Here is a 121896-nt window from a genome sequence, read left to right as displayed (position 1 = left end):
GAATCAAAAACAGAAATAAAATAGAAGCACAGAAAGCACTGAGGATCAAAAACCAAGAGCGAGAGAGCTGCCAGCAACCTTGGGCCTCCACACCAGGAGGGGACCTAGGGCAGTCAGCCTCTGGGCAGGGCCCGGCCTTCCCTAAGCTCAGGCTCCTTGTCTAGGAAATGCAGGCCCCTGTCCCTGTAGATCTATTGTGGGGACGCACAGGCCAGCCAGCATGACGGGCAATCCCCACCCCACATGCAAGGAGACCCTGGGGTCTGTCTCCAGGGCAGTGAGGGAGAGAGCTCGAGCCATGTCCAGGCCTTGCAAAGGACACCAGGACACAGGACAGGGCAGGCCTGGGGCACACTGTGCCCTGGGTCGGTGGCAGGGAGACATGAACGGCTGCAGGCTGGGAAGGGGCGGGGAGCTTGGAGCTGGAAGAGCAGAGGCGAGGTCTTCAAGAGAACCAGGGTTCTGCTGCCCCTCTCCCTGCATTCATGGGGAAACGGCACAAGGGACACGGCCCAACCCCAGAGCAGAGCTTTCTCTGCTGGGTGGGAAGTCAGCACGGACCGTGTGAGATCACGCTGGTCTCCACTGCCACTCTGACGTCATCTGTGTTAAGTCTCCATAAACACAGCTCTTTCCAGTTCCTGGGACTTTCCTGAAAACGCCTTCAATGAAATAGATCTTTAAAACTCAGCTCCACGGGCAGCTGCCTGCCAAAGGCAGCAAACCAGACAAGCTTCCGTGGGAGGAAAGGCACACACGCGGCCAGCCTGGAGCTTTGTGCTGACATCCAGATGTGCCAGGGGCAGCGGGAGGCAGGGTGGGGGGACAGAGCTGGGGCCCCGGGGCCTACCTATCTTCTTGTTGCGCTCTTCCCCGCGGTTGTGTGCGATGACCGGTGAGTAGATGAAGGGACTCTTGGCCGACATGTTCTGACCCAGCAAGCTCTTCATTTTCTGTGGCAGGAGGCTGGCGGGGAGGTTCAACAGCTACACACACCTGTGACAAATGGCACAGACATCAGCGGCCACGCTGGCCTGGCCTCAGGGAAACAGGACGTGTGGGAGCAACAGTGGATCGGTCAGAGGAGATGAACCAAAGGAAGGGAAAGCACTCAAAGTCAGCAGCAGGGCAAGGCAGCCGAATGCCACACAGTGAGCCCAGGAAGTCCCAGGAACACCCCCTGCCCTGGGATGGGGGCACAGCCGCTTTCCCCTGGCCCCACAGACAAGGCCCAGGGTGAGTCCCCACTGCTACTGCAACCAGCAGGCTGGGCTGCCCTGGGCTCCAGGAGGTCAGAGGCCAACAGCACCTCTACTTTCCCGTCAGCACCACCCGACCCTTACCCTGCCTCCCCGGGGTAGGTTGGCTCACAGACACTCACAACCAACCCCACACTTCATCTGTGTGTTTTCACTGATGCATCACATCCACTGTCAGCTTGGGTGCCGTTAGTATGATCTCCACATAACCAGTTTTCAAACAAGAGATTAAGTGCACAACCCAAAATCCCATGGCTGGACATGGATGACAGCAAGAGATGCTGGGTCTGAAACCATGGCTTGGGTGGGGGTGGTTTCTCCTGGGAGATTGTCTTGGCAAGGTGGTGGATCAGCTCAGGAATATTGCTGTGTCTGGTACCCAGATGACAAGGAACCCTCTTTGGATGGGGGAGAACAGCTATGACATCAACACTGCCGGCATCACACCTGCATGACTCTCTACCCCTACCTCCCAGATATAAGGCCACGGGAGCAGTTCTGCCCACTGGGTAAGGGGTGGGAGCCATGCAGGTCCCTCCCAGAGGAAGCCCGGGCCTCCTGCTTTCTCCTTCCGCAACTGTAAGGTCAGACGCAGGGAAGGTGAAGCAGCCAGGATCATGGAGCAACCCCAGAGAGCTCAGGGGCCTGGAAAAGGGCCCGGCTGGCATCAGACTTAATCGCAGCAAAGCACTAAGACTGCAATGAGACTTCAAGGGAAATTTCTGCTACTGTGTAGCCCAACCTCTACTGGAGAATGAAGACTGCTGTACCAAACCCACAAAGCCACAGCCTTGCCGGGCTCCAGATGGCTTGTACAGTCCACTCCCCTACCCGCTACATACACTCACATACAGCATCCCCACTGCACCCAGCAAAAACACCCGACAACTTTCCATCCCCATCTTTGGAGAGTCTGGGTCACAGCTGTGATTTTCAGCCAGTGTCCATGGCATTCACAGGCAGGAGCTGCAGCTTACAAACCAGCATCCTGTAAACCATGGGTTACATCCAACATGCCCTGTCCACCTCCCTTCTCCTGTGGGCACCCTGTGTGGCGTTTATCAGGGAGGGTTAGAACCACGCATCTTTTGTCTGCTTCAATTCCGCTGGAAGCTTGCAGAGGGCAGCTGTGCCAGAGCCCTCTCTGTGTCCCCGCCGGGCGCCCAGTCCTGGACTTTGACTTTGAATAGAATCTCAAGCTTCCACATCTTTCAGAAGCTAAGCTCAAGGCTAAGCAGCTCGTTACTGACTACTGCAAATCCCAGCCCTGTGAACGTTCCGGAAATACCAGCTGCACCACCCGTGGACTCAGATGGACCCCTCTGAAGGCTGGGCTGAGCCTCAGGCCCATGCCTGGCCACCTAGGGGAACTGCCTGTGGCCAGTGCTCATCATCTGCCTGGGAGACATTCTCAGGTAGGAGAAAGATCATGACCACAGGGCAAGGAGTTGCCAGTGTCCAATCCCAGAGGCCACTGGCACTGCGTGGCCCTCGGCTCTTTCACTGGACAGGATGGAAAAGTGATAAGTCCCTGAAAAATAGTAAGATCCCCATGTACCTCAGCAGTCACTCCAAGACTAAGCTGGGTAACACATGTCAGGCACCTGTATAAGCACCTGACACGTAGTAGGTCAACAGAATCCCCTCCTCTGCCCCTTCTTAAAACAACATTTACTTATGCTCACACAGAGCAGAGTCCCTGGTGTAAAAATCACAGTACTGGACTGGAGTGAAGACACAGGTTTCAGATCCCTGCTGCTGACCCCTGGGCTAGGATACGGTTGCTCTGTACCTGAGGGTTAACTCGTGTATAAGACACTTCAGGTCTCTTGGGACACAAACATCTTCCTACTCCACACCACAGTCACCACCTAAAAATGAAATTGGCTGTGCTTCCAGGGAATCATCATCGTAAGCAGAGAAAAATCTAGATCCACCTAAAATGTTCTTAAAACATGGAAAAGGGATGGGCATTTGGCACAGCAGTTAAGATGCTACTTGGCACACTAGCAGCCCAGGTCAGAATGCCCGCTTAGTGTCTGGGACTCAGGAAGCTGCTAGTGTACATCCTGAGAGACAGCAGATGATGGCTCAGGTACTTGGGTCCCTGCCACCCATGTGGGAGCCCGGAGGGAATTCCTGGATCCTGGCTTTGGCCCGGCCCAGCCCTGGTGGGAGGAGGCAGATGAGTTAATAACAGCCAATAGACGGCCAGCACCATGGCTCAATAGGCTAATCCTCTGCCTTACGGCGCCAGCACACCGGGTTCTAGTCCCGGTCGGGGCGCCAGATTCTGTCCCAGTTGCCCCTCCTCCAGGCCAGCTCTCTGCTGTGGCCCGGGAGTGCAGTGGAGGATGGCCCAAGTGCTTGGGTCTTGCACCCCATGGGAGACCAGGAGAAGCACCTGGCTCCTGCCTTCGGATCAGCACGGTGCGCCGACCGCGGCAGCCATTGGAGGGTGAACCAATGGCAAGAAGGAAGACCTTTCTCTCTGTCTCTCTCTCACTGTCCACTCTGCCTGTCAAAAAAAAAAAAAAAAAAAAAAAAAAAACAGCCAATAGAAGGGGAAATCTCTTTAAGATGGCACAAAACGCTTCCGTCCCCCCAAAAGCTGCCTTTAGCAAGACAAAAGTGCCAATCCCACTCCTTTCCCATGAGAATAGCAAGGAAGTAGTGATTCCACCCTCTGAGTTTTCAGTTTACAGTGAAAACAGAAAGAAGGCCCTTTTTGTTTTATCACAAGCAGGCAAGACAGGACAAACAAGATTACAAACCCAGCCTTTTGATGCGTTTTGTCTCAGCCTCCTAACTGACTGTTAGCTATTATTCTGGTTGTTTTTTTTTTTTTTACCCCCAAAGTCGTACTTAAGAGACTGGACAGACAGTTTCTGGGGGCTGTGTCTCTTGGATAACCCTCCTGGCTGCAGTGGCAGCAGGTTTCTGACTTAAATAAAATAAAGCTCGCTTTGCTCACTGCTGTGTCCAGGTGGAAATGCTTCTTTCACGGGAGACAAAGAACTGAGGATGCCTTCCTTCACTGCTGTTTTACCCGGAATACTGGCTGTGGCAGCCATTTTGGAGAGTGAACCAGCAGATGGAAGATCTCTCTTTCTCCCCCTCTCTCTCATTCTTATTCTCACTCTCACTCTCACTCTTATTTTCTGTCTCCCTGCCTTTCACATAAAATGAAAATAAATTAAAAAAAATTTTTTTAAATATGTAAAAGCATTCCAAGGGCTCTTGATGCAACAGTCATGTTTGTTCTTGAGTGTTGATTATGTGTGAGGTCAGAGAATGAAAAACTCATTTACCTGTACACATGTGTGTACTTCTTGGTATGTATACTGTTTTTCAACAAAAATTTTTTCTTATAAATGTGAAACTGTACATATTATATTGTGTCTTTTTTATTTATTTATTTTTATTTGACAGGTAGAGTCATAGAGAGTGAGAAAGAGACAGAGAGAAAGGTCTTTCTTCTGTTGGTTCATTCCCCTAATGGCCGCGATGGCCGGCGCTAAGCCGATCTGAAGCCAGAAGCTGTGTGCTTCCTCCCATTCTCCCATGCGGGTGCAGGTACCCAAGCACTTGGGCCATCATCCACTGCCCTCCCGGGCCAAAGCAGAGAGCTGGACTGGAAGAGGAGAAAATGGGACTAGTATACAGTGCCCCAACCGGGACTAGAGCCTGGGGTGCCGGTGCCACAAGTGGAAGATTAGCCAAGTGAGTCACGGCGCCAGCCTTCAACAAAGTTGTTTAAAAGGGGGGGGGGGCAGCGCTGCAGCTCAATAGGCTAATCCTCCGCCTGTGGCGCCAGCACGCCGGGTTCTAGTCCCGGTTGGGGTGCTGGATTCTGTCCCGGTTGCTCCTCTTACTGTCCAGCTCTCTGCTATGACCCAGGGGTGCAGTGGAGTATGGCCCAAGTCCTTGGGCCCTGCACCTGCATGGGAGACCAGCAGAAGCACCTGGCTCCTGGCTTCAGATTAGCGTGGTGCGCCAGCCTCAGTGGTCATTGGGGGGTGATCCAACAGAAGGAAGACCTTTCTCTCTGTCTCTCTCTCTCATTGTCCACTCTACCTGTCAAAAAATAAAAAATAAAAATAAAAAAATAAAAAAATAAAAGGGGGGAGGGCTCTGAGGGCAAGATCAGCCAGAAAAGTACGCATGCTGAGTTGTCATAGCTTAAGTTTTTGCATCTATGTCATTTTATAAAATATGCCCCCCACCACTACCACAGAAAACTGTCCAAGGTTCCTGATCTAAAGGCAACATAATTTGTTTGGCCCAGATCACCACAGAACTCAATCACTCAGCCTGTGACACTGCCTATGGCGGAGTAGGATCCCTGGGGTAAGAAGTCCCAGAGAAGGAATGTTCTTCCAGATTCTATCTGGAAAGCCTGGCTCTGCTCAGCACACAGTGGCTAACTGGAATCAAGCAAAGCAATCGTGGGATGCTAGTTAGCAAACTGACAGAAAATCAAGTGGATAGGAGGGAAGAGACAGAACAAAGAGCACTCTTTTCTCTTCTCCCCTCTTACTTCTTCAGCCTGCCTTGGGGGAAGCGTGGAAGACAGCACCAGAGAGCAGGTAACAGAAGGGCGATAGCCGTGAGAGGCCAAACTTGTCCTGCAGGTGAAGCAGCAGGGATATTGAGTTACACACAGAGGGGAAGAAGGGGGGAAATGAGGGAGGGAGGGAGAGAGAGAGAGAGAGAGAGAGAGCGAGCGAGTGCGAGCGAGCTGGCGATGCCCCGTGAACTGCTTCTCTCCCCACGTGGCAGCAACGAACGGGCAGCGCAGGGCCAGGCAGAAGCGAGGAGGCAGAAGGCAGGAGCTCCATTGAGGACTCCCACGAGGCAAGGAGCTGGGGTCCAGAGAACCTGGGCCATCAGCGTCTGCGTCCCTGGTCACAGCCTGGAGAGGCGGGACTGGAAGCGGCCTTGGGGCTTGGGACGCTGGATGCAGCAGTGTGCAGGTGCGTCCTGGGTTGCCATGGTGACGGCCCGTGGGGAGTGCGCCTGCGCCTGGCACTGTGACCCGGAAGTGCACCTGCACGCAGCCTGGCGCCGACTGCCCCGTGGGGCTCCGCTGGGAGTCAGCGCCGCGGGTCCTCTCCGGCTCCAGAGCCTGCACAAGCCGTGAGGAGAGGAGCCGTCGTCGACGCGGCTGGCCGAGCCTGAGGGAGAGCCAGCGTCCCCAGGGTCAGGCCGGATCAGGAGAGGCTGCGCGTCCGAGGCTTCCGTGCCGTTTCCCAGGCGCGTTGCTCTTCTTTGGCCCCTTCTGGAAGCAACGGCCTTCGCGGACAACAACTGACCCGGCAGCTGACCGGACCCCCTTGGAGGTGAGTGACGCGCGGCTGTTGCGGTTACCCGCTGGGCGTCTTGGCTGGCCGCGTGCCTGTTGCTCTTGGGTCCCGAAGGCGCGGGTGGGGTCGCGGTCGTGCTGTGCGGACGGTCTGGAAGGGTCCCCAGGGTGCGAGCAGCTGGGCGAGAGCAGAGGTGGCTCGGTCTCCTCCCGGAACGGCCCCGCGTTCCCGTCTGTTTGCCTTTTGAGGGCCCAGCCGCCCTGCTCTAGACGTCAGAGACTGTTGATGGGAGGAAGGAGAGCGAAAGTGCGTGTCTGTTTCCTGGTCTAGGAGGCCAGTTTCGGGTTCCTCGCGTTGTTTGTGACGTTCGCGCTCTGTGGGCTTTTCACGAAAGAGCCTTGTAACGCCGAGTTGTACGTTCCGTTCCTGATGTGATGATTTGTGTTTTAGTATTGCAAACGTCATGGAAGTTTTTGTGAACTAGGTTTTCTGTGTCTATCGGGATAGTTTGTGGGCTTTCCCCATGTGTATTCTGTTCCGGGAATGATTGATTTTGTAGGGTAGCCACCCTTGCATTTCCGGAGTAACTGTCAGTTGCGCACAGTGTGCTAAGCTTTGGGTGTGCTTCTGGATGGCGTGTGGTGATATTTTGTTGAGGCATGTGACACTTTCGTGACGGATATGTGTGTGCCATTTTCCTTATGATGTGCTTGTGTTGGATGTTGGGATGAGGCTGGTCTGATGGAATGAAATGGACGGCTTTTCCTCTTCATCTCCTGGTTTGAGAATCACAGATTTTAATTATTTTTCCATGGGCGTTCTCACCGGTGGAGCCATCTGGTCCTGTGAACTCCACTCCGGCTCTGTTCAGGCCCTCAGATAGGTAGGGGGAGGCCATTGCCAGGCAGGCGCTGACTCCTGGTTCCACGACGTCCCAGCTGCTTGGCTTTGGGCAAATTGATGGAACTCTCTGTGCTGTATTCGGCTCTTTTATGACTTGGGATGGAGCGTCTCTGTTGGGAAGCTGCTCACTAGGCAGTTGCTCCAATTCCTGCCCTGCTTACCTGGGGCTGTTCCTGCTGGATGGTCCCTCTGGATGGTCCCTGCCTTGCCAAGTGAGCACAGTAGTGGTGTGGAGGGGCAGAGCTCACTTAATTAGTGTGGGCGGGCTAGTTTTTCCTTAGCCTGGCCAAACTCTTTGAAGGCATCTGATTGCCTGCCAATGGGCATGGCTGCCACAGAGTTAATGTGCTACCCCAGGAAAGTTTTGAGCTGGCTGAGACGAACCTGGGACTTGGGGACACTCAGTCCCTGTGATTTGCTGCCCTGTCACCAGGAAACATTAGTGCCCTGCTGTAGCGTGGGGCACCATGAGGGCATCTGCATTGGCTCAGCACCCACCTCTCTCTGTCAGGTGGGCCACAGGTCTTAGTGTGGTTGGTCTTGCAAGTGGATGTGCAGGCTGGACCCACAGGCTTCTCCTTGTATGAAACCAGGTTAGGGGGACAGGGGCCTAGACTTAGAGAGCTGTTAGTGCAGGTTTATACAAGTGTGTGTGTGTGTGTGTGTGTCTGTGTGTGCAGGCTCAAGGTGACTTCCTAAAGCTCATGGAAGAACAGAACTAAAAGTAATTTATTTTGGTGCCAAACGCTTTTGAAATCCATGCATGCTTTATTCATAATGTACGTTTCTCATGAACAGTTTGAAGATTTCTCATATGCAAGCATTTCAGTTTTTTTGGCATCAAAATAAACTTAGCGTTTAATTCTATTTTCTGTGAACTAATTGAAGTATCCTTCTGTGTATTTCTTTATAAAAGTATCATAAAAGCTCATAGCAGAAAATTCAAAAATTACAAAACCATTTGAAATTACCCATGATCTCCTGACTCAAAGCAAACTAATATTAGTGTACAGATATATTTTCATTTTTTTCTACTTGAGTACTTTTATGCGTTTGAAATTACATTGTACATTCAGTGTGGCATCCTTTTTTTTTTCCCGTGGAACTTGTTTCCAACTGTTCTAATTATAAACTGAAAACCGTGACTTGGTCCACGCTGTTGTCACTATTGTCTGCTCCCCCGTGCCAGGTCCTGTTCATGGCTGGAGGGGCAGAACTCTGGTGGCAGCTAGTGCTAGAGTGTGCCTGCTGACTGGTGGGCCGGGGTCCCATACTCTGCAGGGCTAGCTCATCCTCATGTGGTCCTGGGGAGGGACTGCTGCCTTAGGACAAGGAGAGAGGGGTTTTTGAGGCACGGGAGGAATCACTAACACTGGCCAAGTGCTGTTCTAGTCTGGGTTGTGTTCGAAGCACTTGGCTTCCGTTACCTTGTTGACCTGGCATGACAGCACATCTTATAGATTGCTAAACTGACAGTCACAGAAGTTTGGTGGCTCACCTAGGACACACAGGCAGGACTGGCAGGTGAGCCCAGGTGCCCTGTCATAAAGCAGGTTCTCCTAACCCTCACAGTGCCTGCCTCTCCAGGCAGGTGCTGGGTCTCAGTGCTGGGAGCTGGTGCCTTCCATTGATTGATTGGTAGGAGAATGAGTCCCTTGGATATAGTATCCTACTTGTCAGTGCGTGGAAGGGTTGGGTGTATGTGTGTGTTGGGGGGAGACAAGGCCCACAGGAATGCAGCCCGTGAGTGGGGCTGTGAAAGACAGGTGGGACCCCACTGTGGTGACAGTGGCCTGACCCTCTCCACAGAGGCAGCAGGCTGTGCTGGTGGAGGAGAGCTGGCAGCATGTGGGGCTGGAGTGCCCTCCTGAGGCGCCTCAGTGTGTGCGCTCCTCCCAGTGCAGGTGCACTTGCTCAGGGCCTACCCTTGCTTCCTGCCCACCCATGGCTGTGTGAACGGGCAGCTGACACAGTGGCTGCTGTTTACAGACTGTGCTCTTAGAAACAGCTTGGAGAGGATGTTGGGAGGTGAGGTTTTGCAAGGCCTTGGTGACTTGTCTGACATGGGCTGTGCTTAGGAAGGGGGTGGCTGCTGGTGTGGCTCATGCACAGGCCATGGAGGCAGTCAGCTTGCATTTCCTGTGTTCTTGGGGCCTTGGAACTGGCCCCAGTAAGCAGGCCCATTTGGCTCTCTGTCACCTGGCATGTCTTACCCATTCCATTCCTGAATGGATTGACTGGGCTAATAAGCAAATAGTGGAGTTCATTAAAATCCACGTAACATATTTGTAGACTTCCTGGGTCGCTGGAAGGTCTCGGTCCCATCCGTGGTGCGGGAGGAATGGCATAACTTCTGACTGGAGCTGGTACAGCACCCAGAGCAGGTGTCCTGGGGTAGTTTGGACCTCAGGGCTGTGGTGCAGACTGGAGAGTAGGAACACACACAAGGCTTCAGTGATCTTTGTGGGCTAGGGCGGTTCTTTGGCCACCAAAGATAGCTAATGTGAACATCTTAAGTCCCCACGTGCTACAGCTACACAGGAGGCAGACCACAAAGCCAGTGTGTGAAGGCGGTGTTGAGCGTGACATCTGTTAAGCTGTGCCACATACCAAGATCGTGCTGGACACAGCACAAGTCCAGAATCCTCCTCCTCCTGACCATCCCTGGCTTCTCCTCCTCTCCTCAAGTCTCTCTGGGAAGGTTTCCTGGTGCTGCATACCTGCACGCTGGGCTCTGCAGTGCACTGCCCGGGAGCCATGACCGACCCACCCTTCATGTGATCGGTGTGTGTGAGTTGTTCTGCTGGCTGGCCGAACACTGGACCTCACTGCTCAGGGCTGTGCAGCATCTGTGCTTGCCCCTGTGAGCAGGAGGGCAGTGGGGCTGGGAGCTTCTCATTGGAGCAGAGTTGGAAGGGGACCTTGTGGCGCAGCCATTGGAGGTTGTCAGTTTTCCCAGGTGTGCTGGCTGCAGAGAATACTGGGCCTTAGTTGGCTGTCTCACAGCTCACTCCCAGTTGCAAATGAAGGAGGGATGGCTGCTTCCCAGGGCACACTGGGTGTCACCTGAGTCAATTCCTGTGCTTCCATAGGGTGCCTTGCTCTTTGTGATGATGACCCCCGGCCCCATTCTCTGCAGAGGTCACCATGCGCAGCTTCTGCACCAGCCCCCGATGCAGTCATGATGACCCCCAACCCTTTCTCTGCAGAGGTCACTTTGGGCAGCTCTGCACCAGCCCATGATGCAGTGGCCATCCCCCTATGATGTCTGTGGACAAACCTCGGCTCTGAGGATTTAACCATTCTGCCTGGTGCTCCAGGCCCAAGGCCGCTTCCTTGCCGGCCCTGCCTGAGGCTCTGCTCTTAGCTGTGTGTTTCTGATTCTGGATTTCTTTCTCTGAAGCGGTGTCCCTGCTTAACGTGGGTCTGTTTCCCTCACAGCAGTACAATACAGAAAATGTTCACGGTGGGGAAACTTAGCTTCACTTGCCAGAGCCACAGGCCTTCATTTCGTCCGCAGGTCCCACAGCTCCACAGGAGCGATGGTGGCCAGGCGGGGGTACCGTGCCCGAGCATGACGCATTCTCACTCCTCTTTGTGCCTCACGGCCTCTTCTGATTCAGGACTTTTCCTGGACTTTTTGCTCTCTGACATCTTTTTTTTTTTTTTTTTTTTTTTGACAGGCAGAGTGGACAGTGAGAGAGAGAGACAGAGAGAGAAAGGTCTTCCTTTGCCGTTGGTTCACCCTCCAATGGCCGCCGCTGCAGCCGGCGCACCGCGCTGATCCGATGGCAGGAGCCAGGATCCAGGTGCTTTTCCTGGTCTCCCATGGGGTGCAGGGCCCAAGCACCTGGGCCATCCTCCACTGCACTCCCTGGCCATAGCAGAGAGCTGGCCTGGAAGAGGGGCAACCGGGACAGAATCCGGCGCCCCGACCGGGACTAGAACCCGGTGTGCCGGCGCCGCAAGGTGGAGGATTAGCCTATTGAGCCACGGCGCCAGCCACTCTCTGACATCTTGAATGCTTGTCATCTTTGTTTTGAGCGTGTGCCAGAATTTCCCAGCCGGGTTGGTGTCAGTCTCATTGTGCCTCTGCTCTGCCATCACCATCAACATCACTATTGTTGTTATCATTGCAGAGAAACTGTATGGTGACTTCCTGAGCTGGAAGCTGGAAGAACCGTCACCCAGTTTCCCCTGCAGCCTGGGCAGGCAGCCACCTTCACTGTCACCATGAACGCGAGCCTGGACTTCTCCTGCCAGGAGGGTCTCCTGTAGGACCTGAGTGACGGTAAGTGGCTTCCTCATTCCCGAGAGTTCACCTGCTCCCAGGTCCGCATTGTAGTCAGCTCTCCGGGCGCCTGCCACCAGCCATGTGACTCGCCCATCCAAGACCTCATCCCAGCACTTTGTTAGCAGTGTGGCTTACTGCAGGCACATTATAGAGACAATTTCTCAATTCCCTCTCTTGTCTGTCTTGTCCAGATTAGCTAGGTGGTCATCCTAAGGGAGTGGAATGCTGTGATTTTTCCCCCCAAGTATACCTGCTGTGTTGGTGGGACACACAGTGCTGATTATGGAGTTCTCCCATCTGGTGATGCCAGTAAGGAAACGGAGCTGGGGGCAATGGGAATTGTATCTGCTGCCGCACCAGGCCTAGCCATGTGGGGACATGAGTTCACAGGTTAGGTGTGTCAGGTGGTCTCATGCTCTTCTAGAGGTCTTGGGGGTGTGTTAGTCAGCTCAGGCTGCTGTAACCAACCCCACACCTGGCCTAGCCCAACCACAGGCATTGATTTACTGACAGTTCTCAGCATTGCAAGTCCAACCCAGGTGCTAGCATAGTGGAGTTCCTGGTGAGGGCGGCCATCTTCTTGCTGTGTTCTCATGGGTTGTAGAAAGATCAGCTCTCTGGTATTTCTTCCCCTGCATTTTTTTTGTGTTTTAAGATTTATTTATTTATTTGAAGGGCAGTTACGGGTGTCTGGTGAGGGAGACGGACACAGGGACATGGGTGCACACACACACACACACACACACACTCCCCAAATAGCCACAATGGCTGGGACTGTGCCTGGCAGAAGTCAGGAACCTGGAACACTGTGGGGAGCAACCCAGACTAGACTGAGTTACTGGAATTAAGACTTATTCTATGCATCTGCTCTCCCACAATATGGCGCTGGGAGAGAAGTAAACAGCTTCCGCACAGCTGCCTCCAGTTCAACCAATTAACTGTAGGACTTGCTCCTGATTGGAGAGCAGCGTACTCGGCGTGTGGGCAGCCGAGTTGGGATTGGCGGAGGAGGACTATAAAGGAGGAGAGAGACGGCATGCACCAGGGAACATCTATGGGGAACATCTAGCTGAAGGAACACCTGTGCAGCCCCCGAGAAGAGCCGGCCGGCGGTGTGCCGCTCCCCTGCGGAAGTGGGGAATGTGGCCAGGGGGAACTGCCCTTCCACGGAGGTGGAAGGGATAGTAGCCAACCCGGGAAGAACCAGCAGCAAACCCGGGGAGGGCCGAGCAGACGAAAGAACAGCGCAGGGTCCTGTGTTGCTCCTCCACGAAGAGGGGGAGCGACAGAACACCATCTAGGTTTCCAGTGTGTGTCAGGGGCCCAAGCTTGGACCATTTCCTGCTCCTTTTCCAGGATGTTAGCAGAGAACTGGATCAGAAGTGGAGTAGCCAAGACTTGAACTGGTGTTCACATGGGTTGCTGGAGCACAGGTGGTGACTTAACACCTGTGCTGTAACACCAGCTCCAGTAAGAACATTCAATCCTGTCTTTTAAGGACTTTGGGGTCCTCGTATACAGTGTGTGACTTTCGTCTCCATGAACATGCTGTAAATGACAGACCCTCCTGTGGGTGTTTTGGGTCCGGGTATTCCTGGGTGCGCCGCAGCTGCCATTCCTTGTCTGTTCACCTGCCAAGGGGCATTCATGCATTTCTATTGTCTTGGCTGTGGTGAGCAGTGCTGCAGTGGACATGTGAGTGAAGACATGGCTCTGCCATATACGTATATGTGTTCATGTATATACCATATGCACACATTATATTCACAAGTACATATCACATGCTTGTGCACAAACATATCACACATATACATGTCACATATTTCACACGCATGTACATGCACACATTCCATGCATGTACATATACACCTTACATGTACGTGTCGTAAATCCGGACGTGGGTTGGTGGGTTCATGGGACAGTTTGATTTCTTTTTAGTTTTTAGGGACCCACCATGCTGTTTTCAACATACTGTACTGACTGACGTTCCCTTGAGAAGTGTGCTAGACCCCTCTTTCTGCACCTATGTGCTAGGTCTTTTGGTAATAGCCAGTCTGGTGGAGTGCCATGCCATCTTATATGGTTTTATTTTTGTTTATCTATTTTGGAGATTTGAATGTTTATTTGAAAGTTCGAGTTGGAAGAGAGAAGGAGGGACAGAGAGAGGGCTCTTTCATCTGCTGGTTTGCTCCCCAGATGGCCGCAATGGCCAGAGCTGTGCCAGGCCAAAGCCAGGAGCCAGGAGCTCCTGGATGCAGGGTCCCATACACGTGGGCTGTCCTCCACTGCTTTTCCCAGGTCATTAGCAGAGAGCTGGATTGGAAGTGAAGCAAGTGGGACAAAAACCAGTGCCCGTGTGGATGTCAGCATCTCAGGTGGCAGCTTACCTGCTATGTCACAACACTGGCTTCTCTGTTGTGATTTTAATTTGCATTTCTCTGATAATTGGTGATGGTTACTTGTATGTCTTCTTTCGAGAAATGTCCATTCAGGCGCCTTTTGTTCTCTTGTTACTGCTTTATTTGAGTTCTTTGTATTAAGATACTAGCCCCTCAGCTGATAAATGATTTCAAACATTCTCTCTCAGTGTGTGGGTTGGTTCTCTACTGAGAGAACTGTAGCTTGTTTCCTTTGCAGGAGAAGGATTTTCTTGTATGCAATCTCATATGTTTATTTTTGCTTTTGTCACCCACACCTTTGCGGTCACATCCAAGAAATAACTGCTCAGACCAATGCCATGGACCTTTCTCTTTGCTTTTCTCTAGTCATTTTAGTATTTTGGGTCTTATGAGTAAGAATTTATTTATTTATTTATTTACTTCTTGGGATATGTGTGTATGTATGTGTGAATGTGTACATATATAGATATCAAGCCTCTAGCACAGATCACTATCACAGGCATTTAATTTTAATTTATTTTCATCTTGTTTGAAAGGCAAAGGAGGCTGAGAGAGACAGAGAGAGAGAGAGAGAGAGAGAGAGAGAGAGAGAGAGGAGAGGGATCTCCCATTGTCTAGTTCACTCCCACAGAACCTTCATAATATGGAAACAGCTTATGCTACTTCAAAAATCAGAATACAGATTTATAAAATAAATTCAATTTTGTATTTTTTTTATTATTTATTTAACAGGCAGAATTAGATAGTGAGAATTGAGAGACAGAGAGAAAGGTCTTGCTTCCATTGGTTCACCCCTGAAATGGCTGCTACGGCAGCTCCGACCAGGAGCCAGGTGCTTCCTCTTGATCTCCCATGGGGGTGCAGGGCCCAAGCGCTTGGGCCATCCTCCATTGCCCTCCTGGGCCACAGCACAGAGCTGGACTGGAAAAGGAGCAACCAGGACAGAATCCGGCTCCCCAAGCGGGACTAGAACCTGGGGTGCCGGTGCTGCAGGCGGATTATCCAATTGAGCCGTGGCGCCAGCCAATAAATTCAATTTTTAAAATCAATCCAATTTATTAAAAGAATAAACAATACAAAATAAACACATAGAATGTTAAGTGTGCCTGTCTATGCACAGTTAGGATGCAGGATGAGGAATTAGTTTTTTCCTATCCACTTCTATTTTTCAAGATTTCTAAAAGGAACATACATAATTTGTAAGCGAAAATTTATCATTAAAATGCTTCTAACTGCAGCAGGCAATGTGGTACAGCAGGTTAGGCTACATCTTGGGACACCCACATCCCACACTGGAGAGTCTGGATCAAGTCTCGGTTGCTCCATGCAACAGATCTGGTTTCCTGCTCAAGTGCACCACAGGAGGCCCCAGGTGATGGCTCAAGTGCTTCTGTCCCTGCCACCCACGCAGAGACCTGCAAGGAACTCTGGGCTCCTAACTTTGGCCCGGCCCAACGCTGGCTGTTGCAGGCATTTGTGGAGTGAACCACTGGATGGAAGATTTCTCTCTCTTTTTTCTGTCACTCAGCCTCTTACATAAATAAACAAATTTTGAAATGCTTCAACTTGAATTTTCAAAAAGCTTTTACAAAGAAAACTCGGGCTCTGCTACCACCCTCCATCCGGGTACAGAACCCAGCCTCATAAAAGGTCAGAGGCGGACAGAAGCTGCAAGGTGCCTTTGTTTGAATGTCGGGCATTCCTAGACCTGAGATGATTGTAGCAGCAGCGACAGGCATCCAGGATAGTGCAAACCCAGGACACACAGTCAACTGCCATCCCTTCTCCACAGATCAGAGACTCACCCCAGGTCAGGGGTCTGCCACTCCTCCCCCACATGCCCTGATTTCACTCCACTCCCCCCAGCATACAGACACTGCCTAAACAACCATCATCCTATGAGGAAGACCCTCCCTGACACCACTCAGCGAGATTCCATCTCTTGAAGAGAAACAGCAGTCCTCTAACTCCTGGCTGTCACTCTGCCTGGGTTATTAAACCTTCAGAAAAGACAATGTCAAGTTGTTCAGCCCCACACAGACTGGCTGACTTACAGGGAAAGAAAGACAGCAGGTTCCCTGTCCCCGGGAGTGCACAACCCAGGGAGAGATCAGCTAGCTAAGGGACGCTAGGAGCCTAATGAACTGATCTCATTGAGAACTCAGCCAGGTAATCAAAAGGAGAGGAGGAAGAATCTGCTGACTTCTTAACAGCAGGGGAGCTGGGGAAAGGAGTAGCACGGAGATTCTGCTCCGGCAGGAACCGACCAAACTACATGACAGGCTCCGAGAAGCAAAAATGCCCAGTAAACCAACTACATATTATGTAGATGGGGAAAGTATGAAACCAGGCTAAAAAGATGGCTTGAAGCAAACCATGAGTGTCCTTGCGATAAATCCAAGACTTCACAGGGTACACAAGGCCAGTCCCACAGGTTCCCGAGCTAAGGAGAAGGCGCAAACTCTCCCTAGCCTGTGACGAGTAGGCTGGAAAGAGCCAAGCCAGGGGATGAGGCATGACATTGAGAGGGTGCTGCAGCTTGCAGAGCAGGAGGGACCTGAGATCTGCACCAGGGCCATGACAGTGGAAAGTGGAAGAACTGGCCCAGGTGAGATCAGCTCATATGGACATAGGACACGCCAGGCAGGAGGGGCCCAGGTGAGATCAACTCATATGGACAAAGGACACAGCAGGCATATAGTGTGCAGAGACTTCCAAGACTAAGAAGATGGTAGTACCCTTGACTCAAAACAGGAAATTCAGGAGGAAATGACAGAAAATTGAACAGTGGAGATAGTGAATTAAGCTCCCATTAAAAGCCAGGGGACTGGCTGGCACCATGGCTCATAATGCTAATGCTCCGCCTGCTGCGCCAGCACCCTGGATTCTAGTCCCAGTCGTGGCGCCAGATTTGCACAAAAAGTGAAAAGTAAGTTACGTTACTTTAATATAAGAGAAAAATGCAACAAAGAAGATTTAATTTTGTCAATGTTTATTTGAAATAAAATTACTCATCATATGTTAAATTGATGACAAATGAATTAGGAAGTTATTTTTGACAGAATAGATGTTCACTAACTTAAAAACATTTTACATTACTATACCTTCAGTAATGATCCCCTACAGTGCATTTACATGTATTTTAGAAGGTAACTAACTGCGGCACGTGCTGCAGCTCACTTGGCTAATACTAGGCTCCGGTGCCGGCATCCTGTGTTCTAGTGCTGGTTGGGGCACCGGATTCTGTCCTGCTTGCTGCTCTTCCAGTCCAGCTCTCTGCTGTGGCCCAGGAATGCAGTGGAGGGTGGCCCAAGTCCTTGGGCCCTGCACCCGCATGGCAGACCAGGAGTAGCACCTGGCTTCTGGCTTCGGATCAGCGCGATGAACCAACGGAAAAGGAAGACCTTTCTCTCTCTCTCTCTTTCTCACTGTCCACTCTGCCTGTCAAAAAAAAAAAAAAAAAAAGAGCTAGGGGACCTCAAATGCTATCTTTCAGTATTCTATTTTGCTTTGTGGAAGACACAATTTGGTCTATTTCCAACATAATCCATATTTTAAAGGCAGGGCTAGACTGTGGAGGGTGGTGACTGGGAAGCAGAGCTGTGTTCCGTGAAGAACTCTGTAGATCACAGGTGTTTCAAGTCCTTTTGTGAGTGTGTATGTAAGTGTCTGAATACATAAATTCCAATGATTTCTTCCTGAGCATGTCAGAGGTAATGCCACACAGAATTATTGTAAGGCAGAAGAGAATGACTGAGTACCAACATCTTTTCTAAGACCGAGTTAAACACTTTTTCAAATTCTGGGTTAATATGGTAGGTAATGCATGTAATACCAAATTCTACTCTAGTAGTTGTCCTTGATGTGGTATTTTATTTATAGCTATGACTTCCTTTTTTAATTGCTTTACCTTTCTTGAAGATCTTATTCATTTGACATTGAGAGTTATACACAGAGGAGATGAGAGGGAGGGAGGGAGATAAGGGAGGGAGGGAGGGAGGCAGAAAGAGAGAGAGCGAGAGCAAGAGCGAGAGAGCGAGAGATAGGAGAGAAGTCTTCCATCTACTGGTCCATTACCAAATTGGCTGCCATGGGCATCGCTGAGAGTATCTGAAGCCAGGAGCCAGGATCCTCGCCGGGATCTCCTCTGGGTGCAGAGGCACAAGGACTTGGGGCATCTTCTGCTGCCTTCCCTGACCACAGCAGAGAGCTGAATCGGAAGTGAGTGGAGCAGCTGTACTCGAACCGGCGCCCTTATGGGAAGCCAGCACTGTGGCGGTGCTTTACCTGCTACCTCACAGTGCCGACCCTCCCGCCGGAAGCCGTTCACTGTGGGATCCAGCTGTCTGCCTGGGAAAGCCGTGGGAGACAGCCCAAGGACTTAGGCCCCTGAACCCAGAATGGAGCGCCAGCTAAAGTCCCTGGCTTCTGCTTCAGTCCCTGGCTTCTGTCCCAGTCCCGGCCTTTGTAGCCACCTCAGGGGTGAACCCCCAGATGGACGATCACTCAGAGAGAGAGAGAGAGAGAGGGAGAGAGTGCTGGCGATGCCCCCTGCACTGCTTCTCTCTCCAAGCAGCTGAAACGATCGAGCAGCGCAGGGCCAGGCAGAAGCCAGGAGGCAGGAGGCAAGAGGCAAGAGGCAGAAGGCAGGAGTTCCATTGAGGACTCCTACAAGGCAGGGAGGTTGGGTCCAGAGAACCTGGGCCATCAGCGTCCGTGTCCCTGGTCACAGCCTGGAGAGGTGGACTGGAAGCGGTCTTGGGGCTTGGGACGCTGGATGCAGCAGTGTGCAGGTGCGTCCTGGGTTGCCATGGTGACGGCCCGTGGGGAGTGCGCCTGCGCCTGGCACTATGACCCGGAAGTGCACCCGTAGGCCTGGCGCCTACTGCCAGGCGGTACTCCGCTGGGAGTCAGCACCGAATCCACCCCTGCCCGGGTGCCTGCGCAAGCCGTGAGGAGAGGAGCCGTCCTCGACGCTGCTGGCCGAGCCTGAGGGAGAGCCAGCGTCCCCAGGGTCAGGCCGGATCAGGAGAGGCTGCGTGTCCGAGGCTTCCGTGCCGTTTCCCAGGCGCGTTGCTCTTCTTTGCCCCCTTCCGGAAGCAACGGCCTTCGCGGCCCTCTGTCCTGCCAGCAGACCGGGCCGCCGTTGGAGGTGAGTGACGCGCGGCTGTTGCGGTTACCCGCTGGGCGTCTTGGCTGGCCACGTGCCTGTTGCTCTTGGGTCCCAAAGGCGTGGGTGGAGTCGCGGTCGTGCTGTGTGGACGGTCTGGAAGGGTCCCCAGGGTGCGAGCCGCTGGGCGAGAGCAGAGGTGGCTCGGTCTCCTCCCGGAACGGCCCCGCGTTCCCGTCTGTTTGCTTTTGGAGGGCCCAGCCGCCCTGCTCTAGACGTCAGAGACTGTTGATGGGAGGAAGGAGAGCGAAAGTGCGTGTCTGTTTCCTGGTCTAGGAGGCCAGTTTCGGGTTCCTCGCGTTGTTTGTGACGTTCGCGCTCTGTGGGTTTTTTCATGAAAGAGCCTCGTCAGGCCGAGGTGTACGTTCCGTTCCTGATGTGATGATTTGTGTTTTAGTATCGCAAACCTCATGGAAGTTTTTGTGAACTAGGTTTTCTGTGTCTATCGGGATAGTTTGTGGGCTTTCCCCATGTGTATTCTGTTCCGGGAATGATTGATTTTGTAGGGTAGCCACCCTTGCATTTCCGGAGTAACTGTCGGTTGCGCACAGTGTGCTAAGCTTTGGTTGTGCTTCTGGATGGCGTCTGGTAATATTTTGTTGAGGCATGTGACACTTTCGTGACGGATATGTGTGTGCCATTTTCTTTATGATGTGCTTGTGTTGGATGTTGGGATGAGGCTGGTCTGATGGAATGAAATGGAAGCCTTTTCCTCTTCATCTCTTTTTTGAAAGGGTTTGCGAAGCACGGATTTTAATTATTTTTCCATGGGCGTTCTCACCGGTGGAGCCATCTGGTCCTGGACTTTTCTTCATGTCTGTTTGGTGTGTTTGTTTCGCTTTCCCTGCTACTACAGTCTCTTTGCAAATTATAAGTGTATCCAGAGTTTCTTGTTTTACTGTATTCAGTTTTAGTGGTTTGCATGTTTCTGTGAGTCAATCCACTCTATCTAGGTTGACCAAATCCTTGTGCCGTGGTTTTTCCGTAGTGTTTTTGGATTATTATTTTGTCAAGGTTGGTAGTGATGTCCTCTCTGTCGTTTCTGTTGTCAAGTCGCTTGAATCTGTTCTCCTTTTTTCCCCTGTTTCCTGTGGATAAATGTTTTGTCAGGTTGACTGAGTTTTCAAGCCCTGTAGTTTGGTCTCACTGAATGTCTGTTGTGATATTTTCTATGCCGTTGGGTGGATTTCCGTTTGAACCTTCTTCCTCTTTGCAGTTTCTTAAGATGTACTTTGCTGTTCTAGTGTTTGAAGGTAAAATTGTGTTCATGGATCCGATGTCTGTATTCTGTATAGCAATATAATTCTCATGGGAAATTAGTCCTGTCAAAATGGAAAACTGTATGGATGTACCCACAACTGGGAACATATTGAAGGAAAAGAAGTCGTTGTGTATACAGAGAGGTTTTCACAGGCCTATGCTTACTGCAGTAGGATGCACAGTAGCCAGGCTATACAGTCTGTATATACAGCATCTTATGGTGTCCATAGCCCATAATGTCTTTATTCAGTCTTCAGGTGATGGGCATGTTGGCTGATTGCCTACATTCAGATTCTTGACTTATCTCCCTACTGTCTTCCACAGTGGCAATACCAGTTTACATTCCCACCAGCAGTGGATGAGGGTGCCTCTTCCCCCACATTCTAGGCTGTTGTAGTATCGATTTGCATTTCCTTGATGGCTAGTGATCCTGGCCATTTCTGCCTGTGTTTGCTGGCCATTTAGATTTCCTTTCTTGAAATATTTTGCCTGCTGAAGTCCCCTGCAGTTGATTCTTTATCAGTTGCGTGCTTTGCAACTGTTAGTTTGCCTCTTCACTTTGCTGAGTGTCCCTTTGGCAGTGCAGAAGCTGCTCAATTTGTTATTGTTGTGTGTGTGTGTTTTTTTTTTGGTGTCCTGTTCTATTTCATTCTTTAATCTTTTATGATTCCCAGATATTGAACATCCTTGCTTAAATTGATTCCAAGCTATTTTCTTTATTTGTAGCATGTGAACAGGATTGGTCTTTGAAGTCCTTTCTCAGCCATGGCATTGTCTGTGTATACAAATAGGCTTCTGATGTTCTCTCCTGCCACTTTACCACACTGTACTCAGAGTTTCGATAGTCTCTTAGTGGAGTTTTTTGTCCCCGCGTGTACACATTCCTTCCAGGGAGAAGAGCCATTGTACTCCACCACATTTCAGAACCAGGATTGTCTAGTGATTTAGCCTTTTACTTTTAAATCACCGGCAACAAGTCATCCTTTTTAGGCTTGGGAAGATGTCCCCTCTCACTCTTGCTTAAATAGTCCCAGATTCAGAAAAGTCTAAAGTTTTTTAAGCTTTCCAACAAATGCCCTGTGATACACGTACATAAAACTGTACACACATGCAGACACATGCACATATGTAGCCACACCCACACACAGTCCTGGATGTCTTTTTTCTTCAACAAGAAGCGATGACTCCATGCCAGCATAATTGAAGATTCATGCTGGTTTTGATTGGGCCGAGCTTCTTGGGCTATGTCTTTTTCCACCAATGCTGGAGCTCAGCCTGGCTGCAGGGAGAAGCCGGCAAACACAGGCAGAGCTGAGTGGTCCCTGCATCGTCATCCAGTGCTACTTGGTGTTAAGATGCTGATACCACTTTTTTCAGGGGGAGAATGAGTGACATGCGCCCCACAGTAGACTTCTGTTTCTCCTGTTCCCTCTGGCAGCACGTCCCTCTGTGGGATTTTGAGAAGGTGCTTTCCTCATTCTGTCTGTTAGCACAGAAACAAACAGGAAGGGCCTCCTTTGAGGCAGGGCCTGGTCTTGAATCTGGTGCCCGAACTATGTAGCTTTCCATGATACTGCAGCCACAGAGACTGCTCACTACCCTGTCCGAAGCTGCGTGCTGTGTCCTAGTCATAAAGGCTTTGGTTGTTTGGCATCAGATGGTCCCTGAGTGTGGCACTGCCTGTGACTTGGACACATTACTTAAGGCACAGAATTCCCTACAACATAAGCAGAGTGTTCGGTGTCTGTCTGAGTTTCCTCATGCTGGCCTCCCAGGGTTCTGTTTGTGAGACCTGGAGCGTCACTGGCCTGGCCTTGTACCGGGTTGGATCGTAGAGCAGGTGGCAGGTGCCGCATGTGTGTGTGGGATGCCCCAGCTCCTTACACTCCTCAGATTCCTCCGGGTTTGCTTTCCCTCTCCTGGATGTTGCTGTTGCTGGGTTGTCTGCTAGTGACCAGCTGCCTGACTTGGCTTGAGCCATTTGACTGCTGGAGGCTTAATGTGCTCCCTGATACACACTGGGATCTAGTCTTCCTCTCAGCAGTAATTCCAGAATGAGTAATTCCCCACCTCTGTGCCACTAGGCTCCATGGCCTCTGCACTCACTGCTTGCTGGGCTCCACGCATTCCTGGCTGTCCTCTGTGCATGTCCAGTTCTGTCCTCTCCACAGCCCAGGCCATGTGTCCCCTCCCGAATGCTTAGCTTCCCCATCCAGCGGAATGAATTCCACCTCTCCAGCCTCACATGGTCTGCTTGTCCTCTGTTGCAGATTTGCTCACCTCACTTGGCAACAGTTGAACGTATGTGCACCATGTTTACATGCCAGTCGCCACCACCACGTTTACATGCCAGTCGCCACACCAGGCATGTGCTTAGGACATAAACACTGTTGGGGGTCTCCCGGTGGGGTGTAGGAGTTAGCCCCGCTCACCTAATGGAATGGAGCTCTTGTTATACATCCTGTGATTTCCTGCTCCACGCCACTTGCCACAGTGATTGGATTTCTGGGTGTGTCTCCTAGAAGGACCTGGAAACTCCTGAGTGACTAAAAGCCCTCCAGCCTGGTGGCCCACTGTGTGCCAGATGGCAGTGGCTTTCTTCCCAGGGTCATGATGGAGAAGTTTGATCTCAAGAGAAAGTGGAAGGCCTTTAGGCGCACGCTGTGGGGCTTGCTAAGTTCCGCTGGTTGGGAGTACAGATGGGAGCTAAGTGAGCAGGGCAGAAGGGCAGGAGAACGCAGGATGCCTGGCCCTGCAGTTTGGAGACCACTGGATGCATATTTCCAGGCAGTTATCCCGGGATCTCGGTGCACCACACTCACGAAAAGAATTACACTTGAAAGAATGGCACCGTTTCACAGGCTTGCGGTCAGGGTTGGACCACAGAGTGCTGGATGCTGTGTGGACTTGGTGCCCTCCCTAAGATGGGATGGGGAACAGAGCCCATGCAGAAGTCAGGGGGAAAATATATACACCGATCTTAGCAGGTACCTGCTCAGGGGAGCACACCAACACCAGCTGCCTGGCTCTTGGTGTTTCGGTGACAGCACTTAGCACTGAGCCCACATTTGCCGCCTGCTCCTCTCCTTCCTTTGGGGTTGTGGTTGGCAGGTGCCTCCTGCAGGTCAGCTACAGTCAGAGTTGATGTTCCTCGTACCTCCCTTCTCTGCAACAAACCACCACTTCTCGTTCCCATTGCCCCTAGGGCTGTGTGGCCTCAGCCCCAGAGTTCATCTCTCCAGTGAAGCATTTTTGAGGAAGTAAAAGCCCTCTGGACAGGCGAGGAGAGTGCTGTAGCTGGTTGTAACATGTAGCTCTCTGCCCCACTAGTTATGGACTTCTGATAGGCTAGATGGGCAGCCGCCAAGTCTGGGACCCAGCAGTTCAAGCCACTGGGCAATGAGTCTTCCTTTAGTTCTGTGCCCCCAGATGTGGGCAGTGAATTCAGCAGGCAGTTACTGTCCCCGTTCTCTATGATGCAGTGGTGGTGATATTTACACATTAGTCAGATTCACGGGAGCCTCATCTCCACCTGGACTATGTTGGGGGCTTCCACTGTGCAGTCAGGGACCTGTCCCCTGACCCCTCTTGAGGGCAGGGGTAACATCTTCCTGGTGTGGTCTTCTTGTCCTCAGAACCTTGCCTCCTGCCTGCCATGAGGCTCCTCGGTGGCTGTGCAGCGAATGCTCCTTGCATGTGTGAAACGGGCAGTGTAGAATGTGAGAAGCACACCTCACTGGGGCCTGGGCTTTCTCATCCATCATCCTAGCAGTTTCTGGGTGCCGTGTTGCTGTGCTAAGTCTTCGCCTTACTTCGTGTTACCATCATGCGGACTCCATTACCACCTCCTCTGAGGACAGGGCATCTTGGCTGACAGAGGACTCACAGCCCTCCCTGTCCCAAGAGCTGCTGAAGCGCAAAGCTGGGCTTCACACTTAGGTCGGCGGACACCAGAGCTCCCATACTTGAGTGTTCCGTGTTGTTTTCTGCATGTCCTCCATGAAGTTCCCTTGTACACAGCCTCCACTTTGGAGTTCACTCCATCTCTGTTCAGAACCTCAGATAGGCAGGAGGAGGCCATTGCCAGGTAGACTCTTGGTTCCACGACATCCCAGCTGCTTGGCTTTGGGCAAATTGCTGGAACTCTGTGCTGTAATCATCTTATTTTTTTTTTTTTACAAGCAGAGTTAGACTGAGAGAGAGAGAGACAGAGAGAAACGTCTTCCTTTTTCCGTTGGTTCACTCCCCAAGTGGCTGTTATGTCAGGTGCAATGTGCCAACCAAAGGCAGGAGCCAGGTGGTTCCTCCTGATCTCCCATGCGGGTGCAGCGCCAAAGGACCTGGGCCATCCTCCACTGCACTCTCGGGCCACAGCAGAGAGCTGGACTGGAAGAGGAGCAACTGGGACAGAATCTGGCACCCCAACCGGGACTAGAACCTGGGGTGACGGAGCCGCAGGTGGAGGATTAGCCTAGTCAGCCAGGGCGCCGACCTGTAATCAGCTCTTTTGTGACTTGGGATGGAGCGTCTCTGTTGGGAAGCTGCTCACTAGGCAGTTGCTCCAATTCCTGCCCTGCTTAACTGGGGCTGTTCCTGCTGGATGGTCCCTCCGGATGGTCCCTGCCTTGCCAAATGAGCACGGTAGTGGTGTGGAGAGGCAGAGCTCACCTAATTAGTGTAGGCGGGCTAGTTTTTTTTTAGGCTGGCCAAACTCTTTGTAGGCATCTGATTGCCTACCAATGGGGATGGCTGCCACAGAGTTAAGCCACTGCCCTAGTGAAGTTTATTCAGCTGGCTGAGACGAACCTGGGACTTGGGGACACACAGTCCCTGTGATTTGCTGCCCCTGTCACCCGGAAACATTAGTGCCCTGCTGCAGCATGGGGCACCATGAGGGCATCTGCATTGGCTCAGCACCCACCTTTCTTTGTTGGGTGGGCCACAGGCCTTGGTGTTGTTGGTCATGCAAGTGGATGTGCAGGCTGGACCCACAGGCTTCTCCCTGCATGAAACCAGGTTAGGGGGACAGGGGCCTAGACTTAGCTCTTAGTGCAGGTTTATACAAGTGTGTGTGTGTGTGTGTGTGTGTCTGTGTGTGTGTCTGTGTGTGCAGGCTCAAGGGGACTTTCCAAAGCTCATGGAAGAACAGAACTAAAAGTAATTTATTGGCTGGCACCACGGCTCAATAGGCTAATCTTCCATCTAGCGGCGCTGGCACACTGGGTTCTAGTCCCGGTCGGGGTGCCGGATTCTTTCCAGGTTGCCCCTCTTCCAGGCCAGCTAACTGCTGTGGCTCAAGAAGGCAGTGGAGGATGGCCCAAGTGCTTGGGCCCTGCACCCCATGGGAGACCAGGAGAAGCACCTGGCTCCTGCCTTTGGGTCATCGTGGTTGCCGGCGGCAGCTCGCCAGCCGTTGTGGCCATTGGAGGATGAACCAACGGCAAAAAGAAGAACTTTCGCTCTGTCTCTCTCTTTCACTATCCACTCTGCCTGTCAAAAAAAAAGTAATTTATTTTGGTGCAAACGTTTTTGAAATCCATGCATGCTTTATTCATAATGTACTTTTCTCGTGAACGGTTGGAGGTTCTTTATATGCAAGCATTTCTATTTTTTTGGCATCAAAATAAACTTAGCCTTTAATTCTATTTTCTGTGAACTTCTTGAAGTATCCTTGTGTGTATTTCTTTATAAAAGCACTGTAAAAGCTCCTTGCAGACAATTCAAAAAATACAAAACCATTTGAAATTACCCATGATCCCATGACTCACAGCAAACTAATATTAGTGTACAGATGTTTTTTCATTTTTTTTCTACTTGAGTACTTTATGCATTTGAAATTACATTGTACTTTCAGTGTGGCATCCTGTTTTTTTTTCCTGTGGAACTTGTTTCCAATTGTTCTAATTGTAAACGGAATTAGAAACTGAAGGTAATGACTTGGCCCACGCTATTGTCACTATTCTCTGCTCCCCCATGCCAGGTCTTGTTCATGGCTGGAGGGGCAGAAGTCTGGTGGTAGCTAGTGCTAGAGTGCGCCTGCTTTTTGATGGGCCAGGGTCCCACACTCTGTAGGGCTAGCTCATCCTCATGTGGTCCTGGGGAGGGACTACTCACTAAGGAAAAGGACAGAGGGGTTTTTGAGGCATGGGAGGAATCACTAACACTGGCCAAGTGCTGTTCTAATTCCAGGTTGTGTTCGAAGCACTTGGCTTCCATTACCTCGTTGACCTGGCATGACAGCCCATCTTATAGATGGCTTAACTGACAGGCACAGAAGTTTGGTGGCTCACCTAGGACACACAGGCAGGGCTGGCAAGTGAGCCCAGGTGCCCTGTCCTGAAGAAGGTGCTCCTAACCCTCATGGTGCCTGCCTCTCCAGGCAGGTGCTGGGTCTCAGTGCTGGAGGCTGGTGCCTTCCATTGATTGATTGAATGGTAGGAGGATAAGTCCCTTGGATATAGTGTCCTACTTGTCAGGGCATGGAAGGGTTGTGTGTATGTGTGTGTGGGGGGGCAAGACAAGGCCCACAGGAACGCAGCCTGTAGAGGGCTGGTGGGACCCCATTGTGCCTGCAACCGGCTGTGTGACTCGCCCATCCAAGCCCTCACCCCGGCACATTGTTAGCAGTGTGGCTTACTGCAGGCACATTATAGAGACAATTTCTCAATTCCCTCTCTTGACTGTCTTGTCCTGATTTGATAAGTGGTTGTCCTAAGGGAGTGGAATGCTGTGATTTTTCCCCCCATGTGTAACTGCTGTGTTGGTGGGAACACGGTGGCGATGATGGAGTTCTCCCTTCTGGTGATGCCAGTAAGTAGACCGAGCTGGGGGCAAGGGGAATTGTATCTGCTGCAGCACCAGTCTGGCCCTGTGGGAACTTGAGTTCACGGGTCAGCTGTGTCAGGTTGTCACATGCTCTTCTAGAGGTCTTGGGGGTGTGTTAGTCAGCTCAGGCTGCTGTAACCAACCCCACACCTGGCCTGGCCCGACCACAGGCATGGATTTTCTGACAGTTCTCAATATTGCAAGTCCGACCCAGGTGCTAGCGTGGTTGGGTTCCTGGTGAGGGCGGCCATCTTCTTGCTGTGTTCTCATGGGGTGGAGACAGATCAGCTCTCTGGTATTTCTTCCCCTGCATTTTTTGTGTTTTAAGATTTATTTATTTAGTTGAAGGGCAGTTATGGGTGTGGGGTGACAAGACACAGTAATGGACGCGTGTGCACACACACACAGAAACACAGAAAGGGAGAGAAGAAAGATCTGCATCTGCTGGTTCACTCCCCAAATAGCCACAATGGCTGGGACTGTGCCTGGCAGAAGTCAGGAACCTGGAACACCATCTAGGTTTCCAGTGTGTATATCAGGGGCCCAAGCTTGGGCCATCACTTCTCCTTTTCCAGGATGTTAGCAGAGAACTGGATCAGAAGTGGAGTAGCCAAGACTTGAACAAGTGCTCACATGCTGTGCTGGGGACACAGGTGGTGACTTAACCACTTGTGCTGTAACACCAGCCCCAGTAAGAACATTTCAATCCTGTCTTTTAAGGACTTTGGGGTCTTCGTATACAGTGTGTGACTTTCGTCTCCATGAACATGCTGTAAATGACAGACCCTCCTGTGGGTGTTTTGGGTCCGGGTATTCCTGGGTGCGGCGCAGCTGCCATTCCTTGTCTGTTCACCTGCCAAGGGGCCATTCATGCATTTCCATTGTCTTGGCTGTGGTGAGCAGTGCTGCAGTGGACATGTGAGCGAAGACATGGCTCTGCCATATACGTATATGTGTTCATGTATATACCATATGCACACATTATATTCACAAGTACAAATCACATGCTTGTGCACAAACATATCACACATATACATGTCACATACATATTTCACACACATGTACATGCACACATTCCATGCATGTACATATACACCTTACATGTACGTGTCGTAAATCCGGACGTGGGTTGGTGGGTTCATGGGACAGTTTGATTTCTTTTTAGTTTTTAGGGACCCACCATGCTGTTTTCAACATACTGTACTGACTGACGTTCCCTTGAGAAGTGTGCTAGACCCCTCTTTCTGCACCTATGTGCTAGGTCTTTTGGTAATAGCCAGTCTGGTGGAGTGCCATGCCATCTTATATGGTTTTATTTTTGTTTATCTATTTTGGAGATTTGAATGTTTATTTGAAAGTTCGAGTTGGAAGAGAGAAGGAGGGACAGAGAGAGGGCTCTTTCATCTGCTGGTTTGCTCCCCAGATGGCCGCAATGGCCAGAGCTGTGCCAGGCCAAAGCCAGGAGCCAGGAGCCAGGAGCTCCTGGATGCAGGGTCCCATACACGTGGGCTGTCCTCCACTGCTTTTCCCAGGTCATTAGCAGAGAGCTGCATTGGAAGTGAAGTGAGTGGGACAAAAACCAGTGCCCGTGTGGGATGTCAGCGTCTCAGGTGGCAGCTTACCTGCTATGTCACAACACTGGCTTCTCTGTTGTGATTTTAATTTGCATTTCTCTGATAATTGGCGATGGTTACTTGTATGTCTTCTTTCGAGAAATGTCCATTCAGGCGCTGTTTGTTTTCTTGTTATTGATTCATTTGAGTTCTTTGTATTAAGATACTAGCCCCTCAGCTGATAAATGATTTCAAACATTCTCTCTCAGTGTGTGGGTTGGTTCTCTACTGAGAGAACTGTAGCTTGTTTCCTTTGCAGGAGAAGGATTTTCTTGTATGCAATCTCATATGTTTATTTTTGCTTTTGTCACCCACACCTTTGCGGTCACATCCAAGAAATAACTGCTCAGACCAATGCCATGGACCTTTCTCTTTGCTTTTCTCTAGTCATTTTAGTATTTTGGGTCTTATGAGTAAGAATTTATTTATTTATTTATTTACTTCTTGGGATATGTGTGTATGTATGTGTGAATGTGTACATATATAGATATCAAGCCTCTAGCACAGATCACTATCACAGGCATTTAATTTTAATTTATTTTCATCTTGTTTGAAAGGCAAAGGAGGCTGAGAGAGAGATAGAGAGAGAGAGAGAGGAGAGGGATAGAAATAGTTCACTCCCACAATGCCCAAAATGGCCCCACGGCTGAAACTAGGAATCAGGAACTCAATCCAGGTCTCTGACATTGGTGGCAAGAACCCAGTTATTTGAGCCATCACCACTGCTTCCCAGGGTCTTCCTGGAAGGAAGCTGGAGTCAGGAGCCCGAGCCCTGATGTGTGACATGGGTGTCCTTAGCAATAGGCCAGATGCCATTGTTTAGAAGGTGCATGGCACAAGGACCCCGTCTCATTCTGTCCTGTGTTCCCAGTGTTTTGGCTGTGACAGGCAAAGGGCTTTGTGTCTTGTGTGGATCATGAATGGGGCCTCTTTCTCCTGCTGCTCCCCTGAGTGTGTGGATTCTGAGTTTCTGAATTGTGTTGCTGTTCTTTCCTTTTTTAAAACTTTTATTTAATGAATATAGGTTTCCAAAGTACAGCTTATGGACTACATTGGCTTCCCCCACCCCACCATGACTTCCCTCCCACCCACAACCCTCCCCTTTCCTGCTCTCTCTCCCGTTTCATTCATATCAAGATTCTTTTTCAATTTTCTATATATACAGAAGATCAGTTTAGTATACATTAAGTAAAGATTTTAACAATTTGCACCCACATAGAAACACAAAGTGAAAAATACTATGAGTACTCGTTATAGCATTAAATCTCATGTACAGCACATTAAGGACAGAGATCCTACATGAGGAGTAAGTGCACAGTGACTCCTGTTGTTGACTTTTCAAATTGACACTCCTGTTTATGGCATCAGTAATCTCCCTATGCTCCAGTCATGAGTTGCCAAGGCTATGGAAGCCTTTTGAGTTCTCCAACTCTTATCTTATTTAGACAAGGTCATAGTCAAAGAGGAGGTTCTCTCCTCCCTTTAGAGAAAGGTACCTCCTTCTTTGAAGACCTGTTTTTTCCACTGGGATCTCACTCGTGGAGATCTTTCATTTAGGGTGTTTTTTTTTGTTTGTTTGTTTGTTTTTTTTCCAGAGTGTCTTGGCTTTCCATGCCTGAAATACTCTCATGGGCTTTTCAGCCAGATCTGAATGCCTTTAGGGCTGATTCTGAGGCCAGAGTGCTGTTTAGGACATCTGTCATTCTATGAGTCTGCTGTGTATCTCGCTTCCCATGTTGGATCACTCTCCCCTTTATTTATTCTATCGGTTAGTATTAGCAGGTACTAGACTTGTTTATGTGCTCCCTTTGACTCTTAGTCCTTTCATTATGATCAATTGTGAACTGAAATTGATCACTTGGACTAGTGAGATGGCATTGGTACATGCCACCTTGATGGGATTGAATAGGAGTCCCCCGGTATGTTTCTGACTCTACCATTTGGGGCAAGTCAGCTTGAGCATGTCCCAAATTGTACATCTCTTCCCTCTCTTCTTCCCACTCTTATGTTTAACAGGGATCACATTTCAGTTAAATTTCAACACTTAAGAATAACTGTGTATTAATTACAGAATTAAACCAGTCGTATTAAGTAGAACAGCTTATGGACTACATTGGCTTCCACCCCCTCCCCACTGCATGACTTCCCAAAGAGGGATAATGTATTAAGTTGTTCATTAACAGTCAGGGCTCTGCTGATCAAGTCACCGTTTCTCATAGTGTCCATCTCACTTCAGGAGGTTTCCTTTTTGGTGTTCAGTCAGTTGTCACCGATCAGGGAGAACATATGATATTTGTCCCTTTGGGACTGGCTTATTTCACTCAGCATGATTTTGTGTTCCAGATTCTTTCATTTTATTGCAAATGACTGGATTTCATTGTTTCTTATTGCTGTATAGTATTCTAAAGAGTACATATCCCATAATTTCTTTATCCAGTCTACCGTTGATGGGCATTTAGGTTGGTTCCAGGTCTTGGCTATTGTGAATTGTGCTGCAATAAACATTAGGGTGCAGACCGCTTTTTTGTTTGCCAAGTTAAATTCCTTTGGGTAAATTCCAAGGAGTGGGATGGCTGGGTTGAATGGTAGGGTTATCTTCAGGTTTCTGAGGAATCTCCAGACTGACTTCCATAGTGGCTTGACCAGTTTGCATTCCCACCTACAGTGGGTTAGTGTCCCTTTTTCCCCACATCCTCGCCAGCATCTGTTGTTGGTAGATTTCTGAATGTGAGCCATTCTAACCGGGGTGAGGTGAAACCTCATTGTGGTTTTAATTTGCATTTCCCTGATTGCTAGTGATCTTGAACATTTTTTCATGTGCCTGTTGACCATTTGGATTTCCTCTTTTGATAAATGTCTGTTGAGGTCCTTGGCCCATCTCTTAAGTGGGTTGTTTGTTTAATTTTTGTGGAGTTTCTTGATCTCTTTGTAGATTCTGGTTATTAACCTTTTATCTGTTGCATAGTTTGCAAATATTTTTTCCCATTCTGTCGGTTGTCTCTTCACTCTCCTGTTTCTTTTGCAGTACAGAAACTTCTCAGTTTGATGCAATCCCAATAGTTGATTTTGGCTTTGACTGCTTGTGCCTCCCGGGTCTTTTCCAGAAACTCTTTGCCTGTGCCAATATCTTGAAGGGTTTCTCCAATGTTCTCTAATAACTTGATGGTGTCAGGTCGTAGATTTAGGTCTTGTTGAGTGGATTTTTGTGTAAGGTGTAATGTAGGGGTCTTGCTTCATGCTTCTGCACGTGGAAATCCAGTTTTCCCAGCACTGTTTATTGAATAGACTGTTCTTGCTCCAGGAATTGGTTTTAGATCCTTGATCAAATATAAGTTGGCTGTAGATGTTTGGGTTGATTTCTGGTGTTTCAATTCTGTTCCATTGGTCTATCCATCTGTTTCTGTACCAGTACCATGCTGTTTTGATTACAACTGCCCTGTAGTATGTCCTGAAATCTGGTATTGTGATGCCTCCGGCTTTGTTTTTGTTGTACAAGATTGCTTAGGTATTCGAGGTCTCTTTTGCCTCCATATGAATTTCATTGTCATTTTTTCTAGATCTGAGAAGAATGTCTTTGGTATCTTGATTGGGATTGCATTGAATCTATAAATTGCTTTTGGGAGAATGGACATTTTGATGATGTTGATTCTTCCAATCCATGAGCATGGAAGATTTTTCCATTTTTTGGTATCCTCTTCTATTTCTTTCTTTAAGATTTTGTAATTCTCATCGTAGAGATCTTTAACATCCTTGGTTAAGTTTATTCCAAGGTATTTGATTTTTTTTGTAGCTATTGTGAATGGGATTGATCTTAGCAGTTCTTTCTCAGTCATGGCATTGCTTGTGTATACAAAGGCTGTTGATTTTTGTGCATTGATTTTATATCCTGCCACTTTGCCAAACTCCTCTATGAGTTCCAATAGTCTCTTAGTAGAGTTCTTTGGATCCTCTAAGTAAAGAATCATATCTTCTGCAAAGAGGGATAGTTTGACTTCTTCCTTCTCAATTTGTATTCCTTTGATTTCTTTTTCTTGTCTGATGGCTCTGGCTAAAACTTCCAGAACTATGTTAAATAGAAGTTGTGAGAGTGGGCATCCCTGTCTGGTGCCCGATCTCAGTGGAAATGCTTCCAACTTTTCCCCATTCAATAGGATGCTGGTCGTGGGTTTTTCATAAATTGCTTTGATTATATTGAGGAATGTTCCTTCTATACCCAATTTGCTTAGAGTTTTCATCATGAAAGGGTGTTGAATTTTATCGAATGCTTTCTCTGCATCTATTGAGATAATCGTGTGGTTTTTCTTCTGCAGTCTGTTAATGTAGTGAATCACATTGATTGATTTGCGAATGTTGAACCATCCCTGCATACCAGGGATAAATCCCACTTGGTCTGGGTGGATGATTTTCCTGATGTGTTGTTGTATTCTATTGGTGAGAATTTTATTGAGGATTTTTGCGTCTATGTTCATCAGGGATATTGGCCTATAATTTTCTTTCAGTGCTGCATCTTTCTCTGGCTTAGGGTTTAAGGTGATGCTGGCTTCATAGAAAGAATTTGGGAGGATTCCCTCTTTTTCGATTGTTCTGAATAGTTTGAGAAGAAATGGGATTAGTTCTTCTTTAAATGTCTGGTAGAATTCAGCAGTGAATCCATCTGGTCCTGGACTTTTCTTTGTTGGGACGGCCTTTATTACTGTTTCAATTTCTGTTTCAGTTATGGGTCTATTTAGGTTTTCTATGTCTTCATGGTTCAATTTGGTAGATTGCATGTGTCCAGGAATCTATCCATTTCTGATAGGTTTTCCTGTTTGCTGGCATACAAGTCCTTGTAGTAATTTCTGATGATTCTTTTTATTTCTGTGGTGTCTGTTGTTACGTTTCCTTTTTCATCTCTGATTTTATTGATTTGGGTCTTTTCTCTTCTTTTTTTAGTTAGTTGGGCCAATGGGGTGTCAATTTTGTTCATTTTTTCAAAAAACCAGCTCCTCGTTTGGCTGATTTTTTGTAATTTTTTTTATTCAATCTCTGATTTTAATTATTTCTCTTCTCCTACTAGATTTGGGTTTGGTTTGCTGCAGCTTTTCTAGGTCCTTGAGATGTGCTGAAAGCTCATTTATTTGGTACCTTTCCAATTTCTTGATATAGGCACCTATTGCTATAAACTTGGCTCTCAATACTGCTTTTGCCGTATCCCATAAGTTTTGATATGTTGTGTTGTTATCCTCATTTACCTCCAGAAAGTTTCTGATTTCTGTTTTGATTTCTTCAATGACCCAGTGTTCATTCAGGAGCATGTTGTTCAGTCTCCATGTGTTTGCATACTTTCTGGGGTTTCCTGAGTTGCTAATTTCCAGCTTCATTCCGCTGTGGTCTGAGAAGCTGCATGGTATGATTCTAATTCTTTTAAATTTGCTGAGACTTGCTTTATGGCCTAGTATGTGATCAATCCTAGAGAAGGTTCCATGCGCTGCTGAGAAGAATGTGAAGTCTGTAGATGTAGGATTGAAAGTTCTGTAGATATCTGTTAGATCCATTTGGGCAACAGTGTCAATTAAATCTGCTGTTTCCTTGTTGATCTTCTGTCCGGATGATCTGTCTATTTCTGAGAGTGGAGTATTGAAGTCCCCCAGTACTACTGTATTGGAATCTAAGTCTCCCTTTAAGTCCCTTAACATATCTTTTAAATAGACCGGTGCCCTGTAATTAGGTGCATATACATTTATAATAGTTACATCTTCCTGTTGAATTGAACCCTTAATCATTATATAGTGTCCCTCTTTGTCTCTCTTAACAGTTTTTGTATTAAAGTTTATTTTGTCTGATATTAATATGGCTACACCTGCTTTTTTTTGGTTTCTGTTGGCATGGAATATCTTTTTCCAACCTTTCACTTTCAGTCTGCATGCCTCTTTGTTAGAGAGATGTGTTTCTTGTAGGCAACAAATAGTTGGGTTTTGTTCCTTAAGCCAATCAGCCAATCAGTGTCTTTTAACTGAAGAGTTAAGTCCATTAACGTTTAATGTGACTGTTGATACATAGTGACTTTGCCCTGCCATTTTCCTGGAGATATTTTCTAGTATATGCTTTGAGCTTCCCATGCTCTTTTACTGGTAGGTGTTCTTCCTTTCCCTTCTTTCATATTGATGGCTGTGTTTCTGTGTTTCTGAGTGTAGCACATCTTTAAGTATCTTTTGCAGGGCTGGATGAGTGGTGGCAAAGTTTTTCAATTTCTGTTTGCTATGAAAGGTCTTTATTTCACCTTCATTCACAAATGAGAGCTTAGCAGGATATAATATTCTGGGCTGGCAATTTTTCTCTCTTAGCACCTGTGCTATGTCTCGCCATTCCCTCCTAGCCTGTAGTGTTTCTGATGAGAAGTCTGCTGTGAGTCTGATTGGAGATCCTCTGAGAGTAATCTGACGTTTCTCTCTTGCACATTTTAGGATCTTTTCTTTATGTTTCACTGTGGTGAGTTTAATTACCACGTGTCGTGGTGAGGATCTCTTTTGGTCATTTTTACTGGGGGTTCTGTGAGCTTCCTGTACTAGGATGTCTCTGTCCTTCTCCAAACCCGGAAAGTTCTCTGCTAGTATCTCACTAAAAAGGCCTTTTAATCCTTTCTCTCTCTCCATGCCTTCAGGAACTCCTAGAACTCGAATGTTGGTTTTTTTTTAATAGTATCCTGTAGATTCCCAACAATATTTTTTAGATTTCTAATTTCCTCTTCTTTTCTTTGGTTTGACTGTATCCTTTCCTGTTCTCTGTCTTCTAAGTCCAATATGCTCTCTTTTGCTTCACCCATTCTGTTTTTAAGGCTCTCTAATGTGTTTGTCATTTGCTCTATTGAGCTCTTCATTTCCTTTATTTTCTCTTCACTATCACACTTTCCTGTTCTACTAGTTTCTGCGTTTCATTTTGATTCTTCCTTAAAATTTGATTTTCACGAGAGAGATTTTCAATCCTGTCCAATAAGGATCTCTGTAGTTCAAGGATTTGCTTTTGAAAACTTCTAAATGTTCTTATCATAAATTTTTTGAAATCCGTATCTTGCATTTCTTCTATCTCATCATCTTCATAATCTTGGCTTGGGGTGTTTTGTTTATTTGGAGGCGTCATAGTGTCATCGTTGATCTTGTTCCCTTGATTTTTGTGTTTGTTGCTTGGCATAGTTAATTCTTCTCCCCTCTCTGTGAGGTGTTTTTTTTTTTCTTTACTATGTCCGTGTTAAGTGGACTGCCTGCTGTTGGAGGAGCCTTGGAGGCTTCAGATGGGTGTGGCCTGAGAGCTCTGCTTGGTTCTTCCGGGTTATAGGTGTGCAAAGGTGACACCCTCAGGTTATGCATGGGAAATCTCTCTTTTTTTATTCATTTATTTATTTATTTATTTTATTTTTTTATTGAGGAGATAAGTAATACTGCACGGCTGAGCAGAATTGATGGTATTTAGCTTCTGATCTCTGGCTTCTACCCAAAGAGTCTGTGCAGGCTCAGTTTCTCCTCTGGACTCCCACTGGGTTGCCTAGGCTACTGAATTGTAGACTTAGCTCTCTCCTTTTATTATGTATATCCCAAGTGAGGCTTGCTCTTTGTCTCTTGCTCGCCTTTGCAAGGTTTGCGGAGAGAGAAACTTGTCTATACCAGTACCCCCCCACCCTTTTTATTTTTTCCCTTCTCTCCTGTAGTCAGTCTGGTGAACTTTACTGCTTCAAAGCCCGCTTCCCTCTAAATTCTGTCCGCCGTTTCCCCGCCAATGTCTCCAGTTACTGAGCTCACCTCCCCTTCCAGCATAGATGTGTGGACTCGGAGCCCTGGGCATCCCTCCTCTCCCGGCTGGTGTCTGTGTCACATCCACTCCCATTCCCGCACTGGCGCGCAGACCCTGCAGCTCGCGCGGTTCGGCTTCCGCACGGTGGACGACCCTGCTCTCCCAGTAGGTCCTTCGAGTCACAGCCACTAGATCCGGAAGAGTTTCCTCTGCAATTTTTTGCTGATCCTGTTTCTGAGGCTACCGTAACTCCACTTTTATTAAACTAAATTTTCTCAGACTATCGGTGCGTGCCCTCACTATTCTGCCATCTTGGCTCCACCCTTCTTTCCTTTTTTTTTGACAGGCAGAATTAGACAGTGAGAGAGTGAGACAGAGAGAAAGTCCTCCCTCCATTCATTCACACCCTAAATGGCCACTACGGCTGGTGCGCTGCGCCAATCCGAGGCCAGGACCCAGGCGCCTCCCCCGGTCTCCCATGTGCGTGCAGGGCCCAAGCACTTGGGCCATCCTCCACTGCCCTCCCGGGCCACAGCAGAGAGCTGGACTGTAAGCGGAGCAACTGGTCAGAATCCGGCGCCCCAACCGGGACCAGAACCCAGGATAGCAGCGCCACAAGTGGAGGATCAGCCTAGTGAGCCGTGGTGCCACCCCCTGTTCTATCTTGTGAGCATGTCTCCCTCAGAATTTCCCCAGCTTCTCTGGGGAGTTGTTGAAGTTCTCAGACTGTGGCTCAGCTCCCTGCATGGCCATTTCATCTGCTTTCCTTTAACAGGGAGCTTGTTGGGGTCTCTCCTGCTACTCCATGTTGGGCAGCTGGGGCTGCTGGAACTGATCACCACAGGACGAGTGGCTCAGGCAGCAGAAATTGCTTTCTCACATCTGGAGACTGGGAAGGCGGAGACCACGGTGCTGGCAGAGTGGGTTTCCCGCTTGCTGTGTCCTCACTTGGAGGAGGCCGAGGGGAATTCCGGTGTTTCTACCTCTTCTTATCATGGGGAGACCCCACCCTCCTGAGCTTAGCCACCCTGGCCACCTCCCAAAGGCCTCGCCTCCTCATGCCATCGCCTTGGGGTCCAGGGCTTCATGACAAGGATTTTAGAGTGACAGTCAGTTCAGTCCATGGCAGCCTGCATAGAATTTGCTTTCTCTAAGCAGTGTTTGACGAACCATCGGGATAGGTCATTTGTCTCGTGCTGGTGCTTAAGAAAACATTCTCTTTATGTTGTTCACAAGCAGGCTTAGCACTGGGCGCGTTAGCAATGGAGAAAGTCAAGGGGACGTCTTTCCAGGCGTCAAACATCAGATGCGGTGGATTTTCTCGGTTTGTGCTGTGCTCTGTGCTTCTGCCTTGTGTGTTCTTCTCAGTGGGCAGTAGGTAAACAGATCCCGACTTCTCCCCCATAAGGGAGTTGGGCATAGTGATTGTGCCCAGGCCCGGGGTCCTGGGCAGGCTCGGCAGTCAGACTCCCAGTGGGGATTGTTTGTGAGCAGCGGGGGGCAGTACCTCCCATGTAATGTCATTCCCTAGGAACAGCAGAGAAGCTTCCAGTGGACCTCTGAGCTGTGTGGGTTCTGGTGGCACCTTCAGTGCTCGATGCTGACCTGCTTGGTGGTGTTGTAGCCTTGGCGTCTGTCATGGGAAAGGCTCAGGCATTCCCTCTGCCATCCTAAGTGGAGAATGAAGTGGCAGATTGTGGCTCACATATGGGAACACCTTCCTCTGTCTTTAGAAATAAAAGCAAATCAGAAGTAGCATGCTGGATACCCCCCATTTTTTTTAACAGGCAGAGTGGATAGTGAGAGAGAGAGAGACAGAGTAAAAGGTCTTCCTTTTACCATTGGTTCACCCTCCAATGGATGCCACGGCTGGCACGCTGCAGCTGGTGCACCGCGCTGATCCGAAGGCAGGAAACAGGTGCTTCTCCTGGTCTCCCATGGGGTGCAAGGCCCAAGCACTTGGGCCATCCTCCACTGCCTTCCCGGGCCACAGCAGAGAGCTGGCCGGGAAGAGGGGCATCCGGGAAAGAATCCGTCATCCCGACCGGGACTAGAACCCAGTGTGGATGCGTCGCTAGGTGGAGGGTTAGCCTATTGAGCCACGGCGCTGGCTGGATACCCTGTGGTTTGTAAATGCAATGAGGGAGCCACACACATATGTGGGACAGGACTCGTGTGTGTGTGATGCCCTCCTTGCTGATCATGGTTAACAGAAGTACAATGATGATTGTTTGCACAGAAAAAGGCAGAAGAAGCCAGTGTCATGGGAGAGCAAGGTGGACAGCCAAGGCCCTTGGGGATTTTGGTCCAGGCTGTGAATTATCACTTGCAGTTCCACCTGTGCAGTCAGGAGGCCACCGTGAAGCCTTCATCTAGGGACAGCTTCTGGCTCAGGGGCAGAGGCTCATCTGTGGCCTCCTGCCAGCTGGAGCTGACCCTTCAGTGGCTCTCAGTCTGCCCCTCTCAGATGCATTTAACTGGGGAGCACATGTGGGCCCCGTTTGCTCCTTGGCAAGGACTCACAGGGCTCACAGGCTTCTGGAATGAGGTGTTGCCATTTGCAGCAGAGAATAGGCTGCTGGATGCCGTGGATGTATGGGGGGAGTCCATGGTGCTGGGCGTCATTAGGTGCCCTCTCCCACCGACTCTGTAAGGTAGATACTGGTATTTCAATCCCCGTTTTTTAGAAACGTTGGAAAGAATGTTGTTCCTTAAAGACAGAAGAGAGAGAACAATCCAGTGCTATGCACTGTCCTTTATTTTTCAACATTTATTTTATTTATTTGAAAGCCAGAGTTACAGAGAGAGGTAGAGACAGAGAGAGAGATTGTCCATTCCCTGGTTCACTCCCCAGAATGCCGCAATGGCCGGAGATGCGCTGATCCGAAGCCAGGAGCTTCTTCCTGGTCTCCCAGGGAGGTACAGGGGCCCAAGGACTTGGGCGATCCTCCACTGCTTTCCCAGGCCATAGCAGAGAGCTGGATTGGAAGAGGAGCAGCTGGGACTTCAACGGGCACCCATATGGGATGTCGACACTTCAGGCCAGGGCTTTAACACGCATTGCCATAGTGCCAGTGCTGGCCCATGCTGTCCTTAATCATATAAGTTCTTGGAAAAATAGAATGAAATTGTCTTCATTTATTTGATATAATTCAGGAGACAAAAAGGAAGTGAATGTGAAGTAAAGTGAATGCTGAATTGTTCCAAAATAGTGATTGTAGATCAATAGTTGATGGATGGCTATTTTTACTCTTTTTTATGTAATTTAAAAACTTTTTTTTCATTTTATTTCAAGGGAGGGAGGGAGATAGGAAGGGAGAGAGGGAGGGAGGGAGAGGGAGAGAGAGGGAGGAATCCTCCATATTCTGGTTCATTCCCCAAATACCCACAACAGCTAGGGCTGGGCCAGGCCAAAGCCAGGAGCCTAGATCTGAATCCAGGTCTCGCATGTGAGTGACAGGAACTTGTGCCACCATCTGCTGCCTCCCAGGGTGTGCGTTAGTAGGAAGAAGGGTTGGGATCACAGTGTCCAGCACTTGAACCAGGCACTCTGATGGGAGATGTGGGTGTCCCAGCTACTGGCTTAGCTGCTGCCTCTCAAATAAATAACCTTTAAAAAAATAATGAAAGTGACATTTATATAAAAAAACCTTCATTATACGGAAAAGGCTTAAGCTACTTTAAAATGAGAATACAGATTTATAAAATAAATTCAATTTTGTAAATTTTTTAATTTATTTTTGACAGGCAGAATTAGACAGTGAGAGAGGGAGAGAAAGAGAGAAAGGTCTTCCTTCCGTTGGTTCACCCCCCAAATGGCTGCTACGAACTGGCGCCCTTATGGGATGCCAGCACTGCGGGCAGTAGCTTTACCTGCTACCTCACAGTGCCGACCGTCCTCCCAGAAGCCGTTTGCTGTGGGATCCAGAAGTCTGCTAACCTGCTGGGAAAGCAGAGGGAGATGGCCCAAGGACTTAGGCCCCTGAACCCAGAATAGAGCGCCAGCTAAAGTCCCTGGCTTCTGCTTCAGCCCCTGGCTTTTGTCCCAGTCCCAGCCTTTTTAGCCACCTTGAGGGTGAACCTCCAGATGGACGATCACTAAGAAAGAGAGAGAGAGAGAGAGACAGAGACAGAGAGAGACAGAGAGTGCTGGCGATGCCCACTGCACTGCTTCTCTACCCAAGTGGCTGCAACGATCGAGCAGTGCTGGGCCAGGCAGAAGCCAGGAAGTAGAATGCAGGAGGCACGAGGCAGGAGGTCCATTGAGGACTCCCACGAGGCAGGGAGGTTGGGTCCAGAGAACTTGGGCCATCAGCGTCTGCGTCCCTGGTCGTAGCCTGGAGAGTTGGACTGGAAGCGGTCTTGGGGCTTGGGACGCTGGATGCAGCAGTGTGCAGGTGCGTCCTGGGTTGCCATGGTGACGGCCCGTGGGGAGTGCGCCTGCGCCTGGCGCTGTGACCTGGAAGTGCACCTGTAGGCCTGGCGCCGACTGCCCCGTGGGGTGCCACTGGGAGTCAGCACTGCGTCCGCTCCTGCCTGGGAGCCTGCGCAAGCCGTGAGGAGAGGAGCCGTCCTCGACGCTGCTGGCCGAGCCTGAGGGAGAGCCAGCGTCCCCAGGGTCAGGCCAGATCAGGAGAGGCTGCGCGTCCGAGGCTTCCGTGCCGTTTCCCAGGCGCGTTGCTCTTCTTTGGCCCCTTCTGGAAGCAACGGCCTTCGTGGACCTCTGACCCGGCAGCAGACCGGACCCCCTTGGAGGTGAGTGACGCGCGGCTGTTGCGGTTACCCGCTGGGCGTCTTGGCTGGCCGTGTGCCTGTTGCTCTTGGGTCCCGAAGGCGCGGGTGGGGTCGCGGTCGTGCTGTGTGGACGGTCTGGATGGGTCCCCAGGGTGCGAGCAGCTGTGCGAGAGCAGAGGTGGCTCGGTCTCCTCCCGGAACGGCCCCGCGTTCCCGTCTGTTTGCTTTTGGAGGGCCCAGCCGCCCTGCTCTAGACGTCAGAGACTGTTGATGGGAGGAAGGAGAGCGAAAGTGCGTGTCTGTTTCCTGGTCTAGGAGGCCAGTTTCGGGTTCCTCGCGTTGTTTGTGACGTTCGCGCTCTGTGGGCTTTTCACGAAAGAGCCTTGTCGGGCCGAGGTGTATGTTCCGTTCCTGATGTGATGATTTGTGTTTTTGTATCACAAACGTCATGGACGTTTTTGTGAACTAGGTTTTCTGTGTCTATCGGGATAGTTTGTGGGCTTTCCCCATGTGTATTCTGTTCTGGAAATGATTGATTTTGTAGGGTAGCCACCCTTGCATTTCCGGAGTAACTGTCAGTTGCGCACAGTGTGCTAAGCTTTGGGTGTGCTTCTGGGTGGCGTCTGGTAATATTTTGTTGAGGCATGTGACACATTCATGACAGATATGTGTGTGCCATTTTCCTTATGATGTGCTTGTTTTGGATGTTGGGATCAGGCTGGTCTGATTTTTGGGAAGGGTTTGGTAATCACGGATTTTATTTATCTTTTCCATGGGCATTCTCACCGGTGGAGCCATCTGGACCTGGACTTTTCTTCATGGCTGTTTGGTTTGTTTGTTTTGGTTTCCCTGCTACTACAGTCTCTTTGCAAACTATAAGTGTATTCAGAGTTTCTTGTTTCATTGTATCCAGTTTTAGTGGTTTGCATCTTTCTGTGAGTCAATATACTCTATGTAGGTTGACGAAATCCTTGTGCCGTGGTTTTTCCATAGTGTTTTTGGATCATTATTTTGGCAAGGTTGGTAGTGATGTCCTCTCTGTCGTTTCTTTTGTCAAGTCACTTGAGTCTGTTCTCCTTTTTTCCCCTGCTTCCTGTGGATAAACGTTTTGTCAGGTTGACTGAGTTTTCTTTTTTTTTTAACTATTATTTAATGAATATAAATTTCCAAAGTACAGATTATGGATTACTATGGCTCCCCCCCCCCAGAACAATCCTCCCACCCGCAACCCTCCCCTCTTCCGCTCCCTCTCCCCTTCCATTCACATCAAGATTCATTTTCAATTCTCTTTATATAAAGATTTCAACAGTTTGCACCCACACAGAAACACAAAGTGAAAAATACTTTTTGAGTACTAGTTATAGCATTAAATCACAATGTACAACGCATTAACGATAGAGATCCTACATGAGGAGTAAGTGCACAGTGACTCCTGTTGTTGACTTTTCAAATTGACCCTCCTGTTTATGGCATCAGTAATCACCCTAGGCTCTTGTCATGAGTTGCCAAGGCTATGGAAGCCTTTTGAGTTCACTGACTCTGATATTTAGGCAAGGTCATTGTCAAAGTGGAGGTTCTCTCCTCCCTTCAGTGAAAGGTACCTCCTTCTTTGAAGACCTGTTCTTTCCACTGGGATCTCACTCGTGGAGATCTTTCATTTAGGGTTTTTTTTTTTTTCCAGAGTGTCTTGGCTTTCCATGCCTGAAATACTCTCATGGGCTTTTCAGCCAGATCTGAATGCCTTTAGGGCTGATTCTGAGGCCAGAGTGCTGTTTAGGACATCTGTCATTCTATGAGTCTGCTGTGTATCTGGCTTCCCATGTTGGATCGTTCTCTCCCTTTTTTATTCTATCAGTTAGTATTTGCAGGCACTAGTCTTGTTTATGTGCTCCCTGTGTCTCTTATTCCTATCATTATGATCAATTGTGAGCAGAAATTGATTACTTGGACTAGTGAGATGGCATTGGAAGTCCTTTCTCAGCCATCCCATTGTCTGTGTATACAAATAGGCTGCTGATGTTCTCTCCTGCCACTTTACCACACTCTACTCTGAGTTTCAATAGTCTCTTAGTGGAGTCTTTTGTCCCCACATGTACATATTCCTTCCAGGTAGATGAACCATTACACTCCACCACATTTCAGGTCCAGGATTGTCTAGTGATTTCACCCTTTACTTATAATTCAGGGGCAACAAGTTGTCCTTTGTAGACTTGGGAAGATGTCAACTCTCACTCTTGCTTAAATAGTCCCAGATTCAGAAAAGTCTACTGGTTGTTTAAGCTTTCCTACAAATGTCCTGTCATCCATGTGTGCAAGGGTGTGCACACATGCAGACACATGCACATATGTAGCCACACGCCCACACACTCCTGGATGTCATTTTTCTTCAACAAGAAGTGATGACTCCATGCCAGCATAATTGAAGATTCATGCAGGTTTTGATTGGGCCGAGCTTCTTGGGCTGCGTCTTTTCCCACAGATGCTGGAGCTCAGCCTGGGCACAGGGAGAAGCCAGCAAGTACAGGCAGAGCTGAGTGGTCTCTGTGTTGTCATCCAGTGCTACTCGGTGTTAAGATGCTGACACCACTTTTCTCAGGGGGAGAATGAGTGACGTGCGCCCCACAGTTGACTTCTGTTTCTCCTGTTCCCTCTGGCAGCACGTCCCTCTGTGGGATTTTGAGAAGGTGCTTTCCTCATTCTGTCTGGTAGCACAGAAACAAACAGGAAGGGCATCCTTTGAGGCAGGGCCTGGTCTTGAATCTGGTGCCCACAGCTGTGTGTTAGCCATAAAGGCTTTGGTTTTTTGGCATCAGATGGTCCCAGAGTGTGGCACTGCATGTAACTTGCTCACATCATGTAAGGCACAGAGTTTCCTACAGCATAAGCTGAGTTTTCGGTGTCTGTCAGAGTGTCCTCATTTTGGCCTCCCAGGGTTCTGTGTGTGAGACCTGGAGCGTCACTGACATTCTGACCTTGTGCCGGGGTGGATCGTATGCTGGGTTGCTGCTAGTGACCAGCTGCCTGACTTGGCTTGAGCCATTTGACTGCTGGAGGCTTAATGTGCTCCCTGATACTCACTGGGATCTAGTCTTCCCCTCATGCAGTAATTCCAGAATGAGTAATTCCCCAGAGTGTCTGAAGAGTGACTGCTGTGTTACCACCCCTGTGAGTGGGGACAAGAGCTGAGGTTTGCTGCCCTGGTCTGCTGATGCCTGGGAGACATCAGATCTACATATCTTTCTATCTATCTATCTATCTATCTATCTATCTATCTATCTATCTTTCTATCTTTCTTTCTTTCTATCTATCAACTATCTATCTTACAAGAATTTCATTTATTTACTTTAGAGCCCGAGTTACAAAGATAGGGGAAAGACAAAGAAAGAGATTATCTGCTGGATCACTCCCCAATTGGCTGTAATGGCCAGGGCTTGGCCAGGTTGAAGCCAGGAACCTGGAACTCCATCCCGGTTTCCCATGTGGTGCAGGGGCCGAAGCATGTAGGCCATCCTCTCCTGCTTTCCCATGTGCATTAGCAGGGAGCTAGATTGGCAGAGGAGCAGCCAGGACTTGAGCTGGTAGCCATATGGGATGCCTGTACTGCAGGCAACAGCTTTAACCACTATGCCACAGGGCCGGCCCCTTGAACTCTTTTTAAGAAAAAAAAATTATTTTATTTTATTTATTTGAAAGGCAGAGTGAGAGAGTGAGAGAGAAATATTTCATCTGCTGGTTCACTCTCCAGAGGGTCACGACAGCGAGAACTGAACCAAACTGAAGCCAGGAGCCAGCTGCTTCTTCTGGGTCTCCTGCATGGGTGGCAGGTCCCCAAGCACTTGGGCCATCCTTTGCTGCTTTGCCAGAAGTGGAACAGCTGGGACTCTAACGGGTGCCTATATGAGATACTGACGTCACTGGTGGAGGCTTAGCCTGCCCTGCCACAGCGCGGGCCCCCACCTTTCTTGAACATTTTAAAATCGTTTTCCTCTACTCAGTTTCTTAGCCTACATTCAGAGGCTCCCTGCCCACATTTCTGCCTCTGTTCTCCCCTGGTGCCCACTGTGCTTCAGGGACTGTGATCTGTGTCCTCATGTGGCTGAGGATGTGGTGCCGAAGCTGTAGAGGGGCAGGTGCAGCATGTCCTGTGCAAGCAGAGGGACAGGGCGGGGCTGTCCAGGGAGGGGTTTTGCGTTCCACTCCCCTTCCCCACCATTACTGCCTCTGCCTGTTCGGGTGTCTGTCCTTTGCCATCAGCTGTTCATCTTTTGCTGGGTGAGCCCACAGTGAGTGCCTCCCACTGCTGGTGATGCCTGTGCCCTGGAGACTGCAGGATGAGTCGGACCCACCTCTGTGCCACTAGGCTCCAGGCCTCTGCACTCACTGCTTGCTGGGCTCCACTCATTCCTGGCTGTCCTCTGTGCATGTCCAGTTCTGTCCTCTCCGCAGCCCAGGCCATGTGTCCCCTCCCGAATGCTTAGCTTCCCCATCCAGCGGAATGAATTCCACCTCTCCAACCTTACATGGTGTGCTTGTCCTCTATTGCAGAGTTGCTCAGCTCACTTGGCAACAGTTGAACGTATGTGCACCATGTTTACATGCCAGTCGCCACACCAGGCATGTGCTTAGGACATAAACCCTGCTGGGGGACTCCCGGTGGGGTGTAGGAGTCAGACCCGCTCACCTAATGGAATGGAGCTCTTGTTATACATCCTATGTTTTCCTGCTCCACACCACTTGCCACAGTGAGTGGATTTCTGGGTGTGTCTCCTAGAAGGACCTGGAAACTCCTGAGTGACTATGAGCCCTCTAGCCTGGTGGCCTACTGTGTGCCAGATGGCAATGGCTTTCTTCCCAGGGTCATGATGGAGAAGTTTGATCTCAAGAGAAAGTGGAAGGCCTTTAGGCGCACGCTGTGGGGCTTGCTAAGTTCCGCTGGTTGGGAGTACAGATGGGAGCTAAGTGAGCAGGGCAGAAGGGCAGGAGAACGCAGGATGCCTGGCCCTGCAGTTTGGAGACCACTGGCTGCCAGATTCCCAGATGGTTATCCCGGGGTCTTGGTGCACCACACTCACGAAAAGAATTATACTTGAAAGAATGGCACCGTTTCACAGGCTTGCGGTCAGGGTTGGACCACAGAGTGCTGGATGCTGTGTGGACTTGGTGCCCTCCTTGAATGGGATGGGGAGCAGAGCCCATGCAGAAGTCAGGGGGAAAATATATACACCGATCTTACTAGGTACCTGCTCAGGGGAGCACACCAACCCCAGCTGCCTGGCTCGTGGTGTTTCGGTGACAGCACTTAGCACTGAGCCCACGTTTGCCGACTGCTCCTCCCCTTCCTTTGGGGTTGTGGTTGGCAGGTGCCTCCTGCAGGTCATCTATACTCAGGGTTGATGTTCCTCCCACCTCCGTCCTCTGCCACACACCACCGCCTCTTGTTCGCCCTGCCCCTAGGGCTCTGTGGCCTCAGCCCCAGAGTTCATCTCTCCAGTGAAGCACTTTTGAGGAAGTAAAAGCCCTCTAGACAGGCGAGGAGAGTGCTGTAGCTGGTTGTAACATGTAGCTCTCTGCCCCACTAGTTATGGACTTCTGATAGGCTAGATGGGCAGCCGCCAAGTCTGGGACCCAGCAGTTCAAGCCACTGGGCAATGAGTCTTCCTTTAGTTCTGTGCCCCCAGATGTGGGCAGTGAATTCAGCAGACAGTTACTGTCCCTGTTCTCTATGATGCAGTGGTGGTGATATTTACACATTAGTCAGATTCACGGGAGCCTCATCTCCATCTGGTCTATGTTGGGGGCTAACACTGTGCAGTCAGGGACCTGTCCCCTGACCCCTCTTGAGGGCAGGGGTCACGTCTTCCTGGTCTCCTTGTCCTCAGAACCTTGCCTCCTGCCTGCCATGATGCTCCTTTGCGGCTGTGCAATGAGCTCCTAGCACAAGTGAAACGGGCAGTGTGGAATGTGAGAAGCACACCTCACTGGGGCCTGGGCTTTCTCATCCATCATCCTAGCAGTTTCTGGGTGCTGTGTTGTTGTGCTAAGTCTTCGCCTTGCTTCGTGTTACCATCATGCGGACTCCATTTCCACCTCCTCTGAGGACAGGGCATCTTGGCTGACAGAGGACTCACAGCCCTCCCTGTCCCAAGAGCTGCTGAAGGGCAAAGCTGGGCTTCACACTCAGGTCGGCGGACACCAGAGCTCCCATACTTGAGTGTTCCGTGTTGTTTTCTGCATGTCCTCCATGAAGTTCCCTTGTACACAGCCTCCAGTTTGGAGTTCACTCCGTCTCTATTCAGGGCCTCAGATAGGCAGGAGGAGCCCATTGCCATGCAGACTCCTGGTTCCATGACTTCCCAGCTGCTTGGCTTTGGGCAAATTGCTGGAACTCTGTGCTGTGATCAGCTCTTTTTTTTTATAAGCAGCGTTAGACAGTGAGAGAGAGAGAGTGAGAGAGACAGAGAGAAACGTCTTCCTTTTTCCGTTGGTTCACTCCCCAAGTGGCCAATATGGCAGGCACATTGTGCGGATCTGAAGCCAGGAGCCAGGTGCTTCCTCCTGGTCTCTCATGGGGTTGCAGGGCAGAAGGACCTGAGCTGTGCTCCACTGCACTCTCAGGCCACCACAGAGAGCTGGACTGGAAGAGTAGCAACCGGGACAGAATCCCGCGCCCCAACCGGGACTGGAATTTGGGTGCTGGTTCCGCAGGTGGAGGATTAGCCTAGTCAGCCAGGGCGCCGACCTGATGATCAGTTCTTTTATGACTTGGGATGGAGCGTCTCTGTTGGGAAGCTGCTCACTAGGCAGTTGCTCCAATTCCTGCCCTGCTTACCTGGGGCTGTTCCTGCTGGATGGTCCCTCCGGATGGTCCCTGCCTTGCCAAGTGAGCGCAGTAGTGGTGTGGAGAGGCAGAGCTCACTTAATTAGTGTATGTGGGTAAGTTTTTCCTTAGCCTGGCCAAACTCTTTGTAGGCATCTGATTGCCTGCCAATGGGCATGGCTGCCACAGAGTTAAGCCATTGCCCCAGGGAAGTTTATTGAGCTGGCTTAGAGGAGCCTGGGACCTGGGGACACACAGTCCCTGTGATTTGCTGCCCCTGTCACCAGGAAACCTTAGTGCCCTGCTGTAGCGTGGGGCACCATGAGGGCATCTGCATTGGCTCAGCACCCACCTCTCTCTGTTGGGTGGGCCACAGGCCTTGGTGTGGTTGGTCTTGCAAGTGGATGTGCAGGCTGGACCCACAGGCTTCTCCCTGCATGAAACCAGGTTAGGGGGACAAGGGCCTAGACTTAGAGAGCTGTTAGTGCAGGTTTATATAATATGTGTTTGTGTGTGTGTGTGTGTGTGTGCAGGGTCAAGGGTACTTCCCAAAGCTCATGGAAGAACAGAACTAAAAGTAATTTATTTTGGTGCCAAACATTTTTGAAATCCATGCATGCTTTATTCATAATGTACATTTCTCATAAACGGTTTGGAGGTTCTTTATATGCAAGCATTTAAATCTTTTTTTGGCATCAAAATAAACTTAGCCTTTAATTCTATTTTTTGCGAACTTCTTGAAGTATCCTTATGTTTATTTCTTTATAAAGCATGGTAAACGCTCATTGCAGAAAATTCAAAAAATGCAAAACCATTTGAAATTTCCCATGATCCCATGTCTCAAAACAAACTAATATTAGTGTACAGATATAATTTGATTTTTTTCTACTTGAGTACTTTTATGCATTTCAAATTACATTGTACTTTCAGTGTGGCATCCTGTTTCTTTTCCTGTGGAACTTGTTTCCATCTGTTCTAATTACGAACGGAATTATAAACCGAAAGCCATGACTTGGCCCACGCTATTTTCACTATTGTCTGCTACCCCGTGCCAGGTCCTGTTCATGGCTGGAGGGGCAGAACTCTGGTGGCAGCTAGTGCTAGAGTGCGCCTGTTGAAAGATGGGCCAGGGTCCTACTCTGGAGGGCTAGCTCATCCTCATGTGATCCTGGGTAGGGACTACTCACTTAGGCAAGGAGAGAGGGGTTTTTGAGGCACGGGAGGAATCACTAACACTGGCAAGGTGCTGTTCTAGTCTGGGTTGTGTTCGAAGCACTTGGCTTCCTGTACCTCGTTGACATGGCATGACAGCCCATCTTACAGATGGCTAAACTGGCAGACACAGAAGTTTGGTGGCTCACCTAGGACACACAGGCAGGTCTGGCAGGTGAGCCCAGGTGCCCTGTCCTGAAGAAGGTGCTCCTAACCCTCACGGTGCCTGCCTCTCCAGGCAGGTGCTGGGTCTCAGTGCTTGAAGCTGGTGCCTTCCATTGACTGATTGGTTGGTAGGAGGATAAGTCCCTTGGATATAGTGTCCTACTTGTCAGGGCGTGGAAGGGTTGTGTGTATGTGTGTGGGGAGACAAGGCCCACAAGAACGGAGCCCGTGAATGGGGCCCTGGAGGACAGTTTGGACCCCACTGTGAAGAACTTGGGCCTGGCCCTCTCCACAGAGGCAGCAGGCTGTGCTGGTGGAGGAGAGCTGGCAGCATGTGGGGCTGGAGTGCCCTCCTGAGGCGCCTCAGTGTGTGTGCGCTCCTCCCACTGCAGGTGCACTCGCTCAGGCCCTGCCAATTCTTCCTGTCCACCCATGGCTGTGTGAACGGGCAGCTGACACAGTGGCTGCTGTTTACAGACTGGGCTCATAGAAACAGCTTGGAGAGGATGTTGGGAGGTGAGGTTTTTCAAGGCTTGGTGACTTGTCTGACATGGGCTGTGCTTAGGAAGGGGGTGGCTGCTGGTGTGGCTCATGCACAGGCCATGGAGGCAGTCAGCTTGCATTTCCTGTGTTCTTGGGGCCTTGGAACTGGTCCCAGTAAGCAGGCCCATTTGGCTCTCTGTCACCTGGCATGTCTTACCCATTCCATTCCTGAATGGATTGACTGGGCTAATAAGCAAATAGTGGAGTTCATTAAAATCCACATAATAGGTCTGTAGACTTCCTGGGTTGCTGGAAGGTCTCGGTCCCATCCGTGGTGCGGGAAGAATGGCATAACTTCTGACTGGAGTTGGTACAGCACCCAGAGCAGGTGTCCTGGGGTAGTTTGGACCTCAGGGCTGTGGTGCAGACTGGAGAGTAGGAACACACACAAGGCTTCAGCAATCTTTGTGGCTAGGGCGGTGCTGTGCCTACCAAGGAGAACTGCTGTGAACGTCTGCAGTCCCCACGTGCTACAGCTACACAGGAGGCAGACCACAAAGCCAGTGTGTGAAGGCGGTGTTGAGCGTGACATCTGTTAAGCTGTGCCACATACCAAGATCGTGCTGGACACAGCACAAGTCCAGCAGAATCCTCCTCCTCTTAACCATCCCTGGCTTCTCCTCTTCCCCTCAAGTCTCTCTGGGAAGGTTTCCTGGTGCTGCATACCTGGACGCTGGGCTCTGCAGTGCACTGCCCGGGAGCCATGACCGACCCACCTTCATGTGATCCTTGTGTGTGTGTTGCTCTGCTGGCTGGCCGAACACTGGACCTCACTGCTCAGGGCTGTGCAGCATCTGTGCTTGCCCCTGTGAGCAGGAGGGCAGTGGGGCTGAGAGCTTCTCATTGGAGCAGAGTTGGAAGGGGACCTTGTGGCGCAGCCATTGGAGGTTGTCAGTTTTCCCAGGTGTGCTGGCTGCAGAGAATACTGGGCCTTGGTTGGCTGTCTCACACCTCACTTCCAGTTGCTAATGAAGCAGGGATGGCCGCTTCCTAGGCCACACTGGGTGTCCCCTGTGTCAATTCCTGTGCTTCCATAGGGTGCCTTGCTCTTTGTGATGATGACCCCCGGCCCCGTTCTCTGCAGAGGTCACCTTGTGCAGTCTCTGCACCAGCCCCTGATGCAGTGATGATGACTCCCGGCCCCGTTCTCTGCAGAGGTCACTGTGGGTAGCCTCTCACCAGCCCATGATGCAGTGGCCATCCCCCCATGCTGTCTGTGGACAAAGCTCGGCTCTGAGGATTTACCGTTCTGCACGGTGCACCAGGCCCAAGGCCGCTTCCTCGCTGTCCCTGCCTGAGGCTCTGCTCTTAGCTGTGTCTTTCTGATTCTGGATTTCTTTCTCTGAAGCGGTGTCCCTGCTTAACATGGGTCTGTTTCCCTCACAGCAGTACAATACAGAAAATGTTCACGGTGGGGAAACTTAGCTTCACTTGCCAGAGCCACAGGCCTTCTTTTCGTCTGCAGGTCCCACAGCTCCACAGGAGCGATGGTGGCCAGGCGGGGGTACCGCGCCCGAGCATGACGCATTCTCGCTCCTCTTTGTGCCTCACGGCCTCTTCTGATTCAGGACTTTTCCTGGACTTTTTGCTCGCTGACATCTTGAATGCTTGTCATCTTTGTTTTGAGCGTGTGCCAGAATTTCCCAGCCGGGTTGGTGTCAGTCTCATTGTGCCTCTGCTCTGCCATCACCATCAACATCACTATTGTTGTTATCATTGCAGAGAAACTGTATGGTGACTTCCTGAGCTAGAAGCTGCAAGAAACCCTCACCCAGTTTCCCCTGCAGCCTGGGCAGGCAGATACCTTCACTGTCACCATGAAAGTGAGCCTGGACTTCTCCTGCCAGGAGGGTCTCCTGCAGGACCTGAGTGACGGTAAGCGGCTTCCTCATTCCTGAGAGTTCACCTGCTCCCACGTGTGTGTTGTAGTCAGCTCTCTGTGGCACCTGCCTCCGGCCATGTGACTCGCCCATCTGAGACCTCGCCCTGGCACTTTGTTAGCAGCATGGCTTACTGCAGGCACATTATAGAGAGAATTTCTCAATTCCCACTCTTGACTGTCTTGTCCAGATTTGCTAGGGAGTGGAATGCTGTGATTTTTCCCCCCAAGTGTACCTGCTGTGTTGGTGGGACACACAGTGGTGATGATGGAGTTCTCCCATCTGGTGATACCAGTAAGGAGCTGGAGCTGGGGGCAATGGGAATTGTATCTGCTGCCGCACCAGGCCTGGCCATGTGGCGACGTGAGTTCACGGGTCAGCTGTGTCAGGTTGTCACATGCTCTTCTAGAGGTCTTGGGGGTGTGTTAGTCAGCTCAGGCTGCTGTAACCAACCCCACACCTGGCCTGGCCCGACCACAGGCATGGATTTTCTGACAGTTCTCAGCATTGCAAATCAACCCAGGTACTAGCATGGTTGGGTTCCTGGTGAGGGCAGCCATCTCCTTGCTGTATTCTCATGGGGTGGAGACAGCTCAGCTCTCTGGTATTTCTTTCCCTTCCCTTTTTTGTGTTTTAAGATTTATTTATTTAGTTGAAGGGCAGTTATGGGTGTGGTGTTCGGGAGACGCACACAGGGATGCTTGTGCACACACACACACGCACACAAACACACAGAGAGGGAGAGAAGAAAGATCTTGCATCTGTTGGTTCACTCCCCAAGTAGCACAATGGCTGGGACTGTGCCTGGCAGAAGTCAGGAACCTGGAACACCATCTAGGTTTCCAGTGTGTGTCAGGGGCCCAAGCTTGGACCATTTCCTGCTCCTTTTCCAGGCACGTTAGCAGAGAACTGGATCAGAAGTGGAGTAGACTTAAACTGGTGTTCACATGGGGTGCTGGGGACACAGGCGGTGACTTAACCCCCCGTGCTGTAACACCAGCCCCAGTAAGAACATTTCAATCCTGTGTTTTAAGGACTTAGGAGTCCTCGTATACAGTTCGTGACTTTCGTCTCCATGAACATGCTGTAAATGACAGACCCTCCTGTGGGTGTTTTGGGTCCAGGTATTCCTGGGTGCGCCGCAGCTGCCATTCATTGTCTGTTCACCTGCCAAGGGGCATTAATGCATTTCCATTGTCTTGGCTGTGGTGAGTAGTGCTGCAGTGGACATGTGAGTGCAGACATGGCTCTGCCATATAGATATATGTATTTGTGTATATACCACATAAACACAATACATTCACATGTAATACCGCATACATGTACACATGAACATCAAACATATACATGTCACAGGCAAATATCACACACAATACATGCATGTACATATACACCTTACATGCACATGTACATAAATCCAGACGTGGGCTGGTGGGGTTGTGGGAGAGTTTGAGTTGTTTTTACTTTTGGGGACCCTCCATGCTGTTTTCAACATGCTGTACTGACTGACGTTCCCTTGAGAAGTGTGCCTGTGGCCTGGGTCTTTTGGTAATAGGCAGTCTGGTGGACTGACTTATATGGTTTTATTTTTATTTATCTATTTTGAAGATTTATATGTTAATTGAAAGTTAGGGTTGGAATTGAAAGGGAGGGACAGAGAGAGGGCTCTTTCATCTGCCTGTTTGCTCCCCAGATGGCCGCAATGGCCAGAGCTGTGCCAGGCCAAAGCCAGGAGCCAGGAGCTCCTGGATGCAGGGTCCCATACACGTGGGCTGTCCTCCACTGCTTTTTCCAGGTCATTAGCAGAGAGCTGGATTGGAAGTGAAGTGAGTGGGACAAAAACCAATGCCCGTGTGGATGTCAGCGTCTCAGGTGGCAGCTTACCCACCGTGTCACAACACTGGCCTCCCTGTTGTGATTTTAATTTGCATTTCTCTGATAATTGGCGATGGTTACTTGTATGTCTTCTTTCGAGAAATGTCCATTCGGGGGCTGTTTGTTCTCTTGTTACTGATTCATTTGAGTTCTTTGTATTAAGATACTAGCCCCTCAGCTGATAAATGATTTGAAGTATCCTCTCTCAGTGTGTGGGTCGGTTCTCTACTGAGAGAACTGTTGCTTGTTTCCTTTGCTTGGAGAAGGATTTTCTTGTATGCAATCCCATATGTTTATGTTTGTTTTTGTCGCCCACGCCTTTGGGGTCACATCCAAGAAATTACTATTCAGACCAGTTCCATGGACCTTTCTCTCTGCTTTTCTCTAGTCATTTTAGAGTTTTGGGTCTTATGAGTAAGAATTTATTTATTTATTTATTTACTTCTTGGGATATGTGTGTATGTGTGTGTGATTGTGTACCTATATAGATATCAAGTCTCTAGCACAAACCACTACCACAGGCATTTAATTTTAATTTATTTTCATCTTACTTGAAAGGCAAAGGAGGCTGAGAGAGAGAAAGAGGGAGAGGGAGAGGGGGAGGGGTGGATGGGAGGAGGGGAGGGTAGGAGAGCAGAGGAGAGGAGAGGAGAGAAGAGAAGAGAAGAGAAGAGAAGAGAAGAGAAGAGAAGAGGGATCTCCCATTTTCTAGTTCACTCCCACAATGCCCAAAATGGCCCCAGGCTGAAACTAGGAATCAGGAACTCAATCCAGGTCTCTGACATTGTTGGCAAGAACCCAGTTATTTGAGCCATCACCACTGCTTTCAGGATCTGCCCTGCCAGGAAGCTGGAGTCAGGAGCGTGAGCCCTGATGTGTGGCATGTGTGTCCTAAGCATTAGACCATATGCCATCGTTTAGAAGGTGTGTGGCACAAGGACCCTGTCTCGTTCTGTCCTGTGTTCCCAGTGTTTTGGCTGTGACAGGCAAAGGGCTTTGTGTGTTGTGGTGTGGATCATGAACGCGGACACTTTCTCCTGCTACTCCCCTGAGTGTGTGGGTTCTGAGTTGTGTTCCTGTTCTTTCCTTTTTTTTTTTGACAAGCAGAGTTAGACAGTGAGAGAGAGACACAGAGAGAAAGGTCCTCCCTCCGTTGGTTCACCCCCCAAATGGTCACCATGGCTGGCAGGCTGTGCCGATCCGAAGCTAGGACCCAGGCGCCTTCCCCGGTCTTCCATGTGGGTGCAGGGCCCAAGCACTTGGGCCGTCCTCCACTGCCCTCCCTGGCCACAGCAGAGAGCTGGACTGTAAGCGGAGCAACTGGTCAGAATCCGGCGCCCCAACCAGGACCAGAACCCTGGATAGCAGCGCCACAAGTGGAGGATCAGCCTAGTGAGCCGCGGTGCCGGCTCCTGTTCTTACTTGTGAGCATATTCCCCTCAGAATTGTCCCCAGCTTCTCTGGGGAGTTGTTGAAGTTCTTAGAGTTCTGATCCGCGCTTCTGTGGCTCATCTCCTTGCCTGGCCGTTTCATCTGCTTTCCTGTAACAGGGAGCTTGTTGGGGTCTCTCCTGCAACTCCATGTTGGGCAGCTGGGGCTGCTGGAACAGATCACCACAGGACGAGTGACTGAGGCAGCAGAAATTGCTTTCTCACATCTGGAGACTGGGAAGGCGGAGACCACAGTGCTGGCAGAGTGGGTTTCCCGCTTGCTGTGTCCTCACTTGGAGGAGGCCGAGGGGAACTCTGGTGTTTCTACCTCTTCTTATCATGGGGAGACCCCACCCTCCTGAGCTTAGCCACCCTGGCCACCTCCCAAAGGCCTCACCTCCTCATGCCCTTGCCTTGTTTTCCACGGCCTCATGACATGGATTTTAGAGGAACAGACAGTTCAGTCCATGGCAGCCTGCATAGAATTTGCTTTCTCTAAGCAGTGTTTGACGAACCATCAGGAAATTCCTTTGGCTCGTGCTAGTGCTTAAGAAAGCGTTCTCGGCCAGTGCCGCGGCTCACTAGGCTAATCCTCCGCCTAGCGGCGCCGGCACCCCGGGTTCTAGTCCCGGTCGGGGTGCCGGATTCTGTCCCGGTTGCCCCTCTTCCAGGCCAGCCCTCTGCTGTGGCCAGGGAGTGCAGTGGAGGATGGCCCAGGTGCTTGGGCCCTGCACCCCATGGGAGACCAGGAAAAGCACCTGGCTCCTGGCTCCTGCCATCGGATCCGCGCGGTGCGCTGGCCGCAGCGCGCCGGCTGCGGCGGCCATTGGAGGGTGAACCAACGGCAAAGGAAGACCTTTCTCTCTGTCTCTCTCTCTCACTGTCCACTCTGCCTGTCAAAAAAAAAAAAAAGCATTCTCTTTATGTTGTTCACAAGCAGGCTTAGCACTGGGCGCGTTAGCAACAGAGAAAGTCAAGGGGACGTCTTACCAGGCTTCAAGCATCAGATGCGGTGGATTTTCTCAGTTTGTGCAGTGCTCTGTGCCTCTGCCTTGGGTGTTCCTCTCTGTGGGCAGTGAGTAAACAGATCCCGACTTCTCCCCCATACGGGAGTTGGGCATAGTGATTGTGCTCAGGCCCGGGGTCCTGGGCAGGCTCGGCAGTCAGACTCCCAGTGGGGATTGTTTGTGAGCAGCAGGGGGCAGTACCTCCCATGTAATGTTGTTCCCTAGGAACAGCATAGAAGCTTCCAGTGGACCTCTGAGCTGTGTGGGTTCTGGTGGCACCTTCAGTGCTCGATGCTGACCTGCTTGGTGGTGTTGTAGCCTTGGCGTCTGTCATGGGAAAGGCTCAGGCATTCCCTCTGCCATCCTAAGTGGAGAATGAAGTGGCAGATTGTGGCTCACATATGGGAACACCTTCCTTTGTGTTTTGAAATAAAAGCAAATCAGAAGTAGCATGCTGGATACCCTGTGGTTTATAAATGCAATGAGGGAGCCACACACATACGTGGGACAGGACATGTGTGTGTGTGTGATGCCCTCCTTGCTGACCATGGTTAACAGAAGTGCAATGCTGATTGTTTGCACAGAAAAAGGCAGAAGAAGCCAGTGTCATGGGAGAGCAAGGTGGACAGCCAAGGCCCTTGGGGATTTTGGTACAGGCTGTGAATTATCACTTGCGGTTCCACCTGTGCAGTCAGGAGGCCACCATGAAGCCTTCATCTAGGGACAGCTTCTGGCTCAGGGGCAGAGGCTCATCTGTGGCCTCCTGCCAGCAGTAACTGACCCTGCAGTGGATCTCAGTCTGTCCCTCTCAGAAGCATTTAAGTGGGGAGCACATGTGGGCCCCGTTTGCTCCTTGGGAAGGACTCACAGGGCTCACAGGCTTCTGGAATGAGGTGTTGCCATGTGCAGCAGAGAACAGGCTGCTGGAATCCGCAGGTGCACGGGGGAGTCCATGGTGCCTTGCAGGAGGCTGTGCTGGGCTCTTTCTTCCTGTGATTCCTGTTCACTCTCACAACAACAAGTGCAACAGAGAGCAGGCTGCTGGATGTTGTGGGGGCCCGGAGGGAGGCCATGGTACTGGGTGTTGTTATGTGCCCTTTCCCACCAACAAGTACACAAGTACAGCAGAGAGCAGGCTGCTGGATGCCGTGGATGTATGGGTGGAGTCCATGGTGCTGGGCTTCATAGGTGCCCTCTCCCACCAACTCTGTAAGGTAGATAATTGTATTTCAATCGCCGTTAGGTAGAAACAGTTGGAAAGACTGTTCTTGCTTAAAGATAGAAGAGAGAGAACAATCCAGTGCTATGCACTGTACTTTTTTTTTTATAAAGAATTATTTTATTTATTTGAAAGCCAGAGTTACAGAGAGAGGGAGAGACAGAGAGAGATATCGTCCATCCTCTGGTTCACTCCCTAGATGGCTACAATGGCCAGGGATGTGCTGATGTGAAGCCAGGAGCTTCTTCCTGGTCTCCCAGGTAGGTACAGGGGCCCAAGGACTTGTGCCATCCTCCACTGCTTTCCTAGACCATAGCAGAGAGGTAGATTTTGAGAGCAGCAGCCGGGACTTCGCTGACACCCATATGCGATGCCGGCACTTCAGGCCATGGCTTTAACATGTTTTGCCACAGCGCCAGCCCATGCTGTCCTTAATCATAAAAGTTCTTAGAAAAAGAGAATGAAAATAAACTTAATTGGTACAAAAAATGGAAATCCAAGAATAGATGTTTTTCATAAAATTCACTTACCCTGAATTTTCTGAAGACTCCTTGTACTCTAGATTAAAAGAAAAGGTTAAAGATATTTTTGGAACGATTGGAGAAATTTAATGTCTGCAGTACTCGACCTCATATTAGTGTATAATCACAAATATACTGAGTGTGATTATCAAAGTAAAATCATAGAAAAATGTTTTTGTTGTTAGGAAACATGCAGGTGTAGTTACGGCTAAAAGAGCATCATGTCTTCATTTATTTGATATAGTTCAGGAGACATAGAGACTGTGAATGTGAAGTAAAGTGAATGTTGAATTGTTCCAAAATTGTAATTGTAGATAAAGAGTTGATGGATGGCTATTTGTACTCTTTTTCTATGAAATTTAAAAACGTTTATTCATTTTATTTCATTGGAGGAAGGGAGATAGGGAGGGAAGGAGGGAGGGAGGGATAAAGAGAGGAGAGAAGTCTTCCACCTGCTGGTCCATTACCCAGTTGGCTGCAATGGGCATAGCAGAGAGTATCTGAAGCCAGGAGCCAGGAGCCTTGCTGAGATCTCCTCATGGGTACAGAGGCAAAAGGATTTGGGGCATCTTCTGCTGCCTTCCCAGACCACAGCAGAGAGCTGCATTGGACGTGAGTGAAGCAGCCCTACTTGAACCAGCGCCCATATGGGAAGCCGGCACTGCGGGTGGTGCCTTTACCAGCTACCTCACAGTGACGACCCTCCTGGAAGCCGTTCACCTTGGGATCCAGCTGTCTGCTTCTTGGTTGTGCTTCTGGATGGCGTCTGGTAATATTTTGTTGAGGCATGTGACACATTTGTGACGGATATGTGTGCGCCATTTTCCTTATGATGTGCTTGTGTTGGATGTTGGGATGAGGCTGGTCTGATGGAATGAAATGGAAGTTTTCCTCTTCATCTCCTGGTTTGCGAATCACGGATTTTAATTATCTTTTCCATGGGCGTTCTCACCGGTGGAGCCATCTGGACCTGGACTTTTCTTTATGGCTGTTTGGTTTGTTTGTTTTGGTTTCCCTGCTACTACAGTCTCTTTGCAGATTATAAGTGTATCCAGAGTTTCTTGTTTCACTGTATCCAGTTTTAGTGGTTTGCATCTTTCTGTGAGTCAATCCACTCTATCTAGGTTGACCAAATCCTTGTGCCGTGGTTTTTCCATAGTGTTTTTGGATCATTATTTTGGCAAGGTTGGTAGCAATGTCCTCCCTGTCATTTCTTTTGTCAAGTCACTTGAGTCTGTTCTCCTTTTTTCCCCTGCTTCCTGTGGATCAACGTTTTGTCAGGTTGACTGAGTTTTCAAGCCCTGTAGCTTGGTCTCACTGAATGTCTGTTGTGGTATTTTCTATGCCGTTGGGTGGATTTCTGCTTGAATCTTTTTCCTCCTTCCAGTTTCTCAAGATATACTTTGCTGTTCCAGTGTTTGAAGGTAAAATTGGGTTCATGGATCCGATGTCTGCATTCTGTATAGCAATACAATTCCCATGTGAAATTAGTCCTGTCAACATGGAAAACTGTATGGATGTACCCACAACTGGGAACATATTGAAGGAGAAGAAGTCATTGTGTAGACAGAGAGGATTTCACAGGCCTATGCTTACTGCAGTAGGATGCATAGTAGCCAGGCCATGCAGTCTGTATATGCATGTCATGGTGTCCATAGCCCATAATGTCTTTATTCAGTCTTTAGCAGTTGGGCATTTTGGCTGATTGAACATCGTTGCTACTGTGCATTGAGCTGTAGTAAATATGCAGGCAGAGATCACTCTTTTTTGGTATGCTGATTTCATTTCCCTTGGGTATATTCCCAGGGGTGCAATGGCTGGCTTATATGATGTCAGTATTCAGATTCCTGACTTATCTCCCTACTCTCTTCCACAGTGGCGATACCCGTTTACATTCCCACCAGCAGTGGATGAGGGTGCCTCTTCCCTGACATCCTCAAGGCCATTGTAGTATCGATTTGCATTTCCCTGATGGCTGGTGATCCTGAGCATTTCTGCATGTGTTTGCTGGCCATTTAGATTTCCTTTCTTGAAATATTTTGCCTGCTGAAGTCCCTTGCCCATTTCTTGAGTGGGTGGTTTGTTTTTCTGGTGTTGAGTTTCTTGAAAGTTTCTGGCAGTTTATACTTTATCAGTTGCATGCTTTGCAACTGTTCGTTTGCCTCTTCACTTTGCTGAGTGTCTCTTTGGCAGTGCAGAAGCTGCTCAAATTGTTATTATTATGGGGTTTTTTTTGGTGCCTTCTTCTACTTCATTCTTTAATGTTTTGTGATTCTTAGCTATTGAACATCCTTGGTTAAATTGATTCCAAGCTATTTTCTTTTCTTTGTAGCTATGTGAACGGGATTGGCCTTTGAAATCCTTTCTCAGCCATGCCATTGTCTGTGTATACAAATAGGCTGCTGGTGTTCTCTCCTGCCACTTTACCACACTCTACTCTGAGTCTCGATAGTCTCTTAGTGGAGTCTTTTGGATCTCCTATATGTATAGAATCATGTCGTCTGCAAATAGGGATAGTTGGAATTCCTCCTTCCCAATTTGTATCTGACATTGAGCAATGAGAGGAGAAAGTACCAACATGATAATGTGCATGCAGAAAATGTCCACAGTGACCTCAGATGCTTCCTTTCTGTATTCTATCTTGCTTTGTGGAAGACACGATTTGGTCTATTCCCAACATGATCCATACTTTAAAGGCAGGGCTAGACTGTGGAGGGCGGGGATTGGGAAGCAGAGCTGTGTTCGGTGGAGAACTCTGTAGATCACAGGTGTTTCAAGTCCTTGTGGGAGTGGGTACGTAAGTGTCTGAATACATAATTTCCAAAGATTTCCTCAGCACAAGTCAGAGATAATGCCACACAGAATGTTTGTAAGACAGAAGAGAATGACTGGGTACCAACATCTTTTCTAAGACCGAGTTAAACTCTTTTTCAAATTCTGGGTTAATATGGTAGGTAATGCATATAATACCAAATTCTAAAAAAATACTCTTGTAGTTGTCCTTGATGTGGTATTTATTTTATTTGTAGCTATGTCTTCCTTTTTACATTGCTTTACTTTTCTTGAAGATCTTATTTATTTATTTGACATTGAGAGTTACACATGGAGGAGATGAGAGCGAGGCAGGCAGGGTGGGAGGGGAGGAGAGGAGAGGAGAGGAGAGGAGAATTCAGGTCTTCCATCTGCTGGTCCATTACCCAATTGGCTGCAATGGGCGTCGCTGAGAGTATCTGAAGCCAGGAGCCAGGAGCCTCGTCGGGATCTGCTCATAGGTGAAGAGGCACAAGGACTTGGGGCATCTTCTGCTGCCTTCCCAGACCACAGCAGAGAGCTGCGTCAGAAGTAAGTGGAGCAGCAATACTCGAACCGGCGCGCATATGGGATGACATCACTGCAGGTGGTGGCTTTACCTGCTACCTCACAGTGCTGACCCTCCCGGAAGCCATTCGCTGTGGGATCCAGCTATCTGCTAACACGCCTGGGAAAGCAGAGGGAGACGGCCCAAGGGCTTAGGCCCCTGAACCCTGAATGGATCGCCGGCTAAAGTCCCTGGCTTCTGCTTCAGACCCTGGCTTCTGTCCCAGTCCGGGCCTTTGTAGCCACCTCGGGGGTGAACCCCCAGATGGACGATCACTCAGAGACAGAGAGAGAGAGAGAGAGCTTGACGATGCCCCCTGCACTGCTTCTCTCCCCAAGTGGCTGCAATGAACGGCCAGCGCTGGACCAGGCAGGAGGCAGGAGGCAGGAGCTCCATTGAGGACTCCCACGAGGCAGGAAGGTGGGGTCCAGAGAACCTGGGCCATCAGCGTCCGCATCCCTGGTCACAGTCTGGAGAGGTGGGACTGGAAGCGGCCTTGGGGCTTGGGACGCTGGATGCAGCAGTGTGCAGGTGCGTCCTGGGGCGCCATGGTGACGGCCCGTGGGGAGTGCACCTGAGCCTGGCACTGTGACCCGGAAGTGCACCCGCAGGCCCGGCGCTGACTGTCCCGCAGTGCTCCGCTCGGAGTCAGCGCCGCGGGTCCGCTCCTGCTCCAGAGCCTGCGCAAGCTGGGAGGAGAGGAGCCGTCATCGATGCGGCTGGCCGAGCCTGAGGGAGACCCAGCGGCCCCAGGGGCAGGCCGGATCAGGAGAGGCTGCGTGTCCGAGGCTTCCATGCCATTTTCCAGGCGCGTTGCTCTTCTTTGGCCCCTTCTGGAAGCCACGACCTTCGTGGACCTCTGACCCGGCAGCAGCCCGGGCCGCAGTTGGAGGCGAGTGACGCGCGGCTGTTGCGGTTACCCGCTGGGCGTCTTGGCTGCTCGCGTGCTTGTTGCTCTTGGATCCCGAAGACGCGGGTGGGGTCGCGGTCATGCTGTGCGACGGTCTGGAAGGGTCCCCAGGGTGCGAGCCACTGGGCGAGAGCAGAGGTGGCTCAGTCTCCTCCCGGAACGGCCTCGCGTTCCCATCTGTTTGCTTTTCGAGGGCCCAGCCGCCCTGCTCCAGATGTCAGAGACTGTTGATGGGAGGAAGGAGAGCGAAAGTGCGTGTCTGTTTCCTGGTCTGGGAGGCCAGTTTCGGGTTCCTCACGTTGGGTCTGATGTTCGCGCTCTGTGGGTTTTTCACGAAAGAGCCTTGTCCGGCCGAGGTGTTGCTTCTGTTCCTGATATGATAATTTGTGTTTTAGTATCGCGAGAGTGATGGACGTTTCTGTGAACCAGATTTTCTGTGTCTATCGGGATAGTTTGTGGGCTTTCCCCATGTGTATTCTGTTCTGGGAATGATTGATTTTGTAGGGTAGCCACCCTTGCATTTCCGGAGTAACTGTCAGTTGCGCACAGTGTGCTAAGCTTTGATTGTGCTGTTGTTGATTTTATTGAAAGTTTCTGGTAGTTGTTCCTTTATCAGTTACATGCTTTGCAGATTATTTCTCCCTTTCTGTTAGGTGCCTCTTCACATTGCTGAGTGTTTCTTCTGCAGCGCAGAAGCTTCTCTATTTGGTTTGTTGTTGTTGTCCTCTTCTATCCCTTTCTTTAATCCTCTGTGATTCTCAGATATTGAACATCCTTGGTTAAATTTATTCCAAGCCATTTTATTTATTCTGTAATTATGTGTACAGGATTGGTCTCAGAAGTTCTTTCTCAGCCTTGACCTTGTCTGTGTATGAAAAGGCTGTTGATTTTCTGTCCTGCCATTTTACCAACCTCTAGTCTGAGTTTCAATAGTGGAATCTTTTGGATCTGCTATATATAGAATCATGTCATCTGGAAATAGGGATAGTTGGACTTTCTCCCTCCCAATTTTTATCTAACATTGAGAAATGAATGAAAAAGTACCAACATGATAGCATGCTCATGGAAAAAGTTAGCAGTGACCTCAGATGCTATCTTTCTGCATTCTCTCTTGGTTTGTGGAAGGCATGATTTGTCCTGTTTCAAACATGATCCATAGATTAAATGCAGGGGTAGACTGTGGAAGGTGGGTATTGGGAAGTATAGCTGTTCAGTGAAGAACTGTGTAGATCACAGGTGTTTCAAGTCCTTGTGTGAGTGGGTACCTAAGTGTTGAATAAATAAATTACAAAGATTTCCTGGTGCGTAAGTCACAGGTAAACCACACAGAATGTTTTAAGGAAGAAGACAATGAATGGTTACCTGAATGTTTTCTAAGACGGAGTTAAATACCTTTTCAAATTCTGTGTTAATAGGGTATTTAATGCGTAGAGTCTCAAATTTGACATAAGCTCTAGTAGATGGCCTTGATGTAGTACTTTGTTTATAGCTACGTTTTCCTTTTTTAATTTTTTACTTCTTCTCAAATATCTTATTTAGTTATTTGAAATTCATAGTTACACACAGAGAGGATGAGATGCAGAGAGAGAGAAAGAGAGAGAGAGAGAGAGACAGACAGACAGGTTTTCCATCTGCTGGTCCACTCCCTAATTGGCTGCTATGGCTGCAGCAGAGCGAATCCAAAGCCAGGATCCAGGAGCCTCCCTGGGATCTCCTGCATGGGTGCAGGGGCCCAAGGACTTCGGCCATCTTGTACTGCTTTCCCAGACCACAGCAGAGATCTGCATCAGAGTGGAGCAGCCAGGACTCGAACCAGCGCCCATATGGGAAGCTGATACTGCAGGCGGTGGCTTTACCTGCTACCTCACCATGCCAGGCCCTCCCAGAAGCCATTCCCCGTGTGATCCAGCTGGCTGCTAACATCCCTCGGAAAGCAGATGGAGATGGTCCAAGGTCTTAGGCTCCTGAACCCAGAATGCATCACCAGATAAAGTCCCTGGCTCCTCTTCCGTGACCTTGAGCACTGAGAGGAACTGGAATGCTGCTGTGTGACAGAGGCCCCCTGCAATTTCTGTGAGCTCTACTGAGTCCGCACGACTCTGCTTCATGTTTCTTTGGTACCACACTTTCAGAACTGTACTGGCAAATGACTCAGGGGAGAAGGCTGTTCCTGCTCTGTTGCTGCCCTGAGCCTGGAATCAAGGTCCACACAAGGCCGATGATAGAAATGTTGCATCCAGAACAGCCCCCTTATAACTAAGGTGACCTCCAGGCCCCACAAATGGATCTTGGATCAGAGGTCAAGACTTTCTGTGCAACTTGAACATTTCCTGCCTTGGGAAGTTCACTGCCCCCACCCACAAGACATGTTCTGAGCTGCTTGGTCCTAGGTGTAGAGGCTCTGGCTGCTAGAAATGTTGTACTGAGTTCACTCTGAGTGTTCAGATGCCAGAAAACATGTAACAGAGTTCCTCGGATCTGTGTGACCACTTGGATATCCAACTGTGATCATAGACACACATGGTGGATTTATGAGTGCTACCTCAGGGTGGAGCTGAGTGCTTCCTGCGGGGACTGTGGGATCTTGCTGGGATGCCAGGGTGGCACAGCAACCCATGTGCTCTCGCTGAATCTGTGTGTAGCTTAGATGGTAAAACTGTGTCTTTTCTTTTTTTTTTTTTATCTTTTATTTAATGAATATAAATTTCCAAAGTATGGCTTAGGAATTACAATGGCTTCCCCCCCATTACGTCCCTCCCACCCGCAACCCTCCCCTTTCCCACTCCCTCTCCCCTTCCATTCACATCAAGATTCATTTTTGATTCTCTTTATATACAGAAGATCAGTTTAGCATACATTAAGTGAAGATTTCAACAGTTTGCTCCCACACAGAAACGTAAAGTGAAAAATAATAGATGATTTTTTTTAATGATGATGAAATCAGATCAGACCTATTGCATGTTTAATCCCAGTGAGAGTCAAGTTGGGAATTGATAATTTCTTCTTTTTTTTTTTTTACAGAAGATCAGTTATTATACATTAAGTAAAGATTTCAACAGTTTGAACCCCCATAGAAACACAAAGTGAAATATACGGTTTGAGTACTCATTATAGCATTAAGTCTCAATGTACAGCACATTAAGGACAGAGATCCTACATGAGGAGTAAGTGCACAGTGACTCCTGTTGTTGACTTTACAAATTGACACTCTTGTTTATGGCCTCAGTAATCTCCCCATGCTCCAGTCATGAGTTTCCAAGGCTATGGAAGCCCCTTGAGTTCTCAGACTCTTATCTTGTTTAGACAAGGTCATAGTCAAAGTGGAGATTCTCTCCTCCCTTCAGAGAAAGGTACCTCCTTCTTTGAAGACCTGTTCTTTCCACTGGGATCTCACTCGTGGAGATTGAGGTTGTGTTTGTTGGTGTTTTTTTTTTTTTTTTTGCCAGAGTGTCTTGGCTTTCCATGCCTGAAATACTCTCATGGGCTTTTCAGCCAGATCGGAATGGCTTTAGGGCTGATTCTGAGGCCAGAGTGCTATTTAGGACATCTGTCACTCTATGAGTCTGCTGTGTATCTCGCTTCCCATGTTGGATCACTCTCCCCTTTATTTATTCTATCGGTTAGTATTAGCAGGTACTAGACTTGTTTATGTGCTCCCTTTGACTCTTAGTCCTTTCATTATGATCAATTGTGAACTGAAATTGATCACTTGGACTAGTGAGATAGCATTGGTACATGCCACCTTGATGGGATTGAATTGGAATCCCCTGGTATGTTTCTAACTCTACCATTTGGGGCAAGTCAGCTTGAGCATGTCCCAAATTATACATCTCTTCCCTCTCTTATTCCCACTCTTATGTTTAACAGGGATCACAATTCAGTTAAATTTCAACACTTAAGAATAACTGTGTATTAATTACAGAATTAAACCAGTCATATTAAGTAGAAGAGACGAAAAAAACTACTAAGAGGGATAATGTATTAAGTTGTTCATTAACAGTCAGGGCTATGCTGATCAAGTCACCGTTTCTCATAGTGTCGATTTCACTTCAACAGGTTTCCTTTTTGGTGTTCAGTCAGTTGTCACCGATCAGGGAGAACATATGGTATTTGTCCCTTTGGGACTGGCTTATTTCACTCAGCATGATTTTGTGTTCCAGATTCTTTCATTTTGTTGCAAATGACTGGATTTCGTTGTTTCTTACTGTGGTATAGTATTCTAAAGAGTACATATCCCATAATTTCTTTATCCAGTCTACCGTTGATGGGCATTTAGGTTGGTTCCAGGTCTTGGCTATTGTGAATTGTGCTGCAATAAACATTAGGGTGCAGACCGCTTTTTTGTTTGCCAATTTAAATTCCTTTGGGTAAATTCCAAGGAGTGGGATGGCTGGGTTGAACAGTAGGGTTATCTTCGGGTTTCTGAGGACTCTCCAGACTGACTTCCATAGTGGCATGACCAGTTTGCATTCCTACCAACAGTGGGTTAGTGTCCCTTTTTCCCCACATCCTCGCCAGCATCTGTTGTGGGTAGATTTCTGTATGTGAGCCATTCTAACCGGGGTGAGGTGAAACCTCATTGTGGTTTTAATTTGCATTTCCCTGATTGCTAGTGACCTTGAACATTTTTTCATGTGCCTGTTGACCATTTGGATTTCCTCTTTTGAAAAATGTCTATTGAGGTCCTTGGCCCATCTCTTAAGTGGGTTGTTGGTTTTGTTTTTGTGGAGTTTCTTGATCTCTTTGTAGATGCTGGTTATTAACCCTTTATCTGTTGCATAGTTTGCAAATATTTTTTCCCATTCTGTCGGTTGTCTCTTCACTCTCCTGACTGTTTCTTTTGCAGTACAGAAACTTCTCAGTTTGATGCAATCCCAATAGTTGATTTTGACTTTGACTGCCTGTGCCTCCCGGGTCTTTTCCAGAAACTCTTTGCCTGTGCCAATATCTTGAAGGGTTTCTCCAATATTCTCTAATAACTTGATGGTGTCAGGTCGTAGATTTAGGTCTTTAATCCATGTTGAGTGGATTTTTGTGTAAGGTGTCAGGTAGGGGTCTTGCTTCATGCTTCTGCACGTGGAAATCCAGTTTTCCCAGCACCATTTATTGAATAGACTGTCCTTGCCCCAGGAATTGGTTTTAGATCCTTGATCAAATATAAGTTGGCTGTAGATGTTTGGGTTGATTTCTGGTAAAACTGTGTCTTTTCACTAGCATGGAGCATAGCCTCAGAAGGGTGGGGAGATGGTCTTATAACAACTTAATGCTGCAGCGCCACGGAAGGGGAGAGCTGCCCTTCCATCACTGCCTGTTGGCACACCAAGGACAGGCAGTGTAGAGGAGTTTGTTAAAGCTAACAGGGAGGTGAGCATCTGTTAAGCTAGAAACAGAAGTGTTTGGCTTCCATTCCTGTTTATTAATTCAGATAATGTTTATTGAAGGTTGTTACTTGCCATGGACCCTGGGAATATCATGATAAACAAGACCATGCTCTGCCTTCACGAGCTTGCATTCTAGAGTGGGTCAGCCTTGAACACATCCAGTAGCATATAATGTCAAGTGGTGAAGACTTCAGATGAAGAATAAAGCAGAGAAAAGGACAAGGGAGGAGGTATGTGTGGGGAGACCAGGTGCAGGAGAGGATGCCACTCGAATGGTCTTGGAAGGTTATTTGCTGATGGGACTCTTGAATGGAGACCCACGTGCAGTAAAGCCTGAGCCCCATGATAACCTGTAGAAGGCCCCATCCAGCTGGGTCTGGCAATAGCAAGTACAGAATGCCTGAGAAAAGAGCCAGTTAGGCAGGTTCCAGAAGAATCCCGGGAGCTGCACTGACTTTTGATTTGCTAGAGGGAGATAATTGAGCTACCTACTTTCTTTGTCAAATGCCATGTTGAGGCGAATGAAACTGTGAACCTCATGTGTGTGTCTTTGAAAGAGTGATGCTGTTCATGTACAGTAGCACTTGAACCACTAGAACGCAGCATCTGAACCACTAGACAGCAAGTCTGTCAGCATTCTGTAGAATGAAGTGGCGTTGCATGCCAGCTCTCTCCCTACCACAAGGCTGACTTTGTTGAAATTTACACAGGTGTTGAACAGACCTCTGCACCTTCAGTGTGGATAAGACTAGAGCAGTGCACTCTTGTGCCTGACTGCCCTTTGTTCTGCGTCTATGTGTTGTACATTATTAAATGTGCTTTCAAAGCTCTGGTGCTCACAGCTGAAAATAAAGTAAGTTTGGAGGACAGTCACAGGCAGCACTGTCCACTCAGCAGGTCAGGTAGTTTCTCCTTAACCATTGTACCAGATGCCCTACTCCACCCATTATTAACTCTCTTCCTGTCAGTTATTAGCTGTGTTATAAAATTTCTAGATTTCTGGGTAGTTTTGTAAATCTTAAAGTAAAAAATAAGAACATTTGTTGCCAGCATTGTGGCTTAGGTGGTAAAGCCACCGCCCGTGATGCCAGCATCCCATATGGACACTGATTCAAAGTCCCAGCTAAACTTCCAATCCAGCTCTCTGCTAATGCACTTGGGAGGGCAGCACAAGGTAGCCCAAGTGCTTGGGCTCCTGCATCCACCAGGGAAAGCCAGAAGAGGCTCCTGGCTCTTGGCTTCAGTCTGGCACAGCCCTGGGCATTGTGGCCATTTGGGGAGTGAACTAGTGTATGGAAGCCGTTTCTCTTTCTCTGTCTCTCCCTCTCTTTCTGTAATTCTGTAATTATCACACAGTTATTCTTAAGTGTTGAAAATTAACTGAAATGTGATCCCTGTTAAACATAAAAGTGGGAATAAGAGAGGGAAGAGATGTATAATTTGGGGCATGCTCGGGCTGACTTGCCCCAATTGGTAGAGTTGGAAACATACCAGGGGATTCCAATTCAATCCCATCAAGGTGGCATGTACCAATGCCATCTCACTATTCCAAGTGATCAATTTCAGTTCACAATTGATCATAATGAAAGGACTAAGAGTCAAAGGGAGCACATAAACAAGTCTAGTATCTGCTAACACTAACCGATAGAATAAATAAAGGGGAGAGTGATCCAACATGGGAAGTGAGATACTCAGCAGACTCATAAAATATATGAAATGTTTTAAAACAAGAACCTTTAACCATTCAAAGGAAGCATCAAGCAGAAAGAAAAATAATCTTGCAGACCCACAGTACTCACTGACCTAAAACCTTGACTGAAATTTTTGTTGAAGTTTGCTGATAAAGTGTTCCCCAGAAATGACACATACTGACTTGTGTGAGGTGAGCTGTAGATATTCTTGAAACTGTAAAAATCACTTCTGCTAGTTTTTACACGATGTAGCTGTTATACTCATGAGCTACTTGAGAGCTGTTGGGTAGAGATGTTATTACTGGCCAAGTGGTCACACTGCACAGCTCCCGTGGGCACCATTGCACTCTGTGACTGGCATTTCCAGGGCTGGTGCTGTGCACACTTGGGAAGTCTTACCCACAGGTGGTGTGGTATCTGCACAATGTCTGCATGATGGTTCTCTTTCAATTTAGATGGTTGGCAGGGTTCCGTTAGTCCACAGTCTCTCAACTTGTGGCTTTTCAATATTGCTCCCTCACATGTTTTTGAGTCCCCTCGGGGGTTGGGGGAATAGTTGCGGCCCTGGGGGTTTGCCCACTTTTCTAGAGACAAGGATAGGCCTGACCTTGCCTCCTGGAACTTTCTCTGAGTTAGAAACCTCTTAGAGTTATTCTGCAACCTTGAAATTTTGTATTTAAAGGTGGATCTTTAAGCAGAGGTATCTTATAAACATAGTGCAGCAATCATAGACTTATTTTTATTATTCTTTTAGTAAAGAGGAGGGAGTAAAGCATTATTGGTCAGTGCACATGGTGCTTAATGTGGAATCTGGAGGTGGAGATGGTGTTTTCTTACTTATATACAGTTCATGATTTCCAATTATCGCCAAGAGGTAAACACTAGAATTAGGTCTAGGCTGTGGTTCTAGCTGGTATGCCTCTGTATTAAATTTCATCTCACATGTGTTTGGCATCAAGATTTCCAGCTTTCCAAGGCTGGCCACAAACTTAAAGCAAGCGACTAAACCAATTGTTAGAGGAAAAGATACAGCAGTGGTAACGATGATGCTAAATGAATCCTTTGTGTGATATCTGACACCTCATCATCTAGTTGAAATATCATGTGTTTTCTTGTTTACTGCAGTGAAAATAATTCTGACTTACCAGAACTATACATTTGCCTTCCTTCCACATATGAGACAATCTGTTTCTGAATCATTGGGCTTCTAAAATTCTGTGGGTAGGGGTTAGTGTTGTGGTGCAGGGGGTTAAGCCACCACCTGCAATGCCAGCATCCCATATTTGTTTTCTTTCTGTAATCCAGAGGTTGAAAAACAACCACCACTCCCAATGCATGAGTTGTATGAAAGCAATTTCACTTTATTTAACACTCTCAGGAGAAAAAGCAGGTGAGTATATATGGTACCCAAAGAGAAAAACTCTGTCAAATTTTAAATGGAATGGTGGAATAATTTGCATGACAAAAGTGAAAGAAACAATCAACCTGTGGCCCCACCGCACTGGAGCCTGGCCTCACTTCCTACTTGGGACTGACAGTAAGAGCTCAGGAGAAGCCTGGAGCCATACCCCCTGTGCAGACCTGTGCAGGCTTGGTCTTTGTTTTCTGATTGGACAATCAGAACTGATGCATGCCATTGAATTCTGAGTTTATAAAAAGGGTGCTCAGTGCTGCTGTTTGCCTTTTCTCTTCTTGGTGTCCAGCATCATGGAGTTCTTCATTGGAACGTGTGCTAAGCCCTGGCACTAAGAATAAGGAGGTGAGCAGCCAAGAACAACACTGCAGGAAGGGCCGGACTGCTGGTGTCGGGGAGTGGCAGTGGATTCCACAGGACCCTCAGGTTTGACCATCCTCACCTGGTGAGTCTTCTTGAAATGTTTGTGCATATCATATGCCGGTCCTGGACACAGGCAGGGGACACTTGGGCCTTCAGGAGCCAGGGGGAATGAAGAAAAAATTGTGTATTATATTGTACGTTATAAATTGAATATTATAAATTTTTATTATATATTATAAATTCTATATCATATGTTATAAAGAGATTTTAAATTGTATATTGTAAAACATATATGTGCTAGGAGGTATCACATAGAGTTCCAGGAGGTGTGAGTCTACCTGGCTGAATTCTGATGCCAGGATGGGTGAACCAGCAGGTGTGTCATCTTCTTTTGGGTGGGCAATTAAGATGCCCAGTGACTGTGTTAATTTCCAGGTCTCTTGTTTTATTTGCTAGGTTTATAGTTCTTCTTAGTGTATAGGAGCTGAGAAAATGGATCTGGTCATCGAGAAAGGAAGTTCCTGCTCGCAGGATTTGCTTCCTGTTTTTCGTAATTTGCTAAGATAGTTTATCTCAGTTTGCATTGAAGGTTCTGCCACACAGCAGTGATAGCATTGAGTGGTAAACCCAAAAAGATGGTTGCATATTGTTGTCATTGCCCCACTGAAATCTGATTCTGCCTCTGTGCTATCCAGTGTTTCCCTAATTTTTTGAAAAAGTTCCTGAGAAATACATTGTTATATTGTGTTAATGAATGTGGTTATGTGGGGAGACATATCATGCAAAATTTACATGTCCCAGTCATATTATTGCATTGACTAGGAGTATGGGGACTCTGTTTATCATCAGAAGCACCTAGATCAGAGGATGGCACCGAAATTTTTAGAAGTCAGCATTACTTCCTAAGTATATTTGTTGCAGTTATAAAACTGTAAGGTTCTGAATAACTCAATACAGGTTCTTTTTACTTCTACATTAGATTTTGAAATATGAAATATTGAAATCATTTGGATTATGATATGTTTAGAGCATTTTTAGGTCTGAGAAGGCAGGGGCATTGTTTCTGCACAGTATCCACAATGGTTGCCACGTAATTGGTTCTAAAACTTCGGTTGATGAAATGAAATCCCTATTTGTCCCTGTGTTTTAAACAACACAAAATTTCAAAATCCGTAGGTATTGTGTTTTGTGGTTTGGTTCTTACAGTATGTGGTGAATTAAGTCTCCCTTCCTTCTGGTTAGCAGTTACTAGTGTTGACACCCAAGGGTCATTCCTTGAACCTCATCTTATGAGATGCTGACCAGTGACTACTCAGAAACCACCCCTTGGTGCAAGTCCTCATGGATGTTCCAGTTTCCTCATTATCCACTCTCGGTGTTCCTGTTAGTGCCAATTATTCAAATCCAGAAGTTGAATTGACCCCATTTTAAGTCTAAGTGTTTGTTCACACTGGCCTTCTCATCCTAGACAGCCTTATCTCTGTACTGTGTTTCAGGAAGGTCTTGGCTTTTTCTCCCATCATTAGCTAGACCTGTTTATATTGCCCATGGTTTTCTCCTTTTGGCTATTTTCAAACTTGATCCTTGATTCCATAATTCCTTTCCCTCACACACAACACACCAAGAAACATCTGTTCTTTTGTTTTCTCATGCTCCCAATCCACAGATGTTCTCTGATAACAATCACCAGGCATCTCAAAGGCTGGCTGGTCCCTACACCCTTCTCAAAGCCACAGGAATGTGGGATTCTTTGGCTTTTTGCTTTTATGTCTCAATTCCGTCACTTTTTCCACACCTCTGCTCCTGTGACCACCATTAAACTTTAGCGTCTCCCACAAAAATCCTAGGCTAGCAATTTCTAGTGTACTACTAAGAAGAAGTTAAAATATAGAAGCTTTCTGGGGAAATTCCAAAATTAGAGTGGTTTATGCCATACATCTTAAGATGCTTTTCCTCTGTTTAATGAAAGTCAGATCTATGGGGGAAAACTAGATGGAGAATTTGCTACAAACAATGCCTTTGTTTCACCTTTATACAGTTTTGTTTGTGAGTTATGTAGGCCTCAATAATTATGAATGGGAAAACTAAAACTGTGACTTGTGGTTCAATATTGGAAATATTTTGAAGCTTTCTACTGAAGTGCTATAGTGAGAGAACAGGCATAGAGTCCAGGAAATCCTTCAATGAATTGGTATATGTGTAGTTTTCAGAGTGCAGATTTCAATGACATTTAAACTTTGTAAACATTTTCTTACATATGATGTTAAATTTCAAATTGCTGCTTCAACAAACATTGAGCTTTATGTGATTGGTAACCTCTCCTACACTAATGAATCTCCTTGCTTGATTTCCCCCCTGATTACTGTGGAAGATGACATGTGAGTGTCAAACGGGGAAAGAAAGGTTGTTTTGAAGATTTATTTATCTATTTGAAGGGCAGAGCTGCACAGAGGTAGGGGCAGAGAGAGAGAGAAAGAGAGAGGTCTTCGATCTGCTGGTTCACTCCCCATAGGGCCGCAGTGGCCAGAGCTGAGCTGATATGTAGCCAGGAGCCCGGAGCTTCTTCTGTGTCTCTCACGTGGGTGCAGGGCCCCAAGCACCTGGGCCGTCTTCCACTTTCCTAGGCCATATCACAGATCTGGATTGGAAGTGGAGCAGTGGGGACTCAAACGAGCGCTCTTATGAGACGCCAGCACTGCAGGCAGAAGCTTTTCCTGCTCTGCCACAGTGCCGTCCCCAAGAAATATTCTTGTGGTAGACTAATGTTCATGGTGTATAGCCCTCTGCTCTATGCAGGTAGAATTTGAGTAATTCTTGGCAGACCCCTACATTTTTGAGGTACATAGAGATAACATGCTAAATGTAATGGGATCCACAGTTTTCCAGTAAAATACCTCATGATATCTGCTGGGGTCCTGCCATTTATGAAAATGGGTTGTAAAGCAGCCTGAGCAGTGAAGACATTGCCACCTATTGATCCAGTGAAGCAAGTGCAGAGTGAGCACCTCTAACCCTGGCAGAGGCTCCACCCCTGGTGACTAAGATGCTGTAGACCTGTGCTGCTACTCATTCCATGGGGAAGGCCCTGCCATACTGCTGTGAGCATCCTGGTTTAATATTTTGGTATTGTCATGTTTTGGTTTGTTCTTTAACTTAAATACTCGGAATCTCCATTTGGTTTGTATATTTCATCTTGCAGTTTTCACAGCTAAATTTCTTTTTTTAATAATTTTTATTTATATAAAGGTGAAGAGATACCATGTATTTCATATACAGAGATTGAGGAGTGTAGTGATACTTCCCACCTTCCCCTCCTCCCCCCAGCATCCTGCCCTCCTTCCTCCTTCCTTTCTTGTGATTATAAAATGAACTGAAAGAATGTCATTGTGAAAATTAAAAGAAAGTGTAAATACTAAACGTTAACAGAACTAACTCCATAATGTGTAGCTCCTAGTAGGAACTGAAAATGCAGATTGTGTTGTTTAAAAATTTGTCATGCATTTAAATATGGAAACCCTAGATATTGAGATTGAGTTTAGGTGAGAAACTACCATGGTGCCTCCCCAAACGTGTGTTCTCTAAACATAATGTGCCCACAAGCAAGTATTGCTTTGAACCAAGGGCCACAGTGGTCACCAGTGATGGGAAATGGAAGGCTTTTTAGGGCAGTGAACCTGAGGACTGTGACCAAGACCTGTCCCAGTGAGTCAGTGAGAGCTCAACCTGTGCACTTGCCCCATCTTCCTATCAGACTTCATTTACGAAGCACAAATTCCAGTTAAATTCAGTAAGAATTTGGACAGCAGGGAGTATACTCTTTTGAGATTGGTCCAGTTGCAGTGTCACTGGTCACATACTGATGAAGCAGGCCCTGCATTTCAGTTCCATAGTTTAATTGGGCTAATTCTCAACCTGCCTGTAATATGTAATTATGTTATATGCACATAGGAATGTACACACCTGGGTGGGAGGATAGCATGTAGGAATTTATAATTCTCATTTCACTGTTCACTTTCCTGGTTTCCTTCAGATACACTTCCTTTCCTTTGCTATTTCTGAGTTTTCAGTTTGAGGGAGGTGAGATGACAGTGTAATATGTTAACTTGGATATTGTCTTAAATATTCTCTTGATAGACTTCCTGAATCTTTACTTTCAAGGTATAAACCGCCTGAAATTTAGTTTAGTCAAGTTCATGAATTTTTTTAAGATTTATTTATCTGAAAGTCAGAGTTACACACAGAGAGAAGGAGAAGCAGAGAGAGGTGTTTCATCTGCTGGATCACTCCCCAGTTGGCCGCAATGGCCAGAACTGTGCTGATCTGAAGCCAGGATCCAGGAACTTCTTCCAGGTCTCCGATGTGGGTGCAAGGGCCCAAGGACTTGGGCCATCCTTTACTGCTTTCTCAAGCCATAGCAGAGAGTTGGATCTGAAGTGGATCAGCTGGGACTTGAACTGGTGCCCATATGGGATGCCGGCACTGCATTTGGTGGCCTCACCTGCTACACCACAGTGTCTGCCCCAATCATGAATGTTTTAAAAATCATTGCTGTCCAATGAAGCCTACCAAAACCCCACAATATTAACCTAAGTTCCTTAGTTTTATTTATATCTTAAGAATAGGAACCTATTTTTGCATGTTTTATTTTTCCAGCCTTATTACAGTATAACTGAGAAATAAACATTGTATATATTCAAGGCACACAGTGTGTGTTTTGATATGAGTCTGATCTTTATACATTTTCACACAAACCTTTCAACTCTCCTGGTACTTACAGTACAGTATGAAAGGATTAGTACAGTGAAGCTATTTAGCAAATATATGACTCTTAGAGTGTTTTTTAAATTATTTTATTTATTTATGTATTTTTCCAGAAAGCTTTTATTTAAGGTATACATACTTCATGCATTCAGTCAATATAGCTTTAGCAGCATAGTCATTCTTACTACAATACCTGCCCTCTCATTTACACTCCTATCCTTTTTATAGTGTTTTTTAAGAATATTGACCTAGGAAATTACAAGTACAGAATATAGTGTGAACTGGTTACCCGATGCATATATTAGATTTTCAAAACCTTATCTCAGAATTGTAAATTTGACTTTTTTAAGATTTATTTCAAATGCAAGCGCTGGCACTGTGGCTCACTTGGTTAATCCTCTGCCTGTGGTGCTGGCATCGCATATGGGCGCCAGGTTCTAGTTCCGATTGCTCCTCTTCAGACCAGTTCTCTACTGTGACCTGGGATGGCAGTGGAGATTGGCCCAAGTGCTTGGGCCCCTGCACCCGCAGGGGAGACCAGGAGGAAGCATCAGGCTCCTGGCTTCGGATCGGCGCAGCGCCAGCCGTAGGGGCCATTTGGGGAGCGAACCAACAGAAAGAAGACCTTTCTCTCTGTCTCTCTCTCACTGTCAATAACTCTACCTGTCAAATCAAAAAAGAAAGGCAGGAAACAGAGAAAAGAGAGTAAGACAGAGACAGAGAGAGTGAGAGAGAGGATGAGGAATATCTCATCTCATGCATTATTTCACTCCTCAAATGTATTCAGTGGCAGGGCTGGGCCCCAGGTCTCCCACTTTGGCACAGGGGCCCAAGTCATGGGGTCATCTTCTAGTGCTTTCCCATAGCAGGGAGGTGAATGGGAAGTGGAGCAGCTGGGACTCGGTCTGGTGCCCATAGGAGATGGTGGCAGTCAGGTGGAGGCTCAAGCTTTTACACCCAGCTCCAGCACCATAACCATATATTTGTATCTTTTGACTAACATCTCTTCATTTCCCTGCTCCCAGTTCATCACAAACACCATCCTGCTCTCTGACTGTGTTAGTTTGACTTTTGTATATTCCACATGTAAGTGCGCTCATGTAGTATTTCTTACTTCTGTGTCTTGTTTCACTCCTTGTAATGTCCTATAGTTCCATGCTTTTGGATCCATCTTGTGCCAAGTAGTAGTATTTCCTTTCTTTTTAAGGTTTGGTGAGGATTCCACTGTATGTGTATCCCATTTTTCCTTATGGGTCCGTCAACAAACATTTGGGTTATTTCCGTATCGTGGAATTGTGAATGATGCTGAAGTGAATGTGGGGGTGCAGACAGTTCTTTGAGATGGTGATTTTCTTTTGGATTCATGGCTAATAAAGGTTGTTCCTTTTGAGATTTTCTTTGAGGAACTTCCATATTGCTTTTCCTAATGGATGGTACAGTTTACATTCCCTCCAATACTGTGTGTTCTGTGTGCTCTACATTGTGCCCAATACTTGTTATCTTTTAACTTTTTAATAGTAGCCGTTTAACAGATATGAGATAATAACCATTGTCATCTTGATTTGCATTTTGCTGATGATAGCAATGTTCAGGACTTTTTCACATATCCACTGGGTACATTGTCTGTCTTTGTTGGAAAACATTGATTGATTCCTTTGTCCTTTTTAATTGTATTCTTTGCTTCTTAGTGTATGCATTCCCTGTATTACTTCCTTGATCACACATACGGTTTGCTAATATTTTCTCCTATTCATTGGTTTGCCTTTTCATTTCATTGATCTTTGCTTTATTGCTTTACTAGTTTGTTGTAGTTTCATTTCCTTTTGTTTGCTTTTGCTCTCTGTGTTTAATTGTTAACACATAAGCAACCGCTCTTATGGCTAATGTCAAGGAATTTTCTATTTTATAAGTTGTAAGTGTTCAGATCTTCTGTGTGGACTTCCAGTTCATTTTGAGTTGATTTTAATATGTGGTGTAACAATGATGCAGTTTCAGTTTTGGACATGAGGTTATCCAGGTTGCTTTTGCCTCAGATGTGGGCCTTTATGTCCAGTGAGTGACTGCATGTTTGGTAACCCTGGTGGGCCAGGGTTCCCAGTGTCTTCATTTGGATCCCTTAAACCAGATGCTGTGGCTGGAGTTGAGCAGGAGCTTGACATGTGTGGTGATTGGGGAGTAGGAGTCCATGCAGTGATGGGGTCAAGACAGGGGACTGTGGCCTCCTCCTCTGGAAGCCAGGGCTATATGAGGGTATGTCCCAAAAGTTTTTTGAAGGGTAGACATTTGGCATAGTGGGAAAGACAATGCTCAGGATACCAGTGGCAGCCCGTGATGGCTTAAGTAGTTGGATTCTTGCTACCACATTGGAGACCATCTCCCAGCTTCAGCCTGGGTCAGATCAGCCCTGAGTATTTTGGGCATTTGGGTAATGAACTACTAGATGGGTGGTGTCTTTATCTTTCTCTCTTTCTCTCTGCCCCTCCCCCTTATTGATTGAAACGAATTGCAATATTAAAACTAGGTGGAAACATGGACACGGATGATTATCGCAGTAGCATTAGATTATTGAGTAATTTCCTAGAATTATACAGGTGGATGGTTGTAGCTCACAGTAATCCATTACATCTGTTATTAGAAAATGAAATAAAGGTTAGCTCAAGGCTCTATCCATAAAATAATGTCGAAAGATTAATGTAGATTTGATCAGTACAAATTTTATATGAGTATTGAAATGTCACACTAGCCCATAAATCTGTACAACTCTTGTTGATAAAATGTAAGTAAAAATAGCAGCATGTTACTTGGTGTATAAAGTTAAGGGGTTTAAATGATTAATGTCACAGCTAGTATTATGGTATTTGAAAATGGTTAATTAAGACAAGCAAAACCAGAACCTGTAAATAACTGAACTGTTCTTTCTTGTCATGCTCAGTCGAAAGGCTACTATGCTGTGTTTTAAGTTGGGGATGGATATTTATTTTAGATTGTTTCCTCTAATTAAGAAAAATGGTAGTATTTTTTCATGAGTATGTGAAATTGAATAGCATCAGAGGAATACAGTAAATACAAGATAAGCTTTTTTTCATATTTGGGATTTTACTGTTTTTTGAGAATCACTACGGAGCCATTTCAGTTTGTACACTGTTCTTAACAAACCAAAAATTTAAAAAGTGAGGGCTTCCAAATGGTAGAGTTAGAAACGTGCCATGGGATTCCAATTCAGTCCCATCAAGGTGGCATGTACCATTGCCATCTGACTCGTCCAAGTGATCAATTTCAGTTCACAGTTGACCCTGATAGGTCTAAGAGTCAAAGGGATCACATAAACAAGACTAGTGTCTGCTAATACTAACTGATAGAATTAAAAAGGGAGAGAATGATCCAATATGGGAAGTGGGATACACAGCAGACTCATAGAATGGCAGATGTCCTAAACAGCACTCTGGCCTCAGAATCAGCCCTTAAGGCATTTGGATCTGGCTAAAGAGCCCACGAGAGTATTTTAAGCCTGGAAAGCCAAGACACTCTGGCCAAAAAACAAACAAAAAAAAGTACAAAAAACAACAACAAATGAAAGATCTCTGCAAGTGAGTTCCCAGTGGAAAGAATGGGCCATCAAAGAAGGAGGTGCCTCTCGGATCTGGCTGAAAAGCCCATGAGAGTATTTCAGGCATGGAAAGCCAAGACACTCTGGCAAAAAGATCTCTGTGAGTGAGATCCCAGTGGAAAGAACAGGTCTTCAAAGAGGGAGGTGCCTTTCTCTGAAGGGAGGAGAGAATCTCCACTTTGACTATGACTGTGTCTAAACAAGATAAGAGTCTGAGAACTCAAGGGGCTTCCATAGCCTTGGAAACTCATGACTGGTGCATAGGGAGATTACTGATGCCATAAACAGGAGTGTCAATTTGTAAAGTCAACAACAGGAGTCACTGTGCACTTACTCCTCATGTAGGATCTCTGTCCTTAATGTGCTGTACACTGAGGCTTAATGCTATAACGAGTACTCAAACAGTATATTTCACTTTGTGTTTCTATGGGGGTGCAAACGATTGAAATCTTTACTTAATGTACACTAAACTGATCTTCTGTTAAAAAAAAAAAAAAGAAACTATCAATTCCCAACTTGACTCTCACTGGGATTAAACATGACAATAGGTCTGATCTGATTTCATCATCATTTAAAAAAAATCATCTATTATTTTTCACTTTATGTTTCTGTGTGGGAGCAAACTGTTGAAATACTTACTTAAGGTATACTAAGCTGATCTTCTGTATATTAAGATAATCGAAAATGAATCTTGATGTGAATGAAAGGGGAGAGGGAGTGGGAAAGGGGAGGGTCGTGGGTGGGAGGGACGGTATGGGGGGGAAGCCATTGTAACACATGAGTCGTACTTTGGAAATTTATATTCATTAAATAAAAGATTAAAAAAATATTTCAAGGTATTTAAAAGTCCAGCTCTCCCACATGAGAGGCAGGGTGTACATTAGCACGGAGCTGAGATCAGAAGAATGTGAATCCGGTTGGCCATGACTTGTTCTTGACTAGGTGGTCAGTCTTTTGGTCAGCCCTTTCTTTTCTAAGTTGTCTATATCATCTGTTTAATCAGTCTTGCCTTAAAGAACTTTGATGTCAGATTCACATATCTGTAATTTCTGGAAATTGACCTTTTGTCTATTGCTAGGTTTCTAATGCCTCTTCTGTTTCTACAAATGCAAGAATTACTGAAGACTGTCCTTTCAATCAAAACATGGACCTCTTCAGAACCTTGATGCAGTTCATCTGAGCCTGGATCTAGACCCTGGATATAAAGGGCAATCAAAAATGCATTTAATATTGACTCCGGTATTTCAGTCTCAAAGCCTGCCTATGTTTGCTGTATACTTTCCAGTTTGAAGATATTCTCTTTCAAAGGCAGAAGCAAAGTAGAAGTAGTTCTATCCTTTCTCATCTATTAATTTCGTGCCATCTGCACATGCAGTGGGCTTATGCATTTTTTTTAAAGCTGTTCTTGTCCTTGAAAATGTGCACAAGTGCTTCAGGCCTTTAGCTTTTTATTTCAACCTGTGCCATGTCCCATCCCCCACAAAAAAAAAAAAAAAAAAAAAGAAGGAGGTGCCTTTCTCTGAAGGGAGGAAAGAACTTCCACTTTTTTTTTCTTAGGGAATTTAGGATTATTTTCTCATTCTGTAAAACATGTCATTGGTGTTTGATAGGAATTTCATTTATTTTGTAGGTTGCTTTAAGTAATATAGGTATTTTAATTATGCTAATTCTTCCAATCCATGTGAAAGTTATATTTTTCCATTTTGGGAGTCCTTAATGATTTATTTCTTCAGCGTTTTAGAATTTTCATTGTAGATATCTTTCACTTAATTGGTTGCATTTATTCCTAAATGTTTTATTTTTGTCCCTATTGCGTATGGGATTAATTGTTAGATTTCATTTTTGGCAAGCTGGTTATTAGAATATAAAAAAGCTACTGTTTCTGTATGTTGATTTGTAACCTGTAGTGTCACTGAATTGGTTTTTCATCTTGAACCATTTTTTGGTGGAGTGTTTACATTTTTCCATGCAGAACATCATGTATTCTACAATGTTGTTGAATTCAGTTATTGTTAACAGTTGTGTTGAGGAATATGTAATGTCATAAATATAAGAACATGTCAAAAATGCTTGAAGGTTACCTGTGGAAAATTTCTCTGTCGTTTGCCATATGGGAATTAGAGTAGTACCTGGTAGACTTGTGGACTGCCATTGCTAATGGGTGCATGCACCCACACAGCTTCCAGTGGGCTGCCTCTATGGTCCTCCAGGGCTCATGGTCTGCTAATAGGATCTGGCTGGCCTTCAGTTGTCACCTAGCATCCACCTGTGACACTATGTTGAGGACATTATTTCAACTGATAATCAAGAGGAGGAGGAAAAATGGGCCTCGAACATCAGCAACTGACTTCTTGACCGAGTGGGTGTGGACCTTAGTTCCACACGAGATTAGAGCTGAAACCTCAATATTTTGGTTTATCACTGCTTTCCGTGTCCCTCCACAGACTCCCAGTGAGACAGTGAGGCTTCTTAAGGGAAGGCCTATACTCAAGATTGTGTGCAGAGTGTTGCTGGCAGCAGCATCTAAGTAACATGGTCTCATGGGATCATTTCAGACATTGGCACCTCCACCTGGGTAATGCATAGTCTTGTGTGCTGTGGGATGGTGAGTCTGGATGCACCAGATGACTGCTGGCTGCCCCTCACATGCTGCCAAGTACCACCCATGACATGGTGAAGAAAGTTGATGCCTCATCTGCAGCTGTCTCAGGTGGTGAAGTGCCATATCTCAGACACCAAGGAAGTCCACACAGATGTACCCACTTTGCTGTGGATGGAGACACAAAGCCTGCTCAAAGACTGGACCGGGCCACATTGAGAAGGGCAACCTTGCTGTGTTCCTGACAGGAAGTAGTCTATAAATCACCAGGCAACAGAGTTGGCAGCTGGCAGCTCTCACTGAACTACATCAAGTTCCTGTCCAACTTGTCTGGAAAGCACAAACAGATGGTGTCATGTTTGCACAGAGGGTGAACATAAACTGTCCCTTTTTCTGCTGCAATGGGTATCCAGAGCATGTGAAACACCACACTACAGCAGGAGCCTCTTTGTTTCAATGGACAGTGTACAATTAAGAACAAAAGAGAGCTACTGAGGCTGTTAGGCATTCTTCAGCGAGTATGTGCAGCCACCACCCCTGAATGGCAAAGCTGCCCCTAGGACAGTCCCAAACAATCTGCCTTGGACCCAGTGGAATTATTTATTCACTTACTTAAGCATTATTCATTATGTTTCATTGAAAGACAAGAAAACAGATTTCCCATTGGCTGGATCACTGCACTTGAGTGGCAAGGGCCCAAGTATCTGAGCCATCCTCTGTTGTTTCCCAGGGTATGCATGAGCAGGAACCTGGATTTGAATGTGCGACAGGTATTGATCCTGGATACTCTGTGATGGAATGCTGCCACCAAAAATGATGTCTTTAATTGCCATGCCAAATACAGTGATTTGAAGCCTTTATATTCTGATTAGAATGGCAGTGTGAGATAGAGAAAGATGTTTCCATCTGTTGGCCTCATCACCAAAGCCTGCAAACATTATGGAAGGGCTAGGCCAAAGTCAGAAGCCAAGAACTCCATCCAGTTCTCTTATATTGGTGGAAGAGACCTAAGTAACTGACGCAATGCCTGCTCTCCATCAGAGTGTGCATTAGCAGGAAACCTGACTGCAGGAAGATTATACTGAAATCCAGGCGCTCTGATATGGGACATGGGTAAACCAAATGGCATCTTAACAACTCTGTCACAGTTCCTTGGCCATTGTTATATATTAATGATTTTTTGTTTGGAAAAAAATATTATTGAGGGAGAGACAGAGATATCATCCTACCCACTACCTCACTCTCCAAATGGCTGCAAAGCTACAGATTAGCCAAGGTGAAGCCAGGAGCAGGATCTCCATCATCTTCTCCTACATAGGTTGCAGAGTCCTGAGATCTTCCGACATCACCCACTGTCTATCCATGCACCTTAGGAGGAAGCTGTACTGGAAATAGAGTAGCTGGGGCATGACCCAGCACTACAGTATGAAATGGAAGCATTGTTATCTGAAGCCTTACCTACTGTGCCATAGCAAAGAGCTGGATGGGAAGTGGAGCAGGTGGATCTTGAACCGGCACCCACATGGGATGCTGGTGCTTCAGGTCAGGGCATTAATCCGCTGCACCATAGCACCAGCCCCAGCATTTACTTTTTAATTTAAAGGCCAACAGTGCACCTTTATGAGACTTCAAGTGGGCTGCTTCTATGGTCCTGCAGGGCTCATGGTCTGTTAATAGGATCTGGCTGGCCTTCAGTTGTCACCTAGCATCCACCTGTGACACTATGTTGAGGACATCGTTTCAACTGATAATCAAGAGGAGGAGGAAAAATGGGCCTCGAACATCAGCAACTGACTTCTTGACCAAGTGTGTGTGGACCTTAGTTCCATACGAGATGAGATCTTGCAACCTCAAATTTTTGGTCTATATTTTGAAAAAGGAATTCAGAAAAAATCCTCAAGAAATCCAGATATATCTCCTTTTCCTCAGTGATTCGGTTTCAACCAAGGAAGCCCAGCACATTTTCACCTTCTAATAACACCAATTTCCTCACCTCTAGTGAACCCTAAGACCCACTTATCTCACCAGTCACCCACAAGGATGCACCTTGGTCAGGCACACTTCCAAAGAAAAAAACTAAGGACTACTCTGTGGATAGTTTTTGGTTCTGAGGGTCACATGGGTAAAGGACTTCAAATTAGCTTTGAGCTATTAGTGACACTACTGTTTGACTCACAGAGAGTTTGGACTACCTCCCTCAGCATCATGAGCTGGGTCCTTGCCTCCAGCCACTGAGAATCTCTTGTTAAATGGAAGTGGTATTTCAGAGACCAAACAAACCCACACCCTGAGGAGTCTGTGTCCTTAATGAGGATGTCAGACACTTTGTCTATTTGGAGAGCCACCATCAGTCATCTCACATCAGATACCTCCTTCCAGATACAGGGGTAGTGTCATGTGGCTCAGGGGGCAGAACTTGTGATCATCCTACTTGACATTGAGCAGTCCACCCACACTCAAGGCCATCTTGAAGTCACATGTCCACCAATTCTAGGGACATCACCAATTGCTAGTGGCCTTTTGTGGCCTCAGACTGGACCATCCATACCCTTACGTTGGAGTACCCCGTTTGGTGAATCACTGTTGATATCTGTGCTACTGGCCTAACCTCCCTGACCAACTCAGCTATTTTGCTTGCCAAAATTCTACTGCCTTTTAATGTAGTAAAACTGCACTATATATTATCTGCATCCTTGCTTTCATAGTGGAGCCTCCCAGGCTTATATGATTTGGGACATCATAGGCCTATCAACTTGGATTTGAGCTTGTAGCTTTCCTGTTGTATCCATGTCAGTTGTGGAATTCTCCCAGGAATGCCTGCTGTACAGACAAAACTGTCATTCCTCCTTCTCGCATGGTTGCATTTGGAGTGGTGATTATTCACATGCTACCTGGCAAGAGGATTTTATAGACCTGCTGTAGCAAATGGCAGGTGCTTACTGTTCTGTAAGCCTACACCAGACTTCTCGTTGCTTCTTTGTTAATGGCTGAAATTGTCATCAGATTCTAAGTACTACATCCCTGGTGCATTAAACATATCACGAAAAGTATCTGAAATACTTAGTTCCTGTCCATTTGGTGTTTACACAGTGATGGAGTTTCTAGTTCATGTGAAGTGTTTTTTTAAAAAAATTTTGAAATCAATAATTATACATACTTAAAGGCTACTGTGTGACATTTTGGTACATGTCTGCAATGTGTCCTGATTAAAAAGGGATGATCAATATTTCCCTTTATTTGTCAGTACTTATGATTGAAGTCTTGGAATTTCTTGTATATGTTCATTCAACACATACTCAGTTATTGTGAGCTATCCTCTCCATTATTCTGTGTAACATTAGAAAGTTACTCCTTGATCTAACTCTGATTTGGTACCCATCATCCAAACTCCTTGCATTTTCCCTCCAATCTCTTAGATCCCTTATTAATTATTGTGTATTCACATAGGTGTATTTAAAGATTTATTTATTTTTATTTGAAAAGCTGAGCTACAGAGAGAGGGAGAGACAGAGAGATGTTTTCCTTCTGCTCATTCATTACCCAAATGGCTGCAACAACTGCATCAGAACAAATTCGAAGCCAGGAGCAAGGAGCTTTTTCTGGGTCTCCCAAAGTGGACGTAGGAGCCCAAGCACTAGGGACATCTTTCATTGCTTTCTCAACCCATAACCAGTGCGCTGGTTCATAAGAGGAGCAGCAAGGATGTGAACTGATGGGTGTCCACATGGGATTCTGGCACCACAGGCAGAGCCTTAACCTACCATGCCACAGCACTGGCCCCTGATTGTTTTAGCTTGTGTTTGTGAGGGAGTGGGTACAGTATTTGTCTTTCTGTGTCTGGATTGTTTTCACTTACCTCCAGTTCCATACGTCTTGCTTCAAGTGACAGGGTGTCATTCTTTTCAAATGGCTGGATAGTATTCTGTTTCATATATATACAACAAACTCTTGACCCCTTCATCTGATGAACTCTCAACTCATTATGTTTGCCAAGATACTATTCCCTTTTAGTGAGACAAAAATGCAGTCTACTTTTTCTCATCCCTGCCCTCATAGTGGAGACTGTGGTACCAAAAGAGTTTGAACTCCTGGCCATATCTGATTTGGGGACATTTTCCTATTGTGGTACCAGAATGAGTTTCTTGACCCAGGCATATCTGATTTGGGGACATCTTATGGCTATCATTTTGGATTTCTGATTGTGGTTTTCCTGTTCCATCCAACTCAGTTGGAAAGTCCCCCAGGAATGTCTGCTTTGCAGACAAAACTTCCATCATTCCTTTTTCTCCCGTGGTGGCATTTGGAGAGGTGAATACTCTCACATGCCACCTGGCGGGTGGATTTGATTGGTCTGCTGTTGCAAGAGGCAAGTGATTATTATCCTTGATAACCACACCAGACTGCTCCCTGCTCTTTCCCTCATGGCTAAAAATGTGCTTCAAACATGGGACTGTAGATAGGTGAACTGCTTAGTTCCTTTCTGTGGGACATGTACCCAGTGGTGGTGTTGCTGGTTCATGGTATGGTTCTGTTTTCTGAAAAGTTTGACATTAACAATAATTTCACCTACCTAAGGGCTACAGTATTAGGTCTGGGTGCATGTCTGCAATGTGTCCTGATGAAAAATGAGATAATCAACATTTCCCTTCCTTTGTCAATATTTTATGATGGAAGACTTGGAATTTCTTCTGTATGTTCATATAATACATTCGAGGTTATTGTGAGCTAGTCTTCTCACTGTGCTGTGTAACAATAGGAACTTATTCCTTTGATCTAACTCTGATTTTGTGCCCCTCATCAAAACTCCCTTCATCCCCTGCAGTGGCTGCCATCCTGTATTAATCATTATGCATTCGGGTTTTTAGCTTGCTTATGTGAAGGTTTGCATGTGTTATTTGTCTTTCTGTGTCTGGCTTTTTGCACTAAACACGATACCCTCCAGTTGCATACATTTTGCTGCAAAGGACAGGATTTCATTTTTAAATGGCTGAATAGTATTCCATTTAGTATATACACAACAGATTCTTGATGTCTTCATCTGCTGGTGGATACGTTGGTTGATTCCATATCTTGGCCATTGTTAACAGTGCTGCAGTAATCATGGTGGAGCAGGTATGTCTTAAATACAATAATTTCATGTCTTTTGGACATATACTGAGTATTGAGATTGTTGAGTCATATGGCAGTTCTATTCTTAGTTTTTAGAAATCTCCACGGTGTTTGCTGCAGTGGTTGTACTCATTTGGATTCCCATGCTCAGTATATGAGAGTTCTCCTTTCTCCATATCCTTGGGAGAATTTTTTACTTTTTCTTTATGATAGGCATTCTAGCATTATGAGGTGATATCTCTTTGGGGTTTTGATTTGCATTTCTTTTTTAAAGTTTTTTTTTTATTTATTTATTTGAGAGGCAGAGTTAACAGACACAGAGGGAGGCACACAAAGGTCTTCCATACACTGGTTCACTCCCCAGATGGCTGCAATGGCGAGAGCTGAGCCCATCCAAAACCAGGAGCCAGGAGTTTCTTCCAGGTGTCCCACGTGGTTGCAGGGACCCAAGCAGTTCAGCCATCTTCCACTGCTTTCCAGGCCATATTCAGAGAGCAGGATCAGAAGAAGAGCATCCGGGACATGAACCAGTGCCCACATAGGATGCTGGCCCTGCAGGCAGAGGCTTCGCCTACCATGCCACAGTGTGAGCCCCTCTTTTCATTTCTCTGATGGCTAGTAATAGTGTTTTGCATATATTTGCTGGCCATTTGTATTTTTTCTTTAGAGAATTGTCTTTTTAGGCTCCTTGTGCCCATTTCTTAACTGCACTGGATGCTTGATTTTGAGTTTGTTGAGTTCCTGATATATTCTGAATATTAATCCTTTGTTGGATAAGTAGTTTGCAAGTATTTTATCCCTTTCCATTGGTTGTTTATTCACTCTATTACTGTTTTCTTTGCTGTACAGAAGCTTCAGTGTTTGATGTAGTCCCATTCATCTAGTTTTACTTTTGCTGCCTGAACTTCCGGGGTTTTAACCAAAAAGTCATTGCCTCTACCACGTTTAAGAGATGTCTCCCTGTGTTTTATTCCAGCAAGTTTGTATTTTCAGGTGTCAGTTTTAGGTCCTTGATCCATCTGAGTTGATTTTTATGTGTGGTGAAATGTAGATATTTAATTTCATTCTTCTACATATGTATATCCGGTATTGTCAGCACCACTTATTGAAAAGACTATGGGATTCTCATCAAAAATCATTTAGCTGTTATGTATGTATGTTTGTATTTATGTATTTTTCTCTGTTTTCGTTGATCTTTGTATTCATCTTCATTCCAGGTTCATCCTGTTTTATTTACTAGACCTTTGTGAAATCAGGTATTGTTATGCCCCCAGCTTTGTATATTTTTTCTTGTGTAGGATCACTTTGGCTGCTCTGGGTCTTCTGTAGTTCCTTATAAATGTTAGAATTTGTTGTTCTGACTGTATAAAAATGCCATTGGTATTTTGATAGGACTTGCGTTGAATCTGTAAAGTTCCTAAGGAATATGAACATTTTAATGTTAATCCTTCCAATTCATGAACAGAGGATGTCTTTCCAGTTTCATGTGTCTTTGATGATTGTCAGCTTTCCCACCACCAATGACTGTCCAGGACGCTGACGAAGGGTTCACAGAGGAGACTGAGAAGAATCAGGTTAAATGCTCTTTATTGTTACACCGGCACTAGGAGGGAAGGCCACTCAGCTGGCTCCTGCAGGCACTAGGCTCTACAGACCAGGAGCTTCTCCCAGCGGGCACTAGGCTCTATGGACCAGGAAGGGAGGCTGAGTAGTGCTCCCATTTACAAGCGTCTGAGTGTCTTCTTAAATGCACTTGTTTAGGGTCAGCGCTGCCTGTGTTCCCTCCCTTTGGGCCCCGTAGTCATGGCAGCAGGGGTTACATAGTTATAACAACAATTTTGCGGTTAGGCCATTTCCTCTTGCAAGCTTTGCTACAGTGCAGTTTCTTTCCCTGATAAATGATCAGTTTCGCTCCCTTGTCTTTTTCTTTAAATGCTCTCATAGCCCTGTAAAGCCCAGTGAGCCGTTGGGCCAAAGGGATGAACATTCTTGAGCATATACCGGATTGATTTCCAGATTTGAGGTCTTCTTTTTCTTCTTCTTCCATTTCCGGTGGTCTGGGTTCCTCTCGGAAGGCCAGGTATCCCTTGGTGAAATTTTGTCCAGTTGAGAAGAGGTGCTGTAAGATTGGCAAGCATACAAGGACTATACAAAATATTGCTCCTATTTTAAACCATTTCCAGGATGGGAGCCAAGAGAAAACTGTGTCAGTCAGAGTATTTATTGTCTGTTCCACTGTTTTGACTTGACCTATCTTAAATGCTGCTATATTTTGAAGCTGTATTATATGTAGAGATCTCTTAGTAATGTTAGCCTCAAGATGAGCGGTTGCATTTACCCACTCTAGCCAGGTAGAATGGTTGTGTTTGAACATATCAGCTAGTTGTGTTGCATTAGGAATGGATAGATTGTTCCACGGAATGGTGGTAATGCAAACTCTTCCAGTAGTTTCACACTTGAGTTCTCTTTCCAAAGCTAGTGTGGTAATTATCTGTTCTATTTGTTCCACGTGTGCTTCGAGCATTTGGCGCCCCATAGCATGTGTCTTAAGCAGTGCTGACTGGTCACCTAGCTGAGCCTGCTGCTCCTGAATTATCTTCAGAAGGGACTCTAAAGCATCTCCCTGTATTTGGGTCGTGCTTAGAGCCAGTGCTCCAGTCACAGCACCAGCTACCGTGGCTGCTGACACTGCTGTAGCGACAATGGCTGCTGTTACTCCAAAGTCTCTTTTTTTGCACATTTTTGTGCATTTTTATTATTGGTATAGTCAAATCAGACATATTTACTGGCACATATGTGAAGGGAGTTGCCTTTACCACCATATATGCAGACAAGAATGTTATTCTCTTTTCCCATTCCAGGTCCCTTGTGTAACAATGGATCTCCTTTTTAGAATCTAATGGATGTGTGCATCTAGCATACAATACCTCCCCTTCGGTCCTGCATGTCCAGTTTCCTGGGTCTTCCCTTACTGAAGTTTTTACAGAATGTTTGTGGAACATTTCATATCCTGCCTGCCAAAAACAATGTGTTGACTGATTATTACTTGGAGGTCTGCATCTAATATACCTATGCTCTGAGCCATTTTTACAAATAAAAGAGACAGAAAACTCATCTCGAAATGTTGACCATTGTATTTTATGTCTCGTTCATATAGATGCTATATCCAAAGTCTGGAGTTGATAAATTTAGGGTATGTTTGATTCGTTAAGGTAGTAACTCTCATTTTCATAATAGAAGGAACACTCTACATGACTAATTCTCTCTAGATCCTTTTCTTGTCCCTCCCCTATTTGAACTCCCCTGTTTTGTTTGAAGGTCATCCACACTAAAGAGTCCTTTACAGCTACCTGGAAGCAATTGATATGCCCCTGAATCTTTGTTAAAGTAAAACTGGGATCTATGTCATGGGCAAATGCAGTTTCCCATTCTGAGTAATCCATCCTCTCCTTAGTATTATTAACATACGGTTCTAAATATGAATGTTCTAACCCTAATAGGGTTAGATCTGGCCCTAAGAAAGGTATTTCTTGTGTGCACGTTGTTGCTACCCACGAAGTACAGTTAGGCTTTCCCCAGTAAAATTTGTCATCTCTGCTCAGGCTATATGTCTTATATTCTAAGCATTTAATTAAGGCAAATGGGGGTCTGGCCCACAGTTTACTTAATCCTGCTTCAAACATTGTTTGTTTCAACTCATCACATGCTTCATAAATAGTTCCTTCCAGTGGGCATCCTCTCATTGTGTAAGTTAAGGAGGTATTTTTCTTAATCTCTGTGATGTCTATACATTCCATGGCTCCTGCATCAGTCAAAAGGATATACTTTGTTTTGTTTTGTTACTAGATTTAAGGGCCCTGTCAATTTTGGTACTACACCACTGCACGTCCAATTTGTATAATTGTTGTGTGCATGACAAGTATAATTACCGCATTCTACTTTAGACCTTTTACAGTTGCTACAGAAAAATTGTTCAATTAAATCTCTCCAAGGTCCCACCAATTCCTTAGCATGGGTTAACCAAGGAATAGTATAATTTTTTACTTTTGTCTTAATGAGGGATGGAGTGCCTGTGGGCTCACATCCTGACCTTGGTATGTTTGATTCACAGGTAAAGGGTACATTATTCATATCAGGGTGTGTATAGGCTGGTGGGTTTTCTACTAAGCCTAACACTTGTTTTTCTGTTTTTACCCTGGGCAATATAATGAAGATGATAATTGTCATTATTAATCCATAAGCTCTGAGCATAGGTAGTTCAAATCTTTCCCACAATCTCATTAAGTTACCTAATACTTTAAATTGTTTAAGTGTTTGCTTACCTTCAATTAACTTACCTTTATCTGGGTCCCATCTCTTTAATTCTTGTTTTACCTGTTGTAGATGTTCTTGTAGTCGGGCTGCTAATTCATCTTGTTGGTCCTCGGACAATCCCTCAAAAGGATTTACAAGTGGTGTATTTTCTTCCTCCTTAATTGTTTAAGTATATACTGTTCATAGAGGTCTTTAGCTTGTCTTCCTTTAATGTGCATTTCTCTATTTGCTGCTGCTGTTGCCATCTCTGGAGTTCTTTAGTCCTAGTTCTGGAATATGAAATCCCTAATTCTTTCTGTAAAAAGCACAACTGACAGTGGTATCTACATTTCTTACAAACACATGAATTCTTTTGACAGGATAATTGCAATTGATATTCCATTAGTGCCTAATTGGAAATTCCCAAGTCTTGAGGTAAGACCAACACTTATATATATATATGTCCTTATAGGCAAGAATATCCAAAGGTTCCTTTATGTGTGCATGCTTCAGAAGGAAAATCAATGGTTGTTACAATGTGTAAGCTAAGGCTGTCAATCTTTGCAATGTTCCTTGAGGTGTTAAGCAGCACACCAAAAATACTCTACGTATCACACCTTCTTCCAATTTTCCTGTTCTAATCACCTTTTTCCAATTTTTACTTTTCTTGCAAAACCAGCAACTAGTTGCCCTCGAGGCAAGCCCATACATTCCAGGTACCCATCGTTGCTCTGCTAATGGTCTAACATCCCTGTCAAATTTCCCATATTTTCCATTTGCTGTTATTATAGTCCTAGGATCTTTGGTTGTTAGAATAGCACTAGTCCATGGCCAGTGATCATACAATTTTTCACTAAATTTCCATGGGGGATTTCATATGGATCTTCTAATTTATAAGCTAAACATATTTGGCTGTGGTCTATTCTTGTCCAATCTCTAACTTGTGTCTTCTGGAGCTGGAACTACCCTAACATGTCTGTGGGGCAAGCTAATAATCCCCTTTTCAGGTGTGTTGATCACTACTGCTCCTTCTCCTCTCCAAAGGATGATAGTGGGCCCTTTCCAGTCTTTACTGTTTGGTAATCTATAAAAGCAAGAATATTTTTCTGCATGTAGTTTTTGTAATGCTAGCTTTTGATTAGAAGCAGTCCATTGTTGATAATAATATCTCTCCATTGGGGTGTATCCTATTCCTCCCCTTTTTTTTGGTTAAGAGCTATTAGTACCAACTGTAATTGAGCCTCAATAGTCTGTACCTCGTCCGTAGATTTGTCCATCATACTTTTCAATGTTTGATTAGCTCACTCTATCTTTCCCTGGGGTTGTGGGCAATATGGAGTACCAGTTGTATGGTTGATGTTTAAATATTTACATAATCCCTCAACAAAAAACAGAGAAACAGTCTGCCTTACTCACCTTTCCAATGTATCTGAGTCCATCCAAGTCATGGCACCAATGATGCTGCAGGAATTTCAAGTCCATTCTTTGTCTCACAGCAATAAATAATCCCAACATGGATCATGAGGGTGGGGGAGCAAAGCAAAAGTAGATTTTCTTGAGAAAACGATACTCCTGCTAGCCAGGATTGGGGGAATAAGTGAGCGGTTCCATAAGGCCTGGGTACAGGAAGTTTAATTAGGGAGTGATATTAATGAATTCATTTTTGAAACAGAATCGAACACCATGTGTCTGTATCTTCTCGCTTGGGAAATGGTCATGACCCCTAACCATGAAAAAATGTTACCTTATTGACCATCTGAAAAATGGGACAGTATATTCCCTCTCTGCCTATAATTTCTCTTACTGCCTCCTCACCTTCCCTCCTCCCAGACAGGATTCCATGAATACCCCTTCATTGTTTCATTTCTCATATAAGGGCCCCTCCTCTTGGGCATTTCCCAAGAGGCTACTGAGAGGCCACTTTCTACTCTGGACTCAAGGGCTTTCCTCTGGGGCTGGCCGGATACAACACATCCAGGTGAAAAATTTGACGATCCTCCTGCCAATCCCCAGGCAACCCTTGCTCTTTTTAGCCTGAGTGTCTGAGGTCCCTGCCTCCTTCTCCTCCTCCTCTTCCTCCTCCTCTTCCTCTTCCTCCTGCTGCTGCTGCTGTTTGCCTGGGATGCTCTGTTTCTCTGATGCTGCCTGGGAGCAGCTCCTGACTTCTAAATCATCCTCACTACTGTTGGTGCTCAGTGTGGTGGAGAGGGAGGTCAGAGGATCCTGGCTAAGGACTGCACAGGCAGTGGGGGTCCTTGTCAACATGGCCAGTTGGGAACTATCTATCCTGCAGGACTCACTGCTACTCATACCGGGAGTCCCATGGCAAGGATTCTGCCCCGATTGGTCTTCTGCAAGTATCAGTGGTTGGGAGCTGAGAGCAGCACACTCAGGGGCTCTGCAGTTGCAGCCTGATTGTCCCTGGAGGCAATGGAGAATGGGACTGCTTTGAACACTGGGGATGGCATGAGGCATGGGCTTCACTTTGTTGCGGTTCTTCTGAAGTCCTGGGGACAAGGCACTGGCTTGGAGCCTGGGTGGCAGGGAGCCTGCTTTATGGTCCAGCTGGAATCCCAGGTCCTCAAAAGACCTTAGAGCTTCAGGACCCCGAGGAGATGCTAAAGTTTCCACTTCAGTATGTCCATGTATTTCTTGCATGCTATAGCCCTGCTGTTGGGATTTCACCCAGTGTGGCACAGAAGACAAGGGGTCATCCCGTTCTTAAAGGCACAATTGAGAGCATAGGCCCCCTGGGAATTCCTGTATTTCCTGTTCCTGGGGTAGAAACAGAAACTCTTCACTTGTTTCAGGTACTTCATGTCCTGCACTGAGCCACTGGTAGCCCATGGTGTCTGGCACTATGGGCCTCACCTCCGGGTCATGGGTCAATAACCTTTCCAACAGGTTACTAAGCTCTAGGTTTACACAGGTGAGAATTTGGTAGTGTCCGGACAGGATGTTTTCCTTGAGCTGCACAAAATCCTCCCCGTCAAAAGGTAGTGACCATGTCACCATGGTGTACAGGTCCACGCCCAGACTCCAGACATCAGCCTTGTACCTACTGAACTCCTCCTCTAAGAATTCCTCAGGGGCACAGTACTCAAATGTCCCACACAAATCTTTCAGGTTTTCTCCATCAGCCAATTTGTAGCTGAGCCCCAAATCGGTCAACTTAATATTTAGATTGGCATCTAGAAGGAGATTTTCTAACTTTAAATCTCTGTGCATGATACGCTGCTCATGGCACAGCTAATAAAGTTTGGTTAAACAGCCGATGTATCTCTTCATCCTGTAGGCAGCCTTGCTCTATCATGTACCACCTAAGTTCCCCCCGATCACATACTCCATAAAAATGTAGGCTCTCTCTGTCGTGTGCCTTAGCTGCAACAGTTTTATAATGTGAGGGTGATGCAGCCCCTTCATTATTTCTGCTTCTGCCTGCTGCTCTCTACGGGGCAGCAGGTCCGATGGAGCTCCTCAGGGCCAGCCTAGGGAGCTCGAAGGCCTAGCGGGATGATGAGTGTCGGCGGCAAAGGAACCACACCAGAGCTGGGAGATCAGTCAATGCCCAGGGCGCAGCCGGGTTCTCAACTTTTTTGGGAGGGGGAAAAGCTTTTATAGACACAAAAAGGGGGCTGTCCAAGGCACAAGGGAACTGAGCCAACCAGCTGAAAGGTCAGGCAGGACACGAGCCGGGCACGCCCTCAAGGGCCTATCACATATACTGTTCACGAGTACGGAAGTCTCCTGTCAGGCTAGGTACCTCCCCCGGGGGCCATCTTGAGTTGTTGGAAACGCTGCCACTGGAATGCCGAAGTGCAGCAAACTCGAGCAAAGGCTTAGTGGCCTTGTCAAGTGAAGGCTTAGTGGCCTTGTTTCCTTTTCAATTGGAGCCCCCGCATCTCCCCCTTTGCTTTTACTTTGAGGGTAACCGTGCCTGTCTTAGGTTGTCCCCACCAGGAGTTGGAAGTTGCCTGTCACTGGAGAAGCCAGGAGGGAGGGCCTGGCCATCCGTCTTAGGTCGACCATTCCCAGGGGGTCTTACCCGTCATTGGCTACCAGTACCCTATTTAGGAGATGAGGGAGTAAGTGGAGAGGTTTGGCTAGTAACCCAGGGGGGGTATCCTGTTGACTAACAAGGGCCTGGTACCTGACTTCCAGCTGGTCGACGTGGGTTGAATGAAGCTGTTTTCTAACAAAGGAACCTAAGGCGTTAACCACACAGGGGCCTATGAGCAGAAGTGCAATTATGGCAGTGATTGGACCAAACAACGGCAGGAGGTGGGGCAGCCACCCTCTCCACATCCCTCGCCAGCCATTGTAAGAGTCCATTAGGCATCGCCGGCGACTTTCAAGGTTGTCTTGAAGTTGTTTAATTCGATCCTGGACAACTCCAGATTGGTTAACAAAAAAGCAGCTCTCCTCCTTGAGGAAGACACAAAGGCCTCCCTCCTTTGCCGTTAGTAAATCCAATCCTCTTCTGTTTTGAAGGACTACTGAGGCCAGGGAGGAGATCAGTTCCTGTAAGACTCTAAGCAATTGGGTTATTTCTCGCAGGTCCCCAACAACCTGAGAATGTAATCGGTTGTTGAGATAAAAGGCGAAGATCCCAGCCACACCAGTACCCACCCCAGCGGAAACACCCAACCCCACAAGCAAAGGGATAAGGGCCAGCGCCCGGGCTGTCCGGGCTTTTCTGGTGAGGGGAATCGGAAGGGGCTCAGTAGCCAAGGCAATTTCAACCTGTGGAGAAGCAACAAGACAGGGGAGTAGATTTGATTGCCTCTCATGGTACGGGTTAATAGATGCTGGCATAGGAAGGAAGCATTTCCGAGTGCACAGTAAGACTGATTAGGCAGTAGAGTTGCATTATCTATCTATCTATCTATTTATTTATTTATTTATTTTTGACAGGCAGAGTGGACAGTGAGAGAGAGAGACATAGGGAAAGTTCTTCCTTTACCTTTGGCTCACCCTCCAATGGCCACTGCAGCTGGCCGCCGTGGCCGGCGCACCGCGCTGATTCAAAGGCAGAAGCCAGGTGCTTCTCCTGGTCTCTCATGGGGTTCAGAGCCCAAGGGCTTGAGCCATCCTCCACTGCCTTCCTGGGCCATAGCAGAGAGCTGGCCTGGAAGAGGGGCAACCGGGAAAGAATCCGGCACCCCGACCGGGACTAGAACCCGGTGTGCTGGCGCCCCAGGTAGAGGATTAGCCTATTGAGCCGTGGCGCTGGCCTAAAGTCCCTGGCTTCTGCTTCAGCCCCTGGCTTCTGTCCCAGTCCCGGCCTTTGTAGCCACCTACAAAGAGGGGCATGGGACAGAGCTAGCCTTTAACTCCATCCCAATGAGCATAATAGGGGGTCTCCTTTGGTGAGGTATGCATAGCCAACAGCCTTGCCGGACAGGTAACTTGGAGGTGTTAAGCAGCTGGTAAGTAAGGTTAAGCGTCTCTAGTCAGGTCAAAAAGGGCTATATGGGCTATTTTCCTTTGCCACATTACTGATTAGCTGGGATGTATTTTTGCTTATTGAAGCACTTCCTCAGTGGGGGAGGAAGTAGGAGCAGGGATCCATACCTTTATTGTTCTAATGAGGCCCTATGGATCTCTTCCTTTCCCGCCCACTCGAATTCCTGCTTCCTCTCCTGAGAGCCATTTAGGATCATAGGAATTTCTTATATTATAGTTTACTGGGTTGCAAGCTCCTCTTTTACAGGAGCTCCCCTTTGGGCAGAGTAGCTCCAAAGGACTCATAAGTGACCCTGTGTGAATGTGGGCAGCTCCAGTAGGGGCAATACCTTCCTGGCTATTCACATAGTCTCCCTTTTGTAATGTTTTCCAGCATATGTATTTATGGTTAGTTGCATAAGTTTTTTCCCAGTCTGCACAGGACCCCCACCTGGTAGTGGGTTGGCAGGCATCAAAGTAAAGCTCAGCTTCCTTTGAGGTACATTTGGAAGTGTTGAGGACTCCTGGAGGATCGATCCTGATAGCCAAGATCCAAAATTCCCATTGTCCCCTACCGGAAGACGTCTCACCAGGCGACAATTCCAATAGCAGGGTTGGGAGGACCGCCACTGCAACAGGTAGCCACAGGTGTCTCATCATTCCTGTGAAAAAGAGAGAGAGAGAGAAGGCCTCAAGTGGGCTGGGCTCTTGGATTAAGGTCATTAATAAGGTCAGTGGGGGGGGAAGGTGTTTGAGGTCTCTGGCCGGGACCCAGATGGGCTTGTCTTCATTTTGGGGGAAGACACATCCAAAGCCTCTGCCTGCCGTTAAGAGGGGATCAGGGCCCCTCCAGGCCCCCGTGAGGGGTTCTCTCCATCGGACCTTGGACCTTAACAGTGGAGTACTTAAGAGTAGTTGTCCAGTGTCGCTGGAAAGGAGTGAGGTTGTCATTCTTTGAAAAATTTAAAATATTTAAGGTGCATAATGCCATCTTTAGCTGGTCATGAGGGGATGTTGCTCCCCCTTTTTGTTTTAAAAGTTGGGCCTTTAATGTTTTGTTTTGTCTTTCAATGATTGCCTGGCCCGTAGAGTTATAGGGGATACCAGTGATATGTTTAATTTCCCAACACTTTAGAAAGTTAGCAGATGAGGTGCTGGTAAAACAAGGTCCATTATCAGTTTTAATTTGTTTAGGAATGCCAAGAACCCCAAAGCATTGTAATAAATGATTGTTAGCGTGTTTAGCCTTTTCGCCTTTGTAGGCTGTAGCCTAGCAGGTGTGAGAAAAGGTGTCAACAGTTACAAAAATATACTTAAGCTTTCCATAAGAAGTGAAATGGGTGACATCAGTTTGCCAGGTGGTTGGGCGCCAGTCCACGAGGGTTGACCCCGGGCCCCTGTAAGGGAGGTAGCTGTAAGAATGGTGAGCAGGACTTACAAGTTGACGATTTTCTTTAATTCTTTAATTGGGATATGGGGGTTTCAATGTTGTAACCCCCTCCAATTGACGTAAGGTCGTGAAAGGAGATAGCCTCATCTTGTGTAAGGTAGCACTGGGATGAGGACGCTAATGAATCCGCAATGGCATTACCTTGAGACAAAATATCCGGGAGGTGGACAAGGCTTAGTCCTTGACTTCAGAAAGTTTCTGGTTTGAATCCTTAAAGGAGTGATAGGGTTATCATCAAGTTTAATGTGTGAACAAGGGAGGTTGGGGAGTGGATTGGCCACGTAAAGACTGTCAGTAAACAGGTTAAAGGGTCCCTGTATTGTTTTCAAGACCAGGACAACGGCATAAAGTTCCTTGAATTGGGCCGACACTTGAACATAATGAACTACTTTTTTTGGCACTTCCTGTCCCTGCATATGGGGCAGAAAGACAGCAATTGCTGCTCCTATTTTTCCCCTGTCAGTGAACACAGTGTGAAAGGATGGGTCAGCGGCTGGCGCACCACGCTGATCCAATGGCAGGAGCCAGGTACTTATCCTGGTCTCTCATGGGGTGCAGGGCCCAAGTACTTGGGCCATCCTCCACTGCACTCCCTGGCCACAGCAGAGAGCTGGCCTGGAAGAGGGGCAACCGGGACAGAATCCGGCGCCCCGACCAGGACTAGAACCCAGTGTGCTGGCGCCACAAGGCAGAGGATTAGCCTATTGAGCCGCGGTGCCGGCCATATCTAGTTCTAAGACAGCCCCAAGAACCTTAAAGGGGGGTACCTTTTGAACCTTTTCAGGGGCAATCTGGAACCCATGTTTAGTTAGCAATTGTAAACAGGAGTATCTGGGGACCTGGGAAGATCCAGTCTGTATCTGGGGACGAAGAGGGACTGCTGCAGAGTTCTCGTCCCATCCGTAAGGTCTTTGGTCTCCTTCAAACTCCCGGAGGTTTGCCCTCGGAGCAGTTGATACCTTCTGTAATACGACCATCTAAATCTGTCCGTGGAAATTCTGTATGGGCCCATGTTTGTCCCCACCCCCCACCCCCGGTGCTGCACAGTCTCCTCCCTGCCCCGGTTCCGCCCCTTGGGCCAGTTCCTCGTGGTGCCTCGCCTTGGCCAGCGCCTAGTAGCCGACTTAGAACTGGTGAGGACCAGGGGATTCCAACTGTTTAATTAAAACAAAGCATAGTGAGGGCCGGTGGCGTGTGTTGTTGCAATGTGATTTCTGCCCAGTGCTCTGAGTGTGATAGTGAAGAAATTCAGTGAAGTGTGGAGAAGCCAGCGGGAGCCCTGAGGGCCAGCTGCGGCATCCAGTGAGCTCTTGCTGGCCCTCAAAAATCCGGGGAAGAGGGTGTAAATCTCTCACCAGGCCATGCCCATATCTGCAGCAGGTCTCCAAGGTGAACAGCCGTCTGGCATTTTGGAGCAATGTAAATGTTAAAAAGGAGAATTACAATTGGGTTAATTTCTGTAAAGGAAAGGCTCCATGTCTATCACCAGGCTCTGTTGGCTGGTCTCAAAGTGGCAGCATACAAGATTGGCACAAAATTCGAATTCGGCCTTAGAGACTGGCGTGGACTGGGAACTCTCCTCCCACTTGCCTTATCTCAGAATTTGAACTTCACCTTAGAACCAGGTCTGGTCCAAAGTCTACCTCTCCCTGTCTTATCAATGAAACAAATCGGGTATCCCACCCTTCTGATGGCTCTTCTGTTTTATCTCGTGCAAGCCAGAAGATATTGCTTTGTAACTTGCTGAACTTATTTTGCAATTTGTTTTAACAAATTTCTGGGTGGTCAGTACTCAGTGAAACAGTAAGGTAATTAGCACTTGTTTTAGATAAATACAATTTTAATTTTAATTAAATTCAGATACAGATATATAATATCAGCATCTTAAGTCATTTAGGTATAACTGCTAATTTAAATTGGGTAAAGACAAATGAGATAAGTGTCTAAATGTAAACTTTGGCACTTTCAACACCTTATGTTCTATAGAAAAACTATTTGAATTTGCTAACATGTTTTCATAGATTGTCCATATAAAAAATAGTTCAACATCACTTAAAAGTAATTAATGCTGAAATTTGATGTGTTACCTTGTTTAAAAATGTGGTCTTGATTTAAAGATTTTTAATAGGTTATTTCAAAATGTAAAGCAAGAAAATTGACAGATGAAAAACATCACAAGTATAAAAATAAAATGTTTCAAGTAAGTTAAAGAGGGTGTGTAAAAGTCACAAAAAGTTACAAGAAAAAATTTTTGGACACGAAACTATTACTGATTTTCTGTTAGAGCAAAAAGTTAATCTGTTGAGTTCTCTTGATGTCTCTGTTAAATTCTAATTGTTTAAAAACAACTGAGTTTTTAGTAAGAGCTATGGGTTATTTAAATATGTGCTTATTTTCAAACCTTTAAATAATCACCTTGTAACAATGATCAAATTTGGCCTGTATTATGTCATGATATAAAATAGTATTGATACAAATATCTGAAAATTATAAAGTCTGGTAATCTAGTGTTACTAAACATAATGGTCATCTTGATGAAGGGGCCCCAGAGGCCTAAAAGAGTTAAGTGTGCCTTGTAAAATCCTACAGGTGCTTTCAAAAATGCTATGTAAAGTAAATAAGTGTCTCTTCTTGGTTAACAGGTTTGTAATTTTAAATATGACAACTTAAGGTCTTTTGTCATCCACAGTTTTGTATATCAGATTTACTGCTCATAAACCTAAAGCATTGTTGGTTCTGTGTTTAACTGTCCTCCTATAGGTTGCAATGGACTTTTTCCAGCTACATCTATTGTATTCAGTACTTTGGGATGACTCTTTAAACTGATAAAGCCAATAATGTATTGCAGGTACCAACTGGGAAAAAAGTATAGTTAACTGAGGTTACTAAGATCAGAAAGTGATTCAAATCAATTGGTGATTTATAAAAAAGGTTATAGATTCTAACAACTATCACTGAAACTTCTTTATTGTTCTGATGTATGTGACCCTGTAGTTTGCTGTGAAACTAAATGCATCTAACTAATCAACTCCTCTGTATCATTTATGTATGTTTTTCTAATGTCTCTGCTGGTCTAAATGTTCTGTATACAAGAAAGTTATTTCAAGTGTTACATATTGCTGTAGAGCTTGATTATATTGTAATCTGTAACAGAATGTTTCCCGTAAATTTAAAAGGCTAAAGTTGATCGAAAATTCGTGTAACCTAAACCTTTGTAAACTTGTTAAAAGAAAAAAAAACTGAAAATATTTTATATACTTGTGCATAAATTTGCTGGTTAAACAAGCTACACCATGTTGGGTATTTAAGAGATGTTTCCGAGTACATGTGTTCTTAAAATTTGTGAAGGACATTGGGCCTTCTGGTAGGTGTTTTCCTAAGTTGTTGTCTAATAATTGAATCTGCTTGCTAAGTTTTCATTTGCTATTACTCTTAAAATGTTTGTGTATGAAAGAACTGCCCTGCCTTTTTGACCCTATTGCCATGTATGATTATTCCTTGTGAGATTACTTAATTACTTGGATTAAAGACTAGCATAGAAAAGTAAAGCCACTGCCAGGCAACACCACACAGAGTAACGTATCTGTTTTGCCTCTGGTGGTGCAAGGTTTTCTAAGCATGGCTGGTAACTGGTAAGATTTTGTAGTGACAGTCTGGCAATATCCTTGCATAGCTATTTGGGTAAGGACATAAGTCAGTTCTGTTAAAGGTCAACCATGTTCAGAAATCAGAGTAGCTCGACCCAGCTAAATATTTATAAGAAACATGCCTATAACTCTGGACTTCTAGTCTAGACAACAAAAATTAGAGGTGGGACTGAGCACTCCCTTGACTTGCATTCTCTGGTCTACTTTAACAAGAACCAGGAGGAAAAGAAAACTGGACATCAGAAGCAATGTGAAGATGGATGGCAGGCCTATTACAGGCAGCTGTGTACAGTGATCTGCCCTCAGGGAGACCCAATAGGCCAGGCCACTGCAGTGGCTTTTGATGTGGTAAGCCTGGGCTTCAGCAGAAGTCAGCTTATAAAGAGCCCTGGCAGCTCTGCCAGCCAGGAGTTGGATCACTGGAAATGGACCTGCCCAGGAATCGAAGGACTTCAGGTCAGAGCCGCAGGTCTTATCGGCTCTAAGCTGAAAATCCCTTCACGTAGCTCAGCCTTCAAAGTGACCGCCACTGTTGAGAGAATGGCCAAGTAGGGTCAGTAACATTGCAGACGGAGCTTTAAATTTGCTGTTGGAGATGCCACCTACCTTTACCTGGCCAGCTCTCCTCCCAGGCCAGGTAAGTAATGAAAGTCAACAGAGTGCCTTCCCCAAGGAGGTTCACACCTCCCTTAAAATGTACCCTATGTAAAAAGATAGGTCTAGTGTTGCCGTTGATTTCTCAACAATGTTGCAGTGGATTCATTTCTGAGAGGAGCAGGGTGGTGGGGGCAAGAGGCGTGGAGTCACCACGCAGACCCTGGGAGTCGGGTGAAAGCAGGCTTGAGGCGAGCAGCCAGCAGACTAGTTTATTTCGGTTGGTACAACATCTTATATAGCCAAGACCAGCCAGTCTGGTCAAGGGGCGGTCTATGCTCCAACCAATCACAGCCTGTTGCCAGGCAGTTTCCAAAGCCATCCCTGAGTAACTGACGCTCGCTTGCCAGTGGCCACCTTGGCATGACCTTCTCATTCCACCACATTTTCCCCTTTTCGTTTATTTTTGAGCAATGGGATGCATGACTCTTGGTCATAACATTGTTGACCCCGTTTCCATGTGGTCTCCGTACGCAGTTGTGCTTGTCTTAGGTTGTCCCCCAGGGGATCTTACCCGTCATTGACTAACCAGTGCTCAAATCGAGAGATCACAGGATTGCTTGCTCAGGTAGGAATGAGGAATAATGGTTATCAGGAATGGCATGACCACACACAGGCTGTGGGCCATTTGAGTGGCTGACCAAAGCTAGTGGGGTACAAAACAGTAACAGATGTGGCTTTGGGCAGTTTCTCAGGGTAGGATGATAGGGCAGGTGCGTCTGCTAAAAAGGCGGATTCTCAGTCTTGTTCAGCTGGTTTTGTTGGCTGTCAGTCGCAGGCTTGATGTTTCTGGCTGGTACCCAAATAGGCTGTTCCGTATTCTCTGGAAAGACACAAGCATATCCTCGACCTTTGGTTAGCAGAGGGTGTGGTCCTTTCCATTCTCCTGTCAGGGGGTCTTTCCACCTAACCATAGGGGCTGGGGTCTGGGATGGAAAGGATCCCCAATGTTTATAAGCTGGGCTGATCCCTTGGGAATCAAAAGTAAGAAAATTGATAGTGAAAAGGACCTCAGTCAAAGCAAGCTATGGGTCTGAGGGCATATGATTATTTTTTTTTGTCTTTGTAAGAGATCTTTAATCATCCTATGAGTTCTTTCAGTAATTGCCTGTCCATGTGGGTTGTATGGGATACCTGTGGCAGACTGTATGTTCCAAGATTTCAGGAAGGAATTAAATTCCTGTGATGTATACGCTGGCCCGTTATCAGTCTTTATGGTCCAGGGGACACCAAGGACCAGCATGGCTGATTTCACCACCTTTATCACATTACTAGCCTTTTCTCCGGATTGGGCTGTTGCAAATACAGCCTTTGAATGAGTATCTACCACCACATGGACAAACTTAAGTTTACCAAAGGAGTTCATGCGGGTGACGTCCACTTGCCATAGTTTATTAGGAGCAAGGCTTCGCGGGTTCACTCCTGCTTGTTGCAGTGGGCCTAACGGGGCGAGGGGTGCACAATCCTTGCAGGAGTGCACTAGGTGTTTGCATTGGCTCATTGTTAGCTCTGGGAAAAGCAATTTGATGTTGCTTGCTGACATATGAAATTTTTGGTGTAAAATACGGGCTTGTTCTAAGTGTCCAGTGGAAGCCGTGTTGCAGGAGATAAGACGATCAACCTTTCTGTTGCCTTGGAAAATAAAGCCAGGTAACCCAGTATGTGATCTTACATGTGAGATATACCATGGGTATTTTCTGTTCTCAATTAGCTCTTTAAGTGTTGTGAACATCTGGTCAATTGGCATACTGGTCGGGTTAAAGACTGCAAAAGGGATCGTCTTTGCTACCTGTACTGAGTATTTGCTGTCCGAAAATATATTTACCAGTCCATCTTGGCTAAGGAGTAGAACCTTGACTATTGCTTTTATTTCTCCCAACTGTACTGATCCCCCATGGGGTTCTACATGGATCTTTTTCTGTTAAAGATTTGATCACTATTCCAAAGAGTGACTTGTTGGCATCCATAAACGCACATGGTGCCATGGGTATAGGTTGATTAGCAGGGAAAGCATGTTTTGGATAGTCTGTTTCTAAGGTTTGTAGTGTCTGGAGTAGCCTGTCTGCTGGCAGGTGATTGTCAATCTGTCCTGGAAAATTTATCATTAAAATTTGAAAGAGCATGCTATTCTGCATCAATGTCGACAGTTCTAATTGTGATAGTGGTAGGACCACTATGTCTGGCTCTGTGTTAAATATCTTATTGGTATAATATCTTAATTTAAGTCCCATCATAAGTATGGCATCTACTTTGTTTGCTATTTTAGGACAATCGCTCCAGGCTATGTGCACCCAAAAAAGTGGTCCGTGTTGTTGCCAAATAACTCCTAAGGGGGCCTTGAGGATAGCTATGGTTATGGCAAATAGAGGCACCTGAGGGTCATATCTAAAGGTTTTTAAATTTGACAACTGGGTGTTAATCTTTTCTATAGTGGATTTGGCTGCAGGTGTCAATGTGATTTTTGAGGAAGGGCTGTTTCCCTTAGTCAGTAAATCGTATATAAGTTCTGCAGGTGTTAGGGGAAGGAAGGGCTTCAGCCAATTGATTTGGCCACATAGTTGCTGAAGTTCATTAAGTGAGTATTTATGCTTGACTTTTAGGTTTGGGCCCATTGGAGATATATGGGAGGAGATTTGATAACCCAAGAATTGAAAGGGAGGAAAATGTTGTACTTTTTCTGTGGCAATAGACAAACCCAGGAATTGTAAATTTCTTACTGTCTCACTTAGACAGGTATTCAGAATTGCTGCATTCTTGTGAGCAAGTAAGATATCATCCACATAATGTATGACCAAGCACTGATCTTTAAGTGTGCTGGTCGCATGAGAAACGTATCTTTGGCAAATGGCAGGGCTATTTTTCATGCCTTGTGGGAGTACTGTCCACTGGAATCTTTTTGCAGGGAGCTGGAAATTGGGCTCCCATACTGTAAAGGCAAAGTAAGCCTTATCCTGCTCTGCAATGGGAATGGAAAAGAAGCAATCTTTGATATCAATGGTAACTATGTGATATCCGTTAGGAATAGCCCCTGGATGGGGAATGCCAGCCTGGAATGTTCCCCATCTTTTTTATATTTTTGTTAATAGCTTCTGAAATCCTGTAGAAGCCTATATTTTCCCTGTTTCTTTGGTATCACAAAAATGGGCGTGTTATGAGGACTAGTGGAGGGTTCTGTGTGTCCCTTTTCCAATTGTTCCTGTACCAGTCTTTAAGGATGCTAAGTTTGGGTTGTATTATTGGCCACTGTTCTACCCAGATGTTTCCTGTTTTTTCCCATTCAATGGGAATTGGGCTTGGCTTTTGTATGAGGTGAACAGTGGCCCCTAGAATTGGGGGTGAATCTTACTTGTAGGTTCTCCATTAAAGCTGCTGGCTTGTGGAGATTTGTGATCCGTAGTGAGGACCGCTTGTATTTGTGAGAGTACATCTCTCCCCCATAAGGTCATGAAAACTTCAGCAATTAGTGGGAAGATGGTTCCTGTATCTCCATTGTCATCTAAATATAGAGTCAATTTCAGCCTCAGATTGAAGATGGGCATCGACCAGTTAATGGTAGTGGGACTCCCTCTTACTTACTGGGCTGAAGGCCGCCCCACTGGGAGTTTAAAAGTTTGGTATTGTAATCTTTTGCCCAATGAAAGCCGTTTTTACATAGTAAGGTCATTTATGGCTTTTGGAATCCAGGGCCTGAATTTTGCGTCCGCTCCTACATTAACAGCAAATGTGCAGGTGGCATGGGGTCTAGCAGCTGCCCTAAGAGCTTGGGGTGTCCGAGTACTGCCACAAATGTGGGGATCCTCACTGTGTGCAGATGGGATGACCTTGCATGAGTTATTGTCTAGAGGTCCTTTAAGTTCATCCCACAGGTATGTGGGGGTTGGCTGACTAGGGGTTGCTACATTGTTTGCTACCTTATTTTTTTCACAGCAGGAGCTCTCTCTCCCTAAGTCATCAACTGTTGTCTGTGAGGCAGAGGCCTGGAGTGTCAGGCTCTTATCACTCACAGATTCACTATGTTTGATAATCTGTGCAGGATTCTGAGGGGGGGGGTATCTTTCCCATGTCTGAGCACTTAAGAGCGGCACGGCACGCCAACTCTAGCCAAAGGAAAGACACGTACAGCACTGCTGCCATAACAAAGCAAATTCCTAGCACCTCAGCTGTTGATGGCATTTTGCAGGAGGTTTCCCTACATTAGACAAACAGATAGTGGTGTATCAGATCGTAAGTATGTCCTGTGCTTAGTGGGGGACTTCCTTGATTCATTAGCTCAAGGCCGTATGGCCACACGGTGTCTCTGGAGCGTCACCTCTCTCGAGTGAGGGAAGATGACTTGGTTCCGAATTCTGGGATGATCAGTCCCTTATGTGAATTCGCCGGGCGAACCGAAAGTAAAAGGAGGAGCCGAGAAGCGACGTACGCTTCTGGGCGGTGTGTGCCTAACCTGGGGTCACTTAGACCAAGGACAAGGACAAGGAAAGGGGCATAGGAGGGGGTTCTGTGCTCACCCTCACAGAACCGAACAGCACACAAAACACTGAGGGGCCTACTGGCCGAAATCCAGGGGGGACCTCGCCGAGTCCGACATGCTGTCTTTCTCGAAGTCAAGTTGGCGTGCCAGATGTTGCTGTTGATTTCTCAGCAATGTTGCAGTGGATTCATTTCTGAGAGGAGCAGCGTGGTGGGGGCAAGAGGCGCGGAGTCACCACACAGACCCCGGGGGGAGTCGGGTGAAAGCAGGCTTGAGGCGAGCAGCTGGCAGACTCGTTTATTTCAGTTGGTACAACATCTTGTATAGCCAAGACCAGCCAATCTGGTCAAGGGGCGGTCTATGCCCCAACCCGTCACAGCCTGTTGCCAGGTAGTTTCCAAAGGTATCCAATCACAGCCTGTTGCCAGGCAGTTTCAAATCCATCCAATCACAGCCTGTTGCCAGTCAGTTGCCAAAGCCATCCCTGAGTAACTGACGCTCACTTGCCAGTGGCCACCTTGCCATGGCCTTATCATTCCACCACAGTCTAGGTCCCTTAACTTACAAGCCACCAGGTTATTATCTAGCCCCTTTTATCAGATTCTCTTTGCCTCTCAGTTGGAAAACTTATTTGTAACTTGGACAACACTTTTCCTGACTCCTCCAATAGCAACTCTGTCCTTTGTTCTGGACCCTGTCTGGCCCACTCCTTGGCCTCATTCCTTTGTAATTTTGTTGCTTATTAAAGTCAGTGTTTTACATACATTCTGTACATATCCTTTGGGGGCAGCAGTAGTATCTTTTAAACAGTATTACCGTAAGTAGTGTACTTCAGAGTGTAAATTACCTTGTTTAAAACTGTGACTTTAACATCTGTGTAATTAGTGCATATGGTTTCTACTCTCCATTATCAAGGTAATTCATTATTAGGTAAATTTGACTAGTAGGGAGTACAGTTCTGTGAGCAGTGTTTCCTATTAAATATCAACTACTGTCTCAGTTACACATAGGAACAGCAGCTGTGCCTTGTTCAGGAAAAGTAAATGCACAAAGTTAAAAAGCTAAAGACATGCTGCAAATAACTAGTCATTATTCTGTGTATAAAAGTAGAGCAGAAATTAAACGCTGAGGATTTCTGTAAATTCTTTGTTCTATGTAGTAGATTGCCGTTTATACTCCCAACATGTGTGTACTGATAATCCTCTCCCACACTAATGAGTAGCTTTTCTCCCGGTTTTGCCTGGAATCTGCTTTATTCTCACCCTGCCTCTATACTACAGTGTCTGTTTAAGTGTTTACAGCTGGTGATGGAGTGAACCAAGGCCTTCTGCAACCAGGCGATCAACCAAGTGCTACTACAGGAATGTGCTCGGCTCCCCACCCAGGAAACAGTGGCTTAAAACATCGCCCCATGGCAGCGAAGAGTGCCTCTTTGCTCCACGTCAGCAGAGGATGGGTCGTCATCCCTCTGCACCTCTTGGACTTCTGGGACTGATGTGGTGGGCTGTGTGCCACTGTGGGAAAGAATGCTGCTTTTACACAGATCACTCGGGCCTAATAAAAGATAACATGGCTGGCTAAAGTCAGGGAGGGGCTGGCAAAACGAAAAAGAATGGGAGGCCTCTCAGGGGTGGTTTGAGTCTTGGTTCAGTTCTTCTGTGTGGCAAGCCACCCTACTGTCAGGACTCATAGGGCCCCTTGTTCTCCTGAATTTAATTTTAACCTTTGGCCCTTGCATTGTTCACAAACTTGTACAGTTTATGAAACAGAGATTGGGCACCGTTCAATTAATGGTCCAATGGTCCCAATATAAACCCTTAAATGTTTGTAAAACCAATGAAATGTCAGTCCAAACCCATGATTGGGTTTTTCTTTCTTTTTTTTTTTTTTTGACAGGCAGAGTGGACAGTGAGAGAGAGAGACAGAGAGAAAGGTCTTCTCTTGCCGTTGGTTCACCCTCCAATGGCCGCCACGGTCGGTGTGCCGTGGCCGGCGCACCACGCTGATCCGATGGCAGGAGCCAGGTACTTCTCCTGGTCTCCCATGGGTGCAGGGCCCAAGTACTTGGGCCATCCTCCACTGCACTCCCTGGCCACAGCAGAGAGCTGGCCTGGAAGACGGGCAACCAGGACAGAATCCAGCGCCCCGACTGGGGCTAGAACCTGGGGTGCCGGCGCCGCAAGGCAGAGGATTAGCCTAGTGAGCCGCAGCGCCAGCCGATTGGGTTTTTCAAACATGTACAAAAACAAGGAGGGATGAAGAGCCAAAGTGACTCCATTTTAAAACAATAAGAAAGCAGCCTCCTTTTCCCATAGCAGACAAGAGTCTTTGTAAAAGCAGGCATTCAGGCATTCCGGAGATATCAAAGCTTACCAGGGACAGCTAGCTCGGTAGACCAAGGACAGCACAGTAGAGATTGCTAAACAAAGTAACTCCCTGTACCCAAAGCTCCTGTGCTGTAAGCTCCCACTGTAACTCCCTGTGGCCAAAGCTTCCATGCTGTATGTAACTCTTTTTTCCTGCTGATGTAGCCCTTTTTTTCTTTAAAAACTCTCCCAAACAAAGACCGGGGCCTCACTCCTTCCTCCACTGTGTGGGTTGGATGGATGGCATCCCTGTCACGGCTTGTACTCCTGAATAAACCTTGCTTGTGCAGTTCAGTGTGATCGACTCTATGGGGGTCTCTGCGGGGATCTAACTATCTGGGCACAACACCTCCACCCCTGCAATCTGACACTAGGAACACTTACTAGTCACCCAAGTTAACAACAAAAACTGTGAAAGAAAAATCAAGAAGACACAGTATGCTAATATTTCTAACAGATAATGCTAATGATATGAACTACAGTATACTAATCACTAAAACCAATTGTATCCAAATTAAGAATTAAAAGTTAGAAAACACACAGAATGCTAAAAATGGTAAAGTGAAACAACAAATATCTTAACTATGGTAACAATTCTAATCAGTAAGTCTTAAAATGATCTTATCTAAATCAAAGGATGAAAAATGAGAAAAAAATCAAAAACATGGGGGAGACACAGCAAGAATGCTAGATGAAAACAGCATAAAATACATTTAGCCAGTAACAATAAAAACAAAAAAGAAAATAAAAAACATTTAAGAAAAATAAATACACAAGTATACAAAGTAGAAATAGGCAGCGGAGAGAAATTGAGAAAATAGAAAAATAATAAAACAAGTAGAAAAAAAAGAGAAAAGAACCAATGTAGTAAAAAGAACAAAGAGACCAGACAGACAAAACAGCGATACAAATGACAAGATGAGAATCCAGTAATGTCATCCAAGTCCTTCAGGCTGCCTCCACAGAGCTTCCTGGGCCAACTGAACAAGAACTGAGGCCAAGCCAGGGGACTGTTAAGGCAGTCGGAATGACATAACAATGGCTCCCCTGATGTCAGAGCAAGATACAGACCAATCACAGCTGGGGATACACATGGTGGTTTTCTCAAGAAACTTTCTACCTTGGTTAAAGTGAAAGGACCCCAACATTTTTTTGCTTAAGTTTGTGATAGCAATTGATATTTAGGTTTTGATAAATTAACACCTGAAGGCTGTTTCAATGGACTTTTCATTTCTAGTTTTAAACTTTGTAAATAACTCTTGGCTTTGGTAGGACTCCTCAAGCCTACACTCAGAATATCCAACATGATAGGTCTCAACACGTTGGTACCACTTCACTGGCATAATGACAATACAACAAAATATTATGTTTGCCAAGTCACCATCAGGTGCATGGTTCATATCCATAGAGCTGAGAGGGAGGTTTCTTTCATCGTTTACCCTGAAGTTCATCATCAGATTGCTCCTCAGTAACCCTGGAAAGCTGCACAGTAGGGGGCTGATGTAGTCCAGTGCAAACAGCAAAGTGAGAGCAAACTGAAATCTATAGCCTCCAAAACTGCTTCAAATCATAAGGAGGAAGAGAAGACATTCCAGGATATTCCAGTCCTTTGGGTTACCGTAACAAGATCCTGACCTGGGTGACTGAAAAAGAACAGGAATTCATTTTTCACTGTTTTGGAAGTTGGGAAGTCTAGATCAAGGCCCAACAGATTTACGATCTGGGAAGGGTGCACTCTCTGCTTCTAAGATGGTACCTTCTTCAAGAAAAAAAAAACACTGATAAAGAAATGAAAGGCTGGTGGCCTAGTGTGGGCCATTCAGCCCAGGTGTAGGTGTTGAAATGTTGCACAATTTTGTCCAATACCGGGATGCTGCTTCCAGAAAAATACAGTGCCTTCTTAAGGTTCCTCATGAGGAATGGCCTTCTTAAGCTGTCTTCACCTTATAGAAAGTCCCCCATCCTGGGGCTGCTGTTGTGGGTGGGGTAAGCCACCACCTGTGATGCCAGCATCCCATATGGGTGCCGGTCCTAGTTGTAAGGGTGTTGGTGGTAGGGGGAAGAGGACATAGAATTACTTACATAGCTGTTCCATAGGGGAAATACAAATCCCCATAGAGAGGCTCCTTTAAGGAGCTGAAATTCTATGAACAATTGTTCAATGAGGCTACAGCCATCTAGAAAGAGCACGGGCTTCAGCATCATATCTGGTCAAACCCAGCCCTGTCACAGCTGCTTTAAACTAGGCAAGTTTCTGAATTTCTCTGAGCCATTCTTCTATAAAATAGAGACAACAGCACCCACCTTGTATGGGATTCAATCACCTAAATCACACAGTGGCAAATGTGGAGCTCAAAAAAAAAAATGAGCTGTGGGGACCATTATTCAGAAAAGTGTATCTAAATCCTCCATTCTTAAAGAAAACTCTAAAAATATAAATAAAGCTTATTTAAGTTTTATATTTTAAGTCACTTAAAAACCTATTTTTCTTCACACTTTCCCCCATATTACACTATTCCAGTCATCGTCAGGCTTTTTCTGTTGTTTCAATATACATATACAAGTACTGATCCTTTCATTTTCTATTGTCACCCTCATTTCCACTCCCCTTTTTCATTTCCTCTTGGTTCATGTCCATTAAACAACTCAGATGTATTATACACCTAACAAGTACCAGGGTTCTAATCCTGTTTTTGAATTAACTCATTTGACACACTCTTCTCCATCAGGATGGTTCTCCTAAAACCATCTAAAGTTTTTCATTTTCCCCAAATTTGAAAGCTACATGTAACTGTCCAACTTCCCCTTCCTGTAATGTTTCATAAACTTTTCATTGTTAAGGTGCTAAATTTAGCATGACATCTGATAATTAAGGAAAATGAGGACCAAGAACTTTGACAAAGAGAGGACCACAGGGAAGTAACTGAGAATCCTAAGAGTACATGATCTTGACTTATGAGAGGGTCTGTTACGAGAGTAAATATGAAAGAAACAGGCTTCTAATTCATGAACAGAGGATGTCTTTCCATTTCCATGTGTCTTTGATGATTTATTTCATCAGCACTTTATACCTTTATTGTGATCTTTCACTTATTTGGTTAAATTTATTACTAAATAATTTTTGTAGCTATTGTAAATTTAGGCTTTTTTCCCGTTTCATACTTTTTTATTTTATTTTATTTATTTACTTTCTTTTTGACAGGCAGAGTGGACAGAGAAAGAGAGAGAGAGAAAGGTCTTCCTTTTTCCATTGGTTCACCCCCCAGTGGCTGTTGCGGCCAGCGCACTGCAGACAGCTCACCGCACTGATCCAAAGCAAGGAGCCTGGTGCTTCTCCTAGTCTCCCCTGAGGGTGCAGGGCCCTCCACTGCATTCCTGGGCCATAGCAGAGAGCTGGACAGGAAGAGGAGCAACCGAGACAGAATCCGGTGCCCTGACCGGAACTAGAACCCTGTGTGCCAGCGCCGCAGGCGGAGGATTAGCCTATTGAGCCGCGGCGCTGGCCACTTTTTTATTTTATTTAAGATACGCAGACTTCATGTATTTCATATACAGATTCAGGAAGGTGATGATACTTTCCACTCTACTCTCCATCCTGCTCGTATTCCCACCCTTTTTCCTCTTCCCTCTACTATCCCCATTCTTATTTTTTACAAAGATCTTAAACTTAACTTTACAGAGGATCATTATTAGTGTGTAATTGTTTTGTACATTGATTTTGTATCCTGCGACTTACTGGTTTATCACTCCCAACATATTTTTACTGCAGTGTTTTAAGTTTTTCTGTCTAAAATCATGTCTTCTGGAAAAAGATATTTTGACTTCCTCCTTCCCAATTTTCATCCTTTAATTCTTTACTTTGCCTGAGTACTCTTGTGAGTACTTGAGATACTATATTGACTAAGAATGGTTTATGTGGAGTTCTTTTCTTGTTCAACACTCAGGAGAAATGTTTTCAGGTTTTTCCCATTCAGTATGGTATTGGCTATTGTTTTATCATATAGCTTTGATAATTTTAAGCTATGTTTCCTCTGTACCTTGTTAGTTCCAATTTTTTTTATCATGAAGGGATGTTGAATCTTCTGATGGAAGCATCCACTGCATCTATTGAGATGTGCATGTGTTTTATGTTGTTCATTCTGCTGATGTGATTTCATTGATTTTTATAGATGTTGAACCACACTTGCATGCCTGTGATAAAACCCACTTCATCATATTACATGTTGTAGATATATGTAAGTATATGTATATATAACCTACATATGTGTATCTGTGATACCTTTTGGATGTATTGTTGCATTCATCATGTTTCCAGCGCCTTCACAGCCTAGAAAGTGTTTAAAATAAGAAAACTCAAACTCACTACCCATGCCTTTTCGATCCCAAAAAGTCCCAAACATTTTCCCAAGGTCACAGGATAACAGACTGTACTAAGGAAAATCTTCAGAACCTAATTGCAGGTCTGGCACTGTGGTGTGGTAGGGTAGGCCTCCACCTGCAGTACTGGCATCTCATATGGGCACCAGTTCATGTCCCAGCTGCTCCTTTTCTGATCCAGCTCCCTGCTATCATCTGGAAAAGCAGTAGATGGTGGCCCAAGTGCTTGGGCCCCTGCACTCATGTGGCCATTTGGGGAGTGAAGCAGTGGATAGAAAAGCTTTCTCTCTGTCGTTCCCACTCTTTGTCTTTAACTCTGTCTCTCAATTAAATAAATCTTCAAAAAAAACCCACTATTTCCAATGACAGTAAATCTTTCTGCACTCATATAACAATGTTAAATTCCTTCTGTATGGATAAGAATAAGTTGCATGGTCTAGTTTTGTATTCATTCAATAATTTTTTCCATACATTGCAAACTGAACCATTGAAACTTTATCAATAATTGGAAATTTAAATCAAATGAATAGGGTCTCCTATAAATTTCATCAAGATTTTTCTAAAGCCATGAGAATAAGCATCCTGACAAAAGGAACTAAAAATGTATTCCAAAATTTTGCTGGAAAGGAATCATGCTTTCCTTGGTTGTTTCTACACAATAAGCAGTAGCTTTCTGCATGTTCTTATATATTCGAATCCTCTCTGATAGGACTGCTGGCCAGAATCAGTAAAGTGTCATCAGGTTTGCGTATTTGGTTTATTACATGCTGTCTTTCTGTGACCTTGGGAAATGGCTTCAAGTTTCTGGGATTGAAAAAGCATAGGTAGTGAGTTCAAGCATTCTTATTTCAACCACTGTCTAGGCTGTGAGACTCTGGAAATGTTACGAAGTCTTAGTTTGGTTGTACTGTTTGTGCAATTCTTCAAGTCTAAAATGATTTCTTCTAAAAAGTTTAGAAGCAGAGATTTTTTTTTGACAGGCAGAGTGGACAGTGAGAGAGAGAGAGACAGAGAGAAAGGTCTTCCTTTGCCGTTGGTTCACCCTCCAATGGCCGCCGCGGCCGGCGCACCGCGCTGATCCGATGGCAGGAGCCAGGAGCCAGGTGCTTTTCCTGGTCTCCCATGGGGTGCAGGGCCCAAGCACCTGGGCCATCCTCCACTGCACTCCCTGGCCACAGCAGAGGGCTGGCCTGGAAGAGGGGCAACCGGGACAGAATCTGGCGCCCCGACTGGGACTAGAACCCGGTGTGCCGGCACCGCTAGGCGGAGGATTAGCCTAGTGAGCGGTGGCGCCGGTGAAGCAGAGATTTTTTTATGAGTCAATATACACGTGAATGAACCCTCACATCATCAGATTGTTTTGTGTGCTCATTTTTAAAAAAATACCTATTTTCAACTTTGTGCAATTTAAAGGGGAGAATGTTCTAAGTTTAGAGTCTGTTTATCATAAAAGTCGTGACTTTTGTTTGTTCAAACGAGGCAAATAATCTTTGTAGCTAATCTCAGGTGACACCAAGTTGGCATTATATTTCTTGATAAATTCAGAGCTCCTTCAACTTTCTGATTAGTAGTGTATTTATAGTGAACGGCACACAGTTGAATGCTTCAGATTTATCTACTTATCTGAAAGGTGGAGTTACAGAGAGGGAGAAGCAGAAAGAGAAGCTTTCTATCAGCTGGTTCACTCCCCAAATGGCTGCAATGGCCAGGGATGGGCCAGGCTGAAGCCAGATGCCAGGAACTTCATGTGGGTGTCCCACATGGGTGCAGGGGCCCAAGAACTTGTGGCCATCTTCCATCGCCCTCCTAGATGCATTAGCAGTGAGCCAGATCAGAAGTGGAGCAGCCGGGACTTGAACTGCCACCAGTTGGGAGGCTGGCATTCCAGATGGTGACTTAACTCACTGCACCACAGCACCAGCGCCACACAGTTGAATTTTTAATGTTATGCTTACCTGGTAACATCATGTCTTTCTTCAGGTAAGGGAAATCCCTCTTTTCACAAGGACAATTGCATAGAGAAGTTGACAGGTGTATCTGTTGTCTTCTTTTCCAGAGTGTTTGGTTATCTTTGCAAGAACTCCTTTTCTTTCTCAGAAACAAACATCTGAGGAGTTACTGAGATGAACATTCTATTTCTTTATGTGTTAATGGTTTATTTTCATTGGAGGAAGTCTTCATTGATTTTTCTCATCAGTACAATCCCATACATTCACCTAAAAATCCACCCCAGCAGTTCTTTTGTTCTTTATGGTGAGAGCTTTTGTGTTTAGATAACTAAAATTTGAGGGGTTCCAGCGCTGTGGTGTAATGGGTAAAGCTGTTGCGTGGAATGCTAGCATCTCATGAGAGTGCTGGTTCAAGTCCTAGCTGCTCCACTTCGATCCAGCTCCCTGTTATGGCCTGTGAAAGCAGTAGAAGATGGCCCAAGTCCTTGAGCCCTTGTACCCACGTGGAAGACCTGGAGGAGTCTCCTGGCTCCTGGCTTTGAAGTGGCGCAGCTCCAGCTGTTGTGGCCAACTGGGAAGTGATCCAGCAGATGGAATATCCTCTCTCTCTCTCTCTCTGCCTCTGCTTCTCTCTCTGTGTAACTCTTGACTTTAAATAAAGATTAAAAAATTAACATTTTGAGCTATGTTTTACTTTTGCCCAATAATTTTATTGAAAAGTGCTTTGAAAAAAAATATTTTGAGAAATCAAAAATAAAACTATCCATGAAAAACTTACTTATCCTTACTATATTACAGCTATTTTTACTATAATATGCAGCTATGATTTTAATGTTTTAATAGTAAAACATGCATTAGGATTTTGCATATTTTTCTTTCCTACGAGTTTAGTTATTTCAATTTAATTCATGCAGATGTTATTTATCCTATAGTAGAATGGAGAAAAAGTATATAGATAAAAATGCAAACGTGCAAATTTTCAACTTCAAATATGTAAATAATTTCTTTTTCCAGATTGGTGTTTATTTGAGAGGTACAGTAACAGAAGAAGAGACAGAGAGAAAAGTCTTCCATCTTCTGGGTCGCTCCTCAAACGGCTGCTACAGCCAGAGCTGAGCTGATTGGAAACCAGGAGCCAAGAGCCTCCTTGGGGTCTCCCACATGGGTGCAGGGGCCTAAGCACTTGGGCCAACTTTCATGGGTTTTCCTGGGCATAGCAGAGAGCTGGATTGGAAGAGATGCAGCCAGGTCGAACTGCTGCCCATATGGGACGTGGGTGCTGCAGGTGCTGGCTTAGCCCATTACACTACTGCACTGGCCCCAGTAATTCCTTTTGTAAGTTAAATGTATCATATTTGTTAGATGCTCTTTACACACACACACAAACATTCACTCACACTCAAAAGTTTGTAACCAAAAAGTCTTATTTGTATTTTATGTTTGGAAAATACAGCAAGTCTATCTGTAAAGACACTTAAGCAAGTCAAAGGTACAATATAATGAGACATTTATTAGGATGACTTTATGGAGAAGGTGATCTGCATGAATGAGAGCCATCAGAATAAAACCACCTTCTGCAATTTTGGTCAAAGCTTTCTTATTCTTTTCTTGCTTAGTCTAATAAGGAATGAAATTGATAACAAATAGATGGTCTGTTTTATAGTATTACATACATTTTATTAACACCAGATGTGTTGGAAGTGATATTTGTAGGAGAAGCAAGGTTGAGACTTCTACACATAAATTATGATAATTGTTGAATCTTAAAAGGTATTGATGATTTTGGAAGAGAATTTTGGAAGGAGTAGATAAGCACCAGTGATGATCTAGTTACACAGATTAATTCTCAGAAGTTGTGTGCTTTATAAAAACTACAGGATAAACAAAACATCATTAAGGTTTGTAGTTCTATTTAGTCCCATTCAAAAAGTTTTGCTTTTGTGGCCTGGGATTTTGGAGTTTTCCTCCTACATTGTCTCCTAGGAGTTTTACAATTTCTATTCTTACAGTTACTCATTTTGAGTTGTTGTGTATGGTAGAATGATCCAATTCCATTCTTTTGCTTATAGAAATCCAGTTTATCCATAACTATTATTTTAAAAGATTTATTTTATCCTTTTGAAAGGCAGAGTTAGAGAGAGGAAGAGACAGAGACCTTCCATCTGCTGGTTCACTCCCCAAATGGATGCAATGGCCAGGGCTGGGCCAGACCAAAGCCAGGAGCCAGGAGCTACTACCAGGTCTCCCATGCGAGTGCTGGGGCACAAGTACTTGTTCCATCTTCAACTGATTTCTGGAAGTGGAGCAGCTTGGATTCTAACCAGTGACCATATGGGATGCCATCATTCTAGGCAGCAGCTCAGCTCATTAGGCCACAATGCCGGCCCCCATTTATTTATTTTTTAAGAAGTTGAAAATTTTATTTTGCTGCAGATTTGTTGCTTCACTGTATGAAATACCATTAGCAAAGACAGCACATTGGAAAGTTAATATGGTATTGTTCTCTGATACTGTAAAACTAGCAAAACCCTTTCTCTGCTTCCACCTGTTTTCTTTTTTTTTAAGGGAAAGAGTTTATGGGGGGAAACCTGACAGACTGGAGAGAAGGGACGGAGAAGGAAAAAGGCATAAAGAAAGTGTAAGAGAGAGACAGAGATCAGAAGATGGAGAGGAAGAGAGAGCTGCGTGCTCAGGAACAGCTCCCTTTAAAACGTTGCCAGTGGGTGGGCAGGGAAGTAGAAGCCTCGAATCCCATTAGGATGTGGGTGGGGCTGACATTGAATTGTTTGGACCATGTGGCCACCTGTCTTCCTGCCATGGTGGTGGGGGCTGGGGCATAGGATGGTGTCAGGGTGTAGATCACGCAGCAGATAAGACTGCATCATTTTACTAACATCCCCCCATTTGTTTTTTATGAAGCAGAAGTTTTATGGGATTACATTAGCCCCAAAAATCCAGGAGGGGTAGAGGGACGATGATCTGTCTTAAGCTACTTCCTGCTGACATGGGGCGATGAGGTACTCTTCTCTGGGATGGGGCAATGTCTCAAGCCGCTGTCTCCCGGGTGGGGAGCCAAGTATATCCCTGTAGCAGCATTTCGTGGCACCTGGGGACTTCCATCGCAGGAGGGGGCAGATCCTGAGAACATTGGGGAGTGCGGGTGCCAGGAGGGCTGGAGTCCACGGAAGGGTCTCCCTGTCTCTGTGCCCTGCCCACTGCTCACTGAGTCTGCTCCACACTTGGGCCTCCCTGGCCCTGCTGCATTCTCTTTATCAGTCAAAGCAGTGCCACCTGAAACTTTCCGGGGTCACTCAGAGATGCCAGCCCTCTGCGCCCACTCCCCACAGCTGAGGAGGAGGGCCTGCCTCCTCCAGTTGCGGCCACGCAGCTGGCCTTGGTCCACCCATGCGGGGTCCACCACAGGCTGTGGCTTCATCCCGCTAGTGTCAGCTCCATGCAGGCTTGGCTGGGTTTGTCCTCCCCACGGAGAGGTCGTGGTGGCTCTGTGGTCAGCATGAGGCAGCTGGCAGGGTGCCCTGGGAGCCCGCAGAGATGTGACCATGGCCAGTGTGTGGGGGTGCAGCGTCAGGAGGCTGTGGTCAGAGATAGGAGGTCCCAGTGCCCTACTTCCTGGCGCCTCACTGGGGAACAGCACAGCTTCCTGGGCAGCTGCTGGGGCACAAGGGCTCACAAGTGGTCCGCAGAGAGGTGGATGGGGACAGGGCAGGGGCAGGGGCAAGGATGGCTGCTGCTCTGTGTATCCTCAGGCAAAAATCGACCCAACCCTGGAAATTCTTGCCCTGAGTCATGGCTGCTCCTGTGGCTGGTGAGCGTCGCATCCCAGGAGGCATTGGGTCAGGGATCCTGGAGCCAGCGTCCCTCTAGTCCCGGCTGCTCATCACTGCTGTGTTGTTCAGATGATAGGAAATAACATTTCTGGAGCAAATTAACTTCCTGTGATCAGAAACGTAGAAGGTCGCTTCCTCCACAAATTAAAGCCGGAGGAGCATCTTCCTAGCAGAGCAGCGACACCCTCCCTATAGGTGCAGGACAGGGTCCCTGCAGCAGCCTTGGCTGTGATGGAGGCAGACTTGGTGGCCAGAGAGACCAGGGGCTGGGGCAGGGGTTGTTCCACCCCCTCCTCTGCTGCGTAACTCAGGCAGAGCCCAGAAGGGGCCTGGGACCCAGTCCAGAGTCCTGGGGTGAGGGCAGGACTGCAGGCCTTCCTTGGTGGACACCACCCTGCCAGCCGGCGCGGCCGGGTGGGAGGAGGATGTCAGAAAAGAGAGCGCCCGGGGTCCTGCTGCTGACCCAGAACAGGGCGGGGCCGCAGCCTCCTGCCCTGGGCTGGGACACGGAGGCCACACGGAGCCCCAGCAACATGTGGAAGACAGACAGCGGCCCCCCTGCAGGTACAGAAATGGGGAAGGAGAGTGACCGCTGCCAGGAACCAGCACCCGGTGTGGTTGCTGGGGGAGGGAGGGACACCCCCTGCCCTGACCCTGGAGGCAGAGGCCACTGCCGGCTGGGCGGGAAACCCAGACCCCCTGGTTCAGACGGGCAGCTGTCACGCCCAAGTGATGACCCAAGTCTGGATGCTCAGCTTGGCCCCTGCCTGGGCCAGGCCCGCACACGCTACAGGAATCTGCGCAGAAGGGGGGAGGAACAAGCCATGGGGGCGGGGCGGGGATGGGGTGGGCAGGCGCTGACCACAGAGGGGGGCCGAGGGAAGGGATGGTGATGGGAGTTGGGTGAGACTGGAACGGCAGCTCCCGCGGAAATCTCAGCTTTGTAAGGTTCCTGCGGAAAACCAGCAGGTGCATCCGAACCCCGCCCCCATGGCCTCCTCTCCCTGGGTCCTGAACTTTGGGCCTACGCCCAGGAACACCTCAGTGCCCTTCTGGATGGAGCTTCCCTTTCCTCCAGAAATCTCAAATTTCCACCTTAGGCGGAAGCAGAGGCTGGGGGGCAGGGCTTGGGGGCCACGCTGTGACGTAGGAGGCTATGACTTCGGGGGCACACGTAGGGTGGTCTCTCGCCCCGCTGTCCCCAGCCTCTCGGGGCCGTCGCGTCAGAGCACCCCTGACTTCGTCATCGCTTTACTGCCCAGCGGGGAGTGACGCGGAAACTCAGGACACGGACAAGGACTGAGTCTGGCAGGCATGACCCACTGCAACCGGGAGAGACCCGCCCCAGGGGAGGAGCCAGTCACCGCCCACTCTCGCAGTCCTAGCTGGTGAGAGCATTCTTCTGCCCCCTTGCGGTCTCAGCTGGTAGCACAGGCGCTCCTGGCCTCCCGCTCAGTTCAGCAGCTCCCCGGGTCCGCCTGTCCTGGCAGGACCCCCCAGCCACCAAGGCACCAGGGTTTCGGGGTTAAAAAAAAAACGGCTGAGGCCGGCGCCGCGGCTCACTAGGCTAATCCTCCGCCTAGCGGCGCCGGCACACCGGGTTCTAGTCCCGGTCGGGGCGCCGGATTCTGTCCCGGTTGCCCCTCTTCCAGGCCAGCCCTCTGCTGTGGCCAGGGAGTGCAGTGGAGGATGGCCCAGGTGCTTGGGCCCTGCACCCCATGGGAGACCAGGAAAAGCACCTGGCTCCTGGCTCCTGCCATCGGATCAGCACGGTGCGCCGGCCGCAGCGCGCCGGCCGCGGCAGCCATTGGAGGGTGAACCAACGGCAAAAGGAAGACCTTTCTCTCTGTCTCTCTCTCTCTCTCACTGTCCACTCTGCCTGTCAAAAAAAAAAAAAAAGGCTGAAGTAGGAGCCAGTGTGGTGGGTTAGCTGGACCTGGATCACTCTGGGTGCTCCACTTCCCACCTGGCTCCCTGCTGTGCCTGGGACGCACCCACGTGTGAGAC

The 121896-nt window shown here is 46.9% G+C and overlaps 1 long non-coding RNA gene across 6 annotated transcripts; it reads left to right on the top strand.

Annotated features, from left to right (window-relative positions):
• Positions 1 to 6270: 6270 nt before the first annotated feature.
• LOC149120536 (uncharacterized) lies at positions 6271 to 117907 on the top strand. 6 transcript variants are annotated; one of them, XR_016225918.1, is made up of 6 exons: positions 6271 to 6601; positions 11608 to 11759; positions 51987 to 52139; positions 71240 to 71395; positions 113885 to 113950; positions 117056 to 117907. It is a non-coding gene; the product is annotated as an uncharacterized LOC149120536 (long non-coding RNA). The 6 variants fall into 6 exon arrangements; XR_016225916.1 differs by lacking the exons at positions 113885 to 113950; positions 117056 to 117907 and adding an exon at positions 108630 to 110188; XR_016225917.1 differs by lacking the exons at positions 113885 to 113950; positions 117056 to 117907 and adding an exon at positions 90251 to 90475.
• The last annotated feature ends 3989 nt before the right edge of the window (positions 117908 to 121896 follow it).

This window comes from Oryctolagus cuniculus, chromosome 19 (assembly GCF_051225735.1).
Source record: "Oryctolagus cuniculus isolate XC-2025 breed Fujian yellow rabbit chromosome 19, ASM5122573v1, whole genome shotgun sequence".
In the NCBI taxonomy this organism is placed as follows: Eukaryota; Metazoa; Chordata; class Mammalia; order Lagomorpha; family Leporidae; genus Oryctolagus; species Oryctolagus cuniculus.
The sequence above is the reverse complement of the archived record's forward strand: the minus strand, read 5'-3'. Positions and strand labels throughout refer to the sequence as shown.